This window comes from Vipera berus (genome assembly GCF_964194415.1).
Source record: "Vipera berus genome assembly, chromosome: 3".
NCBI classification, from domain to species: domain Eukaryota; kingdom Metazoa; phylum Chordata; class Lepidosauria; order Squamata; family Viperidae; genus Vipera; species Vipera berus.
In genome coordinates this window covers 116,155,634-116,299,812 of record NC_138204.1, presented here as the reverse complement: position 1 = coordinate 116,299,812, position 144,179 = coordinate 116,155,634, and the positions used below count along the sequence as shown (strand labels likewise).

Below are 144,179 nucleotides of genomic sequence, written 5' to 3'. Positions count from 1 at the left end.
TGGAAAACTCAACAGTGGCCACAGGATTGGAAAAGATCAGTTTACATTCCAATTCCAAAGAAAGGCAGTGCCAAAGAATGTTCAAACTATCGCACCATTGCACTCATTTCTCATGCTAGTAAAGTTATGCTTAAAATCCTACAAGCTAGACTCCAGCAGTATGTGGATTGAGAACTACCAGAAGTACAGGCAGGATTTCGAAGAGGCAGAGGAACTAGAGATCAAATTGCCAACATACGCTGGATCATGGAAAAAGCTAGAGAGTTCCAGAAAAACATCTACTTCTGCTTCATTGACTATGCTAAAGCCTTTGATTGTGTGGATCATAACAAACTGTGGCAAGTTCTTAAAGAGATGGGAGTACCAGAACATCTTATTTGTCTCTTGAGAAACCTATATGCGGGCCAAGAAGCAACAGTGAGACCTGGACACGGAACCACTGATTGGTTCAAAATTGGGAAAGGAGTCCGGCAAGGCTGTATACTGTCGCCTTGCCTATTTAACTTATATGCAGAGCACATCATGAGAAAGGCAGGGCTAGATGAATCAAAAGTTGGAATTAAGATTGCTGGAAGAAATATCAACAACCTAAGATATGCAGATGATACCACTCTAATGGCAGAAAGTGAAGAGGAACTGAAGAGTCTCTTGTTGCGAGTGAAGAAGGAGAGTGCAAAAGTTGGGTTGAAACTAAACATTAAGAAAACTAAGATCATGGCATCCAGCCCTCTTAATTCCTGGCAAATAGATGGGGAAGAAATGGAGGTAGTGACAGATTTTATTTTCCTGGGCTCCAAGATCACTGCAGATGGGGACTGTAGTCAAGAAATTAAAAGACGCTTGCTCCTAGGGAGGAAAGCCATGGCAAATCTAGACAGCACACTAAAAAGCAGAGACATCACCCTGTCAACAAAAGTGCGTATAGTCAAGGCTATGGTCTTCCCAGTTGCAATGTATGGCAGTGAAAGTTGGACCATAAGAAAGGCTGAGCGCCAAAGAATTGAGGCCTTTGAACTCTGGTGCTGGAGAAGACTCCTGCGAGTCCCTTGGACTGCAAGGCGATCAAACCGGTCAGTCCTAGAGGAGATCAACCCTGACTGCTCTTTAGAAGGCCAGATCCTGAAGCTAAAACTCTGGCCACCTAATGAGGAGGAAGGACTCACTGGAGAAGAGCCTAATGCTGGGAAAGATTGAGGGCAATAGAAGAAGGGGACGACAGAGAATGAGGTGGCTGGATGGAGTCACTGAAGCAGTAGGTGTGAGCTTAACTGGACTCCAGAAGATGGTAGAGGACAGGAAGGCCTGGAGGAACATTGTCCATAGGGTCGCGATGGGTCGGACACGACTTCGCAACTAACAACAACAACAAAGGTTACAAGTGCACTGAAAAAAAAGTGACTGATCCTTATGGTGCAATAATCTCCTGGTCCCATGACCAAAATTTGGGCAGGTGGCAAATGGCATTATTTATAATGGCGGCTGCTTCTTAGGGTCCTGTGATTGCCACTTGTGACCTTCCCCGCTGCTTCTGACAGGCAAAGTCAGTGGGGAAAACTGAATTCACTTGATGGCCATGTGATTCATTTAAAGACTCATGGCAAAAAAAATGTAAAATCGGATATGACTCACCTAACAACTACTTTGCTTAGCAATGGAAATTCTGGTCCCACTTGTGGTCGTAAGTTGAAGATTACCTGAACAGGAATATGGTATCTGTAAGTGGGTAAAGGAACTGAGATTGTACCATATATTGTTGATGAGAAATAATCTATAAAAAACAAAATACATGAAATCATTTTACATCACATTACAACAATGTGATGTAAAAACTGACCATATCAAAATGATGTACCTGAGTCCCCTTCACCCAATTTTGTAACTTTTCAGTCTAGTCAATCCATTTGACTAGAATTTGTATTTCTCCCACTCTCTTTTTCTGGCCATTTTTTTTCAATTTGTATAATACAGTTAGTCGATGGCAACTTTCTGGAGCTCTCCAGGGTAAAAAGAGCTTTCTAAATTCTCTATAGTCTTTTAATCTATACTGCTCAAAAAAATAAAGGGAACACAAGATAAGACACCCTACTATTAAATACAGTACATTGTGTTGTTTAAGTGTTCCCTTTATTTTTTTGAGCAGTATATATACCATTTTTATGCCCCTTGTCCCAAATTATTTGATGATGAATATTTCATATCTGTATGTTTGTTGAAAGCCCTTTCCAAATCTCTTTTTTAGTTTGCTTACTTAGTTATAATCCCCTACCTTAAGATCTTCCTTTTGCCCTTTAAAATTTCTCCATACAATCTTACTTACCCCACACTTTCTATTTATTATCTGGGTTTACCCATCAGGTACATTGGTGATAAAAGGTAAAGGTAAAGGTTCCCCCGCACATGCGTGCTAGTCGTTTCCAACTCTAGGGGCCGGTGCTCATCTCCGTTTCAAAGCCAAAGAGCCAGCACTTGTCCGAGGACGTCTCCGTGGTCATGTGGCCGGCATGACTAGACGCCAAAGGCGCACGGAACGCTGTTACCTTCCCACCGTAGTGTTCCCTATTTTTCTGCTTGCATTTTTACGTGCTTTCAAACTGCTAGGTTGGCAGAAGCTGGGACGAGTAACAGGCGCTCACTCTGCTACGCGGCACTCGGGATTCGACCCGCCAAACTGCCGACCCTCTGATCGACAAGCTCAGTGTCCTAACCCACTGAGCCACCATGTCCCATACATTGGTGATACTACAATCTTAAGTGTGATTGTATCCGCCCAAATGTCCAAAGTGGGTCACTCTAGCTATAAGATATCACCAACAGTTTACTTTTCTCTGTAAAACAGTCTCTATGATAGTCAATGTAGTACCAGTATTCTTTAGAGAGTCATATAAGAATTCTTTATCTGCCTCCATAGAAGGCACATGCCCTGTGTGGCAGACACTCTGAAAGGCAGTGACTGCCTCTCTAATTTCTCAAATAAAGATAGTATGTCTATCACTGAGAAGATGACTATTGGTTTATTTCTACAAAAAAATGTATCCTTGTAGATTTGTGAAGGTTTTGATGCTTTCTGCCCTCTTGAAATAGGAAATTCACAGCCTCATAACTCCCTACATGGCCAGGTGTGTAGTAAAAGCTATTTCATACTCCAAAAGATTGAAGAGGTTTAAGAAAATCAATACACATCCATTTAAAAAGATAATTGTATTGATAACGTAAATATACAGAGTTCAGAGGACATTTCTGTGTCACCAGAAGCAAGCCCTTCACTATCATCTTCAGAAGAAATGTTATAACACACCATGTTACAATATGTGCTCCTTTCTGGCTGATCTGAATCCCATGGATCAGAGCTATGGTATAGGACAGGGGTAGGCAACCTCGGCTCTTTTATGACTCGTGGACTTCAGCTCCCAGAATTCTGGGAGCTGAAGTCCACGAGTCATAAAAGACCCGAGGTTGCCTACCCCTGGTATAGGAGACAAAGCTTTACTCTGCCCATCAGGGCTTGATAAAATCGCATTAGACCTGTTTTTGAAAAAAAAAATGAAGAATTATATCCTGTTTAAAAAGAAATAAGAAAAGATAGGTAGAGGTTATTAAAGGTATATTCTGCATCCCAAAAATAATTATACTATAGGAGTTATTTTGACATTATTTAAAGCAACTAGATTAAGTAATCTTGGGACTTCTTTGCCTACAAAAATAAAATCCTGCTTTGATCAAGATGTCTCAAGCTACCTAATAACTTTTGAAGATGATTAGTAAGACTTCAGACAATCTTTTAACATCTATAGGCATTAATAAGGAAGATATCTAGTCAGCACAGCACGTGCCACCTTTTTTTTTTGCTTGAATAATTATGGTAATAAAAACGTCATGAAGAAGAATTGTCAGATTACCAAGTTAAAACATAGTCTAAAAACAAATTGATCATTTAGGTAATCAGATACCTCTTTCATATATTTTATGAAATTTTATAAGAAAATACAGAGAAGCTCTGGCATTTCACTATGTTATAAATACATTTATTTTCTTAAATTAATTTAATTTCTTCTGCCTGAATAGTTTAAAAAAAGTTTTCCAAACATGAAAGTTTCAGGAATGGCGAGGGTGGTTATAACATATTTAATTCTATCATTTTTAATTTCTTTTTTTTAGTAGAACTTTGAATAAATTTCTGGGTTAATTATGGCTCAGGGAATGCAGGACTACTGAATGAAAAAAACAAGGACAAAATGTTAGACTTGGAAGTCTTGTATGATCAACTACTAGACCATTATAATCTAGGGTTTGGTTATTTAGTAGATGATTCTTGTAGAATACTTGATTTTTTTTTAAAAAGGTACATAAAAACATCTTTACAGATCAATACCTGCATTAAGACATGATTGGGAACAAAAATAAAATTTAAAGGACATATTTAAATTCATACACAAATGCAAATTTTCACATAGATTTTAAAAATAAATAAATACAGGAAAAGGATGAGACACACATTGTGTCAGACACCCCTGAACTAGAAATATTTTTTCTATTTTGATTCAATGAAAATAGAGAAGAAAAGAATAATATTGTGTTCTAACTTTTTCTCTGTGTGTAATGTTCTACTTATATATAAAATATATAGAATAACAACCTGGTTAAGACAACCAAACTTCCTGTGCATGGGTGGACTGTTTCACCTTGTTAGATTGCTTTGTTATTTGGTTTGGCTATTTGGTTTAATTTACCATTTTTCTTTCTTTCTTTTTCTCAATAGAAGTTAACAGTTTTGAGAGAATTTACTGTAATTTTATTTACTATATTTTTTTTAGGAATCAGTGACAAACACTAATTGTGCCTTATCAGGACCATCCATTTGATAGCTGCAATATGTATTTATAAATTACTAAACCTTCCTTCAGATTTAGAATGCCTATAAATACTGGAGCTGCTGTTTATAGGCTGGCCACAAGATGGAGGCTTCTCCATTGAAATTAAAAGGGCTACTCCATCACATCTTTACCATTTCCTGAAGTAAAGCTGTAGGAAAAGACAGGAACATACAGTAACCACTGCTCCTCTCCCTTTCATGAGCAATGTATTCAGTTGAAATTTTACCATAATTTTCTCAAAGTTCATTCCGTCTCCTGGTCACCTTTCTGTAGCTTTACAGAAGAAATAATATGGCAGCTGCTCTTGGAAGTAGTACTGCCTGCTCCAAATTAATATGTAGCTTACACAGAATAGCAAGAATTGTGTTGCAAAGAGGGTGCAATGAAAAGAAACAAACAGTGTTTTACAGCAGAGGGTTAGCTAAAGCCCCAAATACCACTTAAACTTAGAGATGCCAATGCCATTCCTCCTTCCACGCCATTCTAAAAATGCAAACTTTTGCATCAGTGGAATGTGATGCCATCAATGAATTGTGGCCTAGGGGCACCACACACATGGTCCTCACTTAGTGATCACAATTCAGGCCAGCAACTCCATCACTGTAGTCACTAAGGCTTGAAATGAACTAAATGAACTTGAAAATGAATGAAGGCTTGGAACAAAAGTCAAAAAAGAAACAAAAAAAGCTTCTTTAAACATGTAAAAAAAAAACCAGAACAAAGTCAAGGAAATAGTTGGTCCATTAGCGGGAGAAAATAGCAAGAAGGTGACAAGCAACAGAGAGAAAGCAGAACTACTTTACTTGTTTTTTACATCCATCTTTACACAAAGGGAAAAAACAGCCCAACCTATCAAAAACAGTACATATAAAAAACAGATTAGAAACACAAGTTAAAATAGGGAAGAAAATTATAAATGAGCATTTGTTCACCCTAGAGTTCAAATCACCAGGACCAAATGGATTATACCCCAAAGTTCCGAAGGAACTGGCAGACGTGATCTCAGAACCACTGAACTATATCTTTCAAAGATCCTGGTGCATCGGGGAACTAGCAGAGGACTAGAAAATTGCTGATGTAGTTCCCATCATCAAAAAAGTAAAAAAATATATCCAGGAAACTACAGACCTTCCCTCAATACCTGGGAAGATTCTGTAAAAGATAATCAACCATTTAATCAGTGAACACCTAAAAGCAAACAAAGTCATAACCAAAAGCCAACATGGGTTTGTCAAAAACAGATCATGCCAGACAAATCTTATTGCATTCTTTGAACAGTGACAAAATTAGTGGACCAGAGGAATGCTGTGGATGTAATTTACTTGGACTTCAGTAAGGCATTTGATAAAGTAGAGCACAATCTACTTTACCTTTGTACCACCGTTGTACAGATAGGCGGGAGTGAGTCCCTCCTCTTGAGATGTGGCCCTCGGGCTCAGTTGGGCCTGTTGCTAACAGACCTGGTGCCCAGCTGTGTGGCAACGGCCCTGCCCAAGCTGCTCGACACCCTCTCAGGGTTGACAGTGGAGTTCCCCAGACTCATTGTTCTGGGTGACTTCAACCTGCCTTCTCTGGGAGTATCATCAGAGTTAGCTTGGGAGTTCATGGCCTCCATGACGGCCATGAACCTGACTCAAGTAATTCAGGGTCCGACTCACGGGGGGGTCACACTCTCGACCTGGTTTTCTTATCTAGACAATGGTTGGATGATCTGGGAGGGGGCTTACCAACTATTGTCCCCCTGTCATGGTCCGATCATTATCTCCTGCGGCTGGTCTTCCGCTATGTCACCCCCTGCCGCTGGGCTGCGGAACCGACCAGGTGGTTCCGCCCCAGGCGCCTAATGGACCCTGATCGGTTCCAGATGGCGCTTGGGTCTGTTCCTATCTCCCTCACTCACAGCTCGGCCGACACCTTAGTGGATGCCTGGGAAAGGGCTGCCACTGAGGCACTCGACCATGTTGTCCCCTTGTGAACCCTAACCCACGGGTCGGCAACCCGCGGCTCCGGAGCCGCATGCGGCTCTTTGAGCCGTCTCCTGCGGCTCCCAGCCGCCCGGTGCGCGCGCACCTCTTTGAACGGGCAGTGGTGCGCGCGCACCTCTCCAAATGGAGAGTGGCACCGCCCGTTTGGAGAGGTGTGCGTGCACCTCCCCGAATGGGCGGAGGTGCGCGCGCACCTCCCCAAACCTTTGGAGAGGTGCGCGCGTACCTCCCCGCGAACGGGCAGAGGTGCCGCTCTTTGAGGAAGCTGTCGCGGCCCGTCTCCGAAGCTGCCGCTTTCGGCAGCTTCGCAGATGGGCCGCTACAGCTTCCTCAAAGAGCAGCGCCCCTGCCCATTCGGAGAGGTGTGCGCGCACCTCTCCGAATGACCGGAGGTGCGCGCGCACCTCCCCAAACCTTTGGAGAGGTGCGCGCGTACCTCCGCGCGAACGGGCAGAGATGCCGCTCTTTGAGGAAGCTGTAGCGGCCCATCTCCGAAGCTGCCGCTTTCGGCAGCTTTGCAGACGGGCCGTGGCAGCTTCCTCAAAGAGCAGCGCCCCTGCCCATTCTGAGAGGTGCGCACGCACCTCTCCGAACGACCGGAGGTGCGCATGCACCTCCCCAAACCTTTGGAGAGGTGCGCGCGTACCTCCGCGCGAACGGGCAGGGGCGCTGCTCTTTGAGGAAGCTGTAGCGGCCCGTCTGCAAAGAAGCCTCCTCAAGAAGCCCACCCTGGACTCGGCAATTTTGAATAACTATCGTCCTGTCTCCAACCTTCGCTTTTTGGCGAAGGTTGTTGAGAGTGTGGTAGCACATCAGCTCCCTCTGTTCCTGGAGGAAACTGATTATCTCGACCCGTACCAATCGGGTTTCAGACCCAAGCATAGCACGGAGACGGCATTGGTCGCACTGGTGAATGATCTCTGGCGGGCTCAGGATGGGGTTGTTCCTCTGTCCTAGTCCTATTAGACCTCTCAGCGGCTTTTGATACCATCGACCATGGTATCCTACTGCGGCGTCTCAGGGGGCTGGGAGTGGGGGGCACTGTTTTACAGTGGTTCTCCTCCTACCTCCTGGGCCACTCGCAGTCGGTGTTGACGGGAGGACAGAGGTCCACCCCGAGATCTCTCATTTGTGGAGTCCCTCAGGGGTCAGTCCTCTCTCCCCTCCTGTTCAAAATCTACATGAAGCCGCTGGGTGAGCTCATTCGTAGTTTCGGGGTGGGGTATCACCAGTACACTGATGATACCCAACTTTTTCTTTCCACCCCGAATCAACGCAGTGATGCCCTCGCTGTGATGTCCCGTTGCCTGGAGGCGGTCCAGGTTTGGATGGGAGAAACAGACTTCATCTCAATCCTGACAAGACTGAGTGGCTGTTCATACCAGCATCTCGGGCTGACCAGCCTTCTCCATCAATAACAATAGGGGATGAGATATTACCCCCCATTAAAAGGGCTCGCAACTTGGGCGTCCTCCTGGATTCACGGCTCAGTTTTGAAGATCATATAGGAGCTGTGTCCAGGGGGGCTTTTGCCCAGATTCGCCTTGTGCGCCAGTTGCATCCCTATCTGGACTGAGATGCTCTACGTACAGTCACTCATGCGCTCGTGACCTCCCGGTTAGACTACCGCAATGCCCTCTACATGGGGCTGTCCTTGAGGACCACCCGAAGGCTTCAACTGGTGCAGAATTCAGCCGCACGAGTTTTGATGGGAGCTTCCCGATACTCCCGTGTAACACCTCTTCTCCGTGAGCTACATTGGCTTCCGGTTGCCCTCCGGGTGAGATTCAAGGTGCTGGTAATGACCTATAAAGCCCTAAATGGCTTGGGTCTGGACTATCCAAGGGAACACCTGCTGCCGGCATCATCTTCCCATCGTCCTGTGTGCCCCCACAGGGAGGGCCTTCTCAGGGTACCGCCGGTTAATGAATGCCGGCGGGTTATTCCCAGGGGAAGGGCGTTCTCTGTGGGTGCCCCTGCCCTATGGAACCAACTACCCACGGAACTTAGGACTGCCCCCGACCTTTGCTCATTTCGTCAGGACCTGAAAACTTGGCTCTTTGATCAGTTTGGTCCAGACTGTGGGGTTGTTAATTTAACTGGGTTTTAGATTTACTCTTGGGGCTTGAATTTAATTTAATTGTTTTAATTGTTTTTAATTTTTGTATTTCATGGTTTTAACTGCCCTGTAAACCGCCCTGAGTCCTACAGGAATAGGGCGGTATACAAATTCAATAAAATAAATAAATAAATAAATCTACTACTTGATAAGATAGAAAAATGTGGGTTAGACAGCATCCCCACCAGATGGATTCATAACTGGCTAACCAACCGCACTCAACATGTAGTCCTCAATAAAACTCTATCTACATGGAGGAAACTATGCAGAAGGGTACTCCAAGGCTCGATTTTAGGCCCAGTACTTTTTAACATCTTCATCAATTATTTGGATGAGGGGATAGATGGGTTACTCATCAAGTTTGCAGACAACACCAAGCTGGCAGGAATAGCCAACATTCCAGAAGATACAGAAGGATCTTGATAGACTTGAACTGTGCGCTATCTAACAAAATGAAATTCAGTGGTGAAAAAGTAAGATTCTACACTTAGGCAAGTAGTAACTGTGAAAGGGATCTCGGAGTCCTAGTGGACAATCACTTAAATATGAGCCAACAGTATGGTGCAGCTGCCAAAAAAGCCAACACACTTTTAGGCTGCATTAAGAGAGAGTCAAGAGAGAATCAAGATCATGTGAAGTATTAATACCACTTTAGAATGCCTTGGTAAGGCCACACCTGGAATACTGCATCCAGTTTTGGTCACCATGATGTAAAAAAGATGTTGAGACTCTGGAAAGAGTACAGAAAAGAGCAACAAAGATGATTAGGGGATTGGAGGCTAAAACATATAAAGAACGGTTGCTGGAATTGGATATTTCTACTTTAATGAAAAGAAGGACTAGGGGAGACATGATAGCAGTTTTCCAATATCTCAGGGGTTGCCACAAAGGCAGGACATGAAGCAATGGATGGAAACTAATCAAGGAGACAAGCAACCTAGAACTAAGGAGAAACTTCCTGACAGTTAGAACAATAAACCAGTGGGACAACGTGCCTCCAGGAGTTGTGAATGTTGCTCCAATACTGGACATTTTTAAGAAGAGATTGGACAATCATTTGTCTGAAATGGTATAGGTTTTCCTGCCTGAGCAGGGGGTTGGACTAGAAGACCTCCAAGGTCCCTTCCAACTCTGTTATTCTATTCTATTCTAAGTGGAAAAAATCACAAAGGGCTTAAGTTGTCATTTCCCATTAAGCGAGATATCAAGTGACCACTGCTTGTGATTTTTACCTCTGGATTCTCCATTAATGTTGTTTGTTGGAAAGAATGTTGAATGTGCTCTGCTCCTCTAACATGAACGGAACTTCTGTAAAATAGTGCCCCAAGGCCTTGTCTTTCTAGGCAATTGAGGATGCCATGATGAAAGCCATCAATAAATCTAGAAAAGCTACCAAGGCTGCATATCCCCCATTAAAAATTGCCCAAATGAGCTTCTATAAAACATTTGAAAGCCTGGTTAGAAAATCAGAGCTTGTTGTTGAAAAGGATTCAGCATTGCATTGCACTACTCTATATTACTACTATGAAGGGTATTGACTATACATTTTGGGTTTATTTTAACTTGGGACCAGTCTGGGAACAATTTCAATGACAAGCTGGATTGTTGCCTCATCTTAGCTGGTTCGGAAGGCAGACAGACTGACGAAGAACCAGTGACCTGAAAAAGCTAAGAGTGCTACAACTCACAGGCAGATGGAGAGACAATGCTCCATGTTGCGAGAGACAAAAGCCAGCTCAGATCTCCTTTCCTGTCCAGATCTCTGCCTTGGTTTTTGCTTCTTAATTTGGATGAGGGATTGTCATGACTTTTTGGCTGAAGTGACTAATTAGAGGAACTGCAGAATTGGGGAACATGTGCTTGGATTCCACATCTGCCCCATGGCAGCAAGGCTCAATACTGAAGTGTCATTCCTTTCCTTGCTCCTGCATACCACTTTAATCAGCTATGACACATAGACCAGCTGTTCACAATGGCAATCCTCCTCTGCTGTCCTTGAAACAGAGGAGAGACAGGGGCCATGCCAAAATATGGACATAAGATGTAATCATCTCTCAGCAAGGCCAAAACATTCAAGGGGTACGTACAGGAACATATTCTGTCAATGTACAGTAGTTCATACTTGGAATCCTAGCTACTGAAATGTAACATAAATACATAACTAAATTCAATCTTGGAACATGTACAAATATAAGTAAGCTCTACCTAGGGGGTAAAATTTGAATTTACTCATGAGGAAAGTATGTTTGGAATGCTATGTATACAAGTTTGTGAGGATATCCAGATGGACACACGTCATTCCTCAATAAAAAGCAAAATTAATATGTACCCATGTGGACTTTTTAAAATATTAATGTGCTCTTCTTATGAGAATAAGAAGTGAAACATTATTTGTTTGTTTGTTTGTTTGTTTGTTTCAGTTTCCCAAAATGACTCTAAGAATCTTACAATGGACGTGAATTAAAACTTTCCTAAAATCAGTACCATATTAAACCTATACAACCCTGTCTGTTGCTGTTTTCACCCACAATCTGTGCCACCCAGTGCCCTGTGAATGATAGTTGTAACCAGTTTCTGAAAGAATAAAAATCTGGGAACTGAGATGAGTTCTGAGGGCAACCTTCTTCCAAATATACTGAGAATGATGCCATTCTCCGGATCAACATCCTTCAGGATCCCTTGAAGAGTGTAGCCACTGACTGTTCTCTCCCAGCTAAATCAATGTAGGAGATCCTGATTCTACTTGGAAAAGATGCCTCCAGATGTAACAAGGGATGAAGCCAGAAAGAGCATTATAGGTAACAATCATCCCCTAGAATTAAACCCAGAAACCTGCCAGAAGCCAGTGCAGCAGTTGTAAAATCACTGTTATTCTGCTGAACCAGCTAGTGCCAATGGCAGTCCCCAGATAAGTAGCTGCATATTACAAACTAGAGAGTGGTTTTTGCTTTTGAGCTTTAATTCTGCTTTTGAGCTTGTAACTGAGGGGGAAGCCAAAAGAGTTGTGGCAGCAATGGATAAAGAGAGAGAAAAACCAGAGGTACCAGCAACATGAACAGCTGGACAAAATTCTTAACTCACTGGTTACAACAGTAATGGAAGATCTGAATCAATTACAGTGGCAAAAGTTGTATGTAAATAATGAAAGAATGAATTCAGCACCATCTTATTATAAGGGTTAAGGGTTTGGATTTTTGTTGAATTGTTTGTTTGTTTTTGTTAAATTACTTGGCTAGCTAGAAGCAGTATTATCTATCAAGCCTGTGCAAAATTATCTTGGGGAGAAAAACAGAACAAGCATAATAAAGTACGCAAGTAATATTAATCATTCTTATTCAATTACTAGACAAGTAACGTGTAAACAATAGAGAGCTGTACGATCTTAAAGATTTAGAGGTCTTAAAGATTTAGAAAGCCATGCCATCAATCTTTTGAACACTAAAATATTTGGTTCAGAGTGATTCAGCAGTTTAGAAAATAGCTCTTTTCTTCTGGATTGATTTATACATAACCAAGTTAATTCAGGAATGAATTGGAATCTCAGTTTGAAAATCTGGAGCTTTATGCTTCTTGTGGATTAGTATTGGAAATTATATAAATTTTGAGACTAATGTTTAATACAATAGCATATGTTGGTAGGAGTGATAGTGGTGGTTTTGGCAGAATTAAGCTTACAGGTTTGCTGGCTCATTTGAATTCAGACAAATAGGTACATTTTGGGATCTATTTAAACTACTGCTACTTTTATTTGATTGCAATTTATCTAAAAATAACAGTCTTTGTAAGAAACCTACTAATGATGAGGTTAACAGTGGTTTTTGGTTTGGAAAGGGAATAATACAGAATCCTGGAGAAGGGGAAAAATATACTTTTAAAGAAAAATACTAGTGAACACAGCCCAGGAAAGAAGGCAATAGTGTAATCAGGCAGCAACCTTGACCCCGTTTAAAATCCAAACTGGGAAATGCTGCTGCTAGCAGAAGCTATGAGCAGTTTTAAATATGAAATTATTGAGAATTCAAAACTAGTTACCTTTGCTGATGAATAGACTATTAAGGACATGAATAAAATTTGAAAAACAATGATTATTTTATTTATATTCTAATTTTTTTCAAATGGCTGAAGCTAATATATGTTGTACACCTTCCTCTTATTTTTTTTTCCATAGACACCCCATAGGATAGTCAGAGAAAAGAGAGAGAGAGAAAGAGAAAGAGAATGAGAGACAGAGAGAAAGGTCATAGATTCCATGGCTGATTGTGAACAACAACTTGTCCCTTAAAACTACCACACTATCCCCAAGACCAAAAAGGTTTCCAAATCCTCACCATCACCTTTGAAGGACAGCCATAAAAAAAGATGCTGACAGCCATCTGCAGCATCTGAGCAACATTTCTGCACTGTTGTTTTAGCACATGGCACAGACTATATTCTTGGAACTAGAGAATTTATAAATTTATAATTTATAAAGTATATTCAGGTCTTTAATTTTTAAAATATATAAAATAAAAATTTACAATTCTTTTAAATGTATAAAATATATTTAATTTATAAAATATATAATTTATAAAATATATTCAGGTTTCTGGCCATTAATAAAAAATATTCTTGATAAAATACAGAATGAAGAGGTGTATTAGTGCAGTTCTGAATTAGGCAACCATCCAGAGCAACTGAAGCTTGCTAGTTGTGGACGAAAGGGTGCAATAGAGAAAAATATATATGCTGAATAAGCTACCTTACAGTCCCAATTCAGCAAGTGCTATATCAGAGGATTTGGTTAAGGAAAAAGAACATTTCTTTTCTTGATTTATCTCGATGAGGAACAATTATTTAGATCAAGGAAAGAAAAAAGTATTCAAATTCTGAAAATAAAAATTATGTAGGTAGTGTAGAAGTGAAAGTTGGTTTGGTGTAGGGCCGTGGTGGTGAACCACTGGCACGCGTGCCACAGGTGGCACGCAGAGGCCTCTCTGTGGACATGCGCGCCGTCGCCCCAGTCCTAGGCCTTCAGCTGGGTTTTATAAAATCTTTTCGCTTTAGGCCTCTGCCGTCGTGTGCAAAAAAAAAAAAGGTTCAATCAATCAATCAATTTCAATTTCTCACGGGGAAAAAAAGATCTCACAAAGTTGGAATTGATTGATTGAACTTTTTAGTCCCATCCAGTCTGCCATTGCCACCGCAGCAATGCCCACCCAATCGGCCACGCCCACCTGGCACCCAACAATACAAAAGTGGGGTTTAGGTTGCAGTTTGGGCACTCAGTATCTAAAAGGTTCGCTATCACTGGTGTAGGGGTTAAGGCATCAGGTTAGAAACCAGGAGACTATGAGTTCTTTTTTTTTATTGAAAAGTTTTTCAATACATTTTATCTTTAACAATCCCTCCCCCCCACCCCCCACCCAACCCTTCCTAGCCCTCCCTAACCCTCCCCCCTCCCCTTCCCCCCTCCCCCCTCCCCAACTTCCCAGAGCTAAATACAAGGTATAAAAGTAAAATCAATCATAAACAACCATATGCTAACAACAATAAACCATTAAGTCTATCACACTCTAGCTCATATGAAATGACTACAAGCAATACTAATATAACCTAAAGAAAAGAAAATAGAAAAAACTTATTCAAATGCTAAATGAAACTTTTTAGTCCCATATTTGTTCTGGATATAATCAATCCACTTTTTCCACTCCATAATATAACGTTGTTGCGAATGATCTTTCAAATAAGCCGAAATCTTTGCCATTTCCGCCAGGTCAGAAACCTTTAGAGTCCATTCTTCTATAGTCGGAAGTTCCTCCTTCTTCCAATATTGACCTATTAAAAGTCTTGCTGCTGTAATTAAGTTCAACATCAACTTAGTGTCCACAACAGTAGTATCTGTAATTATGCCCAATAAGAACAATTGCGGACAAAACTTTATCCTTTGCTTAAATATCTTCTGCATGTTCCACCAGATTTTAATCCAAAAAGCCTTAACCTTTTTACAGGTCCACCATATGTGAAAATACGTTGCATCTTCGCCACCACATCTCCAACATTTAGGTTGATAATTCGGATACATACTTGCAAGCTTTTTAGGATCTAAATGCCACCTATAAAACATTTTATAAAAGTTCTCTCTTAAGTTTTGAGCTTGTGTAAATTTTACGTTCCTCACCCAAATCTTTTCCCAAGTGTCCATTGTGATAACTTCTTGAATATTCTGAGCCCACTTTATCATACAATCTTTAACAAGTTCTGTTTCTGAGTCAATTTCTAACAATGCAAGATATATCCGTTTGATATGTGCTGGACCCTGATTTCTAATTTGCTTTACCAAATTTTCATCAGTCATTGAAAAACCAATTTTCTGGTCTTCTTTCCACCTGGCCCGTAATTGACCATATTGAAACCAAGTTTGAACAATCTTCTCATCTCGTAAAAGATTATACGGCTTCAAACACCATACGTTCCTCTCCAAACTTAAGATCTCCTTGTATGTAGTCACATCATGTTTGAAGCCAACATTTATATTTTCTATTGCATGTTTCGGGATTGCCCACAACAGTATCTTGTAATCTAATTTATGTCTATACTTTTTCCAAACTCTCAGCAATGCCTGTCTTAAAATATGCACTTTAAACACATTATCTACCTTCTTATCATACAATAAATATGCATGCCAGCCAAATAACAAGTCATGGCCCTCAAGATTTAATAATCTCCCTTGTGTCAAATTAATCCAGTCACTTATCCCTGACAATGCAGCAGCTTCATAATATAATTTAAAGTTGGGCATTTTAAGACCACCTCTTTCACGCGTATCCTGCATAATCTTAAGTTTAACTCGTGGCCTTTTCCCTGCCCATACAAATTTATTGATACCCCGTTGCCATTCCTCCAAATTTGAATCTTTTTTAAGAATAGGTATCATTTGAAATAAAAATAAAAATTTAGGCAAGACATTCATTTTCACTGCTGCAATTCTTCCCAATAGAGACAATTGCAATTTTTCCCAACTCTCCAATTCTTTTTGAATTTTTCCCCATAGCTTTTCATAATTATTTTTATATAACTTTGCGTTTGAGGGTGACAAATACACCACCAAATATTTAACTCTTTTAACAATCTCAAATCCAGTTAACCCTTCTAAAAGGGCCTTTTGCGATGCTGTCATATTTTTGGCTAGTATTTTAGTTTTTTGTACATTAACCTTAAATCCAGAAACCTTCCCATATTGCATTATTATCTCCATCAGGTCCACAACAGAATTTTCTGGCTGGGTCACCGTAACAACCAGATCGTCTGCAAACGCCCTCAGTCTGTAATCCTGATCTCTAATTTTTTTCCGAATTCCATATTTTAATCAATAATATCTCCAATGTTAAAACAAATAATAAAGGTGATAACGGACACCCTTGTCTTGTGCCCTTTTCAATATTGCATACTGCAGTCAAACTATTATTTACTATTATTCGGGCAGTTTGTTTTTGATATAATGCCCTAATTGGTTGTAAAAATTTATCCCCAAAATTCATTTTATCTAAAACTTTCATCAAAAATTGCCAGTCCAATTGATCAAAAGCTTTTTCAGCATCTAAAAAGATCAACGCCGCAGGGATCTGGTTGTTCCTTTCCAAAAACTCCACCAAGTCAACTATATGCCTCACATTATTTTTCATTTGTCTACCACTAATAAACCCAGTTTGGTCCCCATGGATCATCTGTTGCAAAACCCTCATCAGTCTATTAGCTAAAACCTTAGCAAATATCTTGTAGTCCGTATTGAAAAGTGATATTGGTCTGTAATTTCTTACTTGAGTAGCATCCTGATCTTCCTTCGGAATCAGGGATATAAAAGCAGTTCTCCAAGATGGAGGCACCCCTCCTCCCCTTTGAATTGTCTGAAACAATTCCCTTAATGGCTTTATCACCTCCGATTGTAGATTTTTGTAATAGACCGCAGTCAGTCCGTCCGTGCCTGGCGCTTTATCCACCTTCAATTGCTTAATTGCTAAAAGAATTTCTTCTTCTGTTATCAATTGATTAATCTCTTCCTTTTGTTCTTGTGTAAGAACCGGGATGTTAACATTCTTCAAATATACATCAATATCTATTTCCTCAATCTTGTCTTTAGCATATAATTTGGAATAAAAGTCCACAAAGGCTTCCTTAATAAGATCCTGTTGATACACAACCTTACCTTTATGTTCTATTTTATCTATGTTAGAAGCCCTTTGCTTTTTCCTTAACCTGTAGGCCAACCATCTACCTGATTTATTGGCATTGCAAAAAGTGTTATGCCTAGCAAACCGTAGGTTAGTTGCCACCTGATCAGCCATCAACTTATCAAATTGTCCTCTTAACAAATTAATAACCTCTTTAATCTTCACATCCGATGGATTCAAAATTAGGGCCTTTTCTTTTTCCCTAATTTCATTCTCCAATTCTTTCCTCCTGACTTCCAAATTACGTCTGTATTTATTGTTCATATATATTAACACCCCTCTCATATAAGCTTTACTAGCGTCCCAAACCATGTCCATAGAAGTATCCTTGTTCATATTAATTTCAAAAAAGTCCTTCATCTGTTTTTTACATTCTTCCACATTACTCTGATTTCTAAACAAGTTTTCATTCAAGCGCCAAGAGCGCTTATCTCTATTATCCTTATTAATCTCTAACCAGACTGGACTATGGTCAGATATAGTTCTTGGACAAATCTTTATCTTCTTAATCCTAGGAAAAAAATCATTAGTCAGTAATATAAAATCAATTCTGGAAAAAGATTGGTGTCTATCAGAAAAAAAAGTATAATCCTTGTCATGTAGATGTGTTTCTCTCCAAATGTCTCGCAATTCCAAATCATCCTTCATTTCAAAAAAAGATTTAGGCAATCTAGCATGGCTCGGGGCATGTTTAAAAGAACCACACTTGTCCAATTGTACGTCCAAGACACCATTCCAATCTCCCATAAAAATAAAAGATTTATAATCCATCTGGGTAATCTTACTGTGTAGTGATCCATAAAAGTCAGCTTGTTGTTGATTAGGAGCATACAGTCCAACCAAAAGCGTTTTTTTGCCTTCTAACAGCAGATCTATCATAACGTATCTTCCTTGTTTATCTGCTTCTATTAGTTCCGCTGTCATGGTATTCTTAACATAAATGACCACTCCATTTTTCTTATTCATTGCAGAAGCAATAAATTGCGTACCCAACCTTGAGTTCAATAAGTATTTTTGGTCCATAACCCTAATATGTGTTTCCTGCAAGCAAATAACATCAGTCTTAAATTGTTTTAAATATTGAAAAACTTTCTTTCTCTTCTGTGGTGAGTTTAATAGTTTTTATAGTTTTATAGTTTTATTAAATTTTTATACCGCCCTTCTCCCGAAGGACTCAGGGCGGTTAGGAACTTAGTCGCCATGCTTGGCATCCCGAAGCTTCTGGAGCACGTCTGCCAGGACCCCTTTAACTTCCTTAGGCCGCGCCCCTCCCACAGCTTCGCTATAAGTACGCTTTGGAGGTTCCATAACTTTCTGCTGATCTTGCTCTTGCTCTTGTCTCACTCGTCTTAAAGCGGCACGCGTCATCCTCTGCTCTCTAGCAGCTGCCGATGAAACTGTAATTTGATCCCCTCCAGTACCATTCTCCTCTGTCTGTGTTCCTTCAGCATCTTGAGGCTTTCCCTCACCATTTCCCTTTACAGATTCCAAAAGTGGTAGAGGGGTTGCTTTTAAAACTTTACTGTAAAAATCACGTGCCTGCATCACTGTGACCAAACGATGTCTCTTGCCTTCATGCATCACCACCATGCCCACTGGAATCTCCCATCTAAATTTGATGTCACATTTCTTAAGTTCCTGTGCCAAAAAGGCAAAATCTTTCCTTCTCCTTAAAATTTTTGGAGGAATCTCTTTTAAAACCAAAACTTCTTGCTCAGCAACCACAAGCTTAGTATCATAAGCAACTTGGATAACTTCATCTCTAATTGCTCTCTTTGTAAAGTAAACCACCACATCTCTAGGTAACTTCCTCTGCCTTGCAATCCATGAGTTCACACAAAAGATTTTGTCTATACTTCCCTCAATTTCAGCTGCTGACTGACCCAGTACTGCTTCCAAAGCCTCAGAGACCAACTGCTTTAAATCTTCTTTAGGATTCTCTTTTAAGCCTCTGATTCTGATAGCAAACTCCATCTGATGGTACTGGACGAGGGTCAAGTCTCCATCCATTTTATCCATTGTATTTTCATTCTCTAATACTTTTGCTTCTAATATGGAATTCTTTTGACTAAGATCCTCCATTTTTTCATCCAAACATTGAACACATACGGCCACACCTTCAATTGCAGGCAAGATGTCTGCCCTCATTGCTCTAAACTTCTCTTCCATCTTCTCCTCCAGTTTCTCCTCCAGCTTTTCCATCTTTTCATCCATCATATCTGACATTAATTGTGAATGCTTTTCGAAGGCATCCTGTAAATCCTTAAGCGTCAATGCCGGAGCAGGTGCAGGAGGAAGCAAAGCTTGCAACGAGGTCTGTTGCACCGGGGAAGCCCCCGCACTCCGGAGAACTTTGGAAGTTTTAGTCGCCATCTTCCCCCACTTTCACTTACGCACTTTCACTTTTAAGAGCCATAAAGTCCATTGAACTAGAGAGTAAAAGTCCACTTCACCTTGACCTCCTGTACCGCTCTGCCTGCGTCTTCACACTCGAGAGTCTTTCCTTCTGGCAGGGGTGGTTGCTAACGCTTGGCTCTGCTCCAAAAAACACGGAGCAGAGGCGCTGCGCAGCCCGGAGCAAACCCAGGCTTCGGGGGGGCTCGATCCTTCAGCCGCCCAAACTTAAAGCTCAGGCGGCCCCGGAGAGCTCAACCCCTACCTGGGGCCTCACTCCCTCCTCTTCTCCCGGGGAGGGGGCTTCCGAATCACCAAAAACAGCTGATCGGCACTGTTTTCAGCAATTCAACAAAGCCGCGGAGCGGACAGCCCGGAGATGGCTGTCTTCAGCGTCGCGTCGCCACCGGAAGTCCGAGACTATGAGTTCTTATCCCACCTGAGGCACCAAACCAGCTGGGTGATCTTCAGCCAGTAACTTTCCCTCAGCCCTAGGAAGAAGACAAGGCCCATTTCTTAAATCTTGCCAAGCAAACTCCAGGGACTAATCCAGGCAATCACCAGGAATCAACTCTGACTCAAATGCACCAAAAAATTGAATTACATTTATTTTCATTCTGAGACCAATAAAATAGAAATGCAGAATATAAAATACAGAAACAACAACCGAAGAAACCTGGAGAGTGTATTGACCAATAAAGCTGTAGGCTTTCATTGTGTTCTACTTGTCATATATTGGAGCTAGCTGAAGAGAGGAAGAGAACTAAAAGTGAGTGTTAAGGATCTCCTGCTCTTCAGATCCTAAGCCAGAAAGTGCTTTCCAGTGGGCCTGAATGCAAAGCAGCACCTGTCAGCTCCACCCTGGAGAAGCAGTGTCTTTTCCAAGGTTTGCATGGTAGCCCTGCAATCTAAGGATCATAGTGTGCCTTAGCATGCCCAGACTGGTTCTGAAGGGCCTGGACACACCCAGTCAGAGCTCCTTGCCTCAAGGGCATATGTTTCCTGAGACCTACCATTTGACCCATGCAATAAGAAATGCCCACAAGTGAGCAACGCACTTCCATGCTCACTCAAAAGGGTGGGGTTTGTTTGTTTTTTGGTTTTGGGTTTTTTGTTGGGGGGGTGGCCTTGGGCCTGAAATACAGCCCAGCCCTACTGAGAATCATTTAGCACATTAAAAAAAAGACTGCTGCCTGCTAGGTAGACTTTTTAGTTTTGCTTTTTATGTTTTGGTTATTGTTAGGCATATGGTGTTAGCCTACAATGTTGGGTTGAAAATATATTAACCATGATGTTATGTCTTTAAGATGTTAATTGGCCAATGGGTGTGTAAGTGTTCTCATGGCCATAAGAGGGAGCTAGGAACGTAGCTTCTCTCTCTCTCTGAATTCACTGCTCTCTACTATTACTGTTTTTGCTCTGTTACTGTTATAAACCTGAACTGTGTATTGACCTCTGGACCGGTAAGAAGACTTTGTATTTTGGATTACTGCTTGGACTGTTACTATTGTGTATGACCTGGACTGTTTATTTTTGACTGTGTATTTTTGTTTTTACACCACCTTAAAGTAAACTACTTTTTGCTTTCACAACTCAGTGTACTCTTGTGGTTACTGTGTGACTCTTACTGCTCTCAGTACCCTTCCTTGTCTGTGCAACTCTTTGGTAGCACAAGGAGACCTCTGCACAACAAAATTCTTTAACGGTTATGAGAAAGTTAGAAGTCATATATTGCAATATGATTTTATTCCTGTGTGGTTAGTAGGTCATGCATACTTTTTTTTTGCTCAGGATGCCATTTGCAAGGTTGCCAATGCAAAAATATTTTTTGGAAGCAGAGCCAAATGTCAGGCATTGTACATGTGGGAATATGGAAGAAAGCTTCGACCTACTGACAGATTTTAATGTTGCTGTTATACCATTCCTCATGGACTAAACCAGGGGTGTCAAACTGCCGGCCTGCGGGCCGGAGCGTCACAGAGAAACCGTGCCCATCCCATTGCCGGCAATGGGAAAAAGTTCCGATACGTCGCGCGACATCACGTGACGTCACGAGTTTGACATGTCTGGACTAAACTGTTGAAATGAAAGTCTGTGGAGATTCTCAGTCACCCAGGTCATAATTGTCTTAAACGTGCTTTTCCAAAAGTCAGCTGGACTGTTTTTTCCTTGAGAAAGAAGACAAAAACATTTCGTTTCTCATCCAAGAAGCTTCATCAGTTCTGATCGTGGGGAGGTAGAAGGATAGGCTGTTTTTAGCTCTTTGCTGCGCTCAAAGTTGTGCATATACATTACTTTCATTATTTGCTAAGGGACTTTTAAAATATTGTTTTAAAACTAAATCCCTTTGATTGATCTTTTTTAGTTGGATAGATGTAGCAAACAGTATAGGCTACTATCGTTCCTACCTCTGTGCTTATAGATTGAAAATGGAAAGAATCAGAGGCTGCTTTGTCATGCTGTTGTTTGTAGTCAGTCTGTGTCATCTTCTTGTAGCAGTTAACTAGGTAGTCCACTGTTTCATCAGTTTCTTTTTTATATATAAATTGTATTAGTTTTTATAGGGTTAGGAATAAGATGGGGTTGGGGTTGGGGTTGGGATTTGGGTTAGGGTTAGGATTAGGGTTAGGGTTGGGGTTGGGGTTTTTCCAAATAACATTCTCAATATTTAGCAAACAGCATAATGTCTGGGTTCATGTGTTTAACAATAGTTAAATTATAATAATAGTTAATTATCATAAACAATATGTTAATTAATCGCTCAATAGTCTTCTTCTTGCTAATATATATTCAAAGTTACATATCACATTCCTTTCTCTCTAACTCATTTTTCTAGCCGTTGATAGAAATTATCCCATGTTCTAAAATACACTGAGTCTTCTTTCTCTTTTATCTTTAAAGTCAATCTATCAATTTCTGCACACTCTAAAATTTTCTTAATTAGTACTTCTTCAGCTGGTAAATTTTTATTTTTCCAATGTTGGGCAAATACAATTCTTGCTGCAGTTAGTACATATAGAATTAAATATATGCAATCTTTCTCATAATTTGCTCCTATTATTCCTAACAAAAATAATTCTGGCTTAAAGTCTATTTGTTTTTTAGTCATTTTCTCCAACCATAAATTTATTTTGATCCAAAATCTTTTTGCTTTAGGGCATGTCCACCAGATGTGATAATAAGTACCTGGTCTTTGTTTGCATTTCCAACAGTTGTTTGAAGTATTTTTAAACATTTTTGCTAATCTCACTGGTATCATATGCCATCTGAAGTTTAACAGAAATTTATAAAGTTTCTTAATCAACTTTTCATCTGTTTTTAACAGTATCTGATCAAATTCTGTCTGTTCTTTATAGAATCCCATTGTTTTAGCATCTTTTTCATATCTCGTTTGAATTTGCAGATATGGCTACCATGCTAGATCATTACCTTGTTCTTGTAAATCTTGTCTGTCTTTCAATTTTTCTTCATTGTCCAAAATATCTTTATAGGTCACAACTTTATCATAGTTAATTAAATTTGGGTAAGCAAAAGCTTCTATTGTTGAAAGCCATCCAGGTGTCTTAATATAAATTTTTTCTTTTATTTTTTCCCATTCTGAAAGAAGTGCACTTCTTATAAAATGGTTTCGAAAGTATCTACATATTTTATTCTTCCCATACCACAGAAAGGCATGCCAACCAATTTGTAGGTCATGCCCCTCTAGGTACAAGAGTCTTTTTTCTCTAAGTCTTTTTTCTCTATTCTTTAAGCCATGTTAAAATAGTTGCTTGGTAGTATAACATCCAGTCCGGCAGTCCAAATCCTCCACTTTCTTTCGCTTCTTGTAGCATTTTCAATCTAATTCTAGCTTTTTTTCCTTGGCTGATAAATTTCAATATTGTTGTATTCAGTTCATCAAAAAAGGCTTTTCCCAGTCTTACAGCAATCATTTGAAATAAAAAAGTATTTCTGGTAAGATACTCATTTTCACTGTTGCTATTCTCCCCAACATTGAAAGTTGGAAGTTTTTCCACTTTTCCAAATCCAATTTTATTTGTTTTAGCAGTCTTACATAGTTATCTTTTTTATTGTTACACATCTTGCTGTTAGATAAATTCCCACATATTTAACTTTTTTGACTATTTGAAGATTTATTTATTTTTGTTACTTGATTTTTTTTGTTTTTCTGTTAGGTTCTTTGTTAGCACTTTAGTCTTTTCTCTGTTTATTGTCAACCCTGCCACTTCTCCAAATTTTTCTATTTTCTCCATAAGTTTAGTGTTTGTTTCCAACGGATCTTCCAGTATGACAACCAAATCATCTGCAAATGCTTGTAGTTTATATTTTTCATCTTTCATCTCCAGTCCTTTAATTTCTATATCTTGTCTAATATTTCTAATCAGTACTTCCAGTGTTAGTATAAATAGTAATGGAGATAATGGGCATCCCTGTCTTATGCCTTTTTAATGTTAAAGTTTTCTGTAAAATCTCCATTTACAATTATTTTGGCTGTTTGTTTACAATAGATTGTTTTAATTACATTTATAAAGTTTTTTCCAAAGTCCATTTCTGTAAGTTGCTGGAACATGAATTGCCAATTTACATTGTTAAATGCTTTCTGTGCATCACAGAATATCTGTTTCCCTGAATGAATTTCATAGTACTCTAACACATCAAGAATCATTCTTAAATTATTTTTTATCTGTCTTTTAGGTAGAAAACCATTTTGGTCTGAATGTATAAATTCAATCAAAAATTTCTTTAGTCTTTCTGCTATTATTGAGGCGAAAATTTTATAGTCTATATTTAATAGTGATATTGGTCTATAGTTTTTTATTTGCGTTAAATCGGAGTCTTCTTTGGGTATTAAAGTGATGTTGGCTTCAGTCCATGTATTTGGTATTTTAGCCTCCAGAAGTATTTCATTACACAGTTCTTTAAAGATCGGACTTAATACATCTTGTAATGATTTATAAAACCCTGCAGGTAATCCATCTGGACCAGTCTTATCAATTTTTTTTGCCTTTTTATAACCTTTATAATCTCCATCATTGATATTTTTCCATTTAATATATTTTGAATATTCTCTGAAATTTTTGGTAAGCCTGCTTTTTTTAAATACTGTCGTATTTTTTCTTTTGGAATTTCCTCTGCCTTGTAAAGTATCTCATAATAATAATTATATCATTTTGAAACAGTAATTCACCTTTTGGATCTTGTAGGTTGTTCATCAATTTTTTCTCTTTTTCTTTTTTCAGTCTATATGCTAACCATCTCCCCGGCTTGTTGGCATTTTTAAAAAAGTTCTGTTTAGCCCTTTTAATTTGTTGAACCATTATTTCCATCTCGGTTAGATTTAATTTATGTTTTATTATCTCCATTTGTTTCTTAAGTATTTTCTTTTGTGGATCTATTTGTAATTCTGATTCTAACTTTCTGAATTCTTCCTTCAACTTTAACTGTTGTTGTTTCTTTTCTTTATTCTTTTTAGCAATATAAGTTATAGCCAACCCTCTGAAATATGCTTTAGCCGCATCCCACACATTTTGAAGCGATGTTTCTTTTTTCTTGTTTATTTTGAAGAAGAAATCCATTTCCTTTGTCGCTAGTTGTAGAAATTATTTTTCTTTCAATATAGATTTATTCAAGGACCATCTTAATTTTTTCTTAGTTCCTCTCCAAGTCATCTTTATTGGGTTATGATCTGCCCAAACATTAGTTTCTAACTCAATTTCTTGTATCATCATATTAAGTTCCAAAGATGTCCATATCATATCATATCAATTCTAGACCATGATTTATGTCTATTTGAGTAAAATGTATATTGTAATTTCTTTGGATATTTTTCTCTCCATATATCTTGGATACAAAGTTCTTCTGTCATTTTTAAAAACACTTTAGGTAATATATTTCCTCCTTTTCTCCCTTGTTTAGTGCTTTTATGGTCCAAAGTTCCATCTGATATTGCATTAAAGTCTCCCATTATATAGATATTTTGATAGTTCAATTCTAATATTTTTAATGTAATTTTTGGTAAAATTGTTCTTATTTATCATTTGGTGCATATACTGCTACCGTCAGTATCTGTTTTTGATCCATCATTATTTCAACCATTAATATTCTCCCCTCTTCATCCGCATAAATTTGTTTAGGGTTCATCATTTGTTTAATGTATAGAGCTATTCCTCTTTTCTTTTGAAGTGCTAAAGCAAAGTGAAGTTTACCAATTTTTGGTTGTTCTAACAACTTATAATGTTGTCTCTTAATATGTGTCTCTTGAAGACAAATTATATCCATTTTTCATTTTTGTAATCGTGTAAAGATTTTTCTCCTTTTTGAAGGAGAATTTAATCCATTTATATTCATTGACAAAATCCCACTCTCTTCCATCTCTTTCAATTATATCTAGGTCTTAATCTTCTAGTCAATCTTATCTGTCTCTGATCTCTTGGTCTTGCTCCTTCTTCTGTACATGTGTTTTTAATTTCTTCCTCCTCTCTTGGTTTGACTGCTCTTTCTACTGCCATTTCTTCCTGTTTCTTTGTTTCTCTCTTTGTACCGGATTCAGAGTCACCTCCTTCCGAAAAAGCTCTATGATTGTTGAAGAATTCCATTGCTTTAAGTGGCATATCCAAGCTATATCTTTTCGTATCCCAGTAGATTAAAATCCCTTCTGGAATCAGCCATCTGAAATTCATTCTTTTTTCAATTAATTTCCTAGTTAGAAACTGGTATTCTCTTCGGGATCCTCTTATTCTCCTAGGAATTTGTTTGAGGACTACAATTTCTTTTTCTTTGTATTTCTTACAAATCTCTTACTTTTCTCAGAATCTCATCTCTTGTAGATCTTTTGAGAAATCTAACATGTACTTCCCTGTGGACTTTATTTCTTCTAGCATAGTTTGAGTTGACTCAATAGATCTGGTCTAATTCTCCTTCCATTTGCTGTTTCCCAGTTCCTAATGCATTTGCTAATAATTCTGTTATCAAGTCTAGAAGATCCTCTTCCTTATCTTCCATTATATATTGAAATCTTAAAAAATATGAGGCTCTTTTCATCTCCATCCCAGCTATCAAATCTTCTAGTTCTTCATTTATTTGGATCAATTTCTGATTTTCATCTTTCAAAGCTTCTAGTTTCTGGTCAACCTCAGTTGATTTATCTTCTATTTTTTGGATTCTTTGTTGATTATCTGTGATCATCTTTTTAAAATTTTCAAATTGAGAGTCCATGTTGTTAGTTTTTTTTATTCATTTTATCAAAATCACTTTTCAACTCCTCATGGTTTCTCACTGTGACCGCCATGTGAGTAGCAATTGCCTCTTGAATTGCTTGTAGGGTCGCTTGGGTTTCCTTTTGGAAGGTATCAGTCTTTTCTTGTTGAAGCATTGTATCAATAAATCTCTGATAGACTGGACTTGCAGAAGCTGAAGAGGGAGCAGAAGATCCTGTTTTTCCAAATTTAGATAAGTTGGAGGTGCTCATCTTTATCTTTAAATCATACTTTGTAATCCACCAAGTAAATCAAAATGTATAATCCAATAGGCTCCTAACAAATAGGAGAGGTAAATAATAAAAATAGTAAATGATAAAAAAGAGCAAAAGGGAAAAAAGAAAAAAAGAAAGAAAAAAATATACCAAAATTTGTAATCCAAAGTATTCTGTTTGAAGGGATTTCTTATTATTCACTCTTCCAAAACAGCTTGTAAAAATTCCAGGTCAAGCTGTATTTGTAATCCAGGGAAGTCCAATGACTTCAAACATAGTTTTTATTTATAATTGTAATCCATCCTGTAGGACAGGGCAATCCAAAAAGAGTCTTTTCTTTTTCAGCCACAATCTTCAGGACTATAAATTCCAAGGACACCAAAATGTTTAAACTATAAGCTATGTCTGGGCATACAGCCAATTTTTAAGATTCCAATCAAAACAACTCAGTAAGATAAAGAAAAAAGAAAGGAAAAAAAATGTAGTTCTCAGTTTACCAGTAGGTGTTATTAGATGTCCGTTCCCACCATACTTTAAAAAAGTTTAAAAAGTTAAAACCCGATGGTTTCCAAACAAAGAATTTAAAAAAAAGATTTATAAATCCAAAAGTTTCCCCAATTTATCCTTCTTTTATACCTCAGTTATCTTCACAGTATTTTTATAAGTCAGTTTTAATTCCCCCAAAGCTTAAACTGCCGCTTATAGTTCAGGAGGGAGGGGTAAAGAAACCCCCCCCCCTGAGGTTTGGGAATTTCTTGCTTTGGAATGCTTTTTCCCAGAACCGGTATTTTCGCTTGTAGAGAGGTAAGGAAAGTGGTCTCACCCGGATCAGCTGTTTTGCTTTCTGCTTTTAGAATTTGTTGTCTCCGATGATAAGCTGCTTCTGGCAGACTGCATGGGTGTGGTCAGCCTTTCTTCCTGCTGGTCCCAAGGGGTCCTTTGAATCAAGCGAGCCAGCTACCGCTGGCGGGCGATCTGCAAAGTTTCACCCTTTGACTAGTCACCTCTACGGGGCAACTTTTGGTCCTATTGGACTCCCCAGTTGGTAGAAATTGGGCTTGGGGAAGGGAGCCTCATTCCCCAATGCCCATCTTGTAGCAATGTCACCAGAAACTTCCCCCTGTTTCATCAGTTTTTTGGCATTTGTTGTCTGATGTTCTTTTCTGAATTCTGATTTTGTATGCATTTGTTCTTAAGGCTTGGCCTTGTGCAGCCATAATTAGGCCTTCTGTCTCTTTCTTCACTTTTCCTGCTCTTAGCCATTATTTCTATTATCCCACCTTTTAAAATGTATATAACTCAAGGCACCAAATATATCTAATGCTCCTCCACCACAAGAACAACAGACCTATGAGGTGGGTTGGGCTGGGAGAAAGGGAATGACCTAATGTCACCGAGCCAGTTTTCATGCCTATAATAGAGCTAGAACTCAGTCTCCTGATTTCAAGGCCAGCACCTTCACCACTACATCAAACTGGCTCTTTCTCGCATTAGGGTCAAAGTTTATGTTGAAACATTATGCCCAATGTTTGCCCCTTGCTCCCTCTCTTGTTCCTCTTCTGTGGACATTTACAATGTCTTCCTATGATCCCTGAAGTATCTTAGCATTCGGAAGCAAGGTACAAGTAACAATGCTTACAATGTTTCTTGCCAACATTCAGGGGAATCAGAAACTATCTTTCTTTTTCAGGAGAATTTCCTGTTATCTTGACTCAATGTGGGAGCTGAGAAAACTGAGTAAGCAGTGGTGAAGAGGACCATCAACCAGCAAGGTGGTGATAACCTCACTATTATTTCTCAGGTGCTAAATCTGCCAAGGCAGCTGCCCTTCTACTGACCACACTCAGCTGCTTGGCAGCCCACAATACCTGTAATTGCAAGAGAAGCTCCAGCTTCATGTCTTCCTTCTCATTAGTTCCCTGCTATTCTGCCACATGGGTAGGGATGAAGAAGGGCATCTTGGGCCCCAGCCTGGCTCAGCCCAGTCCCATCCACACCAGCCCCTCATAACAAGAGGAATTGCATTGAAACAAGCCAAGGATCCTGCACTTAATGTGTAATATATATGTATACAAAACGTTAGCAGTAAGTTAAAACCGTTTATTCCAATCATTCCGTGAGGTAAACAAAACTGACAGGAGAACACGCGGGAACTTTGACAGCTGTCAAAGTTCCCCGCCAGGGCGCAGGCGCAGCCACTGACAGCTCGCGGCTGTCAAAACACCAAGCCGGCTCACCATGCGGGAAGAAAGAACTGTCAAGAGAAGATGGCGGTGATTGGCTCGGCTAGACGCGGCGCCAAAAGAAACGATCCTGATTGGATCTCACTAACAGCTGCCGGCTATAAAAGCCGGACAAGTTATTCTGTTTTTGCCTTGTTCTAAATAAAGTCTTAGTTCAGTAACCTGTCGTCCCGAGTGGTCCTTCGGCTACTTCACTGGCGACGAGGATGGGATCGCTCCTGAGCTGAAGTCACGGCCGAGGAAGAGAGTTCCCGGCCAGAGCTGTCACTGGAAGTTTTAACTTCCGAACGGAGCGAGACCAGGACCGGACGACATGGCCAACTTCGGGCGGGTGAGGGAATTCGATACCCGCCATCCGGAGAGATGGCAGTCACACCTGGGGCAAGTCGAGGGGTTCCTCCTCGTCAGCAAAATCACCGACGACAGAGCAAAGGCCGCCGCCCTCCTGTACATCAGCGGGCCCCCGGTATACGACGCTGCCGTTGGGCTGTTCAGCCCGGTACCCATCACAGAAGTCTCCTACGCGGACCTGGTCGACCAGCTCAACAAACATTATATGCCAGCCCGCTCGGACCTGTATTGGCGAGTACAGTTCGCCCAGAAGAAGCAGCGACCGGACGAGCCCGCAAACGACTTCATCACCGGGGTCAGGCATGCCTCTCGTAACTGCTGCTTCCCCGACTTGGAAGACCACATCAGGGACCAAGTGGTGATAGGCTTGAGGGACGAGCGTCTCCAGAAAAAACTGACGTCAAAACCAGACATGAGCCTAGCCGAACTGACCCGAGAGATAATGGCCTATGAATATAACCACAAGAAAAAAACGACCACCGCAACACCAGAAAGTCCAGCAACCGTATACCACGAGAACGCAACCCTCAGTGACAGCGACGAGTCCGTGGACTTCACAGACGGTGAGGCCCTTCAGCGCAGGATGGAGCGTCGACAACAGCGGAGAAGCGACACGTCAGATCGCCAAAGAACCAGAAACCCCCCGCCACCACGACATGAGCAACGGGCCACCTGTGCCAGCTGCGGGGGCAACCATGCCCGGGGAAGCTGCCAGTTCCGGAACGCAAAATGCCACAATTGCGGAAAAACCGGCCACATCAAACCAGTGTGCCGAAGCCGGCCCCGCGACAACGTGCATGATCTGGAGGCCAACCCCCCAGGTAGGCCAACCGCCCAGGCCAAAAAGGGAGGAGCGCCAGGGATCTTAGTGGAAACAATAGATAAGGTGCATAGCCTAAGTCCAAAAGTAAGGATCAGGGTAAAAATTCAGGGAGTCACCTGCCTCATGGAGGTGGACTCCGGGTCAGCAGTCTCCTTAATATCGTTCAAAACGTATCAGGAGATCTGCCAGCGAAGCAATAGGGAAATTCCCCTTAAAAAAAACCAGGTCCATCTAGCAGATTTCCAAAAAAACCCCATTCCTCTAGAAGGGAAGGCTAAGGTCGCTGTAGAATACAAAAAATTCAAGGGACCCCTGGAAGTCTTAGTGACTCCAGGGAACCGCACCAACCTAATTGGGCTGAACTGGTTCAGCCCTCTGGGCATCGCCATTACTGGGGTAAATACAGTACAAGCCTCTAGCCTCGAAGCCGTCTGCAACAAGTATGCAGACGTCTTTGATGGCACACTAGGAAAATACACTGGCCCTCCCATCTCCTTAAAATTAAATCCAACCATCCAGCCCATAAAGATAAGAGCTAGGAGGGTTCCATTTGCCCTCAAAGAAAAAATAGAGAACGAGCTAGAACGCCTCGTAGGACTAGGGGTGCTGGAACCTACTGAAGGGGGAAGCTGGGAGACCCCAATAGTCACCCCAGTTAAACCTAACGGGGAAATTAGATTATGTGCAGACTATAAAGCGACCCTTAACCTAGCCCTCAGCCCCCATGCTTACCCGGTGCCAGCAGTGAGGGACGTCCTCGCTTCCATCCGCTCCGGCGCCATTTTCGCAAAACTTGATCTGACACAGGCGTACTTGCAACTGCCTGTCACAAATGACACCGCGGAAGCTCAAACAATTGTCACCCACCGCGGTGCCTTTAAAGTGAAAAGACTCCAATTTGGCATATCGGCAGCCCCGGGTATCTTGCAAGGTATCATGGAGAAAACCTTAAAAGGGATACCCGGGGTCTGCCCCTATTTCGACGATGTTCTCATCGCCGGGGAAAACGAAGCAAACTTAGCTGACAGACTGTCAGCTGTGCTGAGCCGGCTCAGAGAAGCCGGTCTCAAACTAAAACGGGAAAAGTGCTCCATCGGAGTCACTTCCACAGAATTCCTAGGGTACAAAATAGACGCCCAAGGCATCCACCCCACCACAGAAAAACTAAAGGCTATTCAGACAGCTCCCAGTCCAAAGAATAAACAAGAGCTCCACGCCTTTTTGGGGTTATTAAACTTCTACCATGCTTTCCTTCCCCACAAAGCCACTATAGCAGAGCCTCTCCATAGGCTCCTAGACAAGGGAACTGCCTGGTCCTGGACCAAATCACATGAAAATAGCTTCCAGTCATTAAAAAATATCATCTGTAACAGTTCAACAGTCACCCTCTTTAGAGAAGACACACCGGTATGCATCGCTTGCGATGCATCTCCCTATGGAATTGGGGCAGTATTAAGTCATCTATACAAGGATGGCACCCAAAGACCCATAGCTTTTTATTCACGCACCCTGTCGAAAGCTGAAAGAAACTACGTGCAAATCGATAGAGAAGCACTAGCAATAGTCGCAGGGGTAAAAAAATTCCATGACTATCTCTATGGGAGACCCTTTACCATATTCACGGATCACAAACCCCTACTAGGAATATTCACTTGGGATAAAACAACCCCGCAGATTCTATCACCAAGAATACTGCGTTGGTCCACCTTCTTATCAGCATATTCATACAAATTAATACATAAACCAGGGAAGGAATTAGGACACGCAGACTGCCTCAGCAGGCTACCAATTCAAGGCAAGGACCCTGACCCAGCCCCGGCAGGGCTGATTCTGGCAATATCCCAACTTCCTGACTGCCCCCTCTCCGCTAAAATTATAGCTAAAAATTCAGCTAAGGACAAAATTGTTCTGAACCAGCCTGCTACCGGCCTTGCAATAAGGCAAACCCCTGTTCAAACAGTAGAGACTGGAGAGCGTCTAAGGCTGGAAAGCGTCTGCCAAGATTTATTACTCAAACAACAGAACAAGAAACAAAAACACTGGAACTTGAATCCTCAAAAGGAAGGGTTGCTTTCAGCAACCAGCCCTTCCCCAAACACTCCTTTTATTTAGAGATCAGGGCGTGGCCTCCCTGTGCCTCCTCCCGAGGAGTCCCACAGCCTTTCTCTGTTTGTTCCTGCTCGACTGCCTCCTGCGTCGGGCGTCCTTGAACAGGGCCAGCTGTGGGTCATCATCCTCCGCACTATCGGGCTCACGCAGCTGAGAAGAGGGCCCCGGCTGGGGGCTCTGCGAAGCCTCCAAACCATCATCAGCCGGTTCGTCTTCCACACACTCCTCCTCCCCCTCATCTGAGTCATCCGAGACATCTGAGCTGGCTGCCGGACCCACAGGCTGGCCCTGAGTCACAACAAAAATACTCAGCAGAATCCTCAGGTGGACAACCACAGGATGGCCAGCAAAAAATCCACACCCTCAATTCCAGCCATACTATAACAGGAAAAACGAAATGTCTTCACACCTGGGATGCCTTTTGTGGGGAAACAGGGTAGTAATACCTGACAAAAACATAGCACAAACATTAGACACCTTACACGAAGGGCATCCAGGCATAGTTAAAATGAAGGCTCTGGCCAGAAGTTATGTCTGGTGGCCTGGCATAGATAGAGAGATAGAAAAATATGTGGGAGGGTGCTACGCCTGTCAGTCAACACGAAGCGAGCCACCCCAAGCCCCAATTCATAAATGGGAAACTACAAAAAACCCATGGTCACGCATACATCTAGATTTTGCAGGACCAATCCAAGGGCAGAGTTTCCTAATAATAGTTGACAGCTATTCAAAATGGTTAGAAGAAATTCCCCTTAGAAAAACCACTTCAGGAGCCACCATACAAGCCCTTAGGAAAATATTCGCCACCCACGGCCTCCCAGACACCATGGTCTCAGACAACGGACCTCAATTCACCTCTCGTGAATTTCAGATGTTCGCTATGAAGAACTGTATTAGACTGGTCACGTCTGCACCGTTCCACCCATCGACGAACGGGATGGCTGAAATTATGGTGCGCTCGACTAAAGAAGCCTTTAAAAAGTTCGTAAAAGGGAACTGGCAGCGTCGACTCAGCCAGTTCCTAATGTCACAACATACAACTCCCTGCACGACATCCGGCAAGACACCAGCAGAGCTAAGATGGGGGAGGAGACTGATAACGCGGCTCGACAGACTACATCCCGACACTTACACCGCGGAGCCAGATCACCCCCCCACCTCGTACATTTAAACCTGGGCAAACGATCTGGGCACGATCATACACAGCAAAAAATAAATGGGTCCAGGGGACGGTGTTACAACAAACAGGACCCATTTCCTACCTAATACACACGCCTACTGAAGGCAATCTACGACAGCACATTGATCAGCTCAGGCCAAGACAACCACAACACCGCCCAGACCCTCACCCACAGGACCACCAAACCCACCCCCCGGAGACACTTTGCCGTTACCAAATCAAGAGGAGGAGGATCAAGAGAACTTGCCACTACCAGAGCCAGACATCGTACCACCCCCAAGGCGTTCAAACAGGAACAGAAGAGCCCCAACATATTTGAAAGACTACCAATGGGCCGGCTCCAACGACCAACAAGGGGGAGGAAACACTCCAGGGGAGGGGTAAGGGGTGTAATATATATGTATACAAAACGTTAGCAGTAAGTTAAAACCGTTTATTCCAATTATTCCGTGAGGTAAACAAAACTGACAGGAGAACACGCGGGAACTTTGACAGCTGTCAAAGTTCCCCGCCAGGGCGCAGGCGCAGCCACTGACAGCTCGCGGCTGTCAAAACACCAAGCCGGCTCACCATGCGGGAAGAAAGAACTGTCAAGAGAAGATGGCGGTGATTGGCTCGGCTAGACGCGGCGCCAAAAGAAACGATCCTGATTGGATCTCACTAACAGCTGCCGGCTATAAAAGCCGGACAAGTTATTCTGTTTTTGCCTTGTTCTAAATAAAGTCTTAGTTCAGTAACCTGTCGTCCCGAGTGGTCCTTCGGCTACTTCATAATGGGTATCTCTTCTGCATATATTGGAAGAGAAAGTTTGGAGTTCCTGTATAAACTCTGCTTGAGTTTAGACCCCTAGAGTACAATCCATGTGGTACTGCTGTCTGAACTGCTGATGATCCATTACAGGGTAGGACAGTGTTATGATGGTGATGATTAAATCTCCATGGTCTTGAGGACTTCTGGTTTTGCACCAAAGCACATGGCTGAGGGATTGCGAAGCTAGTTTTGCCCTGCCAGGGAACCCTAAATGGGTCTAAAGTCACCCCAGAGAGGCGATGAGGAAAGAGAGGTGCCCTGATGATTGCAGAATAACTGTGGTCATCCCACTCAATCTGGGGGAAACCCTTTAACCCAACCAGAGAAAGGCTGGCCACACCTTGGGTGACCAGCCCAAGCTACTTGCAGCTGAAGTCCAATGGCACCACGCAGAACAATGGGGAACAGCGTGCTTGAAACTGGGTGAGAAATTTGATCTTCTCTCTTCTATTTTGTATCTGATTTCCTGGAAAAGATTCCCCAGAAGCAAAAATCCTCCCAAAGTGAGAAGGGAGGGGACTACATCCCTACCCTCCCTTAGACAGAAGCAGCGAATTAAACTCTTATGGGGAACAAAAATATATTGAAATGAGGTTAAAAATACTACAGTCTGGATAAATCTGAAAACTAAGAAAACTGTTAAAATTCCATACCTGAAAAAGTATTGATGAAATTATAAAATAATAATAATAACAGCAGCAGCAGCAACTCTTTGCTTTAAAAGTTGGAAAATGAACAGCTACTGGAGGATTAGAGAAAACTATAGCTGCATTGACTCAGAATTTGGCAAGATGCCCCAAAATAGCAAAAAACAGCTGGGAACAAAGCATTAGGCTATCTACTACAGAGTGAAACTGTATATGGTTAGAAACTGCTAACCTTCTGGGATTATAATCTTCTGGGATTATACACATGGAGCTGCATTTTTAAGTTTAAAAACTGTTTGCAGAGAAAGAAAAATCTTGGCCTTTGGCTAATCTTCTAAAGGGGAAGTTACTGAAAGCGTTCAGGTGGTTAAAGACTTTGGACTGAAATCTTGGCTGGCTGATAATCATAAGACCCCTGAAAAGAAGAACTGTTACAAAATACTGTTTTCAGTGGTGCTTTGATGATTGGAAATGTATTAGATTACAAAAACCATATATAAAGATAAGAACTACATAAGATTTGGTTGTTTGGATTTTAAGACAGGCTGGTTTGATAAAGCTAATTAAAGAGACTATGGTACTGGTGAAAAACTACTTAGAGGAGGGAGACAAAATAAATGTTGTATATTTATCTAAAAGTGATAGAAAACCACACCTAACACATCCTCCTGAAGACCCCAGCTTGAAACATCAGAGAGCTGCAGGAACAATGACTCAAGACAAAGCAAATACATTCCAGGAGAAAATATATGCAATGCTGTGACAGATTCAAATGACAATTGTCCCAAATCATGATGAGATTAAAACATCTTTGATTACATAAATGAACATATCTTTAGCCTAAACTCACAATTAAACAACACTCAAAAAATGACGATAAAGAATGAACAAATAAATCAGACAACATTTTTGCAACTGCAGTTGAAAAAACAGAACCAAGAATCATTTTTAGATAGTTTGGTATTCTTTTTTAGAATTATGACTTCTTTAGCAGAAGCCACAACTTTTAAACATTTCAGAGGTTCATTGGTAGTGGTAGAATCATCTATTCAGGTTGAAGTATCATAAGCAGACCTATTTCTAATTGTTTCCAACTTAATAATAGATTGTTTTATTTCTGAGTTCAATTCCAATTTGTAAATAACCCAGTTCTACAAATCTGTTTGTCAACCGTCCCACTGGTTAGAATAGAATAGAGCTGGAAGGGACCTGGGAGGTCTTCTAGTCCAGCCCCCTGCTCAAGCAGAAGAACCTATACCATCTCAAACAAGTGACTGTCTAGTCTCTCCTTAAAAATTCCAGTGATGGTGCACCCATGATTTCTGGAGGCAAGCTATTCCACTGGTTAATTGTCCTCACTGTCAGGAAGTCTCTCCTTAATTCCAGGTTGCTTCTCTCTTTGATCAGTTTCTAACCATTGTTTCTCATCTTTTCCTCTGATGCTTTGATGAATAATGTGACCCCCTCTTCTTTGTGGCAGTTCCTCAAATACTGGAGTACTTCTATCATCCCCCCATTTCTTCTTATCTTTAGACTAGCCAAACCCAGGTCCCACAGCCGTTCTTCATATGTTTTATTCTCCAGGCCTTTGATCATCTTAGATGCTCTTTGTTGTGATTCAGGGTCAGCCTGTGGGTTCGGCAGTTGGGTCGGACAATTCAGAGGAGGAGGAGGGGGTGTTGGAGACCTTGCTGATGATGGCCTTGGGGCTCCACAGAGCCCTCAGCCAGGCCCCTCCCATCTGGTCACGACGCAGACCCAGCTGTGTGAGCCTGACAGTGTGGATGAAGATGACCCACAGCTGGCCCTGTTCAAGGATGCCCAACGCAGGAGGCAGTCAATCAGGAGTAAACAGAGGAAGGCAATGGGGCACCTCGGAAGGAGGCAGAGAGAACTGTTTAAAAGGGGAATGTGTGGGAGGGCTGGTTTGCTGAAGGCAACCGTTTGAATAGCTCCTGTTTCATGGTTCGTGTTTGCTCTCTTTGCTCTGTTTGCTCTGTTTTATGTTAATAAATTTGGCAGGCTTAGTTCCAGCCTCTTGCCGTTTTGTAAAAGGGGTTGTCCCTGCCTTTTCTGCAGGGCCGGTAGTAGGCTGGTACAGAACACTCTTCTCTGAATTTTTTTCCAAACTCTCAACATCGTTTTTGTGATATGGTGACCAAAATTATCTGCAGTATTCCAGGTGTGGTCTTACTAGGGTTTTATAAAGTGGTACTGATACTTCACATGATTTTTCCTGCCTAAATGTAAAACTTTGTTTTTATCCACATTGAAACTGGATGGGGCCCATTGTTCAAGTTTGTCAAGATTTTTCTGGATCCTGAGTTTGTCTTCTGGGGTTTTGGCTACTCTTGTCAGTTTGGTGTCATCTGCAAATTTGATGAGTTCCCCTTCAATTCCCTCATCTAAATCATTGATGAAGATATTGAAGAGTACTGGGCCTAAGACGAAACCTTGTGGTACCCCATTGCTTATTTCTCTCCATGTGGATGTGATGCCATTGAGGACTACGCATTGAGTACGGTTTGCCAGCCAGCTACAGATCCATCTGGTGGTGATGTTGTCTATTCCAGGGCATTTCAACTGGTGGTAGGTTTACCACCTGTGGTACATTAGCACATGGCAGGTGGTATGTGGCCCTGGCCAGCCAAGTGTAGTGGGGGAGGGAACGAGCCAGCACAGTGCAAGACTTACTGTGAGAAAGTCCTCTGGAGCTGCAGAGTGGCTGGTGCAAGGCAATGGCCCCAGGCAGTGCTTTTTTTGTAAAAGAAAAAGGTGCCGGAACTCACACACGTCATACAACTTGCCTTGCCTACCCTACAAGGTTCTATCCAAAAAAAGGTGCCGGAACTCCGTTCTGAGCGTTCTATGAGAAAAAAAAACCCTGGCCCCAGGCTCACTTCCGGCTCACCCGGATGAGAAAGGAGGAGTGGGGGGGCAGAGACAGGAGAGGCTATAAAAGGAGGCAGTTTGGGTGGGAGAGGGAGAGAGAAAAGGGAGGCAGCCTTGGGAGGAGGTAGAGTCAGCTCTAGCTGCACTGAAGGGAAAGAAGGAGAAAGAGGGTGGGGGGAGAGGAGAGGAGATCAAGGAGGCCGGCCGGCCATGAGTCGATCTACAACTTCTCTGGCAGCCACCTGTGCTAGCAGCAACAAACAGGCAAGAAATGAAGTGGGGGAAGGGTCGCCCTCCACGAGGAATGAAGAAAGGCAGTAATGAAGAAAGGCAGCATCGGCTGGAGGTGAGACATGGAGGCAGGGAGATGGAGAGTGGAAGGATTCTTATGTCCTTTTGTGACTTTGAAGTTCTGGGATTTGTGCAATGTGGGCTTTGTGTTCTTAAGGAGTGTTTGGCAATTTCTATTTGGCTGATGGCTGATGTCTCATGTTAGCTTCTATTGCTCTGCTATTGTTAGCTGTAGGGATTTTGAAGTATTTTTCTCCTGAATGGATTTTGCCTGTAGCATTCCTTTACTTATGAATGGAGCCATTTGGGGAGGCTGCCTTAGCCAGCAGCCACTACTTACTACATTTTTTTTCTTCCTTAAGTGGCTGCTGGCTCCTTAACTTTCCTTTCTAACCAGTAGCTAATTCTTAAAGGGGAATGCAACTTTTTAAGCTAGTACCCTCAGCAGCTTGCCTTTTCTGTCTCTGGAGGCTTTTCCTTGTTTGACGAATATATGGAAGAGGGAAAATATGGAGGGAGGGGTTCAAATTCTTCCTTCAGAAGGCATAGGGAATGAGAAAGAGGGAGGCAGGGAAGGAGGGAGGGAGGGAATTCCCACCTTAGCACTTGGCCACCAGCAGCCCTGCCATTGACTTTGCTTGTCAAAAGGTTGCAGAAGGGGATCACATGACCCTGGGACACTGTGACCATAATAAATATGAATCAGTTGCCAAGCATCCAAATATAAATCACATGACCTTGGGCTGCAATGGTTATAAGTGTGAAAAATGGTCATAAGTCATTTCAGTGCAATTGCAACTTTGAACAGGTTTTTTTTGTCATCAGGTTTTTGACACCTTGCTAGGTGGTACTTGAATATTGCCATATCCTAAAAGTGGTACAATCAGTGAAAAGGTTGAAAAGCCATGGTCTATTCCACCTTTTTCTAGCTTACCAAGGAGTAGGTTGTGATCTACTTTATCAAAGGCCTTACTGAAATCTAAGTATACTACGTCCACAGCATTTCACTGGTCTACTAGTTTAGTCACTTTATCGAAGAATGAAATAAGGTTGGTTTGGCATGATCTGTTTTTAACAAACCCATGCTGGCTACAAGTTATAAATTTGTTTGCTTCTAGTTGTTCACAGATCTGTTTTTTGATTATCTTTTCTAGGATCTTCCCAGGTATTGACGTTAAACTGATTGGTCTGTAGTTTCCTGGGTCCGTTTTTTTCCCTTTCTTGAAAATGGGGACCACTTCAGTCCTTTTCCAATCCTCAGGTACTTCCCCAGTGCTCCAGGATTTATGAAAGATGTGGTGGATTTATGAAAGATGTGGTTAGACAGCAATTATTTTCTTATCCAACCATTTTGTTAGTCTCTACCAGTTCAAAGCCTTCTTCTACACATCTAAACTTAGCATTTTTAAAAACATACATCAGTTTATTTTACTTTACAGTAAGTTCCCTGAAAGGATACACTTAAGATTTTGACTTTTTTTTAACCTTGACAATTCATCTTAGAATTCCAATTGGTATTTCATAGAAATAGAATTCCAATTGGTATTTCACCTCTCTGAATAGGTTGATGTTTTCTTGGCCATCACCTCAAGTTTTTTATGAATGACTAAGAACATGGCTATCCTGATGTAAAATTTTGGTTGTTGGCACTTCCTTCTGCCTGAATGTCTTCCTTTGAAGTTTTTTTCTTTCTTTTTTACATCTATAATTAGATAATGTAAACCAGTCCTAGGATGCCCATTAAGATCATGAATGAAGGAAATAATATGTTTTATTTACTTTAGAATGACATTTAGCCAGACAATTCCAGCTGGGTCAAGATTCAGGTCAAGAGAAACTGGGATCATTTATGTGGTTTAGAATTTTGGCCAAATCATACCCAGAACAGACATAAGGTTAGTAGGGTAAAGTTGCTATGCCTTGCTCCTCCCTTTCCTCCTGTTGCAAACAACCTGTGTGCCAGCGTGCATTTTCATACATCTTCTTCCCCTTTACCTCCCCTCAGCTATCACTGTAAGATGAAATCAAGGTCACCCATTACCCCAGCCCAGGCAATCTCAGATCTTCCTTTTCTACAGGGCTTCATTGTCTTTTTCCCATTTGAAGTAGCTCCTCAGTGATTGCACATTATGAGCTTATACTGTTATTTATTGTGAATGTTTTTAGATTTTAGATTTAGATTTTATTAGATTTATATACCGCCCTTTCCTGAAGGACTCAGGGCGGTTTACAGGGCATTTTAAAATCATAAAAATACAAACTTAAAAGACAAATAAAAGATTAAATTATCCCTGAAAATAAAACCCAGTTAAAATTCTCAGCCTGGGTCAGAGAGCTCAAAGAGCCAAGTCTTCAGGTCTCGGCGGAATGAACGTAGGTCAGGGGTAGTCCTGAGCTCCACGGGCAGCTGGTTCCAGAGGGCAGGCGAACCCACAGAAAAGGCCCTCCCCCTGGGTGTTATCCGCCAGCAATCTTTTACCGGCGGCACCCTGAGAAGACCCTCTCTCTGCGAGCGCACTGGACGAAGGGAGCTTGATGCTGGCAGCAGGTGTTCCCTCAAATATCCCGGACCCAAGCCATTTAGGGCTTTATAGGTCATTACCAGCACCTTGAATCTCACCCGGAGGGCAACCGGAAGCCAATGCAGCTCACGGAGTAGAGGTGTTACATGGGAGTATCAGGAAACCCCCATTTTAGCAGGAGCATATCACAGGTCCCAAGTACAGAGTTGCAAATGTTTCAGGTTTTTTTAAATTATGGCAAAATATGTGCTACTGCATATGTGTCAGGAACAAGGGTTTTTAAACCAGACATTTGTACAATAAAATCACAGCTGTGCAAGATTGTATGGGTGCAAAAGCAAAGCCTGCTCAACCAACCTTTTATTAATTGAGAAAAAATGTAATAATGCCAAGCGGCATTATTACAAAGTCAGCTTATTGCCCGCAACAATCTGGGTCCTCAATTTACCTACCTTGGAAGGATGGAAGGCTGAGTCAACCTTGAGCCTGGTGGGACTCGAACCTGCACTAATTGCAGGCAGCTGGTGTTACTTAAGGAGGCATTAGCCCACCGCTCCACCAAGGCTCTTTTCCCTACTCATGAACAATGGCAAAAAAAAATCACTTCAGAATCCTCCTGCTATTTCAATTTTTCTTTTAACATTTTAAACCAAGCACTGTGTACAGTTTGCCAGTTTTCAGGTGTTTTAATTTCTTTGTGTACTTTACCATGTATGGGTGTCAAATAAACAATTTATAAAGAAATACACATACTGCTATTCCCTCTCTGTATATCTCTGCGTTAGGGCAAATTAACATGAGAATTGCCTTCTTATTTATCATTTTCAGAGTGAAAAATGGATAGAAGAGCCAGTTTGGTGTAATGGTTAAAACACCAGGCTAAAAATTGGGAGACTCTCTTTTGGCCCAGAGCCAGCTGGGTGACCTTGGCCAATCGCGCTCTCTCTCAGTCCTAGAAGTAGGCGAGAGCAAAACACTTTCAACGTCTTGCCAAGAGAACTGCAGGAACTTGTCCAGGCAGTCATCAGGAGTTAAAAACTGACTTGGAGGCACACACACACACAAAAGTATAATAATTGATTGTCGAGGAAGCTACTTTATATGGACTACACAGAAGCTTAAGGTGCTCTTCTTGTCAGTAAATAAAATAAAAAATTCTAAAGACCCTTATCCTGTGTTTGAAATCAAGAGTACATTCCATATGTTTGAATTCCCCAGGCTATGTATCCCCCTCCTTTCCAGATTCTCGTTCTCCATCTCAATGTGTTTCTGAAACCATTTTTCGTCCAAAATTCTAAAGCACTTTTTCTCCCCATTTTCTGCTGGAGGCTGTTTTTTTGGCACAATAGGAACCAAACAGTTTGAGAGTCCTGTGAGAAAGCAACATTTCTGTTAAACTTAGTGGAAAGCCTCTCCATATCTCACCCCTCTCCAATTAATTGTATCTATGCAGCTCTCGCAATTAAAATTGCTCAGTCAAATATTAGTTGTCACATTGTGTTAAAGGCATCCTTAGCATATTCCCTTGGAAGTGCTGGACTGCCCGCCGTCCCATCATCTGCTCATGGGCCCCAAATATACCCAGCCAGAATGTCTCATTGGCAGGTTTTGTGAAACAGCAAGCTCTTCGTTATGTGTGAGAAGAGGACAAAACTTTTCTTGACAAGACAAAATATGGCAGCAAAATAAGAACTGGGAGTATAATGATTTCTAACAGAACCAAAGCTGCATTTACTACTAAACATAGATAATCCAATTCAGTCTTCCCCAACCAGGTGCCCTTTATATGGGTTGGCTGACACTTCCCATTATTCTTGGCACCTATGAATTAAAAAGCCAAACAAGTTTAAAAGGAAAAGTTGCAATTTCAATATCATAATCTACTTAATGTGCAAGGATAGGTTCTCTTGCGAAAACCCACGTATGCATCACATACAACTATAGTTTCTTTGCAGCAAGGAAAGGATGGCAGGTACTCAACTCATATCTGACTATTGACATAGGAGAGGAATTCATTCTTAGGCCATGCATAAATAAATAACATGTTACTTTATTTTCATGTTGCTTAATCACAAAATATTCCAAACATACTCTAATTAACGGTTAGGTGCTTGTCATATAGCTATATGTACAATCGCCCACCATTTTGATCTGTCTTTTGCAATAATTCACAGCTCTTCTGAGGGTATTCCAGTAACTTATTTACTTATTTTATTAGATTTATCCACTGCCTGACTCCCAGCAACTTCTTTACATCTTCTCCTACCAGTAGTATAATTATTTTATACTGTTATTTATGACATTATTAGCTACCCAGAGTCCCTTGATAGTGAGATGGGTAGCATATATATTATAACAGGGCTTTTTTTGTCATAGAACGCCCAGAACGGAATTCCGGCACCTTTTTTGGATGGAACCTTGGGGTTGTATGACATGTGTGAGTTCCAGCACCTTTTTCTTTTACAAAAAAAGCACTGATCATAAATCATAAATAAATAATACTTCCACTAATCTTGCCAAGCTTAATATATTTTTCAATACATGTTCCATTTATATCCCGCCCTTCTCCGAAGACTCAGGGCGGCTTACAAGCTTAGCAGTAGCCCTCATTCTATGCATATGCCTGCTTATTAGGGCTTTCACACACACACACCCAAGCGGAATTATTATTACAAAGTCAGCTTAATTGCCCCCAACAATCTGGGTCCTCATTTTACCTACCTCGGAAGGATGGAAGGCTGAGTCAACCTTGAGCCTGGTGGGATGTGAACCTGCACTAATTGCAGGCAGCTGGTGTTACTTAAGGAGGCATTAGCCCACTGCTCCACCAAGGCTGTTACAATGCCATCAGTCAATTTTTTGCTGCCAATAACTGAGGTGTTAGCTGGGGTGATATGGGTATATGTGGAATGATGAAAGCAGTGGCATATTTTCATCCCACAAGCTCTATTCCTTTGCATGGGTGTTGTGACATCAGACACTTGTATGAAAGGGTCGAAGCCTGTGCCATAACAGCATGATTCTGCTTCTGCAACTTTCACAAAAGTTTTTGATTCCAAGAATGCCTCCAACTGATTATGTATTGCAGATAGCTATATTGCTGAACTGCAAAGGAGAAATTGAACAGAACTTCCATGGATTCAGGGCCAGAAAGTATTAGATGAGGGGAGGGGGGAATCATGTATGACCCAAATATTTCTTGGTATAATAGAGGCACAAAGCTCCCATCCAGAGTCAGGTTTTCTCAGCCCACCCCTAAAAAGCAGAGGAGGCACATGCTTTGGTAACAACTATGGAATGTGGCAATCCCACTTCCAAACCAATGTTCTTTTCTCTTTTCAATCATCGGGAAGAATCAGCCAATAGTACCAGTCTTTAGGATGTGGACATGTAAAAACATATAGAATATGCTGTAAGAGGAGAAAAGACAATATTATACCTGAAACTACAGAACAGTCATGGCTTTCCTGTCCTGGGATCTCAGGGTATTCTCACGTGAAAGGAAATATATTAACAGAGCTTAAAAATGAATCCTCATGCTGGTATCCAATTTATCATGGCAGAACAAATGCCAGAACTAAGTACAGGTAGTACCAAGAAAGGAATCTCTACCATTCAAATACATTTCAGAGTTAAAAAAAAAGATAGAAAGATATCCTAGCACCTTATATATTTTAGAAAGTAAGTGCAGCTCCTATCTATTCTTCAGTAGACTTCTGTGAGAGATTTTAAGTTAAAAATGTAATATAAACATTTGCTAGATGGGGTTGGTAAATTCAGAAATGGGGATCTTTCCTCCTTCAATTCTAGATAGGAATGGAACTATTTTTACTTGTGATAAAGGAGAAAATATGCCATTTCCTTCCCATAGCTGCAGTCTTATATAGTGAAGTAGACTTTTTAAGCCACAAAAGCTGCTTGCTGTAGTTGTATACAATAAATCAATCTATTAGGTAAAGTTACCTCTATTTGGGGATTCCTGCGGGACTCTCTCACTATGCCTTCACTTCTAGCATTATATTTTCCTTTCAGAAGGTGCCCAGCTCTCTTTCCTTATGTGCTACAAAAATATGTGAGACATAATCAGCCTGAGCTGCCAGCAGGCAAGAGTCCATGACAAAGCCCTTGGACTATGCATGGTATTCCTCGTCCTGTGCCAAGGCACGGATTCACCTGTGTGGGTCTGACAGTGCTGAATTGTTCTGAGCGAGCACTGTGCAATCAAGTGGGGATAGTGGAGGCAATGGGGTCAGGCCAGCTGCCCAGAATGTCTTTCATCTCAGACTTATATTGGTGGTACATAAAGGGTGTAAGGAAGAGGCTGGTGGACAGGTGAAAGGCAAGCTTGTTCTGCTGTCTATCTACCATCTCTCTGAGGTCACCAGTTTCATTCAGGTAGCTCACTTCAAAGGCCTATGATGGAGCTTGTTTTTTTTTCAAGTTAGAGGATAAAAGCAAAGCTTTTGAAAAGCATTTTGCTGTGCAATAAAATCAAATATTTTTAAATGCTCCAGGGTGGGCTAGCCCACTTCAAGCAAAGGACCTTCATAATGATGGCCAAAAGGGACTCTGAGGCTAATTCATAAAGAACCCACATTTTATTTCTCCTACAGTATAAACTTAATTCAACAGGTATCAGTGGCAGGGGAAAAAATGGCATAAATAACTAAAATAAATATATAGCAGATTCAAGTTCATTGTGATTGCACCATAAAGTCTTCCAAAGTTAAGATACCAGATCTCCCTGTTTTCCCTTTTCCGTTACGTTTTCTCCTAGATAATGGGGGAAACCCATTGTTTGTGATTCCCAAGCTAAACCACTCTGCTACAGCTTGAAATCTTCTTTCCATTATTCTTCTTTCCTTCTTGAAAAGAATAAAAGCTGAGACACTCTCTTTTATTCTGAGCTGTTCTTGACCAGTTTTCTTCCAGAAAAAGAAATAACAACAGCACATTTCTTTAGATGTGGCGCAGATATTTTAAGAGTCTGCTGTTTTCCAACATAGGTGATATAATCTACTGGTTACACCAAGACCAGGAACACTGATTCAGTATTGTATTTTTATCTTGTGACCTGCACCAAGTGAGATTTTTTTTAAAAAAAAAATAATGTGTAGCATGTCTATTTCTCCTATTATTTATTGTTATATACAGGTTCTAAGTATGATTTGTGAAGAAGGTTGTAAGAAGAGCCATGCTTGTTAGAACCAAATGCTTGTTAGAAAAGCCAAAATAAGAAATGAGAGCATCACAACCCCCCCTCCTGCTTCCCCCCCCCCCCAGGATTTGTATTCAGAAAAATATTGCTTCTGATTGTAGGGAAGAATGTGTAGCAGTCATAACCAAATCACTGGCGTGTATTTATGCATCCCACTCTAAAAGGGAAAATAATATTGATTGGGCTGTGTAAAAGCACTTCCTGCGGTGGGGGACAGAATCCTGAGTAGTATTTACACACCCATTTCTGACATAAGCAAGCCTTTCATTAATCTATTTGAAATGCTGGTCTAAGCAGCATAATAGTACATCTGTCTCTCTGCCTGCCGATCATTCTTTTCCAGCAGGTGGAAGGGAAATTGCAGGGGGGGTGGAACCAGCCCAATGCACCTGGCTTCTTTGAGCAAAGTCAAGAATGTCCTACATTTTCAAATAGTAGCCTATGGTGATGAAAAAGAGATGTTGATTTGATTCTGATGGAAGTTTCCCCATCCCCCCTTGAAGACTTCTGTTTGACCAGCTACCTCCAAAGACACCTTTCCTCTAAAGGTTTCTATAGTCCAGATGTGTCTATGATATCTGGAAGAATAGTATGCTATTAAAAAACACACACACACATAACTTGATCTATAAAAGGTAAAGGTTCCCCCACACATGCGTGCTAGTCGTTTCCGACTCTAGGGGCTGGTGCTCATCTCCGTTTCAAAGCCGAAGAGCCAGCGCTTGTCCAAGGACATCTCCATGGTTATGACTAGATGCCAAAGGCGCACGGAACGCTGTTACCTTCCCACCGTAGTGGTCCCTATTTTTCTACTTGCATTTTTATGTGCTTTCGAACTGCTAGGTTGGCAGAAGCTGGGACGAGTAACAGGCGCTCACTCTGTTACACGGCACTTGGGATTCGACCTGCCAAACTGCCGACCTTCTGATCGACAAGCTCAGCGTCCTAACCCACTGAGCCACCGTGTCCCTTAACTTGATCTATATGAATCTCATTTAAAGGAAGCCTAGCTTGGACTATACATGTTTTTGAGACAAAAGCCTAAACAGCCAATCAAAATCTCCCTCTATGGAATTACTGGAGTCTTCTCCAAAGGGCTGCAACTCACGTTTAATGGTGTCTCAGCTTTGTACTTGCACTTTGGGCTGGCATTTTTCTGTTTTGTTGACCTCACTACAGGCAACTTTCCCGTAACAGGATAGTGCAGTCAAGGGGAATGGAGGGGAAAAGAGGGGTGTGGTTTTGTCATTGGCACATCTAAGTTCTGCTGAGAGAATGCTTTGACCAGTATTTCAGAAGAGAAAGATTTCTTGAAGAGAAGGATTAAAAACATATTTCACAACGTGTTCTAACATTTCAAATGCTCTTTGCAAGCTTTTTTCTTTAACATGTTTTTACTCCAGTTCAGTATAATTTTTCCTTAAAATGCTTTCTTAAAATAAACCCTTGCTTTTTTCATTTATTTTCGTTGTCAAATAACTTTAATAATAGTTATTATTATTCAATAATATTAGTTATTTAAGGAATGATATATTGTAATTACATTGGGCAGAGATACACTTGAAGATACTTTATAAAACTAAATACAATTACAAAAATAAAATGCCAGCAAATATTTTTTAAAAATATGAGTATTCTGATCTGTCTCTAATCTATATAAGTGGTATTCACATCATACAAGCACCTTAGTAATGTTCATTATTTATTTTCAATTGTCATTAATACCAACAGTTATAAAACTGTGTTCAAAACTGTTTCTGGATACAAGTAACAAGATTAACTGCAATAAATTCATAGACATCTGATCATATTTTTTATTTATCACAATTCTGTGGTCTTTATTGACTATTTGGATTATTTTTCTCTAAACATAAGGATACATTTATATATTACATTCATACCAGTGACCAGAAACTCACATTTTTAAAAAAATACAAACAATGGTGCCTGAGAACAATTTCTTTTCACTTTCTCAGCTCAGAGTTCCCACAACACCTTCACACCTCTGGATTGGGCAGTTGGGAGAGGTTTTGAACAATGAGGTTTAACCTAATGTTTCCACGTGGAAACTTTAGATCCTGTCTATTTTCTCTGCAGTCACTTTCTCTCAATAAAAGATCCTTTTGAAATGCTGTCTGCTTCAAGAGTTTCACTTTCTTGAGGGAATAGCTGAGACGAGACCTTACAGTAATTGTTTTTAAAAAATACTTTTTAACATGATGGTGTTATTTATATTGTGGAACGGTAAATGGCTGACAAGTATGTCTTAGAAGACAATGATTATTTTATAGTTTGAATTGCTGAAAATAAAAGTTGCATTTTTGCCATACATTTATATTCTTCATGATGCAAAAATAATTTTTGTCTAGAAAGTGAGTGGATCGGACTCATATTAATGCAAATTTGAAAATGGCCAAAGAAGTACTATTAAATAAGAAAACTTCACATCTGGGTACTGATGAGTACTAAATAAGTTTATGGTTAATACTGGAGGTATCAGATAGCTTCAATACATCTTTGTGATTCAAGTGGAGACAGACCAGACATTATGTGCAATTGTTTTGCAATCATTTGTGGAGTTCTGACAGAATTTTAATTTAGCCTTTGATCTACTAATGGATCATAATTACATTTCCAATAACAATTCAATGTCGGAAGTGGAATACTCACCATACAAAAATACAGGAATTTAATTTACTTGTGACTTAGAGACAAATTATATGAAGTTTGTCAACTGCATATGAAACATGTTCTTATTATTTTTTGATCCATAAGAAACTTAGTTAAGAAATGTTATATTAGTTCAGTAATAATTTCTGATAATGCTTCAGTAATATTGCGATTCTATTGGTTTTCAGTAAGAAATAATGTAAGGTGGCATTTTGCTAAAGGAACCTTAGTTTGTGGGGGAAAGGTTTTTTTTCAGGTTTGTAAATATGAACTTTGTCTCAAAATAACTTGAAATATTTTGACGCACCAGCAGCTCGAATGAGGAAGAGGAGGTGGTCGATGGTAGTGCGAAAAGAGGACCAGTGACATGGTTGGGGGAAGCGAAAAGGAGGCGATTGGTGGCAACACGAAACAGTGGACCAGTGAGGTGGCTGGGGCAGCACAGAGGTGGCGGGCGTCAGCAGTGGTGGAATGGGAGGCCTGCAGGCAGTGGAGAACCAGCAGCGGCAAACCAGGAAGCCTGCAGGTCTCACGGTAGCAACAGTGAACTGGAGGCCTGCAGGCAACGGCATTATTTTCTGTGGACCAGGAGGCCTGAAGATGGAGGCGAGGCAGTATACATACAATTCAGGGAGGTATGCTGCCCTATGGGTTAGGATGGTTTGATTTTTCTTGAGCTATTTGTCATTTTTCAGTTCTTGCTTTAATTTTTTTGTCAATCGGTTGTCTGGATTAGGGGACTTCATGTGTCATTGTTTCCCAGGGGTTATTTGAGAAATAACTTGAGTTGGTGGCATAATAGAATCTATGACTTGTTCATGTTGGCTTTTATACTGAGGCAGTCTAGAGAGGGCATCAGCTAAGAAATTCTTTCCACCCAGTATGTATTTTAGAGTGAAGTTAAAACTATTAAAATATTGCACTCAGCGTACTTGTTTGGGAGACAGTTTACAGGAAGCTTTCAGTGCCTCTAAGTTTTTGTGATCAGTCCATACTTCAAGAGGCACCTTGCACCCCTCTAGGAAATGATGCAAAGTCAATGAAGCCCATCTGATTTCAAAGGCTTCCTTCTCCCAAATGGCCCACTTCCGCTCAGTGTCAGTGAGTTTTTTCAAAGTGTAAGCGCAGAGTTGTAAATTCCCTTCATGGTTTTTTTGTAAAAGCACAGCCCCCACAGCCACATTGCTGGCATCAGCTTGAATAACAAATTGCTGCTCAGGATGCTCAGGATGAGGGTGTTTGAGAATTGATTCTGCAGCAAATGGTCTTTTTAAATTTTCAAAAGTGGCTTGGAACCCTAAAGACCAATGTAGGGGTGGACCTGGTTGTGGTTTACCCCCATCTTTGCCAGTTTTTAATAGTTCTGTAAGGGGCAAAGCAATCTCAGCAAATGAAGGGATAAATCAGTGGTAGAAATTAGCATATCCAAAAAAACTTTGGAGCTGTTTTCGAGTTTGTAGGTGCTGCCATTCAATCACCGCTTTTACTTTAGCTGGATCCATTTCAATGCCTTCGCTGGAGATTCTGTAGCCCAGATAATCTAAACATGCCTGATGGAACTCACACTTTGAGAGTTTGACGTAGAGTTTAGCATTCCGCAGGTTTTTTAGTACTTCTCGTACTAAAACTGTATGTTCTGCCATAGTCTCTGTATAGATTCATTTAATTGATTAATCATCAATATATACCAAAAACCCTTTATATAAATGATCATGCAGCATCTGGTTGATCAGCTGCATGAACACGGCAGGAGCTCCTTGTAATCCAAAAGGCATGACTTTGAACTGATAACTACCCAGCGGGCTATTGAAGGCAGTTTTCCATTCATCACCTTTTCTTATTCTCACATGATAATATGCCTCTTTTAGGTCCAATTTGGTAAAAATTGTTCTTTCGCCAGGTGGGCTAACTTGTCCTTCATTAAGGGGAGAGGGTACATATTCTCCATGCTGACAGCATTCAGACCTTTAAAATCAATGCAAAGTCTAAGCGATCCATCTTTTTTTTCTTTAAAAAGTACAGGGGCAGCCACTTTGGATTTTGCAGGTTCAATAAAACCCCTCGCCAAATTTTTATTCATGTATTCCCTCAATTCTTCCACTTCGAGGGGGGTCATGCATACATCTTCGGCCTTGGTAATTTAGCCCCTGGTAGAATCTCAATGGCATAGTCATTGTTTTTAGGGGGGGAATAGAATGTCACATTCTGCCTCGTTAAACACTTCAGCCAAGTCTCGGTATTTGCTGGGAATGAGAGGCACTCCTGGCAGGGGATTTGCCGCCACTTTTAGTGTCTCGGATGGCGGTTCTGCTATCCCACTGGTGTCATTAGAGGGGTTGGGGGTGATGACCCTATGCGTAACCTCAGGGTTTCCATACCCTTTTCCTACCATATTAGAGGTTTCCCCTTGTCCAACCAAGCTAATCCCAAAATCACTGCTTCAGTCATTTTTGGGGCTACCAGAAACAGGATAAACTCCCAATGTTCCCCCACTTCTAGTCACACTGGTTCCGTTAGGTGGGTGACCAAAGCTCCACCCATTAAGTATCCATCTGCCTGTTCAAAACTCATGGGGGAAGAAAGCTTTTTTGGTTTGATATCCAATTTGAGGATGGTAGGGAGACTGATCAGGCATCGTGAACACCCAGAGTCTATTAACACATGTAAGTCCATTCGGACGCCTGTCTTAGGGACTAAGCAGAGAGGGAAAAAGGTGGAACAAGCTGACTCACCTTCAGGTCGTTCTCTCCCTCATCACTGCTGTCATACAGAGTGGGTGAAATGGCAGTTTCAGTCGGGGCCTCGGCCTTCTCTCAAGTAGGGGAGGTGTGGCTTGCTCCTAGTTAATCCTGCTTGATTTTTCTCTGGTGGACTGCGAACTTCCTTTTTGTTTTTCTGGTGGGATCAAAACAATTTTTTGCTGAGCGAAAGGAACTGGACAAACAGCTGCTCAGTGGCCTGGTTGGCCACATCTAAAACACTTGACAGGAGGTCCAGATGATGCCTTTGGAACTCCAGTCATCCCAGTTGGTGGGGTTCGTCAGGGAAGTGGATGCCTCATCCAGGAGTCGGTGGCTTCTTGTCGTGGCTCAGTTTGATATCTAAATTCATGGCCAAGCGATACCACTCATGGAGTTGATCATGGATCCCCCTGTAGATGCATGCCTGGAATAGGTCTGGGTCCAGGCCGGACTTGAAGTGATGAATTAGCAATTCCTCAGGCCATTGCACAATTCTGCCAGCCACTCTCCAGAATTCACACACATATTCCTTTGCTGAGCAAACCCTCTGTTTCAATTTGTGAATGTACTTTTCAGCTTGCAGGGCTATGGAACCATCCTCGAACCTTCCCCTTAAGCCTTGGATGAACAGGTTATAATCCCATAGCTCAGGTGCTTGTTCATTGTACAAGCTGTTCAACCACTCTGCTGCCTCCTCCTCTAGGTTTGCCACTATCACATTGACCATAGGGGCAGGGACAGAATAGGCATTGGCATTCTTGTTCATGTGGGAGCGCACTTGATTCAAAAATAAAGTTAACTTCTCAGGGTCGCCATCAAATATGGGTTTGAAAGGAGGAGCTGCTATAGGTCACTGCCAATCTAAGAGAGCATGTAGCAACCAATACTGTTGCAATTGATCTCGTGGAAGTCCTGATGCTTGATCAGTGCTTGACAGGGGCCCTGGATTGGTGCGCCAGTGATGTTCATGGCTGAGTTGTCGGAGGTGTCGCTCGGGACTAATTCTGTAACAATGACGGTCTGGACTAGCATGGTGTTGATATTGATCTAGATTAGCCCAACATGGATATCTATCAGGGCTATCCGGGTATCGGCAGCAATCGGGGCTTGCTCTATGCTAATAACATTCAGGGCTGATTTAGCATGGGTACTGGTCAGGGCTCGCTTAGCGGCGGTACTGATCAGGGCTAACATACTGTTGCTGATGTTCAGGACTGGTATAGCATTGATGGCGATCAGGGCTGGTAGGCTGCCACCAATGGTCAGGGCTATTGCAGTGGTGATGGTGGTCTGGGCTTTGCCTCCACACTGGACTCGAAGTTAAAACTGGTGGCTATGGTTGGGGGGAGGAAGCCCGGGCCCAGCTCTGAGCCTGGGACTTTTCCTGGATTGGGGACAGTCTTGGGGGCATCTGTCATCCTGTTCACTGGAAAGTAACTGACAGGTAACCTACTCCTTTCCTCTCACCTCCAGTCCATCAAATTTCTCTCTTAACCACTCAAATAGCTCCAGATTGCAGTCAGATATTTCCACTCATCTGACTCATCCCAAGATGCTAGTTGCTTGGTGCCTCTTTGATCAGGAGAGTGCGATTTGTGAGAAACAGTTGGTGGGAATTTGGCTTCAGTGGCCTTTACTGAACTCTTTTTTGTATGGGCTGACTCTGAACGCCAAGTGTCTCCGATAGATAGGACTCCTTCCAACAGCAACAATGGCTCCAACTGGATCTCTTGTTCCTTTGGTCTGCCAGAACCACTGAAGTCACACTCTCTATCGGGGCAATGGCTGTAGCTTCGAGGCTAGTAACAGGCTCTTCCTTTCTCTCCATCATGGAATCTTCCCTGAGTCTTTGTCATCCTCCCAAGGCTTTGGCTAGGCAACCGGAGATCAGGACCCCGTGATATTAAAATACTTTTCAGTCTTGGGTTAATCTCATGGTTCCAATAGATGAGACCAATTAAAAGAACATTTTTATTTGGCTACAAAATAACGGCACATACAAAGGTGAATCCAAGACTAAATTCCCCTCCCCTTGGTTACAAAGTTGCAAGTTGCAATTCCCACCCCAACTTGCTTCATAAATCGCATTCACCAATTGTTAGAAAATGCAGGCACTCCTCCCAGCTCTCCAGCCCACCAAAATGTTATCAGCAATGACCTTGGTTCTCATACATTTGAATTGTTTTGACTAACTGAGAACTACACCCCCCCCTCCTTCTTCTAAACTAAATATGTGGCAACAGAGACAAAATGAAAATGGCTTCAGTTCAGTTTGTCACTGCATTGACAGCAGGATCATTGGTGATTTTCTTGCTTTTATGTCTTCAAATACTTTTCCCATGGGTATGATTAATTGGGCATTGTCATGAAAGATGATAAAATGCATTAGTTTGCTTAAAACCCCATCACTACAATTTTCAAATGTAATATACTCATTTTAAGATGTTTTTCATTCAGTGAGCCTGTCTCCATGCCTCATTATCCAAATTTTCTTGAACTAGCAGAAAAGTATATCACTTTATATCAGCCTCCATAGCCCCTATTCTGTTGGTGATTCCAGACGTGTAAGGAGTATTAAGCAAAGCCACTGATTAAATTCTTTGGCTTTTCTGCCTCCACCTTTCTGAACATTACCAGCCAATGGAAAATCATCTGTCAGTAATCATCCATACCACTCCAAACCAGGTTTGCTAAAGTGGGCAGCTCCTCAACTCAATAATCAGTTGTCCACCAGAGTTATTGCAAGTGTGATTTTAATGTGTGAGGGCTAAACTCATACTTGGTATAAGCGCACTTGTCAATTGTCGAACCTGATGAATAGCTGCTGAGTGAACCTCTTTAACAAGCCGCTTCTGCTTTATTAGACAGTCTCCATCACTTTGTGGATCAGTTGAAAGCCTGCTGGAGTGTGGATTAATTTGATTGTGGAGGTTGCACAGTAAATCAGGTGAGGTTCTCCCCCTTTACCAGGCAAAGTCCTTCTAGGTTATTGGAAGGAGAGCTAACCTCCTCCTTATTGTCTTGCTCCTCAACCACTGGTTAGCTGTTGAGTAGGCTGCAGAGAGCTACTACTAGAGCAGCAGCTGGCAGTTGTACCCCATTCCCTTTCCTTGGAAAAAGAAAGTATGGAAGCAGCAAGGGGACAAGGAAGTGGTTTGATTGGCTTTTACATGGTTAAACAATAGTTACGTATTATCAATTCCTTCAGTGTCACCGTTTCATTTGCATCCAGGTATGTGACTCCTTTTGTTTAAGGTAAATGGCATTTTCCCTGTAAGCAAGCGTGGTTTACAGAAGCGAGATAGCCTTGGTGGAGCAGTGGGCTAATGCCTCCTTAAGTAACACCAGCTGCCTGCAATTAGTGCAGGTTCGAGTCCCACCAGGCTCAAGGTTGACTCAGCCTTCCATCCTTCTGAGGTAGGTAAAATGAGGACCCAGATTGTTGGGGGCAATAAGCTGACTTTGTAATAATGCCGCTTGGGGGGGGGCGAAAGCCCTAATAAGCAGGCATATACATAGAATGAAGGCTATTGCTAAGCACATTGATTTGTGCTTTAAATTGTAAGCCGCCCTGAGTCTTCGGAGAAGGGTGGGATATAAATGGGATTTTTTTAAAAAAAAAATTAGGTTAGCCTGAGATCAATCCGATTTCTCTAAATATGCAAATAGTTTATTGCATAATGATGCATTATGAAGCAGTTTTTTGCTTCACAATCTTACAGTATGGCCTATCCATCCCATTACTAGATATCATAGTTTCTTTCAGCTATAGCTTTAATGATGTCTAAAGGAGCACTCCAAACAGCACTAAACAACTTTAGGGATACGTGCAGTGTGGATTAAAAGTGACTGAGTATCTTCATTGCTGGGATCTCTGGTCAATAATATTGTATCTTAATTAGATAAAGTTCACTCTCAGGCATACTTTTCAGCACTGATTGACAGCTTCTATGACTTTCCTGGGTTTAAACAATGGAAGCAGGAGGTCAAGCAGCATGTCATCAATGCACTGATGAAACTTTATTTCATCTCTATGAATGTTCTCTTAAAATATTAAAGAGCCTGGGAGACAAGATGGATCATTGAAGAGGCCCAATTCGTAAGCTTTTCTTTACTGCCGGCCACATGACCACAGAGACGTCCTCGGACAAGCGCTGGCTCTTCGGCTTTGAAACGGAGATGAGCACCGGCCCCTAGAGTTGGAAACGACTAGCACGCATGTGCGGGGGAACCTTTACCTTTACCTTTAAATAATGTTATAAATTTCTGAAATGCACCAATTCAGTTACATTGAATTGTTGAAAAACAATTATAATATAAAATCTTATGGTGCTACTGAATGGAAGGCTACTATTCAGAAATTAAGAAAGAAGACAACCTTGGTTAGAACATTTAACATTAATCTTTTGGTTCCTGTGCTACATTTCATGGTTCAAAAACTACACACATTTAGAAGAAATGAATAAATCTTTGTGCATGTTGTGTTCATCTTCTGCAGACAAAGGTCTCAGATCACTCAGAAAAAATATTTTAAATCAATTGGACACTGAAAGGATGGTAAGGTATGGAATATCATAGTAAGGAATCTCCTTAAAGACAAATTGATATGTACACTGTTAAGCCCTGTCCTTATAATGCTGCTTTTACTTACCTATTGCTTTGTTCTTGCCATCTTGGACTTTGCTTCCACTGACCTTTTCCCAAGAAACAGTATCCTTGTGAACATACAATGTTTCTTCTGTCCTTGGGGTGATATTATCAGGAGAAGCTTGTCCTAGGGTGCACAATTAGACAGCAGCTAAATTGGACTGGCTGATGCTGACAAGCTAAAACAGAACCCCAATCTTCATTCAAAAAACACACAAGGGTTTGTGGTGATATTTAAGAGTCAATATTGTAAATTGTTAGTATACTAGGTTACCATCTCTTCTAAAGACTGTGTTTAAGTTTATTTAGTGTGGTGACTGTGTGAGTGAGAACATGCTTAGGAATCCATGATGGGGGAAGGTGGCAAGTAACAAATTGAACAGTGACATTATCACACAAGAGGCAGGACACAAGTAATTTGTGTTAAGTTCATGACACTATTGTACCACACATGTTTTCTGCAGGAGGACAGCACACCCCCACCCCAGAGAAAGAAATATTTTGGGGGATATTAAAAAGCAGAATATTATATTTCCCCAAAGAAATAATGAAAAATCTTAGGCAGCGACAGCCCCAAATCTCCCTCCCCCAAGCAGAAACCAAACAGGCCAGCTTTTAAAAATGCAGATTTGATAATCCTATTCAGGAAGGTTGGAGCCAGGAAGCTAGAAGCTAATGAGATTAGAAAAACAAAGACCCCTAAAATCTACACACCCCACCCAAACTCTAAAGACATGACCTTTAGGACATAATAGGATTAACCCACCACCATCAAAATACCAAAAGGACATGCTCAAAAGCTCAGGTCAAAGTTCATGCTACAGAAACAGGAAGGACAACTCCAAACTCAAAAGCCCAAGAATGTATAAAAACCCACCACTCCCAGCAACATGGTCAGCTTTCCCAGTCACATTTTTGTCTGACTCTGTTCTTCAATAAACTACAACCTTCTTTCTAAAGCAGCCCTCATTTTGTTTGTTCCCAGCTTGGACTGGACCCTGATGAAGATTTTTTTTCAACATGTCGGTTTGATATCATAATGCCTATGAGACAAAAAGAGATGGTTATAGTATTGTTCAATTTTACCTGATAATGCAATTTCCTAATAGCCCAGAGCAAATCATATTCAAGTGCTATTATATAAAAATCATCTTCAGGCTTTCTTGATATGCAAAATTTGGGGTTGAAGGATGGAAAGGAGATGCTGGTGCCATTCCTCTGCTTCCTGTCCTGGACACATATTGCAGTTCCTGGATAAGGAAAACAGCAGCAGAAGGCTATTTGCTGACAAAATATAGGTAGGTGCAACAAATCAAAATAGCAAATTGTGTCCTAAATATTGATTGAACAAATTCCCACATTTGGAGGTAAGCAAAAAAAAGGTTTCAGACCACAGATGAAAGCTTTACCCATTTTTCTGTCATTCTTGCTGAGAATGACAAAAAGAACATACTTGTGGCTTAGACTGGCACATTCTTTTAACAATCATTTATGATTTCCATTAGATTTAAACACCTTACTGTAGGGCTGGATTTAGTAGCAAACCACATAGACTCAGGTGCTATATATACACCAACTATTGGGAAAAAATGTTAATTTTTTCTCCTAAAACTAGTGCCATTTAATTAACATAACAAATATTGTTTTAAAGACCATTTTAAATATTACTCACAAAAGTCTATAGCATTCAACAGCAAGAGTTATTTTAATCAGAGCCCATGAATACTTAATTATTATCTTAAATTGCAGACATCCTGCATAAAAATGGGTGGCATGGACTATAAATATGCTAAGAAATTTGAACAAGGGTGCCATTTGATGTGGGGCAGAGCTTCTGCCTTTTCATCTGCATAGAAATAAAGATTTGTTAGCTCTTTGTGAATCCTGCCCTGAGGTGAATGGGCTGTGTGAGAACTGATGCTCAAAAAGGAAAACCAAAAGAAACAGATGTGAAAACTGCAAGAGCAATTAATTAAATGACAGCTCCATCTCCTTTAATAGGCCTGTTTGCATTTAAAAGCATTCTGGAAAAAGTGATAATTACTTGATTGATGGTAATTTCTTTTCTAGTGGAAGGCTAGGTTATGGTGCTCTGAAGACTATTAGTTAAGAAAGTAATTGTCAGGCTGAACTATAAGAATCATTTATGAAACAGTATTTATTATTTAATTAAGTTTTTCAAAACTGCTCCCCAATCATTGAAAATAGCATCAATAAAATCAATACATAAACATCACACAAAATTGTCAAATAGCCAAGGGGAAAATACCACTTGAGTCAAAAAAAACCTTTGCTTTTAAAAGAGTATACAAGCTAGATGACTCTTTATCCAAGAATGATAAATTCTATTTCAGAAGAGATGTAAAGGAAGTGTACAAAAAACTAAGACAAGTACTCCTTGAATTATGACCATAATAGAGACTGCCCACTACTGCTGAAAGTCAAGATAAACTTTAAGTGAAATGCCTCAATGCATTCATTTAACAAATGTATGGGTCCTTAAGTGGAGCATGAGGTGACTCCTCCCACCCAGAGATACCCCATGCCCCACTACCCCAGTTGTGTCTACATTAGCTACTTTCCATCAATCCAACATAATATCTGATATAGAGATATTCTTATTTTTGTTAGTAATTCCATAATTTCATTATCAATTTATAAGACCAAGAACTACTATACTGCTATTTTCAGAAAGTCTCTATCTTCATTTTTTTTTGTGATCAATATGATGCCAAATACAAATCTATGAACAGATTGATTCCGTTCACATTATGATTCTATTGTGCATGATGAATTGTGCACAGATCACATTTGGCCCTCACCTTTTCTAGGAGGTGAGTGGGCGTGGGCAATATTTTCAGCCCTTCTGTAAATGGGAGGCTTTAAGAGGCATAATACATGGTGTAGGGTTTTTTTCCCATTCTGTTTTCCTGAGACATCAAGGACATGTCAAGCTTGAAAAAAACTTCATGCTGCTTTGTTGTTTTTTTTCTCCCTTGGTTTGCCTACAGAACCAGGGGGAGAATGAGGAAGAATGGAATGTGTATTGCAGCTGTGGAACTGCAAGGTTATCCATGAGTTTGTATTGGGAACTGAAGATTTTTTTCTCATAATAATTGTCTGGTGCTTAATTGGGTAATGTTACCTGCACTGTCAGGGGGAAAGGGAGTTTCTATAGCTTTAATATACTACTTTTGTGCCAATTTAGCCAGAGCTGACTTTCTATTCGTCAGTGCCAATATGGTGTGCTCAATAAAGTTTTGCATTAGAGATTGGAATGTCTTAGCTATGCTTACTTCATTGGGATCATCAGTCGAAACCTTGATAGGACCTCTATATGCCTCAGATAACTTTTAAACTCAGCTAAGTCCCAAAGCAGGGTTCTGTTCCAGTGTGATGAAATTTTGTTTTGGACTTTTGATTTTTTTATAGTCCTCAGATAGCATATCTAACCAGAAAAATATCCAGTTAGTCTGCAGATCCTCTTCAGAGTTGGTGTTGGAATGAGTTCATATGATTCCATTCCTGGGCTTCAAATTCTTAAGAGGCAACTTAAAATATATGGTTTAGCATGACTAAAAATTTAAAATATTTTTTTCCATATTATTTTTCTGTTTTGGTTTTATTCATATGATTTATTTATTTTTTATTATCATCCCAGAAGACAAATGAGTTAGGGAGTGGAGGACAGCATACAAGGATTTTAAAAAGACCATTAACTAGAACTCCTGGCACTCAAAGTCTTCAATGGACCTTAGGAAAGAAGAATGCTTCTTGCTATGTAATTATCTAATATAAATTCTTAGCAGTGTGAAAACAATCATATTGATATCCACCCAAATGGGATTGTTCCACTTTGCTATTGCTATTTTCTGGTTCATTCCATTCCATCTTTTGGTTAATTTCTCAATTAACATAATATCAATCAGTTAACTTTTTCCTTCCTATCAGAAGCATCTAAGCAGCATCTTTACCTGATCATCTGATCTCCTTACACAGCTTCTGGGAATAATGGAGTCTTTGTTTAATGTTATGGCTGACACAGAAAGGTCAGAGTGTCCTCTTCCACCCTTCCTCTTTTTATGTTTTTGGTGGGATGAAACAGAAGGCAGGGGCTATGTGTTGGTGGAGACTCAAAGTATCCTATATTTACATGTTGGCTATTCTGTAGAGAAAATAGTAACAAGGGAAGCACAGAAAACCTGAAAATACCCCAGAGACTCATTCTATTATGCATTTTGTTATTTTCAGATTTGTATGGAACATGCAGAAGATTCTAAGTTTGTCCGTGTGTGTGTAGGTTTCAGCTGGGGCTAACCAGAGTGAGATTAATTCACAACTGTTTTAATGTTAGAACCAATGGGATAATACCTGCTTCACTCTAATTCTAGGTCTCCCAGAGGTTCACCCTAATCTGTTTTGCTGAAAACATGGGTAGTCCTCAAAATATGACCGTAATCTCACCTAACACACACCCCATCCCAATGAATTGCTACACAATAGCTGAGTTGTTAAGCTGAGCCCAGTGTGCATAAGGGATGGGGGGGAGGCCTAGCACAGGCCCAGACCCACCTGCCCAGCCCTCCCAAGGCCTCCCCACCATCAGAGACACCCTGTGCTCTACTTCCCACCTTTGGGTCTCCCCAGGCCTTAAGCCTAATTCTCACCCCACCAGGCCAAACACTCTCCTCCTCACTTACCTTTTGAAGAGCTCCGAGGCCTTCCACAGCACCAGAATGGATTACTTTTTTATGCAGCTGCATGGCATGGTCATAGAAGCATCCATCATTTTGTACCTTCAAAATGATTGTTGTATTCGGTTCATCGCCACCAGCCTAATTAAGGCAGCAAAACAAGACCTAATTAAGGCAGCAAAACAAAGCAGTTTGTCTGGTGGCTGCCTTTTTGTCTCTTGGCAGGACAAAATGGTGGCTGCGTTTGGTTTGCTGGTGCATGGCCAAATTACTTTGTTATGCTGCTTTGTCAGCACTACGAAAGTTACTGCAGCATTCAGAAACTTTTGCAATGCTATGTGGACCCTGTTAAGGCAACAAAACAAAGCACTTTGGCAGCCATTTTGTCTTAGCCCACAAGCAGGTGGGATAAAATGATAGCCTCATTCGGGCAGGCCACATAAGGACATGTGGCCTGCCCTCCTTTCCCAACATGAGAACCAGAAAACTTCAAAAGGTAAGTACGTACAATGGATGATGAGTATGTGGGGAGCGGGCACAATCACTGCGATGTTCCAATGGAGTGGGATGGGGGAGGGGCAACACTGTAACATCACTGTGGTTGGTCATAAGGGCAAATGACATCAGGGACACTGCAGCCATCATAACTTTGAAATAGGTCATATGTAATTCTGGGGGAGTCTGTTGTAACTGTGAATGTTTGTTAAGTGACTAGTTGTATCTCAAGGACTAACTGTACACCATAATATGATATTCCCATGCCACAAAAAAAATGTGATGAATGCAGGAAGGAAAGAAGGCTGGATTCATTGATCATATTAATTCATTTTCAGGTAGTGAAAGTCATTATGTCAGGCCATCATTAAACTCCAATCTGCATCATGGGGGGGAAGAGGGGGGCAGAGCTGGCCTTGAAAAAGATTCTTGCCTATTGTTCACTTTGCCACACATAGTTTCTCCTCCTGAATGGCTGTGGAACAGTGTCTTGTTAATAATTATTGCTAGCTGCCATTTATGAAGGTAAAAAAGGTAAAGGTTCCCCCACACATGCGTGCTAGTCGTTTCCAACTCTAGGGGCCGGTGCTCATCTCCGTTTCAAAGCCGAAGAGCCAGCGCTTGCCCGAGGACGTCTCCGTGGTCATGTGGCCGGCATGACTAGACGCCAAAGGCACACGGAACGCTGTTACCTTCCCATCGTAGTGGTCCCTATTTTTCTACTTGCATTTTTACGTGCTTTCGAACTGCTAGGTTGGCAGAAGCTGGGACGAGTAACAGGCGCTCACTCTGTTATGTGGCACTTGGCACTTTTTCAATTGGCATGTCTATCATACCTAAAAGAAAAGCTTCAGGTTTCATTAATATTTGTATCTTAAATATTTTTTGCAGTGTTATTGTTATGTTTTTCCAATATGTTTTCATATATTTGCAAGACCACCACAAATGATAAATTAACCTGGATTTTGATTACATTTCCAGCACTTATTAGAAATCCCTTTATATATTTTTGCTAGTCTATCTGGTGCCAAGTACCATCATTTTATAAAAGTTTTCTTTCAAACTATAATTTAATGTAAATTTTATTTCATTCATCTATACATTCTACCATTTATCTAACACATCTTCTAGGTTCATCTTAAGTAACATTTTATATACTTTAGAAGTGGTCATCTCCAGAACATAAATTAACGTTCAATTCAGATTTAGTTCCTGTGAAAACAAAAATTTTAATCAAATTTAAATCTTTCAACATTTTTATAATAATTAAACCAATCACAAGCAAATCCTTCAGTTACTACTTCTCTCTTGTCTTTATCTTAAATCCCTCTTTTTCTAATATCAATACGTCTCAACATGTCATCCGCTTACATTCGGAAATCATCTCCATTTTATTATTCTATGAGGTGATAGCCAAAGTGGCACTTTTTCAGCTAATGTTCTTTTATACTTACACCATACACATGCAATCGATTGTCTAATAGCATGAATCTTAAAACCAGGGTTAACTGTTACATTGTCAAACTATAGATAGGCATGCCACCCAAATCTCAAATCAAAACCTTTGAAGTCTAACAGCCTTGAGTTTTTAAAAGTTATCTAATCTTTTAACCATACCAGATAACAAGCATCATAATATAATTTAAGATCTGACAAACTCAGACCTCTTCTATCTTTAGAATCTTGTAGCAGCTTATATTTAATTCTTGGTTTTTTATTTAGCCAAATAAATTTAGATATATCTTTCTGTCACTGTTTGAAAGTGGAATCTCTAATCTTATCAGTGTATGAAATAGAAATAACATTCTAGCATTCATTTTAATTACTAAAATTCTTCCAATTAATGACAAATCTAATTTTTGCCATCTATTTAAATCCAATTTTATCTCCTTCTACATTTTATCGTAATTATTTTTGTAAAGCTTAGAATTTTCCTCAGTGAGAGTCATCCCCAAGTACTGTACCTTTTTCAGAACTTTAAAACTAATTTTAAATTCCAATTTCTTCTGATCTTCCACCTTTATGTCCTTAGTCAGTATTGTCATTTTCTATTTATTTATTCTTAAATAATTTAATAAATTTCTCATTTCTCCAAACATTTTAATCTTCTTCATAACATGTAAAATGGCCTCTAGTGGGTCTTGCACAATCAATACTAAATCGTCGGCAAATGCACGTAATTTATAATGGTGCACTTTAATTTGTAGTCCTTTTGCTCTTTATCCTGTCTAATATCTCTATTAACAGTTCCAACACTAGAATAAATAATAAAGGGATAAAAGACACCCCTGTCTTGTTCCCTTCTGGATTTCACGTGATTTTGTTAAGTCTCCATTCACCATGATTCAAGCTTTCTGAAGTGTATAGATGGACTTCAGACCCTGTATAAAGCCCAAAATTCATCTTTTCCACTACTTTAAACATAAAGGCCCAGTTCAAGTTGTCAAAAGCTTTTTCTGCACCCAGAAAGCCTGTTTGTTGCTATGTTTTTGTAAATATTCAATTATATTGAAAATTACTCTTATGTTACAATATCTTTTAGTTGTCTTTTAGGTAAGAAACCAATACTGGTCTTCATGTATATAACCCTGTAAAACTTTTTTAAGTCTAAAGTTTAAAACTCTCTTTAGGTTTGATGCTTATTGAGGACAGATGGGAGATGGAGATGGGAGCCTCAGCTGGAATCCCTGGAACTTCCTCTTCATAACAGATGGATTGCAAGATTTTGACATGGAATGTCAATGGGGCAAATTCCTTTACAAAAGAGAAAAAAGCTATTTTGTCATGCCAATCTATTGTTTTGAAACTAACCCAACCCCTTTACCCATGAACCCTCACTCCCAGAACAAGTGCACTCTGGGAAGCCAGACTCCATTTCCTTTGTTAATTGTTATGTCCACCAGTAACTCAATATTGCTTATTTTGTGTTTGGATTTTTATTATATGTACTTCTGTTTTTTCCCAGTTTCACCCACCCTGTTCCTTTAATAAAGCATTCAGATCTGCGCACACAGTCTGTTTTATTGGAGGATAGGTGGGTTTAGCTGCATGTCAAGTTGCACACAGAGTAACGTGTAGTAAGGACAGAACATATTTTATTATTTGAAAAAAGTGAACCATGATATAATATGTTTGCAAGAAATTCATATTAAAGAGACCGATAAAAAGTATTTAACAAATAATATCTTAGGTCTGGAATTTATATCTGCCAACTCAAAAAAATTAATGGGGTAGCTTTGTATATAAAACCCCAACTACATCCACATTTATTGTTTGCTGACGATCAAAGCAGGTATGTATTTGTGCAAAATGAATTACAGGGAATAAAATCTATTGTGGGAGTATGCACCCGACATCAAGAAGAAGCCAAGATTTTTAAACATCTGTCTGAACACTTAATCTCCTATTCCTTTCAGTATTGGTGTGTGATTGGAGACTATAATGGGGTAGTAACACCACAACTGGACAGATCAGCTGATAAAAAAATTAAAGAAACACAAAGGAACTGCCCCAAACTTTTTGCTAGCTGACCAATATTTTAGGTTTGATTGATATTTGGATGTGTAAAAATGGACTAACAAAAGACTTTACCTTCTTTTCAGAGAGAACAAATCCTTTTCTAGAATTGATGCGCTTTGGATTACAAAAAATCTGCTTCACAAAGCAACTAAAGCTATTATACTTCCAAAAACTTTTTCTAACCATTTGTTGTTGTTGTTAGCTGCGAAGTCGTGTCCGACCCATCGCGACCCTATGGACAACATTCCTCCAGGCCTTCCTATCCTCTACCAATTTAACCATAATCCAGTGTTTTTACACCTTAAATTTGGTCCTCAGTCTTTTAAATGGAGATTAAATGAGTCTGTTTTGCAGAGATCACAGATTGTTAAGGAATTTAAACAGATACTTCAAGACAATTTTAATAATAATTTAGGTGAGGGAGCCAATTTGTAAACAATTTGGGATGCTTGTAAGGCTGTGATACGAGGACATTTTATACAATACAATACAGCAATTAAGAGGAAGATGGATGAAAAATCCAAAATGTGCTACAAGAAATTAAACTGAAGGAGAGGGAACTCCAGAATTCACCAGAAGATCCTAACATACTTAATCAATTAAAATTATTGCAACAACGAATTTCTTTGTTGACTGTTTCAGATATTGAAAAGAAACTTAAATATACAAAAGAACACTTTTTTGAATATGCAAATAAACCAGGGAAATGGTTGGCATACAAACTAAGAAAACAGACAGAAAAGAAGATGACCAAGCTTCAAGAAGGGAATAAGATTTATATGGATAACAAAAACATTCAAAGACTTTTTTGGAATTATTATACCAATGTATATAAAGAACTAGGAATCTCTTTAGATATTATGGAGTAGTATATAACAACTAAAAATCTTCCTGAACTATCAGAAAACTACAAGCAAATTTTGAATAGTCCAATGACAACTTCTGAAATAATAGAAACAGGCAAAGCTCCTACCAAGCAGATTCTATAAAATTTTCTAAGATCAAGTACTTCTTCCAATGAAGGACTTAATGTCTATTGGTTTTAAGTAGTCTCTGGATTCCTCAGTATTTAAGTTCTAGATTTTCAGAAATTTAGATTTTACAGTAAGTTTTATGAAATTGGCATGTAAGATGGATCAAATTAATTAATTAAAGAAAATCTTTCAACAATGTAAATGAAAACAAGGTAGAATGGGAGAGGGCTTTTACCATGTAAACCAGATGGATTACATCCCAGTTCTGAAGGAGCTGGTAGATGTGATCTTGGAAGCACTGAACCATAACTTTCAAAGATCATGGAGCACTGGGGAATTACGTACCAGAGGACTGGGGAAAAAGCTGACGTGGTTTCCATTTTCAAAAAAAGGGGAAAAATGGATCCAGGAAACTACAAACCAATCAGCTGGGAATCAATACCTGGGAAGACCCTGGAAAAGATAATCAAGCAACGGATCTGCGAACACCTAGAAGCAAGCAAAATTATAACCAGAAACCAACATAGAAACCAACCAACCAGAAACCAACCAAAAACAGACTTTGCCAAACAAATCTTATTTTATTCTTTGGCAAAGTGACTAAATTAGTGGACCAGAGAAATGCTGTGGACATAGTATACTTAGATTTCAGTAAAGTATTTGACAAAGTAGACCAGAACCTACTTCTTGGTAAATTAGAAAAATGTAGCATAGATAGCATCACCACCAGATAGATTTGTAACTGGCTGACCAATCACACTCAACATGTTGTCCTTCCCTCTACATGGAGGGAAGTAAACAGTGAGGTACAGCAAGGTTCTATCTTAGGTCCAATACTCTTCAACATCTTCATAAATGATTTAGATGAGGGCATAGAAGGGGAACTCATCAAATTTGCAGATGACACCAAAGTGGCAGGAATAACCAACATCCCAGAAGATAAGCTCAAAATGCAAAAGGATTTTGACAGACCTGTATACTGGGCGCTATCTAACAAAATGAAATTTAATGGTGAGAAAAGTAAGGTTTTACATTTAGGCAATAAAAATCAAATGCACAGGTATAGAATAGGTGGCACTTAGCTTAATAGCAGCAACTGTGAGAAGGATCTAGGAGTCCTAGTGGACAACCACTTAAATATGAGCCAGCACTGTGCTGCATCCACCAAGAAAGTCAATGCAATCCTACGTTGCATTAACAGAAGATAGAATCAAAATCACATGAAGTGCTAATACCACTCTATAATGCTTTGATAAGACCACACTTGGAATATTACAACCTGTTTTGATTGCCACCATGTAAAAAAGATGTTGAGAGTTTAGAAAAGAGTGCAGAGAAGAGCACTTGGGGTTGGAGGCTAAAACATATGAAGAATGGTTGAAGGAATTGGGTGTGTCTAGTCTAATGAAAAGAAGGACTGGGAGTGACATTATAGCAGTGTTCCAATATATATATAATGTTGGAAAATCATTAAAATTTGTAGTGGAACAAATTCCAAGCAGTTCATGAAAAGCACAAGGCAAGACTTTTTGTATGTTATTCCACACTGCCCATTTCGAATTGGACTAAATCTCGGACAGCACAAAGGACATGGCCATGTTCTCCCAACCATGCTTTAGAATAGAATAGAATAGAATAGAATAGAATAGAATAGAATAGAATAGAATAGAATAGAATAGAATAGAATAGAGTAGAGTAGAGTAGAGTAGAGTAGAGTAGAGTAGAGTAGAGTAGAGTAGAGTAGAGTAGAATAGAATAGAATAGAATAGAATAGAATAGAATAGAATAGAATAGAATAGAATAGAATAGAATAGAATAGAATAGAATAGAATAGAATAGAATAGAATAGAATAGAATCTGGATGGGACCTTAGAAGTCTTCTAGTCCAGCCCCTTACTCAAGCAGGAGAACCTATATCATCTCAGACAAGTGACTGTCTAGCCTCTTCTTAAAAATCTCCAGTGATGGAGCGCCCACGATTTCTGGGGTGCAAGTGCGCACACTTGGATCTAGACAAGAGAAGTTTGGATAATCAGGCTGCTCCCTCAAGGTAATGAGGTCCTAAATAAATGTCCCAAATACAAGCTCACTTGGATCTCTTGCCATTCTTTCTGTAAAAATGTTTAGATTGAAAGGGGGAAATGGTCACAAAAAAGGTGAGAAATCTAATTCTACCCCATCTGTTACCGGCATCCAAGCTAGTCAGTATGACAGTCATCCCTCAGTATCCCTCCCCTATATTGTAGCTCCACTTGTTATTTATCTGATTTATAAGACACTTCATTCCAGAGGATCTTGGCTTTTCATTAGAATAAAGTAATCTAGATAATTCATAGCTGGTGTTAAGATGTGAATGGGAGATTTCATGAACTTTGCTACTATTCCACATCTTTTAACTCTCACAATGGATCGATCATTTCACAGATTGACTTTTTGTAACATTTAATTTTGTCATCTGATTTCCATTAATGTGGCAGGTTCAACCAGTCGTCACATTCTATTACATTCAGTATTTAATTTTTAGCATGGCCCAAACCTACAATATTACAGCTGTTCAACATTTTTTCTTTACTTAGCGTATCAGTAAAGTTTATATAATTATTATTCAAAAAAAAGTAAACTGATTTCAAAATGTTTCAAGAAACTGTTATTACCAAAGAGTGCTCTACTTTTTGCAAGCAATTTCCCCCTCTCCACTCCACCCCAGTGACAAGTGTAATTCCAGTTATAATACAAAAGTGAGCAGGGCCAATTCATACAGGTTAGTGCAGATCCTTGGGTATGAAAAGAGATCCGTTCTTAATACTCAGCACATACATGTCAAAATGCCACCCTTCAGAGCAACCAGTAATTTATTCTTCCAACAAGGTCCATGAAGAGGATGATGCCTACCACTTGGGGTTGCTGGATGATAATGGCAAGTAGCAAAGGTCTCACCTGGAATAATACAGGCTTACAGAAACACTGCAGCATAACCCAAGGAAGGCAAAGAAAAGGCTAAGCCATCCCTTAATGAGCTGGTTTATTCCCTATTCTACATATGAAATCATAGGATTTCAACTTCAGCCACTTTGAAATCGTATGTTATGATTATAAAATAGAGTTGTACAAACATACTAATGCCCAAATGTTACATTTATTACATGAAAATCTATCACTCCAATTTGTGCACTGTGTTTACTCCAAAACAAATTTGAGTTTATGATGAATAGTTCCCCCAATCAAGAAAATATAAACATAGACAAAAATCTTTTGCAATACCCAACTTTTTTATTTTTCAGCTAAGGATTTTAACATTTGTTGATATCAATTCTGGAGATTTCCCCACTTCAATAACTGTGTGCACATTTATGTATATCTGTATACATTTGCCAGAAACTATTCTCCAAAAATGGGCATGACAAAAAGATGCATTGATAATATTTAGTATAGAGGTAAGATGAGCCAATTGTACAATGAATTATTCCAACATCTGTTATACAAATCACACAGAGAAGCATTTCCCTCCCTAGAATGTATAGAGGAAAAAGAAAGAGCAGATACCCAGGGAAGGGATGGTAAGAAGTAAGAAAGAAAAATTGGTGATGAGGTAAGAAATAAAGAAAACTGAGTAAGATAGGAAAGAAAGAGAGAAGGAATTTCTGTTTAGATGTCCAGAAAAAAGTTCTCCCAAGGAGCCATCTGCACCTCTGCCTATTTATTTGTTTTCAAACAATGTTGCCTGTATATTCCTCTGCCACAACCCTCCCACTCCTACACAATTCACTGATAATTGGGGAGGAGTATCATTTGCCTATTGATATACTTGAATGTCTCCAGCGTTGTCATTTTCACAGAGTTTGGAAAATTGTATTTATTTATTTATTTATTTATTTATTTATTTATTTATTTATTTATTTATTTATTTATTTATTATTGTTTAGATTTATATACCACCCTTTCCCGAAGGACTCAGGGTGGTTTACAGGATATTTAAAAGAAAATCAATACAAAAGTTAAAACAATTAAAAAAGATTAAATGAAACCCTGAGAGAAAATAAAAACCCCAGTTAAAATTAAAAAATTAAAAATTCTCAGCCTGGGCCAGAGAGCTCGAAGAGCCAGGTCTTCAGGTCCCGGCAGAATGAACGGAGATCGGGGGCAGTCCTAAGCTCCGTGGGCAGCTGGTTCCAAAGGGCAGGCACGCCCACTGAGAAGGCCCTACCCCTGGGTGTTACCCGCCGGCAATCTTTAACCGCTGGCACCCTGAGAAGACCCTCCCTGTGGGAGCGCACTGGACGAAGGGAGCTTGATGCTGGCAGCAGGTGTTCCCTCAGATATCCCGGACCCTTGCCATTTAGGGCTTTATAGGTCATCACCAGGACCCTGAATCTCACCCAAAGGGCAACTGGAAGCCAATGCAGCTCGCGGAGTAGAGGTGTTACATGGGAGTATCGGGAGACCCCCATCACAACTCGCGCGGCCACATTCTGCACCAGCTGAAGCCTCCGGGTGGTCCTCAAGGGCAGCCCCATGTAGAGAGTGTTGCAGTAGTCTAAACGGGAGGTCACGAGCGCATGATAATTACTATCCGGCCCAAACTGTTAATGCTAATGCCCTTGCTGATAAACCAGTAATCTGTACATAACACAAAGAAGGGCATAATAGTATGAAAGGTCTTCAAGAAATGATAATTTTGTTAAGTTTTTAGACACATTGGGGTAGTAAAGAAAGTATTGATGAATAAAGTTCCAGAGGGGTAGCAGAACCTGAAATCTCCTTGGATCCTTGCCTCTCCAGCCTTTTTGTAATAACTATGGTGGCAAGTCAGAGATAGTAGCCACATAGTTGCATAAGGAGAGTATGTTTTGACCATTCCGGTGAAATAAATATTACCTTTCTCAATTACAGTGACACACTCCATTATTCTGAAGTCAAAAGAATTAGTTTTGTGGTCTATGGAGTTCAGCTGGATTCTGAACTCTGCAAGACGACTTGGGCTTGCATATACATTTTGTCAGTCCTCAGTTTGTAATGGTCTTTGTCGAATTCACGTTCCTTTCTCTTTATTAGATAATTACCAGTAGCAATGGAAGACAGTGGTTTGAAATCAGGTGTAGCCCTTTATCAATGATAATAGTAAAAATCTTAAGTTACCCATGAAACTTAAATCCCCACAATATGAATATTCTGGAGTCTGAAAATTTTCCACTGCTTTGAAAATTGCACTGATTTAAACAGAGGACAATTCCTATACTGCTGGTTTACTGTACATTCTGCCTCACTTTCATGTAGTGCTTCCTCACAGAAAGGAAGTCAAATCCCATTGTAGAAAACGGCAATGCTCTTTTTGATTTTAATGAAGTTCCATTTTATGCATAAGTATTTATGATTACCCTGATATTTCCGTTTAAAAATAAATTTTAAGAAATTGAAAGTATCAAATTGTCTCCAGATGAGACTGACAGGCTCTCAGCTTGCTCAATCTTCACAAAAATCCATTTTCCCATTCCGTAAATTAACCGCACTGAGAAATTCCTTAAATATGATTCACACAGAAAATAAAGTTATTTTTGTTGTACAGTACAATTCTATTGTTAAGAATAAACTCAATGCAATATTAGGCAAGGCTGTGTCTTAAATATATAAGCACACATAATTTACCCCCAAATTTATGTATTAAAAACTTAGTCACAGATATTTTTTCTTCATGGTAACTGTTTCACATATTAAAGTTCAAAAGCTTCAAACTTTTGTTTGGAGTAGCAACATAAAATTATACATCAGTGGAAAGATAATTTAATCAAGAATGTAATGCAATAACTTTTACGAAGAATTTGCTATTAGAATAGCAGTTATAAAGAAGAAAAGTGAAATACGTAGAAAAAATGAGATATACAAAAATTATCACCATAGAAAAAATGAGATAAACAAAAATTATCACCATGTCAGTTAATACTTAGTTGGGTAACCTTTAGCATGAATCACGACCTTACAACATCTTCCCATGGAGTGAACCAAGTCCTTTAATTCTGCAGCTGTTATAATGTGAAACCAAGATTCAATGATTGCTTCTATTAACTGGGTTTTATTGCTGGGTCGCTTCTGACTAACAAGTTTCTTTAGTTGGCTCCATAGATTTTCAATTGGGTTAAGGTCTGGGTTATTCCCAGGCCATTCCAGCAGTGGAATATGATTATCTTGAAACCACTTTTTGCACACAGCAACATGACATGGAGCTGAATCCTGTTGAAATGTAAATGCTTCATTGTCTTGGAAAAGATCATGTGCACAAGGCTTCAGTTTGGGCTCAAGTATTTCATTAAAGTATTTTTGGCCATTTATATTTCCATTAATCACACAAATTCTGCCCATACCTTTTGATGTCATACAACCCCAGATCATAACACTGACTGGGTGTTTCACAGTACATGTAATGCAATCAGGATGCAAATCTTGTCCGATTCTTCTCCTTACATATTTATGCCATCACTACCAAACAGGGAGATCTTGGTCTCATCACTCCAAATAACACTGTCCCATTGTTCCTCTGTCCAGGTAACATGGGTTTTAGCCCAGTTTAGTCTTTTTAACCTTTGTTTGAGAGATAAAAGTGGCTTTTTTCATGCAATTCTCGATTTTAGGCCAAATTCCTGCAGTCTGCGCCGAACAGTCCTTGCACTCAACTTCACATTGCATTGTGCAATTTCATCTTGTATACACCCAGATGATTTTATTCTGTCACATAGGCACAGTCTCTTAATTCTTCTATCATCACTTGCTGTTGTGCACCTTTTCCTGCCTTTACCAGTATGGTTTTGAGGCGACTGAGTCTCCTTATATCTCTTCAAAAACTTAGAAATGCCACCTTTGATTAAGTTTCCACCCATTTTTCTTCTAATTTCTTTATAACTGTAGCCTTGTTCACTTAATAATACTATTTTACATTACTTTCTGGGTGACCAGTCAACTCTTTGCACCATTACTTTAATTTTATTATGTTTTACAAGCTCACTAAATGAAAGAACACAAAAACCCCAACCAACTTCATAGTGATCACATAACACAGACAAATGTCCTCCTCTCAGCTTCAATACATGACATCAATAACTAAATCCTACTGTGATCTGATTGGCTCATTTCCAAAACAAGATGACACCTGATTGGCTCTCTAAACACTCATGCTCATTGGCTACAGTCAGATGAAGGAAAGCTACCTGATATCAACCTAAGCAAGTTGTGCTTCCTTTTTCTGGTTATTTGGCTATAACATTTCATAGAATACAGATAATTGAACAAACTTTGTTGCATTACAATCTTGATTAAAATATCTTTCCATTGATACATAATTTTATGGTACTTCTCCAAACAAAAGTGGTGTTAGTAGCCATCAAACCTAAAATGTACACTTTTTCCAAAAGGTTTCCACAGTTTTGGTCACTACTGTTCATTGTTTTTCTTTTCCTTTGGCTTCAACAGTTATCATAAACCACGATACCAAAAAGTATTGTAAAATGATGAGTATGGAAAAGTACATGCATTTGGGGAAGAATTTTTTTACTTCATCAAAATTGGCAATTTCAATTCAAACATTAAAAATAGGGAAATATCTTGCAGATACAGTCCCAACCGAAAATGTTTTTTTTTTTAAATTCGCATTAGACACATCTTAACATCTAAAGAAAATATTATTTTGTTTTCTTTCATGCTGTGCTTTCTTCTACAAATTGACTTGCAAAGGGAAAACAATTCAGAAACTACTCTTTCAAATATTCCCGTTTTCCCCGAACTTTCCAAATGAGAAATGAATTTTAGAAAAGTCAAATATGTGAAATATTCATGTGATTTTTGTATGCTGTGCCCTCCTGATGAAAAAAGTAGACCTCTTCCCATTTTTAACTCCATATGACTTCTGCACTCTGAATCCAGCACTCTGTTTATTCATGACCTCAAATTCCTCAAGATGTAAAGTAGGAGCTATGCATTGAGTACAAGTTGTCAATGGGGTTGCCCACTCTTGACTGTAAGGGCCCAGGTTCTGTAGTTTCTAAGAAGCAGTTGCTCTGGTTGCCGAAGGAGGTATCATCACTATCCATCTCACAGAAAATGGGCTCAGAGCCTTCATAATAAGACCAAAAAAAATGGTTAGTTGTAGTATCATCCTTCAAAAGAGACAAGTCATATTTGGAGCCACAAAAGTTACTCAAATGCAACTCTACTCTCATACGATTTCCATATATTTAAACAGTAGATAGAAAAGTCGTCAACCATTCTGAATATCATGGCTGCTAGATGTGAACTGCAAAATTCCAGCTGATCACTAAATGCTGGCAAAAACATATTTAAAACCCTGGTTTGCTGCTGATATATCTAGTGACCATCTGGAGTTTTGTAGTCTAGATCTGCTGGGGCTATAAGATATTAGATACTAGATAAGATAAGAAACAAGAACTGGCCTAGATACATACTATAGGTTGGAAAAGTCTAATGATCAAATTTCTAGAAAATTGATAAAATGAACTCATACATATGAAAACCAGTTTGGTGTAGTGGCTAAGGTCTAGAAACCAAGATGTGTTGCTCAAATTTATTACTATTATCTCACTTTAAGGCAACATACTAACATTTATATTTTGAAAGATACAGTATAAACCAGGCATGTCCAACCTGTGGCCCAAGGGCTGTATGAGGATATGGACAGCTAGTAATAAAGGTAAAGGTTCCCCCGCACATGCGTGCTAGTCGTTTCCGACTCTAGGGGCCAGTGCTCATCTCCGTTTCAAAGCTGAAGAGCCAGCGCTTGTCCAAGGACGTCTCCGTGGTCATGTGGCCGGCATGACTAGACGGCAAAGGCGCACGGAACGCTGTTACCTTCCCACCGTAGTGGTCCCTATTTTTCTACTTCCATTTTTACGTGCTTTCAAACTGCTAGGTTGGCAGAAGCTGGGACGAGTAACAGGCGCTCACTCTGTTACGCGGCACTCAGGATTCGACCCGCCAAACTGGTGACCTTCTGATCGACAGGCTCAGCGTCCTAACCCACTGAGCCACCGCGTCCCTCAGCTAGTAATGCATCCCCAGAAAATCATAAAAAATATTTAAAAATAACTTTGGTGATCCTATACTCGAGTCTAAGGAAGAGCTAGAATCAGAAGGACATGTTTACATATTTACAACTCAAAGAAAGATTTAAACTAGACAAAAAGCTATGGGTTTGGTTCTATTAAAAATTAATGGGAAACCCTGTTGTGTGGTAGTGATAAACATATTATTGCTAGGGTCTACAAAACATTATTGAATTTGAATTTGGAAAGTGAACACATAAAGCATTGTATGACTCAATGGGCAAGGAACTTTGGACATAATGTAATGCTTGAACAATGGAAGAATAGGTGAACGAAAGGTTTAAAATTTACATTAAATTACAATTTAAAAGAACATTTTTATAAGATGATGTATTGTTGGTATTTAACACCAGATAAGCTATCAAGAATGTATAAAGGTATTTCAAATGAATGTTGGAAATGCAAATATAAAGAATGGACTTTTTATATCATTTATGCTGGATATGTGATAAAGCAAATAAATATTGGATATTCTCAAAGTGAATATAAAGATAAAACCAGAAACTTTTCTCTTCGATTTCATGAAAATATTGGAAAATATTTTTGGAACTTTGATGTTATATATGTTGACAGCAGCAAGATTACTTTATGCACAAAAATGGAAGGATGCTTCAATCCCCACAATGGATGGATGGTTACAAAAGTTAATGGAGTTAGCAGAGATGGCTAAATTGACTGCTTTGATAAAAGAAAAAGACAAGTACTTTTATTTCTACTTGGAAACCGTTTCTGGACTTTGTGCTTGTTACAGAAATGGCTAGTTTATACTATTATGCAAAAATAAAAAGTTGAGGTTCGATGCTATTTCTTATTCTACTGCACAAAAGGGAGTTGGAAATCAATGCCTTTTCTTTCTTTTCTCTTCTTCTCTACACATTTCTCTTCCCCTTTTCCTCCTCTACTTTCCATATTATATGCTTTTGCATTTTTTTTTCAGTCCTTACCATAAGGGTGCATGTGGTCCCCTGGCATCTGTGGGGGAGTAAGTCCTTGCTGGAAGGAGTCTGAGTTATAGACACTATGATCAATAACCAACATTTGTTGTGAGGCTGGCTGCAATGTGGTGTATGAATTCATGATTCCTTCAAAATTAGTGCTGTTGCCATTGCTTGTCTGAGCTGGAAGACAAGGAAGAATGAAAAATTTTAAATTTTTATCTCACCTTTAATTTTGATCAACATGAGGTGGTGTACATCTCTAATATTACCATTTCCTGTATTCTACACAACAACAATACTATGAGGTAAGCTGACCTGAGAGAGAATGACTGACTGAAAGTCATCCAGCCAGCTTTCATACCAAAGAGAATACTAAAACTCGCATCTTGGTTTCTAACCCAGCACCTTAGCCAAACTGGTTTCATAGTTATGAGTTCATTTTATCAATTTTCTAGAAATTTGATCGTTAGACTGTTCCAACTTGTAGCATGTATCTAGGTCAGTTCTGTTATCTTATCTATAGCCCCAACAGATCTGGACTGTTGGCCATTAAATATCTGCAACATAATAGAGTTTTAAATATGTTTTTTCTACCATTTAGTGATCAGCTGGAATTTTGCAGTTCACATCTGGCCATAATATTCAGAAATGGATGACAATTATTCTGCCTTCCACATGTTGAAGATTAGGGTAGCCATATTTCCTAATTCTATCATAATATGTGACTTCTTAGGTATATTATCACAGAAGTTAAAAACTGAGGTGAAGGGCATGAATTGTTATGATCCTCAGATAATCTAACAACCTCTGCAATTTGAGAAGTAAGTTTTTATAAGCATAACAATGACAAAAATGGTCCCCAAGAATTGAATCTTGGCTGAATAACAATCAAGTAAATAGCAAAATAGTGGAAGAGGAACAGAATGAGTATTGTGGTTTATATCATCTTTCTATGGCTTTCAACAAAGGGGGGGAAATCCTGCTACCTACCTCCTGTCATCTTCTGATGCATAATATTGTTTGTGTGTATTTTCAAAACAGTGTTGGCTCCTGGCAACTGCCTGGACAAGTTCCTGCAGTTCTTTTGACAAGGTCTGATTCAATAAAGAAGCAGTAAAACCTGCTGGGTGGTCATTTGAATATGGCTTCCAAAGGTCCCATCTCTACAACCAGATTCTTGTAAATCCATGTCCCTCTACAACAGACCTAGGCATTGTACAGCACATGAGCCACATCCAGCCCTTTGGCTGTCCTGTCCAGGCTACAGCAGCAGTGAAACATTGGCAGGAGACAGGTCAGCATCAGTGGGGGTGGGGGAGGAGTGGCCCCAGTGGGGGCCAGGTATAGCAGTGGTGGCCCTCCATAACAGTCCTAACTTCTCATGTGACCTTTTGGTAAAATTAATTTCCCACCCCGACTTTATAAAGTACTGAATCTTCCCTTCTCCCTAAGTACTATCTTCCTCTCATCAGCCCCTGTCCTCCATCAGGATCCACATTGGAAATCTGGGAATTTCCATAAAATTTTAAAATAATCTTTACTGAATTCATGAAACTTTAAATCCTAATCTATCATTGTGGGGAAAAATAGGAGGAGGGATTACCATAAGTACTGCCTTGAGCTCCTGACAAAACATATATCTACAAGTATAGCTATATACTATAGGCCAATCACTCAAGAGAACATAGATAAACTCTTTGCTAAGAAATACCAAAGGACTGGAAAAGAACTGATGTGGTACCAATCTACAAAAAGAAGAAAAAATGGATCTGGAAAATTATAAGATAATCAGTGTGACATCAATAACTGAGAAAATCCTGGGGAAAACTATCAAAAGCAAACAAGGTGATTATGAAAAGCCAGCATGGGTTTGTTGCCTTTTTTGATTAAGGTAACTAAATTAGTGGATCAGCAAAATGTTGTGGACATAGTATACCTGGACTTCAGCAAGGCATTTGACAAAGTAGACCACAACCTACTTCTTGGTAAGATACAACAATGTGGGATAGACAATACAACCACCAGAAGGATTCACAATTGGCTGATCAACTACACTCAGTGGGTAGTCCTCAATAGAACTACATTTACATGGAGGGTGTGCTGGACCAGTATTACAGCTAGTTTAGGAATTAAGAACTGTGTTAGAGTATTTAGCATTTTCAGGGTTAATGCTATGTATCCTTAAGAGAACTGTATGTAAGAACATTTAGCATTCAAAGGGTTAAACGCCGTTTCCTTAAGAGATGGCTTTTGAGAAATGTAGTCTGGTTGTTAGTTAGGCCTATATCTTATCTAGTCAGTGGGAGGAGCTTCAGTTTATTGCAGGACATCCTGGCTATGTGCCAGGTTGTAAAAGCCTTTGTTTTAATCAACCATCGTGCACGCTTTGAATAGCATCCATAACAATGCTCAGCAATGCTTAGCTGAGATGGAGGAAACCACTCCTTTTTTACACTACGAGAATGAACAAATATGAACATTAATATGTTTCCATGACTGGATGTCTTTACTGCAAAATGTAAGTCTTTGCTTAAAGTTCCTGGACCATAAATATTTGTCTTACAATTGTTTTCATTGAGTTAAACTGTCTGGAATCTGGAACTACAAAGCATTTTAGTTCTGGGAGCCAGAACAGAGGGAAGCATGCAATAGGGTACCTCAAGGTTCAGTTTTAGGTCCAGTACACTTCAACATCTTCATAAATGATTTAGATGAGGGGATAGAAGGGGAACTTATCAAATTTACATATGACACCAAGCTAACACTTTGGAAGATAGGCTCAAGAACCAGAAGGACCCTGACAGACTTGAACACTGGGCCCTAAGTAACAAGATGCAGCTCAATGGTGGGAAAAGTAAGGTCCTCCATTGAGGCAGGAAAAACCAAATGCATGGATACAGACTCAGTGGTACCTGGCTCAACAGTAGTAAATGTGAAAGAGATAGCCAATACTCCAGAAGATAGGCTTAAAATACAGGAGGATCTGGACAGACTCGAACACTGGGCGCTATCTAACAAAATGAAATTCAATGGTGAAAAAAGTAAGGTTCTACATTTAGGCAGGAAAAATCAAATGCACAGGTATAGTATAGGTGGTACCTTGCTCAATAGTAGTAACTGTGAGAGGAATCTCAGAGTCCTAGTAGACAATCACTTCAATATGAGCCAGCAGTGTGCTGCAGCTGCCAAAAAAGCCAACACAGTGCTAGGCTGCATTAACAGGGGGATAGAATCAAGATCAAGTGAGGTACTAATACCACTTTACAATGCTTTGGTAAGGCCACACCTGGAATACTGCATCCAGTTTTGGTCACCACGATGTAAAAAAGATGTTGAGACTCTAGAAAGGGTACAGAGAAGAGCAACAAAGATGATTGGGGGACTGGAGGCTAAAACATATAGGGAACAGTTGCTGGAATTGGGTATGTGTAGTTTAACGAAGAGAAGGGTGAGGGGTGACATGGTAGCAGTGTTCCAATATCTCAGGGGCTGCCACAAAGAAGAGGGAGTCAAGCTATTCTCTAAAGCACCTGAAAGCAGGACAAGAAGCAATGGATGGAAACTAGTCAAGGAGAGAAGCAACCTAGAACAAAGGAGAAACTTCCTGACAGTTAGAACAATTAACCAGTGGAACAACCTGCATCCAGAAGTGGTGAATGCTCCAACACTGAAAGTTTTTAAAAAGAGACTGGACAGCCATTTGCTTGAAATGGTATAGGGTTTCCTGCCTGAGCAGGGCGTTGGACTAGATGACCTCCAAGGTCCCTTCCAACTTATTATTATTATTATTATTATTATTATTATTATTATTATTATTATTATTATTATTATTATTATTTCTAAGTGTCCTACTGAATCACCACTTAAGTATGAGCCAGTAATGTGCTGCACCTGCCAAACAAGTCAATGCAATCCTAGGCTGCCATCAACTTAACTGTGATTTCTGTATTCTACATACTCCTCTATGACCAAATAAAGACTTGATGACAACAAGAAGTGATAGTACTGCTTTACACTACACTGTTGAGACAACACTTGGAACATTTCATCCAGTTCTGGTCACCACGATCCAAAAAAGATGTTGAGATCCTGGAAATGTGCAGAGAAGAGCAACAACAGTGACAAAGGGTCTGAAGGCTAAATCATATGACAAATGGTTGAGGGAGCTGGGTATGTCTAGTCTATCGAAGAGATAAGTAGGGGATAAGTGTACTTGAGGGGCTGTCACAAAGAAGAGGGGATTGACATATTTCTCTAAGGCACCAGAGGGCAGAACAAGAAGTAATGGGTAAAAGCTTGATAAAGAGAAATCCAACCTAGAAGTAAGGAGACGTTGTCTGACAGGTTTCAAAAATAGACTGGAAAAACATTTGACTGGGATGGTATAAGGCTCCTGCCTTGAGAAGGGGTTGGCTAGAAGGCCTCCACTCTCCCTTCCAGCACTATGCTTCTATGAATGATAAAACACTCATTATGACTTACAACTGGTCCTCATGCTTACTATCATCACAGCATCCCCACAGCATCAAAATTTGGGCACTTGGCATTCGGCATGCATTTATAACAACTGCAGTATCCCAGGGTCATATCATCACCATCTGTGACCTTCCCATCTGGCTTATGAAAAGCAAAGTCAATGGAGGAAGCCAGATTTGCTTAACGACTATGTGACTTGCTTAACAAACATAGCAAAAAAGGTCATAAAATCGGCCATTGTTCACTTAACACCTATTTTCCTTAACAACAAAAATTCTGGTCCCAATTGTGATTGTAAGTCGAATACATGAATAAATATTTTGTCAAGCAAGGAGAGCAAATTGTGAATGTATCTGTGTGCATATGAAAGGGAAAACAAGAGTATGGAGGTAAATGCTTAAAGAGTGTGTATATTTCTAGGCATGTATTTTCAGGTTTACATATCCACAACAGCGAATCTTCTCCCTTCAGGCTAGAGCTGTCCTACCTGGTTTTTTGTGGCTCCAGTACAGCTGCCTGGCTTTGGCTGAAATAGGTTAATCAAGCACTGTAATATATACAAAACCTGAATTTGTAAGAAGAAACAGTTGGAATATATTCTCTTTTCTTGATTAATAACCACTGTACTTTCACTGTAAAGAATTTACATCTTACTTTCAGAATGGCAGCAGGTGGTGCATTTTCAAGAGAGAGAGTTTCCATGTCAAAAGAAAATTAGAGACCAAATCTTACCTGCAGTGAATCTTTGTGTGTTTTGCTGATCTTGCTGTTGCTGTTGTTGTCGCCTTGCTAATTTCTTCATCTGTGAGTAAAGTAGGAAGAAAATTCAGAACAACATAATAACTCTCCTTGGTTATCCTGAATAGTAAAATAACCTCAGAGAAAATTGATGGATGAGTAAACAACTTAAATGATTCCTGCTGATGCCACTATGGTACTCTGATATCCTTCATCTGTTGAATTCTGTGAAGGATATACTGGGAGAAGCTCACAAGCTTCCTACACTTATAAAATGATGAGAAATTCCTGCTTCGTGTTTATTCAATCACCTTTACCTTTCTACATAGAGATAGCCCTCACTTATTGACCACTTGTTCAGCAACTATTCAAAGTTATGACAGCACTGAACGAAGGGTACTTACAAGAAGTTCTCTAAGTTCCAACTGCTGCAGTGCCCCACAATCATGTGACCATAATTTGGATTCGTGACCTTCTATGCCAGTTTCCCATAAGCAAAGTCAACTGGGAGGCCAGCAGGGAAAATCACAAATTGCTCTGTATGTCCTACCTCCTACCTTCCAGTGCACCACATCACACATTCTTTCTCTGGGCTTCCCTGCACTCACATATATCAACCTGCAACAATCCCCCTCCCTCAACTCGCATGGGGCCCCTGCCGGGCTTTCCAGGGCTCCCCCCATCCACCCCTGTGCTCCTTAGTTGGAATCCTGGGACTTCCAACTTATGGTTACAATGGCAACTGAGGCTACCTGAATTGACCTTTCTAAGTGATTACAGTCACAGGACACCATGATTTATGGCTACATCCCAATTGTCGCTGTAATTTGAGTACTACCTGTATTCATAGCTCTGCTCTTGCCTACAGCTGCTGTTCATTTTTTGTACTCATCCAGCTCCCCTCTCTTTATATTAATATAGTACAAAAGAAATAATTTCAGTCTGGCTGAATAAACTCTTATGTAGCTTTGTCAAAAAAGCTAATGAGAATATAAATTTCCCATGACACCCCCTTCTATGTATGCTACTATCTTAGATAATTTCCCGTACTAAAGAATACATGAGACAAACATTTACACACCCAGTTTATTTTCTGTAGAAATATCAGTCTTATAAATTTTCAAAGGTTAATTGAAAAATCCCACTGAAAGTTTTTAACTTTTTATATACCAGGTTCATAAGCTACTTTTATGTACAAATGCACTGTTTTCAAGTTCTTAGCTGGAGCCTGCTCTGTGTTATACATTACCCTCCCCTTCAAATCTCTTAAAAAGAGTGCCAGTCTGGTCTAATGGTGAAGGCGCCAGGTCAGAAACTGGAAGACCGTCACTTCTTGTCCTGTTTTAGCCATGGAAACCAGCTGGTGACTTTGGCCCAGCCACTTTCTCTAAGCCCAACTCACCTCACAAGGTGATGTTGTGGAGAAAATAGGAGGAAGTAGGAGTATTAGGTATGTTCACTGCCTTGAATTATTTACAAAAATAATAAAGGCAGGATTGTAATAATATAAAAAAAATATTTTTCATTCATCAAAATGTCCTAGCTCCTGCCCTACTTCTTTTTAAACTCTAGAGGTTTCATGGCTATGGACACATCTGGGATATAAACCATTTTCATATAAATTGCTAAAGAAATTTTGACAAGGGGAATGGTGAAAAGATTTACTTCCTCCTTGTGTAAAGTTGAAGATGCCTTTTTCATAAAATCCTTCTGAAAAAAAATCCTATTTCTTAGTTGCAATTTCCATATGTTGTATGTTGTTTGATTACTTTTGCCACCAAAAATTGGAAATCTAGCAGGGGGGAATTTCCTCAAATAGGAAACACTACTCTGGCACAAAACAAACTAACCAAGAACTTATTAATATGAAAACTTTAAACCTATTGACATAAAATTAGAAAAAAAACTGTATGTCATCAAATTCTTCCAAGAAATAAATATTTCCTTGGGTAGGGAAAGCATTGCAAAAGTTGCACTGACTAGAAAGGTTTTATTTAAAAACAATCTTTAAAATTATAGCACCATATATTCTCTTTTTAGCAGTATTTACTACTACTCTTTTTAGAGCTGGAAAAACATTTCATTAAAATTTGACAAAAAGATAGTTGTATGAAATGAGCTTACATAAAGGCGTTAGTAACTTTATGCCATTGTTTTGAGAATGTTGGAAATTAATGTTTTTTCCTGTGCATGTTAGATATTCTGCATGTTAGGGTAACTGAATTGTCAGTCTGTGCAATATATACTGGAACTCTAGTCCATTAACTCCTATTTCTGGCATTACTGGGGAAAGGGTATACACGACTGATGTAGATAGGCACTCCTCTCCTAGCAAATATCATATTTAATTATTAATGTAATTATTACCTTAGCTCTTTGATTCTGGAACCAGACCTGTACAACTCGAACACTAAGACCTGTCTCAGCTGCTAATGTTTCTCTTACCTTCAGGAAATGCAGAACATGTAAATTATATTCAGTATCACACAGACAAATGATCAGCAAAATGTAAAATCTTTACGGAACATTTTCAGCTTTCAACATGTCCCAGTATTTCCAAATTTCCAAATATATTGCAAGGTCTCTCAAAATATGAATGGCAAGAATGTTTTATAAACCTGTGCGCACTTTAAGTTTAAAAAATAAATTTAAAAGCTCCATAATGCCTTAACTTTTCTTTCTAGATGAGGTGTCTGATCTCAGCAGTTCTGTTTAATTGGTAACCCATTACTACAGATCTCTAGCTATCTAGGTGATTTTTAGGGGTTCTGAAAAATATATATTACTGCCGCAAAGTAACTGCTATCTATAGTCTAGAAAAACATAACCTATGACCGATGGATCCCATTCTGATTAGTGGATCAGCATTTGCCTTAAACAAAATCATTTTCCCTGATTTTTTTTTCTAGAGAGGGATGGGAGAATGGGGTTGAATCTTACTGTTTGGCATGAGAGTACTTGGATTTTTTTATATATAAAAAAATCTGTTTTTGAAGTTTTCAATGGTTCTTAGGCCTTATTTGTTCTGGAATTGGATTTTCTTCAAGTCAACATCGAAAGTTTTGGAACAGACGAAGTGAGTGAGTCGATAGCCTTCTGATGGTGAAGAGACTGGCCCTTGAACTGGTATTTTGGATGTGCTCAGCATGTTCCCATCAAGGAACATGAGGCCCAGCTCATTCTGGTGCTTCAAACTTACTCAAAATCCTGCTACAGCTGACTAGGATGAGTCATGCTGGAAGGGAAGCTGGTGCCTGGAACAGGTGGGTAAGCAGAAACTCTTTATGATGTTGTGGTGAAGAGACAGGGTGGTGGGTTCTGAAGTGGTTGGGGATAAAATGTCGGACTTGTCTAAACACTGCAGCTACCTGACCATTAAACACACACCTAATGGTTTCTGCCCACAGATTCCACTCCGGATAACATTTTCCATTTGACTGCTCGCAGAGCATTCCTGCTGGACTGCTCATGTGATTCATGACTCAAAGATTTAAGATCTTTGACTAGTTTGGCATTGCAGACTAGAATATATGATTTAGTATTATTCCAGCAAGTAATACTGATGGAATTAGGGGCTAGAAAAGATGTTGAAGATTTGTAGGATAATAATAATAAGAATGTATGGGCATCTTTTCTAAGAATCTGACTTTCCTGTGCCTGCTGAATGCAGAAGCAGTGTGGCAGCCTAATGTGAGTGATGGTGGAATCGACTGTGAGTTGTTGAGGGTGTTTCAGTTGCATGATTCCCAGAAATTGGAGGAGAAAGGATGGGAGCGAATAGGGCAGGCAGTTCCATCTGAGTGGTGATCAGCAGAGAGAGAGATGAGAGGGAGCTGGGAGTAGACTATACACGAGGAAGACAGAGTCAATATTTAATATTGATTTCACCTTCCAGTTCCCAAAAGTGCTTTTTCAAAAAGACAACTGGACTGATTTTTTCCTTGAGGAGGAAGAGGAAGAAGATGCTTCGCTCTTCTTCTTCAAAGCTTTATCAGTTATGATGGTAGGTCAGAGATGGAAGAAAAGGTTCTGACAGGATGGTGCAGGGGAGATGTAAGGATTGTATTTCTTTGCAGTCATCTGGTTGTTAGCACTCTCTCTGAGAGCCATTGAGGCCATTTGAGGGTTTATCTGTGCCCTCAGGATCACCTGAATCAGAGTGATTTGATGAAGGCGCAGTTAGAAACGTCTGCTACAAGACAGCACACTAGGCAACTGAACTAACCTCAGCCCAGATCGCATGTGTGCCATATTGGACCTCTGCCTGACTACTACCTTTTTTAAATACAATGAAGGTTTCTACAGACAAAAATACAGCTGTGTCATGCGTTCACCTGTGCTTCCCATTGTGGCCAATCTCTACATGGAAAAGATACAAACCAAAGTCCTAAAATCCTTCACAGGATTTCCACTCACTCACTGGTATAGGTATATGGATGATATTTGGGTCAAGATTAAACACAGGAAGTGGAAGCCTTCACTAAAAACATATCAACTCTGGACAAATATATTACGTTCACATGGGAAAATGTTAAAGAAAACAGTCTGGCTTTCCTGGACTGTGCAGTGCACATTAAAGAAGACAGAAGCCTTAACTTTGAAATTTACAGAAAACCCACACAGAGATCAGTATTTACATTTTGATTCTCACCACCCACAGTAGCACAAAATGGGACTGATCAGAACCCTACACCACCAGGCTGAAGCTTACTCACCAGTAAAGGGGGAAAAGAAAAAGAACTGAAACACATCAAGGAATCCCTCAGTTATCCTCAGTTATATGTGGTTATCCTAAATGGGCCTTCATCAAATCTTTATAAAAAAAGGGGGCCAGCAGGAGCTCCTCCATTACAGACAAAGAAGAGAACAACAAATGAAGCAACATTGTCATTCCACACATTGTAGGAATATCTGAAAAGCTTAGGAGGATTTTCAACCAACACAAACATAACTGTACACTTTAAACCCAAGAACACATGAACACATGTCTACCCCAAGGATAAAACATCCAGACACAAACTGAGTAATGTGATATATGCAGGTACAACACAATGAGACATGTGCAGATCTGTTCATTGTTAAAACAAAACAAGTGCATGGCACAACATAGGACATCAAACCCATCGAGACAAGATTAAATGGTCCATCTGCATTTGAAAGACAAAGGTCACTCTTTTGAAGATAGCAAAGTCCACATTTTGGATAGAGAAGACCATTGCTTTGAAAGAGGGGTAAAAAGAGTTCATCTATATTAAAATTGAACAGCCCTCTCTCAAAAGAGGGATAGGGATACGACACCACTTATTTCTAGGCTACAACGAAGTCCTTTCAGCAGTTCAAAAAAGATTCCACAATCATTTGCCCTCTGATTCAGGTGACTCTGACAGCACAGACAGATAAACCCTCAAGTGGCCTCAACGGCTCTCAGAGAGAGTGCTAATGACCAGATGACTGCAAAGAAATACAATCCTTCCATCCCCCACCACCATCTAGTCAGAACCTATCCTTCCATCTCCCTACCATTATAACTGATGAAGATTCTTGGATGAGAAGTGAAGTATCTTCTTCTTCCCCCTCAAGGAAAAAAAAAGAGTCCAGTTGCCTTTCTGAAAAACCACCTTTGAGACAGCTATGATTTGGATGACTGAGAATCTCCATAGACATTTTCTCCCAGTTCCTAGTATCATCCTGTTGCCAGGTCATTAGATCCACAGTGGTCCTGGTCTGATGCTGTTAAATTCCAGGTTGTTGTTTAATAAGTCTCCTCTCATCCACTACTGTACAATGGATAAGGCAATTTACTGCCATACATGACTGAGATCTGAGTGGCTTGTATTGGTGTGATTAGAGGAGGTGTCCCCTCCCTGAGATTTGCCCATTGAATTTAGGCTTTAGCAAGCTACAAATCAAGAGTGGGTAAGGTGGCAGCTGCTTGTGGCTTTCAGAAGCTCTGTACTATAGATAACCAGATGGGACATTCTAGTTCAGGGGTAGGCAACCTCGGTTCTTTTATGACTCATGGACTTCAACTCCCAGAATTCCTGAGTCAGCTGACTCAGGAATTCTGGAAGTTGAAGTCCATGAGTCATAAAAGAGCCGAGGTTGCCTACCCGTTCTAGTTGAAGATGGACTCTAGGGGCAGATGGGTTTGCTGCTACTGAACTGGTCTCTCTGCTTGCACAGCAATTTTCCTGCCTAAGTCACATGACTGTTGCTGAATTGGCAGTGGAGTCTCAAAGACTGATGTTTTTGGAAACTACACCCTCATGTAGTGTAGAGTCTGTAGTGATTCATTCATTAGCTTGACCCAAATTATTCAGAACTCAGTGAACACAAATGGTCATATGCTTGATCTGGGTTGTTGTTGAGTTTTTTTTTGTCTCAGGATAATTGCAATATGTTGGTAAAGGTCAATTGTTATGGTCAGGTTGCTCTCCAATTGCTTTTCAGCTTATGGACAGCCACTCCTTCAGCAGGGAAAGTGAAGCTATTTGATTGGTCTGCTCTAGACCAATGGATTGGATAGCTTTCAGAAGGAGTTTGGAGGTTCCCTTCTGAATCTGGTGAGCAGCATTGATGTATGATAAGGACCTTGGACTTCATTGCTCCTGCACAGCTCTTTACCTTACTGAGGAGCTTTGAGAGGTGAAATGACAGAAGAGAGACCTAGTGCACTGTTGGAGGAAGATGAATTAATCTCAGTTAGGAAGTCATATTAAAAATTACATCATGGCAGTAATAGTGGCAAATCCTTTTCCACTCAGATCATGTCTACAGAGGGCAGCTATTTACTATATTCTAGGCATTTGCTCATAAAGTTGTTCAGACTCTGACTGAGATGGCTCACACTCTGACTCTTAAATGATTAAGACCCAGTCTTGTTTGCTTTACCTTGAAAATATGACTCCTGGCTGAAGGATCCAACCTCCCTTACACTACTTGGAAGACCCTGAATAGGTTGAGCCTTGGGGTGCCTATCTGCTGAAGTGGAGGCTCTTAGCAGATAACATGTTGTGTGTACGTGGAGAGATGCAGAGCCCGGCCCATCTGCTGGTATGTTGGCTACTGCCAGAAACACGTACCAATAGTGACTTATTTTTGGTCAGTGACAAAGCCAAGAAGGTGGCTTCATTCTGGCAATTTAAAGTTTGATCTAGACACAGAAGAAGAGACTCCTGAGGAGGTAGAGAGATTATTTGAGACTGCCAATAAGGCAATTTACTAGATCCATGCCCCTCCTGCTTAGTTAAGGTCTCCCAAGAGGTGATTTATGGTTGGATCCATCATTCTTGAGAGACAAGTGGTTTAATCTCCTTGAAGACAGTGGTGCATCCCCTTCTCAAGAAGCCATCATTACATCTATTTTAATCCAGTCTCCAATCTTTCTAGGTAATGTTGAGGACAAAGCAGATAGAGTTCCAGATGATTGTTAAAGAATTAGTTATTCTATTTATCTAAATAGAAAATCTAAACCAATTTCAGTTGGGTTTCAGATTAGTATGGAAGAGCACTTACTGCATTTTAATGGGTTTTTATAGAGATAGGACAGAAGCAGTGTATTAGATTTAATTGCATGTTGCCCAGAGTCTGTGCTGAATGGGGTGACCCTTATAAATTAAATTAGAAATAATAAAGAAATATTGTCTTTGGACCACAATATGTTATGGAAACATGAATCTCTGTAAATATCTTGGCATACAAAGACCTTAGTTACTAAAAACTGCCAACCATAGTTGTTCCTACATATAGGATTCCAATCTAATTATTAAAATGTACCTTCCTACATGGCTTAGAAGATACTTCAAATGATGCTTTAAATGCTCGGCGTTGCTGTGTGGTTAGGATTGTCCGGGGCCGCTTGGACCGTTTATGATCCCTGATCTCCTCAGATACTTTCCCAGTCTCTTCCATTTTGCAGAAACTTGCTTCATCATCACTTTTACCTTATAATATGAAAACATCCCATTGCAGTAAAATTCACAAATTGTTATAATTAAAATATTTAGCTTGAAAATGTTGCACAAAACCTTTAATAAATGAACACAGATGTAATTTGGGAAGCTCCTTTCAATAAAGTGTTGTGCAGTACTTATGTGTACATGTTGGCATGCACCTGCCTCACAGGACTGCTGTTGTGAGAAAAACAGGAGGAGGTAAGAGTATTAGGTATGTTTACTGTCTTATAAATCACTTTGTATTATGACTGAAAGGGACGCGGTGGCTCAGTGGGTTAGGACGCTGAGCTTGTCGATCAGAAGGTCGGCAGTTTGGCGGGTCAAATCCCGAGTGCCGCGTAGCAGAGTGAGCGCCTGTTACTTGTCCCAGCTTCTGCCAACCTAGCAGTTCAAAAGCACATAAAAATGCAAGTAGAAAAATAGGGACCACTGCGGTGGGAAGGTAACAGCGTTCCGTGCGCCTTTGGCATCTAGTCATGACAGCCACATGACCACGGAGACGTCCTCGGACAAGCGCTGGCTCTTCGGCTTTGAAACGGAGATGAGCACCGGCCCCTAGAGTCGGAAACGACTAGCACGCATGTGCGGGGGAACCTTTACCTTTACCTTATTATGACTGATGTCTAAATTCAGAGAATGTAGTTTTAAACAAACACATGACACATTTTAATTCCAACTTGCAATCTAAATTGGATACCTTGCAGTGTACCATGTTAATGCCACTTTATGTCTATGTAGACAAAGTCTGCACAGAATCAAAAATACCATTGTAAATATGACAGAACATACGAAATATTGGCATAATATTGTTCTAATTTAAAAAATAGCTTTTTCCTGAATTAAAAGAAGCTTCTCAGATATTTTTGCATGTCTGTTTGTTATTTACCAGAATGTGTTTTCAGACATTCAATTTATTTTGAATGAGGCAACTGAAGTAAAAGGAATTAGGGGTTTTTCTCTTCCAATTCTTGATCTTGAAGAATTACATGGCAGCCCTGCCAAGAATAGCTGGATATATTGCATTTGGTAAATGAAGGTAAATGAGAATGTAAAAGTAGGTTGCATGTTATGTTAAACACACAGGGTGCAGTGGCTCTTCTAATCTAAATTTAGAAATGTATAAGCATGTGGAAACTTAAAAAAAAGGATTTGCACTTAACTCCCTTTTAAAAACCCCAGTGCAAGGCAGGGAGAATTTTTTGAAGCAAGTGGCTGTAGGTAGGAAGTTCATCCCGACCTATTTGCATACAGTTATCTCATTTAGGGTCATTTAGTTTTTAAAACTCTTGCAACTATTTGCAGTTTTGTAAATGTGTTTTGAGGGCTTATCCTGGATGTGTAGCTGTTTTATTACAATTACAATTGGTACCAGATTTTAAAGTAGAACAAATAGGCACTTATCCTCAGTATTCTAAAAAAAATGGGACTTTATTCCTGCCCTATTTCCTTTGTCCAAACTTGTTACCCCACAGCTGTGTTGATTTGGAATTCCACCATTCCCAACAAGCCTGGGGGATTGTTGAGAGCCGGAAAATAGAAGATTGAGGAAGACCTACTCAGAGAATTAGAGTGATAAAATATTTCCCTCCTCTAACTGCATTTGAAGCATGAAACATAGAAAGCTTTAAAATGACTGTGGAAAAATAGTGCAGAGAAGGCTAAGGGAATCCTGTCCAAAGAAAGACAAGTAGCTTCAGCACCCCCGAACACCAGCTCATCAAATCCCCCCCAAATAATGGAAAGTTGATTCTACTTTAACATGGCAATGCTTTTAATTAACTCTGTCTTTCAAGCCCTCCACGGACAGGGTAGGAATTAATTAATCTTTAAAACTCCTCCTTATGTCACATGGGAAAGGACGACAGGCAGGGTATATTGTCTGCACTGACCTCTGGGCAACCTCAAGACACAACAGGAGAAAGCAATGAAATACTGGATTCATGAAAAAGATGGGGAAAAAATCTTTAGTTTGAGGGAATTAAGGGAAGGAGAGATGTTAGTACCTTTTTAATTGGAAAGAAGGCATTTTTTTTCAGAGACCTCTGTTTACTTAGGCTTGGCCACTGGGGGTCAGAGAAGAGAATCATTGAACGAGGGGCTTTACAGATTATGGACAACATATGGCTTCCAGTATTTTGTGCTTTATCTTCATTTTCTCACAAAGATGGTCCTGAGTTTTCATGCTGCTATTTGATCCCCTGGATTTCTAAATGGGATTGTAAAGAAAGATGCTGACCAAGCAGGAATTTGCTGTCATATCTATAGCCTGGTGAAGCTGACTAAACGTCCTGGAGAAGGTCTGTTCTTGCTTGCAGACATGTGCATTCCTACTTCGTTTTGAGTTGCAGACTACTTCTACTGCTAAGCTAAATGTGCTTGCAACAGAGTGGGCGACAAATGAGGACAAACCTTGGAGATGCTTGGCCTCACACAGGAATCTGGAAAACTCCAAGAGGCTTTCCATTTAGAACCTTAGTTCTTTAGGATTTGTGAAATTATATGCAAACAATTCCAAAATCAAGTGGGGTATTTTTAAGTAAAGAATACCAAATTGGCAATGATGACATGCATTGGAACAGAAGATATTGTACAAATTCAAACCAAAATTCTATCCAGTGGATTGATCTTCCACAGTGATAAGGGAATTCCTAGTGAACCTGGGAACGATAGAGATCAATGGTTGTTTATATTATAGTAACAATATTATTTCTGAACACAAGCACAAAGATGAGAGACCCCCTTATCAATTATTGTCAAAACTTTTTTTTTATTTGGATTGATACTTGATGCCAAAGTAGCATAATCAAATCTGGAAAGATTTTGTATAAAATGGCAAAGTAATGGATAAGACAGTGATTTCATTAAGAAAATCCTTTACCTAATATAAACAGGAATATTAATGCTGGCCCTAAAGACCAACACAGTGGTAAGATGTTAGAGTGAACAAGTAGGATGCAATGGCATTCTCCTATTCAGTGATGTCAAGAGATGGCTTGGTACCATTGTATACAAGCTTTTAAAGTAATTTTTGCAAACTAGGCTACTAGCAAGTGAAAGAGCCTCAGCTGGCACTAGGAAAAAGTCATTGTATTTTTTCATTGAATATTTATTATTTTTAATCTATCCTATTACTTTATTTTGAAAGCCAGAAAACTACATTTTTTCCAGAAGATGGCAGCATTTTGCTGATTTTGTTTTTACGTGGGACTATTATTTTCAAAAATGTATTCCTGTTAAAACTGGCATTTCCAAAGTAAGCAATACAACACAACTCATCTAAAAACAGGAATCCATAGTTATTCTTTTGTTAAAATGATTCCAGCTTTGCTGAAAAGTTTCTGTTGATTACAAGACCCAGTTTTAACCTCTTAAGCTCCTGAACCAGAGTCAGAATTCTAACATAGGGGCGAGGTAGGAGACTCAAAAGCATCACAAGCAGTAATAGGAGATGCAGATGATGGGCCTGGCCACCCTCTGGCATCAGGTCCAATAGTTAATAACACCTGAACAGGAAAGCAACTCTAAATCAGATTCTTCTTTCATGGGATTGAAATACTTCACACAAAGATCTCAAGCATTTCCAAAGTTACTTGCAAATCTGTCAATATGGAATTAACAGCGAGGTAATGGGGTGATACTTCTATACTCAGAAGTCTTTTCCTTCCTTCCTTCTTTGCTCCATAGAAAAGAATGAGTTAGCAAGTGGAAAAAGGGCACAATGATTCAGATAAGTACTCATCAGCAAAGTACCAGATTAGTCCAAGAATCTAAAGAACAATTTGTACAGTAAGACTGAACTTCCTTTTCCCTTTGGCTCAGTGTTTTTTGCTCTTGAGGTTTGTGTGTATATATATAAGATTTATTTTTATTTTTATTTTTTTTATTTTAATTCCATTTATATCCCGCCCTTCTCCGAAGACTCAGGGCGGCTTACAAGCTTAGCAGTAGCCTTCATTCTATGTATATGCCTGCTTATTAGGGCTTTCACACACACCCCAAGCGGCATTATTACAAAGTCAGCTTAATTGCCCCCAACAATCTGGGTCCTCATTTTACCTACCTCGGAAGGATGGAAGGCTGAGTCAACCTTGAGCCTGGTGGGATGCGAACCTGCACTAATTGCAGGCAGCTGGTGTTACTTAAGGAGGCATTAGCCCACTGCTCCACCAAGGCTCTTGTCCTAGAGACAAGCAAAGTTATAATCAGAAGCCAACACGAGTTTGTCAAAAACAGACCATGCCAAACAAATCATTACATTTTTTTGACAAAGTGACTAAATTAGTGAACCAGAGAAATGCTGTGGATTTCATTAAGTCATTTGGTAAAATAGACTTATAACCTACTACTTGGTAAGATAGAAAGTGTGGGTTCGACAGCATCACCCCCAGATGGATTCATAACTGGCTGAGCAACCGCACTCAACCTGTAGTCCTCAATGGAACTGCATCTACATGTAAGGACGTATGCAGTGGAGTACCTCAAGGTTCTGTCTTAGGACCAGCAGTAAAGGAAAATATTTTGGCATACTTATCATCCTGACCTTTTTGGACTATAAACACCTACTAAGCTTGGACTTTTAATCTTAAGAGCTAGTGGGAAAGAAAGAAAAAATTGACCTTTGATTATGTCTGGCTGGGAGAGACTTTTGAGCTGTTTTCAGGGAGGTTGAATGCTTTGAACATTGTGGATTATAACCTTGCCTGGCTGACAATTTTTGGATGCCTGAGACAAAGGATCACTATAAAATATTGCTTTTGGGACTAGACCTGTATTCTGGAATCTATTAGATTATAAAGGCTACATATAAAGACCAGAAAGCTAGAAGAAACTTTGTTTTACTCTTACTGAGACTTGTGATATTAGAGGATCTCCAGGAATGATGCCTCAAGAAAAAACAAACACCTTTCAGAAGGAAATATACTCTACGCTACAACTAACACACCAAGCAATTGTTGCATACAAAGAGAACATAAAAAGAAACCATAATGAGACTAAAAATAATTTAGATAATATAAATGAGCAAATCTCCAAATTAAATCTACTACTAGAAAATTCCCAGACAACAACTACAAAGTATGAACAAATAAACCAGAGATCGGAAGATGAAGCAGAGGAAATGGACCTAGAGACAGAAGAGATGAAAGAAGGGAAATATAAACAAGCACAATCAAATAAAATACTGCAAGACTAATGCAAAAGACCCTTTACCCTTTAAGTCTGCAAGATGCACCTGATGACAAGGAAGAAGATTTTGGGGAATGGAACAGGGGAAATGTTACAATTTGGGAGACAAAGGATGAGGGTAGAATTTGAGGGAGAAGGAAGGTGGGAGTTGCTTAAGGAACATAAATGGGTGGAATTCCCCCCCCCCAAAATACCCTACCTAAATTGTCTTCCTCATGCCAAGCAACTTTCATAAAAATAGAAAGAAAATTCCTGGGCGATTTAATTGCCTTGGCTTGGAAAGCTACTTGGCAAAGAAAGTAAGCGAGAATTAGATTTAAAAAAATAGAAGATCTGACCTATTAGAGGGGGCATCATATGTTTAAATACATGTTTGAATATGATTAAAAGAATGGATGACCCTTAGATATAATTAGACTTTTATAATTAAATATATGATTTAGAATTAAGATAGCATTTTTTTCTTCTTTTGATATGGGAAATATTAAAATAAAAGGATTAGTATGAATAAATTTTTTAGCTATATAAATGTAATTAATATTGAAAAAATCATAACTGACAAAGATACTTTAAATATTGATAGGAAATTAAACTTTAACAAGAGCATGAAAAACAGGATAATGATTTATGAATTGATATTATTGTTTTTGTTGTTGTTGTTAGTTGCGAAGTCGTGTCCGACCCATCACGATCCCATGGACAATGTTCTTCCAGGCCTTCCTGTCCTCTACCATCTTCTGGAGTCCATTTAAGCTCATGCCTACTGCTTCAGTGACTCCATCCAGCCACCTCATTCTCTGTCGTCCCCTTCTTCTCTTGCCCTCTATCTTTCCCAGTATTAGGCTCTTCTCCAGTGAGCCCTTCCTTCTCATTAGGTGGCCAAAGTATTTGAGTTTCAACTTCAGGATCTGAAGAGCTTCTAAAGAGCAGTCAGGGTTGATCTCCTCTAGGACTGACCGGTTTGATCGCCTTGCAGTCCAAGGGACTCACAGGAGTCTTCTCCAGCACCATAGTTCAAAGGCCTCAATTCTTTGGTGCTCAGCCTTTCTTATGGTCCAACTTTCACAGCCATGATATGATTGTTGTCATCATCATATTTTACTAATATTATACAGATATTATTTGTATAATATTAGTAAAATATGATGATGTTTATATATAACTTTGTATACACCAATAGTACCAAGAATTGTAATTGTGTAATAAGGGGAAAATGGAAAAATATGGGGAAGAAAGGAGGATCAGGGAAAAAATACTGGATTGTGCAGTACTGAATAGATTTATATTGAATAAATTAATGTTAAATATGTGAACCCAGACAACATGTTGTTTATTAAGCTCTAAAGTTTGTAATTCTTAAAAACTAATAAAACTTTTAAAAAAGAAAAGAAAAGAAGTACTAGGGGTGGAATGACAGCAGTCATCCAATATCTAAGGGTCTTCCACAAAAAAGAGGGGGGTCAACCTTTTCTCCAAAGCACCTGAAGGCAGGACAAGGAGCAAAGGATGGGAATTAATCATCATATAAGGAGAAATTTTCTGACAGTGAGAACAATCAGTCAGTGGAATGGTTTGCCTTCAGACCTTGTCAGTGCTCCATCATTGGAGATTTTTAAGAAGAGACTGGACAGCCATTTGTCTGAAATGTTATAGGGTCTCCTGCTTGAGAAGGGGGTAGAACTAGAAGACTCTAAGGTCCCTTCCAACTCTCTTATTATTTCTTTTTCACAAGTTCAAACCAGCTTGTGATGACTTCCATTCATCTTATCCAAAATTGGGTGACTGGCCCAAAATTACATTGTGAGCTTTCACATTGGAGCATAAAAGTGATCCTAATCTCCAAAATCATTGTCCAACTTTGTAACTGCTATACCAACTGGCCATGTAAACTTGATGCTTACATATTTTGCTCATTACAAAAACTGAAGATGATCTTGAGAGGTGGTAAGGAACAAAAAAGCAATCAAAAAGGTTATTTCAGCTATCTGGTAACTTCTTTCCCTCTAGAAATGTGACCTCAAGGAACTGAAGTCTTGCTTATAAGATCAGAGCTAAGAGCAAAAAATCTGACAAACTGTACACAAGTAGTATATGCTGGCAATTAACAGAAAGGAAAAAAGGGGGCGAGAATGTTATTTGCTTTATTACCAGCCACATCTGGATCCATTGTAGAATGTTTGGAATTATTGATGGATTAAGCAGATAAAGAATTAATCATACTTTAATTTTAATCACACCTTAGGCATGAACACCAGTTGGATGACTTTGAGCCAATCCCTCTCTCTCAGCCCAACCTACTTTACAGGGTTGCAGTGGGGAAAGTAGGAGGATGAAGGAGTATTAGGTATGTTTGCTGCCTTGAGTTATTTTTATAAAAATAAGGTGGGATAAAATAAATAAATTTTATTCCTTGGGTTTATTACTTTTAAGTATTAATGCCTTTCCTCGAACTATTGAAATAATATGAACATCTTAATAAAGCATACTTTTATACTGTGGTGAGTTCTTTAACCTCAGGGACAGCTATTTCTGGAAAATATTAAAACCTTATAAATATCATGATACTAACAAGAAATGTTGCTGCCTCATCAATGGCTTCCAGCAAAATAAATGGTTCTGCCTTACCAGAATCCGATGGGGCTGGGCTTCCAATGCTGAGCCTTTCACGTTCCTTCTCATAGTCATTCCTGCACAGCAGTTGGCTATCCTTAAGGACAAATTCATCTCCCTTCTGAAGCTGTTTCTCACAGACACAACAGCAGAAGCAGCCTACATGGTACACACTTTTCTGAGCTCGCATAACAAACTCACTGGGTGTAATTGCTTCCAAACAGTTGTTGCACTTCACTGCAAAAATCCTGTCACATAAAAAGTCAAAAGCAGATAGGTCAGAATTGTGCCTAGATTATGTTGATCACTTAGGCAATCCGTTGGGAGCCTGGTCTTGATGGCTTCTACCGCAATTGTAGTATACTTTACAGTGGTAAGCCCTCCTTGCATTGGCAATGAAATACAGTACAGGAAGTGTTTGCATTTCCATTTCGTTGTTCGTGAAATTGTTGGCATTCCTAATATATACACGCTCTGGTAACATCTTTTTTTCTTCCATACCCTTCTGAATCATGACATTGCCTACATCTCATCCGCAACCCATTCCTGGGACAGCCTATAGTTCTCCTTTGCAGTATTAGTCACTTTTTTCCTTTTAAGTAGCTACAAGCCATGGCAATTCTGATGTTCATCACCAACTTTTGATTAGCGCCAAATACTTAAGGGGTTAGGATCCTCAGAGCTCCTATTGGCCACCCTAGGCTGGGGTGGGCATCCTCCTCTCTATCAGTCCCCAAGGACTATTTTTCCCAGAGGCCTTTTGCTTTGATCAATGGGAAGAGTGTGGGTCTTTCAATGGGAAAGGCCAATTTGAAAGAACCAAGCCAATCTCTGGCACAAGTATTTCACACAATTATCAGCTGATGAACCCATGAAGGATACCTGTACCAAAGCAGAGCAAACTTTTACAGTTATCTGTATACTTACTAGTTTAGCCATCTGACAAAATTTACCTCTTCCTCCAGCCTTGTATTAAAGGGAGTGGTTGCTGGATGTTTGTCACACCTACAAAACTATTTTGGTCACAGCCATCTTTCTTCATTTTTCAGCTTGCCACAACTTTGGGGGGGAGGGAAAATGCATTCTTCTGTCCCAGACAAACAATAACTTTCTTATGGGAACCAAGGTCAAATTGCTCAAGTGTTTGGCGGGCTAGAATTACCGTTAGAGAGCCCGCCAAAGCTGTTAATTGGAGGATGTGATTTATTACATATTTAGTGGGTGGGTAGTTTAACTTTTACTTTGTAACCTTTTTTGCGGGGGGGGGGGCTTCCAGACTTGGTTTCACCTTTGTTTGTGCTGATATTAAGTAACCATTAAAATTGTTCTTTGAGGAAAGCAAATGCCTCAGAGTTCTCATTTTCTTTTGGCCTCATCTATCGGAACCATGACAATGTTTTCCTACCAGCTGGTGAGAGGGGAGGGGAAACAATCCACCAAAACAAATTTTAGACAACCTTAGTAAATACATTTCCATGACATCTTTATTGTTGGGTGAAGGGTATCAAAAACCTCAACTGTTTTATGATTTTAAAACAATATTAGCATTCACCACATGCTTGCACATAAAGGTGGAGGGGAGCGAATATTCTTACACCTCCCAAACTGATTTTAAAAGTTTGATCAATACATTAGTAATAATTATAATGCACCAAAAAGATGGCACATAATTTTGATTATTTTATTCTTTCATTTCTATTGTTTATTGTTATAAAAACTGGTTTCTGAGAAATGGACCTTAAATGGCTATTATAGAATAAAAACAGAAATGAAAAGACAGCAGCCTCACGGCAGTGAACTAAGCTGCATCCCAAAGACAGCCAAGCAGAAAGAAAAGAAAAATCTTGCAGTTCTAGCCATGGATAATCAGAGGAGGGCAGGTAAAATCCAGCAACAGATACTACAATGAGCCGCTTTATAACAAGAGTTATTAGAAAGATCTTGTTCTACAGATGGATGGCAGATTCCTCTGCTGACGTTTTGGATCACCATTTAATTCTGACAACTGTGTGGTTTTTGTAAAATGAGCTAACTTCACACTGGATATTGTGCTATGCCAGGTATTTGACTCCTATTCTGCCTGGAAGATGCCGAACACAAACCCTACCATATGGCAAAGCTAATTGCAAACACTTGCTGTTGTTTCCAAGTGCCCTATTTTTCAAAATGAGCTGGAGGAGCTGGTGGTTGTCATCTCAGAACCACTGTACCATATCTTTCAAAAATCCTGGAGCACTGGGGAACTACCTGAGGATTGGAAAAGAGCTGAAGTGGTTCCCATCTTCAAAAAGGGGGGGGGAACAGACTCAGGGAACTACAGACCAATCAGCCTAACCTGGGAAGATACTAGAAAAGATCATCAAAACACAGATCTGCAAACATCTAGAATCAAGCAAAGTTATAACTAGAAGCAGCACGGCTTTGTTAAAAACAGATCATGCCAAACCAATCTTATTTCATTCTTTGATCAGGTGACTAAATTGGTGGACCAGCAGAATGCTGTGGCTGTGGTATACTTGGACTTCAGCAAGGCATTCGACAAAGTAGACCACAACCTACTTCTTGGAAAGCTTTTTAAAAAGTGGGATTGATAGCATTACCATCAGATAGATTTTTAATTGGCTGACAAACCGCATTCAAAGAGTAGTCCTTAATGGTACTACATCTATATGGAGGGAAGTAAGCAGTGGGGAACCATACGGTTCTGTCCTAGGCCCAGTACTCTTCAACATCTTCATAAATGACTTAAGATGAGGGAATAGAAGGGGAACTTATCACATTTGCAGATGACACTAAACATATGAAGAACGGTTACAAGAACTGGGCATGTCTAGTCTAGTGAAGAGAAGGACCAGGGGAGACATGACAGCAGTATTCCAATATTTGAGGGGCTATCGTAGAGAGCAAGGGGTCAACCTATTTTCCAAAACACCTGAAGGTAAGACAAGGAATAACAGATGGAAACTGATCAAGGAGAGATTCAACCTGGAAATAAGGAGAAATTTCCTGACAGTGAGAACAATCAACCAATGCAACAGCTTGCCTTCAGATGTTGTTGGTGCTTCATCACTGGAGGCTTTCAAGAAGAGACTGGGCTGCCACCTGTCAGAAATGGTGTAGGGACTCCTGCTTGGGCAGGGAGTTGGACTAGATGACCTACAAGGTCCCTTCCAACTCTGTTCTTTATTCCATTTATTCTATTCTAAAACAAAACTCTGTGGAGATCCAGCAAGAAAAACAGTGAAACCCACAACACAACATGCATGCTTTTTTCATGTATTCACTTGTACTCCAGAGAGTTCATCCATATGGATGAATTCTTGTCCACACTGATTTCAGAATTAAATGAAAAGACGACAAGAAAGACAGCAAGAATATTTGATCAAATAGAAATAACTGGCTATGACCAAATCTAACGGTGCTCTTGATCAGCTCAGGGAGTAACATTTGATCAGGTTTATGGAGAGTTAATTTGATTTTTTAAAGGCCTTTGTATTGAGCATTAATTTTGAATTGCCTATATACTGTAGCATGATTATCATGTCAACAACATTTTGGCAATAATCCTCTCTAGTACAAGGCAGCAATGCTATAATAAATATGAGTGTAGGAAACTAAAAAAAAACTGCTCCCACCAACTCCATGAACCATGACTCTAGCTCTCACAAGGACATGTAGTGTTTTTTGTATCCAAATGGGGAAGAAAAGAGAAGAAATGGTTTTTTGCAAAACAACTGCTGTTTTTTCCAGGCCAAAAGCAGGCAGTCTCTATCTTGTGGACTCAATGCACCTTACAACATTTTCAGCAATATCCACAGGGCCCACAGTTTAAGTATAAAAAGCTAAGGAAAATAAAGAAGACTAAAAATAGCATGTTTTTATTAAATGTCTGTGGAAATTCTCAATCATCCAAATTATGGTTTTCCCAAAGGTGCTTTTTTAAAAGGTGGACATAACTGAAGAAGCTTCTTGGATGAGGAGCAAAACATCTTCAGGGAATTCAAAGATTTTCCTTGAAGATGTTTTGCTCCTCATCCAAGAAGCTTCTTCAATTATGTCTACCACTGAAGACATAAGAAGCTATGCTTTTATTACTTTGACTCTCTTATACATGTATACAGTATGTATGTATTAACATGTGTATATATATGATGTGTAGTTCTGATATCTCGTTTCATGCTCATAAAATAATTCACACAGCTAGAGATTGCTGGCTAAACATGCTGTTTTATATGCTTGCATTACCTGAGTTTTAAGCAAGGCACATTCTTTATCAAACCAAGGTTCAGATCTCCCAACTGGTAGTTGTGAGGATGGAGGAGCTGTAGGTTGGATGTAATTTTGAGTGCCATTAATAAGATGGCTTTTGACTACATTCCCTGAGAAAATCTTTGGAAGAAACTAGCTAACTCTTTGATCGATCATCAGCTGCTTAAATTGATTACGCAGTCACACTGCAATACCACTACACAGGTTAAAGTACTAATTTTGGTGATCTAATGGAGCTTATCCTCATTCATGAAGGGGTTAAGCAAGGATATACCGATAATCCTCATGACATAATAGATCACTTGAGGAACAGAGTTACAACAGACAAAATTACATATGACCCTGTTTCAAGATTATGATGGCTACAGCACACCTGCAGTCATTCGCCCTTATGATTGACCACAAGGACAATGCAGCATCTCTCGCCTGTCTTTCCCCATCTCACCACACCATGATCCAACACCCTTGTGTCTGCTCCCCACCTGCCCATCACACTAAAATTTTGAAGTTCTTGGGCCTTGGGTCGCACAGAGGCAACTCAAATATGGCTGCCATTTTGTCCTGCATGCTTGTGGGCTGGGACAGAATAGCGGCTGAGACAAACTACATTGTTTTGCTGCCTCAACAAGATCTGCACAGCTCTGCAAAAGCTTCTGCAGTACTGTGCAGACTTTGTTAAAGTAGCAAAACAAAGCAGTTTGCCCCCAGGCTGCTGGCAGTGACCCAAAAATGACTGCCATTTTGTGGGGAGGACAAAATGACAACTGATTCCAAAATTGCACCACGCAGCCATGCAAAAAAAGCAATCCATTCCATCTCTCTGGAAGGCCTTGGAGCTCTTCAAAAGGTAAGTGAGGAGGAGAATGTTTGGCCTGTGGGGTGAGAATTAGGCCTAAAGTCTGGGGGGGGGGAACACAAGGAATGGGAAGTGGAGCATTGGCCATCTCTGAGGGTGGTAGAGGCCTCCAAGGGCCTCCCCCATCCCTGAGGCACCCCATGCTCCACTTAATGACTTGGGTGTAGATTTAATGATTCATTGGGGAGAGCAGGGATGGGGGAATTATTCAGTGAGGTACCTCACCTAATGACCATCACAACATGTAATCATAATAGACTCCATTACAGTTAAATTTCAAGGGCTACCTGTATATTAGCCCACCCCCATTATTCAACATTTACATTAACAATATTGTTTTAGGTTTTGCCAATTCCGTCCTCCGTCCTCCATCCTTCTCCCATCGTCCAGTTCCAATTCTTCTGTATGCAGATGATGCAGCTATTCTTTTGGTTTCAGAAATATCACAAGAATGAAAAATTGAAACTACAATATAAACAAACAAATGAGCTATGTAGCCAAACTAGAAAGAGTTCTCCAAAGGATAAACTTTTAAGATCTCAAAAATAATAATAGTTTTTAATTCCATAGTGCAATTTCTTATAGAGTCTTATTTGTTTTATTATTTATACATCCTTTCTAGCCTTTCTAAAAGGGTGGAATAACTCTGTCCAGCCACCTTGGAAAGGGTGTCACTGAGGAAGTCATCAGAAGGACTCTGGAAAGCCAGCATCCATATACAGAGAAGAAAAGGGCAAGGCTACTCTTTCAGCATTGTTTAAAATTATAGCAGCTTAGCCTTTAGAAGACCCCACTTCTTGTTCCAGAAATAAGAACATAGTAGCTGCCATTATCACCATGAATTGTTTATTATTTTCGTTGTAGTCTGTATTTCAGAATTCAGAAAACATCCAGGAAAGGGGATGACAGGAACATTCTATCCCTGGAGGTGAGATCAGCTCTCACCCTCTTGATCTTCCAAAAGGGTTTCAAGATCTGGCTCTGCCAACTGGCCTGGGGCCCTGTGGGAGTGTGCCATTTTGGAGGTGCCTATTGAACTAGGAAAACCATTGTATTCTAGTTTAAAACTTACCTAATTTTTGTTCATTTTAATAATGTTTTGTTTTTTGTTTGCATTTTATCATATTGTACAAGTCATCCAGAATTGTGTAACAGTGAGATGGGTGGCATGTAAATTTAATAAATAAGTAAAACAAAGTATCAGAAGACCAGTGACAGGTCATCAGAATAAAATGGGTCTGCTATAGTCTAAACACAGCCTTGGACATGATTTGAGAAGACTCCACATGTTTTTATACATATATTTTCTTTAAAACTAAGGAAAGATTCTTAGGCTCTGGAAAAGGGCAGCTGAAGGACACAAGACTGCAGATTTCCCTCTCCACCCTTGAGATAAAGGAAATTCATGATCACTGGAGAATTCTATGCTCATCATCACTTCAATTTTGGTGGAAGTGGATAGGAATATACCGAGAAAAGAAGTGAAAGACTTTACACTCCTGGAACCACATCGTCTCAATTCAACCCTCTCCCGCAAAGGAGAAATCTCCAGCCTGGAACTAGTAGATATACTTTATTTCTTTTGAAAAATTTAAAAGAGGTCGTAGGAGGGGCGAAAGGAGCTGCATTCCAAACATCACATACATTTTTTTCCATCTTCTTCCTCCACATGTTTACTCAGTTACAGCCTCTTCACATACCATACATTGAAGCAGAAATTCAGTTTGCCATTATTGATTACCTGCAAGAGGCAATAGTATATCAAATAATAGAATGGACTGCAACAGAAGAGTACAATGTCACATTTTTAATTCATCCTTTTATTAAAATATTTGCTTTCTATTTATAAGGAGGAAATTGTTGTTTTTGCTTAACAAAACAGCATTAAAATGAGATGTCCTACAAGCAGGCTGGCATGATTCAGTCCACTTCATCTCCCCCCTTCCTCCTGCAGATATACTTTAGTGTTGTATCGATCTATAGGCATGGAAGTTCTTTATTTTTAATTATTGTGGTTTATTACCATTGACAGAACTGACCTCCTCCATGAATTTATCTAACTCTTTTTGAAAATCATCTTGAGGCAATAAATTCCATGCAATGATTGATCACACAACAAACATTTTCTTTCATTCATGCATAATTGAAATTCTATCATGATAAAATGAGGAAGTATTCGATATACCTTTTCTACATCATGTATTATGTTAAATTCTGAATCTTATTCTTCCTTATAAATACAGGGCCCAATGAGAAATGATATTAATATTGTGCAGCTGAACAATTTTGGATAGTTTCAACTGGGCTAAAAGCATTTCCATTGAATTAGAAACTTATTCAATCCCTTCCCACTACATGCAATACTTAAGAGTGAAATGCATCTTTTCATCCTCCATTAGTTTTGGAAAAGAAAATGGATCTACAGTGGTACCTCGGTACTCATTGTTAATTAGTTCTGGGAGGCACAATGAGTATCAAAAAATGATGAGTACTAAACAAATGTTTCCCCTACCTAAGTAATAATGTAGTGAGTCACAAGACAGCCAACACCGACAAGTTCTAGCTTATGCACTGAGTACCAAACAAACGATGAGTACCGAGACAAAATGTGTTAAGTACCAGAATCAATGAGTTTCAAAGCACTTGAGTACCAAGGTACCACTGTAGAAGAGGAACACACTAGAATTCAGTTTCTAGTCTCTGACTCTTCAGATATTTTAAGAAAATACAGTGGCCACTGGAATGGAGGCACAGGATCACATTCTATATTTGTCCTAACAAACATTCACTAGGACTGTATAGTCCCTATGATTAAATTAACTTTACTTATGTAAGCTTGGTCCAAAAATTCAAAAACTCAAAATAAGTTCCTTGAAAATTCCTGATATACAGTTTGTTTATATAATTATATCAATAGGTTCAGAGAAGGTACACAGTATTTTTTAAAAATTCAAATTAAAGTGTCAAGCTCGAAGCGTCAGCATAAGGTTGCCATCATTATTGCTTCTCAGCTTGCTAATGCACTAGGGGGAAGGAGAGGGAGGAATGGAATGCAAGCTCCAGATAACAAGAAGTCAGCCCATATGAACCAAGGACGTTTCAGCAGGTGTTTGCAAACCCACAAAGACACTTTCTCATAAGAATAATTTGGGACTCTATTGGGTCATGTGACCTGCACTAATAGGGGGAAGGAGAATTCTATATTTTAACTATAGTGGTTTGCGCAGGAATTAACCAGAGCTGGGTTTGCTTCATTTGTGCCAAAATGATGTACTCAACAAAGTTTTGCATTAAGAGATCAGATCATCTCGATGGTGCTTGCTTGGTTGGGTTTGTTAGTCAGGACCTTGACATAAAGTTCATAGTCTACTTACCACAAAGGGGCAGTAGAAGTAAGAGAGAGAAGCATTTATTCTGTGTGGCCTTTCTTGCATATGACTTGCCTGCTCTTTGTCTAAGGGACTGCCAATCTGAGGTCACTTCCTTTTGCATTTCTTCCTAGGCATGCATGTGTTCTTGGATGCTATCTATAAAGTCCTTCCTGTAAATAAATCTTCCTATCATAACTGTAAAACTTGCTTCACATAGGCAGGGGGTTAGACTAGATGGCCTCCAAGGTCCCTTCCAACTTTGTTGTTGTTATCATCATCATCATCATCATCATCATCATCAGGTCAGGGTCCTACTCTACGGAATGCTTTTTTGCACACCCACGATGCTTCAACTTCCAATGGTAACTGCCACCAGCAGTTGTTCATCACTTATAGTGCAAACATACAGTATGAGGACACTGTTTTTCTTAAAATAGTCCTAATCTCAGGATGGACCAAGAAGCTGTACAATTTCTGGTGAGGTTTAGTCATTTGTATAGTTTTTTTTTTCTAAAATAGAAAGAGCCCTTTTAAGCAATTCCTATCAGGTCCCAGCAGATGGCGTTTATTTACTTCAATTAATTCTTCAATAGAAAATTCTGAGTTTTACCATAAAAAGTTGTGTCTTTTAAATCTTTATGGTTTTTTTTCTATAAATAAAATATCTCCATTGTCAACCATCATTTGAACAGGGAACTTGTTTTTGATGTTGTGGGCAAAGTCCTTTTCTCTGCCTCTCATCACAGCCCCCACCTACCATCCCTACGCAGTGGTAGACAAGTGTTCATTTTACTGCTTGGCAACCGGGTTGGGGTTAAGCCTGCTAAACTATGAGTGATTTTTTTTGGCTGGAGTACTGGAGGGTCTGCAGCCCTACCGAGAGAGAAAAATTAAACACCCCATGCCATGGCTCCAGAAAGGGGAAGAATTAGGTTTCATACTGAGCAGGCTGGACCATGGCATTCTTTAGCTAATGCTTAACAAACCCCTTGACAAAAGAAACCAACTTAGCTGCATGTTTGTGAAATGTATTCACAGCAGAATTAGGTTTGTCAGAGAATGCTGTGATTCCCTACTGTAGGTGAGGAATCCATGCTCACTTCCATCAACTGAACACTTTATAAGTTTTAACTACCCGGACAATCAAATGCCTCTTGTTATGTATCTAGTGTATCATGATCGTGAAATTATATCTGATGCGCCAATAATACTAAATCCACACTTCTGATTTGAAATAAGATGTACAGAGAAATGCAAGAAAGCAACTGACACTAGGACAAATTATGGGGACATGCTATAATAGAGAAAATCCTGTACAAACCACAGTAAAGTTATATCCTCGAGGTTTAAAAATTGCGGGGCAGGAGAGATAAAGAGTGAGAGAGAAAGAGGGGTGGCACATCCTCATTGTAGTTAAGGACAAACAGTAAATTTTAAGAGAGGTGATGGTGCAATGATAAAGCTATATTGTCTGTGGTAGAGGGGGGAATGTCAGTTTTTCATTAACATAAATGGTTAAGAATATAGCGATGTTTTTCAAAGCAATGCAAAAGTAAAAATCCCACCAGGATGGTAATAGGAACAAAAGATAAAAGACTCTACACAAACTTCACTTTCATTTAAAATTATTTACTATTATTTTTCTCAAAGTTTTAGCAGCAGTCCAAATGCTAAATGTATTAGAATCTTCTCTTCGTGAATTTGAAATTAAAGCACCATACTTGTCCCATTCATTTCAACGAAAACTCCTGAAAGTGTATTTTTAAACTCCATCTTCCCATCAGGGCCTTCTTAAATGGATCCTCTTCCAAGAAAAGGAAGAAGACCAGAAACTTTCACATGGCACCAATAGGCCAGAATCAAGGAAACAGGCCTTAGAATCAACATCACAGCAAAACCAGCTTAACTTTGCACAGTTTTTAATTTCAGTATAGAAACAAGTACAGGCAGTCCTCAACTTACAAGAGTTCAAAGTTACAATGGCACTGGAAAAGTGACTTGTGACCATTTTTCACACTCAGGGCTTTTTTTGTCATAGAACGCTCAGAACGGAGTTCCGGCACCTTTTTTTGGATGGAACCTTGTAGGGTATGCAAGGCAGGTTGTATGACATGTGTGAGTTCCGGCACCTTTTTCTTTTACAAAAAAAGCACTGTTCACACTTATGACTATTGCAACTTCCCAGTGGTCACGTGATCAAAATTCAGACTCTTGGCAACTGGCTCATATTTATGATGGTTGCAATGTCTCAGGGCAATGTCATCATCTTTCGCAACCTTATGATAAGCAACGTCAGTGGGAAAGCCAGATTCATGTAACAACTGTTTTAGTAACTTAACAACTGCAGTGATTCGTTTAACAAATGTGGCAAGATAGATCGTAAAATGGGGCAAAACTGACTTAACTAATGTCTCACTCGCCACAGAAATTTTGAGCTCAATTGTGGTCATAAGTCGAGGACTATCTGCAGTGGTGGGATTCAAATATGTGAACAACCGGTTCTCTGTGTGGATGCTGCTTCCAGAAGTCCATTCTGGGCCTGGGCAACAAAAAATTAACTACCGGTTCTGCCAAAGTGGTGTGAACTGGCTGAATCCCACCACTGAGTATCTGTATCCCCAAGCATCAATAACAATGCATTAAAAACCAAGAGGAAAGAGGCATCTGAGGAGCAATATTCTTATTATCGGATGTAGGCTTTTGTTCCCATGTTAATTAATCAGACAATCAACACGGATGCATACCAATGCCAGTTCCTCTTGTTTGGAGGCTGGAGACTTTTAGCATCAGCCTTCAGCCTGAGAGCATATATACTAAGAGCAAAAAAAGTACTAGAATAGTTCTACACAGGAGTTAGCAGAGCCAGTGCTCTAAGGCTTGCTTCTTTACCTGGAAATCCCAGCTTTTGCCTGGATCTGAATCTGGATCTTGATTGCCAAGACAGAATTTTATATGCTTTGAGTATGGGGCTGCTGTGAGTATATCTTTTTCTAGCAACAGTACCATGAATGTTTCTAGTAATATTTACTTTGGACAATTTGACAACTGGAGGCAGGGAGAGAGAGAGAGGAGAAAAAGTGGCACACTAAAGCCTCTGACTGAAGCCATGATCTGGCTTTAAATTTTAAACTCAGTTATCCCCTAACACTGCTTTCCAAAAGCAGGAGGCAAAATTACAACTTAATTTTACAGAAGAAAACTCCCAATAAAACAAAGCTAAAGCAAGTATCGCCAGTCAGGTTTAATATCAGAAAATAGAGGTACGATAGTAAATATCATAACCAGTAACATCTAACCAAAATTCAGCATAACATAAATAAATAAACTTTACCTGAGTGGTGAGGGGGTGGATTAATGTAAAACAAGACAAACTATTCATTTATCATAAATAAGTCCTCATTTTAAAATACCAAGTTTTTAAATGCTTTTCTCTATAAGTTTTGCTTATTGTTACATTTATGACAAAAGAGAACTTAGCAAACAAGTTCTCATTTAAGAGTATGGAAGATGTTTTATTGACAATCTGGATGGGCAATACCCAAGAATTATGCATAGATATAAAATAGATGCCATAAGACTTATTGCTTTTTTGCTGCAACATACCCAATTAATAAAAGGGACGCGGTGGCTCAGTGGGTTAGGACGCTGAGCTTGTCGATCAGAAGGTCGCCAGTTTGGCGGGTTGAATCCCGAGTGCCATGTAGCAGAGTGAGCGCCTGTTACTCGTCCCAGCTTCTGCCAACCTAGCAGTTCGAAAGCACGTAAAAATGCAAGTAGAAAAATAGGGAACACTACAATGGGAAGGTAACAGCGTTCCGTGCACCTTTGGTGTCTAGTCATGCCGGCCACATGACCACGGAGACGTCCTCGGACAAGCGCTGGCTCTTCGGCTTTGAAATGGAGATGAGCACCGGCCCCTAGAGTCGGAAACGACTAGCACGCATGTGCGGGGAAACCTTTACCTTTACCCAATTAATACTGCTATTTATGTGGATGGATGGATAGCAATATTAATCTTGCAGCACAACAATGAGTCTAAGAAGCCTAAACATGAGTTTTCCTAAAACACAGGTACATATTCAACTCAATTCAGTTTTTCATGGCTCCAGGAATCATGAATTCATTGTTTTTCACAATCAGCCAGGGTTAAATCCAGGATAGCACCTTCCCTCCAGTTCCTTCTTTCATTTACTAAAATATAAAATGATCATTAACAGCATTTTTAAAATGTTGGTTGGTTTATGTTTTACCAGAAATAGACGTGTAGTAGATGCGGAACAGTTGATATCCCTCATTTTTTGATTTACATCTGTAAAAGTGTAGTCATCTATTTCTAGAAAGCCTCTTTCTCTTTCTAGGGAACACATACTTTCAAATTATTATAGTTTAATCATAAATTTTATTTTACGAATGTCACTCATGCTCATCAAATATGCTTATCAACCCCTATTAAGTTTTCAACTTTGTTCTGTTTGCTTTCTGTAATCTCAATATTTGTTCAAAGAGCACTGCATCTTCCCAATTTCTTTGTTTTTACTTATACATTCTATTTCTGTTGCTGCTCATTTTCTTGTCTCTAGTATTTGGCTCAGTACTCAGTTGGGATTTTGTAATTCCCACCCTGATATAGGCATTACTGTTTAGTACAAAGGATAGTTCTTTAGGGATGGCATTTAGTATCTAATCGGAAAAAAATCTAAATCTGATTTGCAAACCAGCTGTTTACACTATTCGATAGACCCAGAGTGGCTGGAAAAAGCTGGATTGTCAAAGGGAATTATCTAATTTTTCATCTTTTCATTTATCAACTCATCCCCTTGTGGCAGGTGGGAAATTATTTTTGTTGATCCTTCAGCTTTTTAAAAGTATGTATAACTGAGACGTGCAATCCATTGGTTTTCAGAAATTATAGAATGAAAAACAGCTGTTGTGGTATCAGTTAAGCCAGATGAAAATCTTCTGAACTCCAACTGGAGTTCAGAGATTCGAGATCTAAGTCTCAAAAGCATTTTTTGCTTCTTTACAGCCATGTGTTCTGTACATGTATACAAAACACAGCTCAGCAGAAGAGCACTCATCAGTGAAATATGCTGCAGAATGAATTGATATGTCCTGCCCAAAATAAATGGGCTGCAAATCTATGAATACTGTCTTACCAAAAGCAAAGACCAAGTGAATGTAATTACAAATAAGCATGCTTATGTAGTTCTTGGTGAAAAAATATTATTTTCATACAGGCAGCAATTTCTTTACAATACTTCAGAGTTTTCTTTGTATAAACCTTCACTCAGAGAAAACAATATAACAAACACAATTGTATGATACTTATAAATGTGTTCTGTTTGAACAATGTTGTTAAAGAGCCTAGCACTTTATATTGTATAGAACATACAAGTAACAAGAAAGCAGAATGATGTGAATGAGAATTTTATAACTTTCTATATTTTCAACAGATATCAATAGACCATTTGGCTTTCTATTAGGGATAAGATAGGACATTCACAGCATTTTTGAATAAAGTTCACAACAGGCCTTCATATGGAAAGTTGGAGATTACATATCCAATAAGTAGAAAAGGGTCAGAGAAAAAAGTGGATGGAGGCTGGAAGAAAACTAAATTTGATTTAATGTAGGATAATTTGCATGTAATTGCAAAGTGTTTTGGGGTGGGTTATACGTGCATTAGAGTAGATCTTCTTTTGCTGCAAAAAATAAGAGAAGATGAGAAGTCCTGTGTCCAAGGATTGTTAAAATCAACCAACTTAGAACAGCTACCTTTGGGGGAAAAAATTAAGCTATAAAATAAACTATTTTTTTTCAAGAACCTACATATAAGGCAGGTAGCTGTCAGATAAAAAATGGCAAAAAGTCTGCCAGGCGAGATTATTATACAGATCCTAGGAAGTGGCATTTCTCCCAAAATGTTTATCTGGGAAGGCTATGGTCATATGTTTTCTTTCTTTTTTTGCTGCAGAAATCACAACCTAAAACCTTGAATATTGCTCACAGCCTTTGTTTTCAAGGCTTGAAAAGTACGAGGCATCATTTTCTACACCTGTTATATCTAACTGGATAACAGAAATGATGTGGATGTTATGAATCTTTTGTTTCAGAAGAGAACCAAGTTACTTGCAACGTAACTGAATTTTTTTCAAGATTTTTTTCACATATGAAATGTTTCTAAATAGCCTAAGGACCTTTACAAGACAGCAGGATGGGCAGCAAATTATATGCATTTAGCTCTACCTTTCTTTATCGTAATTGTGGCTTAGAGCCATAAACGTTGGCTCCATCTATAACGACCCCCTTGGATGTCCTTCAGCAATCCTCTCCTTTCCCCCGCCCCCATCCCTACTATATAACTTCTGCTGAAGAGAACTTACAGAAGAGGAAAAGGCCCTAGGGCAGTGGTGACGAACCTATGGCACTCAGAGCCCTCTCTGTGGGCACATGCACCATCACCCCAGCACAGAGTTCCCCAGAGTTCGTTACTAGAAAGCCAGAGGGATATGGGGCCGTGCTGCTCCCCTCCCCCTCTCCACGCACGGCTGAGGATATTTCTCACATCACCCGCCCCTCTGTCCAGCAGCCCAATCTCCCTCCCATCTGGGGTAAGACGGGCGGCTCACATATGACATGAGGTTGCGGTGCGGACAGCAGCCTGTTGAGTCTATGGTGAAGGTGATTCCCGTGGAGGGGTTGGAGAGAAGCTAGGTCAGAGGGGAGCATAGCTCACAGCATGGCATAGCTGGAGGGGAATAGAACTGGAGGAGAGCAGAGTGCTCGGGCCACAGTGCGGGCTTTGCGGCGCCAGCCCTGCACGTGCCACTGGCCCTGCTTTGTTGCCCGCTGGAGGCTTATCTATAAGAACATCACACAAAACTAATTTTTATATGATCTTAAAAGGTAAACCACAGAATTGCTTCTCCAATCCTACTGCAGAATTTCACATAGCTGTGAGTGTTCAGGAAATACAGCATGATGCAGCCATCCAACTAGGATACTACTGGCTTAATAAAAAAATGCAATCTTGCACAGTATTACTATTATTGACAGTATTTATATTTCACTTTTCTAACTGCTCCCTATCCCTAAGGGGCTCACAATGTAAAAAGAAGCAAAAGGACACTAGCAGTTAGCCACCAGAAAAGACACTGCTGGGGTGTGGAGGACCAGTTACTCTCCCCCTGCTCAATAAAAGAGGAAGACCACTTACCAGCATGTAATTAACCTGTGGAGCTCCTTGCCACAGGAGGTAGTGAAGGCATCTAACCTAGCTACCTTTAAGAGGGGACTGGACAAATTTCTGGAAGAAACATCCATCACAGGTTACTAGCCCTGATGGGCATGTGCTACCTACTTATTATAGATATGGGCCACTGTGAGATACAGGAGCTGGACTAGATGGGCCATTGGCCTGATCCAGTGGGCTCTTCTTATGTTCTTATGTTCCAGCCACTCATACAGCCAGCCTGCCAGCTCTCTACACTGTACAGCACAGGCTGAGGGAAGCAGCCCAGGAAGTGACATCAGTGAGGAAGAAGCTGGTGCTCACATACCTGGAAATAAGCAGGAATGAGAGCCTAGCAGGTATTGGGTGCTTCATTTTTTTAAAAAAAAATTGTGTTTTTGTAGACTCCAAGTCTTGAACACCCAAAAATGAGTACAGCAAAAACAGATAGTGGAAGATCATTCCAAGAGACCTGGACAGTCATTTGGAGTGACTGAATGCAATGGGAAAGCATTATGTATTCTGTGTAATGAAAGTGTTGTGTGTCGCACATCAGGTGTCAGACAGCACTTTGACACCAACCACAAAAATGTTGCCAAACTTGGTGAAACTGAAAGAAGAGTGTTTCCTGAAGGGAAATTGAGGAAATATCATTCCCAGTATCTTAGTTTTTGCAACTATCTTTCTAGAACAATCATCTGACAGCTGACAACTTTCAAATGGCACTGTGCATAGCAAAACATGGTAAGTCCCTCTCTGATGGGGATATTATCAAAATGGACATGTTGTTTGGGAGTAATTCCCTTTTTCATGATTTCCCAAACAAGGAAATCAACGCATCTCTGAGATGCCACTTAGCAGAAATACTGTTAAAGATCGAGTCCAGCATATGGCAAGTGATGTTAGTCAGCAGCTCACCACTGACTTATAAAAGGCAGCCTGTTATTCCATGTGTTTGGATGAAAGCACAGATATAAATAATCGTGCAAGGCTAGCAGTAATTTTGTGTTATGCTGTTGGTGACATCATGATAGAAGAGCTGGTGAAACTTATGTCTCTGTCTGAAAGAACACAAGGGATAGATATCTACAAAGATGTGATGGAGGCTTTTTTGTCACAAAACATAAGACCAGAAAAAGCGGTTTCAATTACTAGTAAAGGGGCACCTTTTATGGTTGGGGCAACATCTGGTTTCATACAGTTCTTTGTTAAAGAAACAAAACATCAAGTCATTCAGTTCCATTGTATTATACATCAAGAAGCTCTTTGTGCCAGGGAAAGCAGCAAAAAATTTGACGATGTCCTAAAGATGTCACAAAAATGGTGAATTACATCATGGCTCATGCTCTGAATTTTCGACAGTTTCAAGCACTTCTTGAAGAGGTTCAGGCACAGTATAATTGTTTACTTATGTACAATAATGTCTGGTGGCTGAGCAGAGGACGAGTCCTGGAGAGATTTGTAGCCTGCTTGGATGAAATTAGGATGTTTATGAATGAAAAAGGGCAGGAATATCCACAGCTCACCAATATGGCCTGGCTTACCAACCTCATGTTTTTTTACAGATTTTACACTATACTTCAATGTACTGAACAAACAACAAAGTGTAGGGAAAACAGCAGAAAGGATGTTTTGTGATATCAAAACATTTAAGAGAAAACTGCAGGTTTTTGAAAGAGACATTGAAAGTGGGCAGCTGAAATATTTTCCAAATCTAAAAATGCATTTAGAAAATTCTACAACATTTGTAGACAATCCTACAAGCCATCAGGAAATCTACAAGGAATTTTCTAGCAATGTAGCAGCTGCAAAGGTGAATTTTAGTAACAGATTTTAACAGTTCCATAAGATGGATACAACCCTGTGTTTTCTTACTTCTCCAGATAAAGCCAAATTTGAAGAACTTGATCTTTCCTGCTTACACTGGTTAGATTTAGGAAATCTGGAAATGGAGCTATTGGAATTTCAAGAAAGCTCTATCTAAAAAAATAAATTCTATATCCTGCGTGAATCACTTGAGAAGATAGAAGGGATGACAAAGGACAGCACAGTTAGTTCTGAAAATGAAATCCTTAAAGTGTGGAATTCTCTGCCAAATAATTTTAAGTCAACGAAAGCACTTGGGATTGCTTTCCTTACTTTGTTTGGACCTGAGTGCTGCATGTGGTGCTCTCAAACTTACAAAGTATGAGCCAAGGGTTAGACAAATTATCAGCATGCATACAATAGCAAAAATCACATTAATTGTCCAAATGCATGCCAAATGCAAACTTTTACATTTCAATAAAAAGTTGTTTGTTTCACTGAAAGCTCTGTTATTGTGTTTTTCTTTTAAGACAAAAGAAGTTAATGTATGAGTTGCTTTTTCTAAACTAAAACCTCAGTATTCAGGTTAAATTGCTGTGTTGGCACTTCGCGATAAATAAGTGGGTTTTGGGTTGCAGTTTGGGCACTCAGTCTCTAAAAGGTTTGCCATCACTGCCCTAGGGCACCCATTTCATTCTTTAGGCCTACTCCCAAAATCTCCTCAAAATGAAAATGTAACCCTTGGAATCTATATTCCATATTTTTGACTACTAGATAACAACCTCCTCTGCTCCAAAAGGATTGTCCAGAATCCTTGGATTTTATTTCCCCTCATACCTGCATCCTACATTTGAGAGGGGGCATTTTTCTGTATCCTAGCTAGGGTGGGAGGACAAAGGGAAAGGGGCTCCTACCTGAACCTCTTTCCTTGGGAAACCAGACTAACAGCCACTCTGGAGGTCTTTTACCAATTTGTTCAGACTAGTTAAGATTATTTATTTGATATAAAATGTTATCTGCTGTTCCTCTTTGTGTTCACTAAATAATCTAATTATGTAAGTTCTGTGTCTTGTTTTTATTTTGTTTTAAAAATATTTTATACTGGTTCAAATGTTTTCCATTCTGAATATGTGTGTATGCACTATGAAGACAAGATACAAACATTTATATGAATAAACCAAACAAATACAGGTAGAGGTGAGAGAGAGAAAACAAGAGGCAGCCTATAGGTAGTTTAGAACAATGTACAGTACAGATAATGTCAGCATGTTCAATAATGTACAGATAATGTGTGGGCACATTGTCTATTATCAGTTCTGTTTTATAGCAATTGAACGATACAGCATCACAACTTCCATCCTGATTTTGGAGGCTGGCACCAATGTTTTAGGGAGAAAAGATTATTTCTACAACTTCTTCATTTCACTACTTATGCTTTTTAAATATTTGCACCAAAAAGAACAGGTTTGTTTACTTTCATGTAGATGTGTGACTTTAATTCCACACTAACAATGAAGTTGTTCAGGCAATCTCAGAAGGTCGCAACAAACACACTAGATTTTTAATACATTACAATTATTAATTGATATGGTACTTGCACGTAACCTGCATCTGATAACCAACCTATCTTCCTCCCTTCTCCTCACAATTTAAATCCTGTATCAATCAAGTCACACTATAAATCCAATGAATGCTTATGGCTTTTAATATTGTTGGAAAGCATGCTGCCAATTTCCTTCTGATTTTGTCTTCCACAGTATCTATTGTAATGGACTTCTTTCACTTCTGCTTCTGTTAATGTTGCCTTTCCCTCAACTGCACTTAACAAGCAAATATTGATCATAACAACTACTTTCTATTATGTCTGAATAGCAAGGTGATCTTTAAGGAAGGCATGGAAAACTAGTTTCATAAATACTGCCACAGTTAAACTAGCCTTATAAGCACACTTAGTGCCATCAAACATCATTCAGTTCAAGTAAAGAATGGAAAAGATATCCTTGGAAGTTGCTTAGCAACCACTTTCTGGATAACACCAAAGCTGTTAGAAGCTTATCTTATGGTATTTTGACAAAGGCGCATACCTGTTGTCATCTAAGACCAGGAAATGTTATGCTGGAGAGACCTCTTTATTACAATGTTTAGAAGATTCATCTAGACTGTAGATGACAACCTATTTATTTTCCAAACAGGTTCCGAAATACAGGAAAGTAAGAAATCTACTACTTCATAATTGGTCAAGGGTCTATTATTAAGTTAATGTTCTTTAACAAAATAAGTGATTAACATCTTCACAAAACCTAACAGATAAAAAATATTTCACAGTTGCACACCACATCTGAATTTCTCTGTATTTTTTAATAACTTGGAATTGGTTTCCTTCCTCCCACCACAGAATAAAGGTACGGTCATTATTGATATAAGTGGTTGGACTTAGTATCTATTAGTATCCTATTTAAATATTATACGATTTTTTTCTCATTGGAGAAAGCATTAAATGGAAATATAAAAAACTTTGTGTTTATGAGTTGTGGAAGTATAGTTTTAAAAGCTTTCTATTAAAATATAAATTTTGTGACAATTGACAAGCATAAAAAATTAGTTGGCAACTCTTCTATTTCACAAACTTTTAAAATAGTCATTACTTTAGTAATGGAATACTATAACTAAAACACCAACAGAAAAGCATACAATATAATTATACAAAGAAAAAGAAAGAAAGAAAGAAAGAAAGAAAGAAAGAAAGAAAGAAAGAAAGAAAGAAAGAAAGAAAGGAAGGAAGGAAGGAAGGAAGGAAGGAAGGAAGGAAGGAAGGAAGGAAGGAAGGAAGGAAGGAAGGAAGGAAGGAAGGAAGGAAGGATGAATCAGGGAAATAATTTATGTAATATCAGTGCAGAATTAAGTCAAATCTTAAGATTATCATTAAGTGTACCCCATAAGGAAATGTGGCTTCACTTTTTTATCTTTGAAACATAAAGACTTTTAAAAGGTAGATAATGGATTCATATTCTCAATCTATTCTATACTACTGTATCAGGATGCTAAGTTTTTTTTTCATTTAAGTCACATGGTCCTCTTATGTAAAGCCAAAGCTACTCATAAAATGACTTGGACTGAGATCTAAATTCATCTCTACATTCAAACATGAAATTCACTGGAGGGTTTAGGTTAATCAGCATAATCATCATCAGTTTACTATGGGTATTTAAGCATAACAAATCATAACAGAGTACGTGGTACCCTTTTTTCTGGGAGAGTAATAGGCAAGACAAAATGTAAATCTCATACTTATAAATTGTCAAACCAGCTATTCATTTATTGATTTATTAATATAATTTTTACACAACTCCAATCTCACAATTCTGATCTGTGTATCAAAGTCCAGATAGAATTATGAAATTGTGTAAATTACATTATCTGATAAATCCAATTGAATAGATGAGAATACCAAGAGCCTTCTCAATGAAGCTCAAATATATTTACAGCTCAGTTTGTAAAACTGTTTACACAGAAGTAAATTTAGCTGAAATTCTGTGGTCGTGTATTTCAAGTACAATTAAACCAAGAAAAACAGAATAGTGGATTTGTTCTGGATAAAACAACATAATTATTTAAAAAATATTATTTGAAAATTGCTTGGATGGTGGAGTCTGTACAAAATCGATCTGACAATTGCTTCAAAATGCTGGGCAAACAAGTTGACAAAGGAGAAAATACACAGTTATGGAGAAAGTCTGCAGTGAAAACTTAATTTATGTTTGGTACAAAATGCTGGAATAAAAGATATTGTGATTATGAAAGATAGAAATGAAGACTGGAAAGATGGTGAACTTAGTTTATAAGTCCAGACCATTTTTAAAAAAACCAGGCAGATATACTTTTTTAATATAGTAATATAATATAGTGTTAGTAATATTACACTTAAAACATGGGATAATGATCCAAATACAGCTACATCTGAAACTTGATCTATTAACAAACCTGCACTTTCTTTGGGAAATTACAATAAAACACAGGATTAATTTAAAGCTGCTGAAAATATAACTTGGTAACAGAATATATATCCTTTGCATTTATACAGTAGTTTTACTTTCAAATCCATTCAGAGTCCCCTGTTACGGATCTGTTAAACAAAAACTGCAAGAGTAATTTCATCTCAGCATTTAAACTGAAACGCTACTCCACCTTCTTAAAAAATATGCTGTTAGAAGCATAAAATATGATGTTGGAAGTTCGTCTACTGAGAGCAATGTGGCAACACTTTTGTAATTGCATATTGTGACTGTCACAGCGTCATTTAAAAGAAGCAAGGAATCGTAAGAATACACTGCTAAATATGTATAAGTTGTGTCAAAATTCACAGCACAGTTCAAAGTTGTATTTAAAGGCTTTAATAAAATTAAGTAATTAAATTAGTTTCCAGAAATAGAGGACATAAAAAGCAGCATTCTAAACTGGGTAAGGAAACCTTATTGAACTTGAGGACCCCAATCTCTCTGTCCTACACACACACACACACACACACACACACACCTTGGATACAAACTGACATTCAGACAAACTGTCTTCTTGTAAAATTAAGTCTTGACTCAGTCCAGTATTTAACTTTCATCTGTAACTTTATTAGGCACAGGTATTATATAAAACTATTGAGCAGTGTGGTGGTCTAGTAGTGAAGACCCTTCCAATTCTGTTATTCTGCCTGCCACTCAGAAAGTTGAGAGTTCAATCCTAGGTAGTGGCAGATGTTTCTCTCGTGGGGTGTAAAGAAAAAAAAAATCTGCAAATTCCACATGGTGTCAGGAAGGACATCTGGCCAGTAAGTGCTGAGCTCCATCCAGTCACACTACCCCAAATTAAGGGATTACAAGGTCATAAAAAGGGAATTTATTATATAAAAAATTAAATTATTCTCCTGGATATCCTATATATAGGGCTATCAAGCTACAGGCAAGAGGAGGACATCTTCTTTTTATCTTTATGTCCTCCATCTGGCAGGTCTAATCTTAAAATCAAATAGTGAGCGTCCAGCTTTCTGAGTATCTAACAAGCTCTCTCTTTCTAAGATGCTTTTCTCCGTGGTCCAGCACATCCTAATATGTGCTAACTACAAGTTAACAAGTTCATTCTATGACCTTAATTACTCGATTAGTAACCTCTGCCCCTAGTGCTGCTGCCTGAAATGAATAAGACCTTAAATCAGTTATATGTTGAAAGAGTTTCCTTCTTAAGTGTCTCTAGCCCATTCCTGAAATTGAAAAGCCAGTCTTTCAGATGCTGGAAAAAGTACTTTTATACTGCATATTTAGATCTAAAGCACTTTTTTTTGGTTGCAGTTTTTCACAGCCAAGAAAGTTAAGCAGTTGGTGCTTCATCTCCCCGCCCCCCCCCCCCCCACTGCTGCCAATTTGTCCTCCTTTCCAATTGCCTGCATCCTCCGTGGTCTGTTCAGATATCTCAGTATATTTTCTTGGAACAGAATCTTACGTGTGGATATCAGTTCTAAGTATTTAATAAAATATTTTTCACCAGAGACAAATGGCCCCTGGAAACCCATGTCATTCTCAAGTATTTATTGGATCACTCTTATTCTGAAAGCACAGGTAATCCTCAACTTAAGACCAAAATTGAGCCCAAAATTTCTGCTGCTAAGCGAGACTGTTGTTAAGGGAGTTTTGTCCCATTTTATGACCTTTCTTGTCACAGTTGTTAAGTGAATCATCGCAGTTAAGTTAGTAACTTGTTAAGTGAATCTTGCTTCCCCATTGACCTTGCTTGTCACAAGTTCACAAAGGTGATCACATGACTCTGGGACATGCCAACCGTCGTAAACATGAGTCAGTTGCCAAGCGTCTGAATTTTGATCACATGATCATGGGAATGCTGCAACAATCATAAGTGTAAAAATGGTCATACATCACTTTTTTATTGCCATTGTAACTATGAACAGTCACTAAATGTATGGTTGTAAATTGAGGACTACCTGTATAGTAATAGCTATGTTTTACTAGATATTTCCATCTTCTAATTTCCTTTTTCTAATAATGTCTGCCACATCACATTTTAATTGTATTTAATGTAAGATAGTCTGCCCAGTGCCAGCTCTAGACATTTTGGTGCCTTAGGTAAGGTCATATTTTGGCACTCCCTATGGGTTAGGACGCTGAGCCTGTCGATCAGAAGGTCGCCAGTTTGGCGGGTCAAATCCCGAGTGCCACGTAACAGAGTGAGCACCTGTTACTCGTCCCAGCTTCTGCCAACCTAGCAGTTCGAAAGCACGTAAAAATGCAAGTAGAAAAATAGGGACCACTACGGTGGGAAGGTAACAGCGTTCTGTGCGCCTTTGGCGTCTAGTCATGCCGGCCACATGACCACAGAGACATCCTCGGACAAGCGCTGGCTCTTCAGCTTTGAAACGGAGATGAGTATCGGCCCCTAGTTGGAAACGACTAGCACACATGTGCGGGGGAACCTTTACCTTTACGGTTTACTCTACGTATTTACTATGAATTACAATCATTTTAATTACATCAGGACCCACTGTTACAATATGGCAACAATTCTGCAAAATTATATTTACTTGTCAAATGGGTGCACTGACACACAAAATATGTCATTATCGCTTTTCCAGGTGTAACTTTGATAAGCTGACAGAGTCATATAACTCACCCACTCTGTGCCTTTCTACCAGATCTTCCTTTTGCTTTGGTAACATCATCAGCTTCCTGATGTCCATAGCGGTAGGTTAGTGTGCTGTTCACTAGCACTTGAATGACTTTGTGGACTAGTGTTTTCAAAATATGTAAATATTCTAAAGCAATAAGGATTATATTTTGTATATTTTGTATATTGTTGAAATCTTTTCCATTTTGAAGTCTCCTAAAATTTGACACCCTACGCGACTGCTTAGCTTGGCTAGGTCTAAAGTCAGCCCTGGCTGTGCCTAATCTAAATATATTTATTTATTTATTAATTCGGTTTATATACCGCCCTACTCCCAAAGGACTCAGGGCGGTTTACAAGGCAAAATTTAAAAACAATACAATATAAAATTAAAATAAAATTAAATGGGGGATAGGTAAGAGCATTCAGACAGTAACAGGGCTGAGGTAACAGCCCTCTGACCAAGCAAGAGAAAAGACAGCAGCAAATTATCAGAATTACTATGCAAGCCCATACCCACACATATCTGTGGAAATAGCCTAGTGTAGCCTAGTGGTGTATCAAAGTAGTAATAAATGCTAGAGGATCCCTCAGCCTGGCTGCAGACTGTTCGCTAACAAATGACAAGTTGCAAATAGATAAAAATGGTTCTTTCCAGGCACATAGCATCTCAAGTTCTAAAAATATTAGACAGACAGAATTCAGTCCTAAAATAAGAAGAGGCTCCAATTTAAGCTGCTGATGTTCATACGTGTCTGAGACTGGCTTACAACATTATCATAAACAATTTATAACACAGAATATTAACAGCAGGAGTTTTTCTGACTTAAAAACCAAATTGGAGGGGGACATATTTGCAGAGAAACCTGAAAATATTTTTTTAATTAAATTCACTTAAGTTCTATAAAATAACCCCACGTAATGACAGTTATTACAGTGTAGCAAGCAGTGGTAGTGGATTCACTCTGATGAAATAAAAACTGCCATCTGTCACAATAGAATAGAATAGAATAGAATAGAATAGAATAGAATAGAATAGAATAGAATAGAATAGAATAGAATAGAATAGAATAGAATAGAATAGAATAGAATAGAATAGAATAGAATAGAATAGAATAGAATAGAATAGAATTGGAAGGGACCTTGGAGGTCTTCTAGTCCAACCCCCTGCTTAGGCAGGAAACCATATACCATTTCAGACAAATGGTTGTCCAATGATTCCTCTCCTGTCCTTTTCTACATCCAAAGGTGGAATGGGAAAGAATACTACTTTGCAAGATTAGAAAAAAAAAATAGACTAAGCCCAGAAAAAGCATGAGCCACTGCTGCTGCTTCAAACATTCCACTCAGAAGAAGGTAGAATCTCCAGAGTCTTTGCTCTGCTGTTTAAAAGTAATTGTAAGTATTATCTATTAGAATCTAATCATTTGAAGTATAAGAGCTTCTAAAGGATTGTGGCGTGCTGCAGTGGCATGTTGAAAGGTTCTCAGAAAGGATTTGTACCCAGAAGGTTTATTGCAAACTATTATCTAATCCATTTCCATACGCCACATTACTTAAGGATTTCCAGGGAGCACCTCTGACTGAAATGGCTTCTGGTAAATTTGTGGAGAAAGGGCTATTGCACCCTCTAGTTCAGGGTCAAACAATACATTAACAGCAGTTAAGCACTTCTCTATAGGTTTACTTATTCCCAAACAAACTATTTTATTTATTGATGTGTATTATATTCAGGAACCAATTAATAGCTGCCACAAAGGCAAATTTGTTTTTCAAAAGATCAGCAAAGGCAAAAAGAGTTTGGGAAGTTTTCTTCTAAAAACTGGAATTATTCAGAGACCAATTTCCACTCTCACTATGCTCAATTCAGTAGTGGGATTCAGCCGGTTCACACCAGTTCAGTAGAACCGGCAGCTAATTTTTTGTTGAGTTCGGCAAACTGGACAGTGCCCCTGAAGCCCTAGCCCTTTTTTGCAAGGCCCCAAACAGCCCACCAGAAGTGTGTGGACACTGCTTCCGGAAGTCCTTTTTGAGCCTTGAAGGCCCAGGGCCAGAACGGACTTCTGGAAGCAGTGTCCACGCAGAGAACCGGTTGTTCACATATTTGAATCCCAACAATGGCTCAATTGGATTTACTCCCAGTAAGTTTACATCTAAATTTATAAATGTTTTGAAATTTGAGTCAATTATAGTACTTTTTTATTGCTCTTCCAAATCATTGTAGCCCTTTGACATAATGTGGGGTAATTCAATGTCATAGATTAAAAACTCTATAGATGTAATTTCACCAGTCTTTCTAGTGTGCTACTGGAGAATCTTAAGAACCTTCTGATACAGCATCCTTGAAATAAGCACCAATAAATAACATTAAGCACACACAGAACAGATCAACAAGTAAGAGCCAATAGTCATATTAACTACATGATTCTATTTTATAAGAAAATAATGCTGGTCACAATTGCAAATAGCTTTTCAAATGCTGAATGTGGCTTTGATTCAAAGTTTATCACCAATGTATCTTTGCCTCACACATTAGGGCAAGGCCCAAATCTAGAAGTATCGACAGACAATCACAGATCGAGCATACATTGATCATATATCATGTGTAAAATAAAGATTTTAATGCTCCCGGGGGAAATCTTGCCTCTACACGAGATGGGAAGCACACAAATCTAATAAATAAATAAATAAAAATTTAAAAACCATAGGTTTCCCCCCGCCCCAGGTATGCAATATAGAATAAAATGTGATGATTTAGCAAATTTTCAGCCACTTAATGGCCTCATTCCCCAATGCCTATTTCTCATCATCATTCATATTACTGTTGCCCTCTATGTTAAAAAAAGATTGGGAACAGCCAGCCTTGCTAATAAAATGCCTGAATATTTTGGTATAATTAGCCTTGGTATTTTCAATCTGGAAATGCCTCCATTCTCAGATGGTAGTAAGCATGTTAAGAGTAACCTCTGCAGAGGACCTCAGAGCTTTTTTCTTTTAAGTGACTCCTCCTCCTCCTCCTCCTCCTCCTCCTCCTCCTCCTCCTCCTCCTCCTCCTCCTCCTCTTCTTCTTCTTCTTCTTCTTCTTCTTCTTCTTCTTCTTCTTCTTCTTCTTCTTCTTCTTCTTCTTCTTCTTCTTCTTCCCCTTCCCCTTCCCCTTCCCCTTCCCCCTCTTCTTCCTCATCCTCTTCCACATTGTCAGAGGAGCGAGCTATTCTTTATGTATGATTCACACAGAAATTCTTGTGCAGGAATCCAGGCAAATAAAGTAGCGGTGGCTTGCCCAAAATTTCACCTACTTTCATTTCATGGAATGATATATACTAATCCAGGGGCAAGCAACCTTGGCTCTTTTATGACTCGTGCACTTCAATTCCCAGAATTCCTGAGCCATTCTGAGAGTTGAAGTCCACAAGTCATAAAAGAGCCAAGGTTGCCTACCCATGTACTAAGCCATATTTCTCCTTTTACAGAGGCAGCCAAATTCTTTCCATTTCCTGTTTTACCTTTGCAACAAGTAATGATAATAGTGTTAACAGAAATCTATCCAGGTTTGAGCTAATAGCCTAAAGCTGTGCATTCACAATCAACTATTATTACTACTACTATTATTCCTTCTTTTTCTACATTTGTGTTGTATATGAGAAAGAATGTGATAATTTTAAAAAGTTGCAGTTCAAAAATTTTACCAGGGCATTTGAAGGTTTATCATTTCATGTTTTCTTAATAGGGTTTCCTATCTGAGGAAAGAGTTGGGCTAGACCTCCAAGACCCCTTCCAATTCTGTTATTCAGTTATTTTTTTTGTACCTAGCATGGGATGTTACAAGAGCAACTATGACTTGGTTGGATGCCTGTTCCACCTCATCAGTTTGCCAGTTATCTCTATGTCAGATAAGTAAAGCTATTGACTTATGACAGATCCAGTTTGGTTATGCAACGTTTATTCAAGTGTTAAAGAAAAAAAATATATGCAACTGCCTAGCACTCCTGAATTCAACGCATAGACCATAAAACATAAGAAATTTAGGACTATCATATCTGGGCTTCAAAAATCTAAAAGATTCTTTGTTGCCATTTAGTAGCTGGCCAGTGTTTTGCATCACAGAACCAGCCGTAAAAAGATAAGTTCAAGCAAAACAAAAAACAAAACAAAGCATTTGAGAATAGACCGTGAATTTCATCATTTTCCAACTCAGTCTGCCTTTTAATACGTGTTTGGTTCAATAAACCATGGTTAAAATACTGGTTTAATGTTATGAAACTGTTGTAATCCATATTCATATAAAACAGTGTTAAACAGGAAAGGTTAAGCAAACTCTTTATACCTCTAACGGACAGTCTGGTCAACATCCAGCAATTCTTTCACCAATGCAAAGTGCAGCTTTTTCGAAACTGCAACAGTGGAAAAAGGTTTCCTATCAATTCATCAGCTGCAACTGACTTATTTTTTGAAGTACACATTAAATAAAAAATAAAAATGAAAGTGGCCATATTGGCCATCAGATACATTTTGTTATCTATGTAACAGTAATACATTTAATAAGCCCACTAAAAGTTCATAAAATTGCTTTCAAATGCTCGAATATTCTTCATCAGACTTATGAAGAAAAGCGGGTGGATGCGGTAAGGACTGGTGATTTTGAAGCATTTGATCACAAACTAGAATTAGGAAGCAAAGAAAGATTTGTAATCAGGACAGATTCAATGTTGATGTACAAAAAGAAACCAGACAGATAGAATTTGCATGATTTTTGCTAAGAAAATTACTCATAATCATATTCCATTTTTAATAATACTTATATTCACTCCATTTTTTATTATACAAATCTTAAACCACATGGAAAGGCACTTATTATGATTCCTTAGATCAGATTAGTTATCTCCCCTTAGAATGAAAAGAGAATGCTTCTGATTATGAAGTCACCATCTCACATATCCTTCCTGATTAAGTCAATTGACTGAGGTCTGTCCAGACACATCTATGACTCTTATTTAAAAAAAACTTGGGGATCTATTTTTTTCTGGGAGGAGAAATGAGACCACCTTGTAAGGAGGCTCTAATGACACTCCAACTTCCCTTTATTACAGGAACCAACTGAGCACGTGGTGGCCAAGCAACTGCAGACATTATGGGTGAAATATTATTCTCCTTTTCAGTTTGCTTTCCAGCCACGTTATAGGCCTAAGAAGGAAAGTTTGGTAAGTATTCCATTAAAAGGACATGGACAGCTGGCCAAGAGTGCCTGGTCAAGTACTCTGATAGGGTTTATTCTTTCAGCAGGAAGGATGCTGATGATGTTTTCTTGACCCATCCTGGGAATTGGCATGTGCTAGATTACAATCTTTAATGTTATTCTAAGCATTGCTTAGTAATGAAGCTTCTAGATCAAGTATCTTTATTTAACTTAATTATAGGCATGTCTCAGTCAATTAAACTGATGAAATTCAATTTTCTTTCTCATTTTTAAGCCCGTCGGAGAAGCTATCTCAAAGCAGAATACGAAAGCTCTCAACAAATCCTGGAGGCTACACATGTTGAGGAGGTATCCTAATAGTGCAGGGGGTCATATTAAGCCTGATGTCACTGGAGTGATAGTAATCTTCCCAGTTACTTTAGTTCAGATTCTAGGGGTGTTCCTAGATTCTCTCCTCTCTACCAATTGGAAGAGTTAACAAACTCAGAAACATTTTATTCATTGAACTTGTTGACTGCTACATCCATCACTTCTCAAAGAGAGAGACAGAGACAGAGAAAGAAAAAAGTATTCCCTTAGCCGATCCATTGTTCAAGAATCCCTAACACTGACTATAGGAAACTGTAATTACAGAACAGTTTTTCCCCCAAATCCTTTCCCAACTATCAAGTTTAAATGCTATTGAAACTAATATTGGTATAAAATTTGCTGTTCCCATTGCTACAGTTTCTGGGTCTACTTATACTGCATCTGTCCCAAGTCAATGCCAAATACTGGTATCTAATTGTGACTGTCTCACAATTATTTTTTTATTTTTTATTTTTAATTCCATTTATATCCCGCCCTTCTCCGAAGACTCAGGGTGGCTTACAACACTACTCAGGCCAACACTACTCTGACTTGACTGGACATTCTGTCATCAAAACAAACAAAACACAGCAGAGCTACTCCTAGTAAATTGGGGTAAGTGTATAATATTTACTACTGATGCACTGCTGTCATGTATCCATAATGCTTGATATAAATTAATTTCATATTTCTGCTAAGTCCATGAGGCAGGTTAATTATTTTATCCTCATATCAAGAAATTAAAGCTGGGAGAATAAAATAAAACCCTGTTGGTGTGAATTCATACCAAGGTACAAAGTAAGGATTTATTTTGCTTTTATAACATAACACTTGCTCATTGAGCAACTCTGCATGCATCCATGCTGCAGTATCCAAGGGAAGAATTCTACAAGGAAGGGGAGACATTTGCTGCTCTTTCTTCTTCCTATCCCCATGCTTATGGTTTTGGAACTGAAGAAGGGAAAAATGGTGTGTGTGTGTGTGTGTGTGTGTGTGTGTGTTAATCTCTACATTTATATTTTCCAAAAAGAAAGCCTTACAATAATTGTGTTATTTTCAGCTGCTTTGGGAATGGCTCTAGATACTGACTTTGCATCGGCTAAGATCCTCTGATATGAGGAATTCTTGGTGCTCTCTGAGCTTGGCTGTTTTCTTGTAGATGCACTTGCACTTCAGTGATGATGTTACCTATTTTGGGTAATGAAACCTCTGCAAGAAAACAACCAAAACCAGAGAGCACCAAGCACCTTTCATTTCAATCCTGAGCTACAAATATTTTTTCTCTACCAGTACCCTCTCATATGTTTGGAGTCTTCCACCCTCTGTTTCTATCTAAAAGCATGAACCGCTATAGATCTGGTAGAAAGGCCAGCCACTTACTCTCTAGTCTTTAACTATCTGCCCTTGATATTATCACAAGTCACTTTTTTCAGTGGTTTTGTAACTTTGGTCACTAAATAAGTAACTTTGGTCACTGTTGTAAGTTGAGGGCTACTTGTAGACTGGCCCCTTGGAAGCTCTGCAGATAAGGAGAGGACAGGAAATCACCCACCTGTGCTCTGGATGGCAGTTTCCCATGTCCTGTGGTTTGGGCAATAGGAAACAGTGGGATGTATCATCTTGCCCACAACTACGATAGACTTTTAAAGGACATTAATGCAAACCTCACTTTCTAATCTCTTCTGGAAATTGCTCATTGATTACTTCTAAGCTATTAGAAATCTTAGAATGAAAATTTAGGAAACATTGGGTGAGTCTTCCTTTAATCCTGAACGATAGAAAAAAATAATTATAAGCTTATATAAGCTTAATAATTTAAAAAATCTGAAATAAACAGCAAAAAGCTAAATAAGATTTTTGATCGCAAGAAAGTTGTAAATGAACTAAGGGTCATGATAAAATTGGAATACTGAAATCTTTACAATAAGATTTTGGAATTAATTATAAGCAGCTCCTCCTGGGAAATAGATCCTGTTTTGGTTTTTAGAAGACCTAACATGGACACTTTCATGATTACAATAGGTGGACACGAGAGGGAACTAAAGATTTTAGAGGAATGATATTCAGGCAAAATGCATGGCAATAAAAATAGGAGATTTCTGAAGAATGGAATCAGAAAATAGTAGTCAAAATATCAACCTTGTCAGTAATGATGTCTGCTTCTATGGATTATGTTCGAAATAAGCTAAGAACAAATCTTAGCTGACAAGATAGAGATGGCATTGAAAGTGGATTTAAACTAACTGGACAAGGAGATCATTGAGAAAAGGTCTATTGGTTAAGGCACCAAGCTAGAAACCAGGAGATCACGAGTTCAAATCCTGACTTAGCCATGAAAGCCTGCTGGGTGATTTTGGGCCAGTCATTCTCTCTCAGCCCAATTCACCTCAAAGGATTGTTGTTGTGAGGAAAACAGTAGGAGGAAGGATTATTGGGGGTGTTCACTTAAGTTATTTGTAAAAATAACAAAGCCGGATAAAAATAAATAAATAAATGTATTTAAAATGTACTGGGTCTACAAAAGGAACTGGCTCAGATATTAAAATTTAAAAAGGAAATACAAATGACAAACCAATAGATAATGTTTTTCCTACTAGAGTTACTGTTAAGTATTTGAACAACTCTGCCCTTGAGTTTATATTGGATTTTACTATTATAAATATATAATTTATGCATTTTATTATATAGAGAGAGAGAGAAAAGAGAGAGAATGAACACATTTCTATTCTAACCAGGGTAGAATACCAACTTGCAGAGAAAAAAAGTGTTAAAATTTATACTAGTATCTAGTATTCTGACATTAAGACTCATTATATGGTTTTGTCTGATTATACAAAACTCACACCAATTTTGTCCTTCCCATATATATTTCACCTTAAATATCACATTATCAAATGTATGCATCTGCTATATCAAATTTGAAGAAAATGCAGAAATCCCTGAGTAACAATTAAGATTGTCTGTTAAAGATCCATTCAAATGACTGAACTTTCTTTGCACTTTTAATCCTCTCTACATTTCCTAGCACCTGTTCAAGATCTCTATGCAATCTGGCACTGCAAATGAGCTTAGGTCAAAAGGTACAAATCAAGTAATAGGGTAAGTTTTCATCAATATCATGTGGTGAAAAAATATGATAGTTTGCCAGTTACACAGAACTCCTTAGCAAAACAAAGAGCCTAAATCTTTTGCTATAAAAGGTTATTTTAAAATGCAAACATATTCAAATAATCAGTAATTTTATAACAACTAGTTCAATAAATATACAGCCCCTTTCATATTTATGGAAGCATGTAGGTTTATAAAACTATATCAAATTCATATAAAAACAAATTATTATAACAGAATATTAACAGAAACCAAATAGCCTGAAATTGTAGCTGGGTTACAAAACATTAGGATGACCAGAAGAGGGCAGCAAAGATTAGGGGGTTTTTCCATATCACTTTCCTGCCTTCTAGTGATAGTTTGATTGCTTGCAGCCCTACCTTTTTTTCTTTCCATACATATTTCATCTTACTAAAAATTGCACTCTAGCAACTAGTTTTCCTCAGATTTCTCATCTGAACAAGAGCAGGTCAGAGTTAATAACAGATGGAATTATATTCATTGCCCATCCTCTATCCACGTTTAAGCCTTCATGATAAAGAGGGATAAGACCACCTCCCTAGGAGGAGTCAGATTTGCAAGGATCACCCATTTTGATTACCTTGAAAGGAATATACCCAAATCAATGGAAGAAAATTGCTAATAAACTAAGGGTTAGCTATTTACATCTGGTATTATATATAGTAAATCTTTCAAACCCAGTGAAGACTATGTATAATAGTAGGCTACTAGGTTCCACATGTCTTGCCAGGAGGCTTCCCGCAAGGCATCTGGTGTTCACCATCAGAACAGAATGCTGGACTAATTAGACTTCTGGCCCAAAACAGCTGGGCTTTTCAAATTATATTAAGTAGTAACGCACAACTGGCAACACACAGGTAGCGTATATCACTGCGGTGCACATTATGTGCCAGAATTATAATACCCTCTGTGCAGGTTCCCACACCATGGGGGGGGAATCTTGACTGTAAAAATGGTTACTAGCAAGGTGAAACAGATGAACCCACTCAGTTCAGAGCGAAGAGGTTGAAGGAGAGCCATAGATAAGGAAAGCTGCCTCACCCTTATGGGTTTCTTTCTAGCAATGGGCTGCCTATTCTAGGAACTAGGTTACTGAATTAGATGGACCTCTGAAGCTGAAGTTTCAGGCTGAGGGAAACAGTTTTAGTGAGTTCTTTTGTTCAGGAAGTTTTACAAAGAGGGGGGGGGGGTAGAAATTAAGGGCTGCCTCTTTAGCTCCCTTCTCATTTGCATTTTTGTCTACATCTAAAGAGCTGCTTCAAAAAGTTTGATTTCACGTATCCGAACTGTTTTTATAAAGAAATCGGAAACTAGGGAGAATACTCAGTGAAAGCAAATTTTCTATGCATACATGCGACCAACTGTGTGCCATATAGATCAAAGCTTTCTATATGAATTGGTTACCCCCTTCTATTTCAGGGACAAGGCCTTCCCCCCCCTTAGAGATCAAGTTAGTTTGATCTAGAGTCTGAGAAAAGATATTATTCGTGGCTGGAGGAGTAACACGGTTAAAGCTCAGTCTTCTGAAAACCCTGCTGTCAGCCAGCCCAGCTATTGTAAGAAAGTTAGCACTCCAACAAGTGGAAGTTGCATCGATGGAAGGGGACCTGAGGGGTTGTCTGGAGATTTTCTAGGGCAGGGGTAGGCAACCTCGGCTCTTTTATGACTCATGGACTTCAACTCCCAGAATTCCTGAGTCAGCAGGAATTCTGGGAGTTGAAGTCCATGAGTCATAAAAGAGCCGAGGTTGCCTACCCCTGTTCTAGGGAATTTCACTGCAGTGTCCAGATTAAACCCTTAACTGTGGTCTCAAAGAGGAAGGGATGTTGGGTTTTTTGAACGGGAGGATCGCTTCAGGCTGCAATAGGGACAAACTCTTCTTCTTCTTCTTCACGTATTCGGTGTCACCTCACCTTCACAGGCCTCGCTCCTAACTAGGGGGACCCTGTCTTAGGAGTGGCGGATCGGGCCTATCGAAAGTCTGGTCTCCCTACACAGGAGGAAGCTCCCAGGTACGCTTCGCTCGATCTTCCGGGGCTCTAGTCTCCCCCGGGGAGAAGCTCCTTCCTGGGCTTCAGAAGAGAGGGAAAGCCCCGCGGCCTCTGGGCTCCTCCCGAGCCCCCGCCAAGACGGCGGACTTACTTCTCGTAGTCCAGGCGGCAGTAAAGCTTCTGCTCCCGGTAGAAGCAGCTGCTCTCCAGCGGTTCTCGGCAGGAAGCGCAGCGCACGCACCGCTCGTGCCACAGGCGGCCGTTCAGGCGAAGCAAGAACCGCTCCGAGATGACGCTTCGGCAGCCTTCGCACACCGAGCGCGGCGGCTCGGCGGCTCTCCCTGCAACGACCCAGAAGGACGATGAGCCTCGCGGCAGCAGCCGCCGCCGTCCCCGCCTCGCCCCGCCGCTCCAAGATTGGAAATGGCCCGTTAGCCCTTTTGACGAGTTTCTGGGGCATTATATTGCCCTGCACGTCCCCCGATTCGTTTTAAACGTTTTGGGTTCTCTTGAAGGATGGACTACTGGAGCCGGGGGGGGGGGGATACCCAGCGCGGATGTCCTATTTTTTTTTAATCCTATTTATATCCCGCCCTTCTCCGAAGACTCAGGGCGGCTTACAATTTAAAGCACAAATCAATGTGCTTAGCAATAGCCTTCATTATATGTATATGCCTGCTTATTAGGGCTTTCGCGCGCGCCCCCCCAAGCGGCATTATTACAAAGTCAGCTTATTGCCCCCAACAATCTGGGTCCTCATTTTACCTACCTCGGAAGGATGGAAGGCTGAGTCAACCTTGAGCCTGGTGGGATGCGAACCTGCACTAATTGCAGGCAGCTGGTGTTACTTCAGGAGGCATTAGCCCACTCCTCCACCAAGGCAAGGCTCTGTTGCCAATCGTTTGGCCAGCCTGGCTTTCCCTCCCTTCCAGGTTTTCGAAACCAACACCAGCCTCCGAAATAAAGCAAACCAGTCCTACGCTTGCAGCTGCGACAGGCCCGCCTTAGGCCTGTTTTCCCTACCAGGCCGTTTCCCCCCCCCCCAACATTACTGGCGGGAGGAAAGGGATTGTGGGTCCCCTCCTCTCAAGGGATTTGGAACCCGATGGCCTCCTTCTCTGATAATGCCTCAAACTCAGGAGGGTTTCGGCAATTCCTCCCTTTTAGATTAAGGTCGCTTTGGTAAAGCTTTGCACAGGTGGCGGCATTCATTGCCATCACAACCCAGGGACACCCTTTCCAGGCCTTTCGGCCACAGGAATGACTTCTTGTAAGTGGCTGCTTTTCAGCTGCGGGACGAAGTGCACCCTATCCTCCGCCCTGACGGCTTGACCTGGAGGACCAAACCCGGAGAAGCCACGAGGCCACTGCCAGGTCGAGTGCCGCAGCAGAGTGGCCTTTAAGCAATACCTCCCACCCCCCCACCGCCGCAGGGATCTCGTGCTCGTGCCTGCTCCGGCGGAAGCCTGAATGGGTTCCGTATCTGCCGTAGGAAATGCCACTGAACGTCTTGCCCCAAAGGCAACTTGCAAAGGTTCCCGCTGCTGGCGCTTGAAATCAGCGGCAGCTTCACTTTTTTTTTTTTTTAAATCCCATTTATATCCCGCCCTTCTCCGAAGACTCAGGGCGGCTTACAATCTAAGCACAAATCAATGTGCTTAGCAATAGCCTTGAATTCAGCCAGCTGCCAGCCCAGGTTCTTTAACTGCACGGAAATCCTAGCACCTCACTGGGTAGATCTAAAACTGATGCTGGGCCGCCTGTCTCCTTTTCCTGCCTCCAGTTAGCCGGATCGCCTTTCCTGGGGCGGGGCGGAGTTAAAGAGAGGCTCTGGCGCTTGAAGACCGAAGGCAGGACTCGGCCAGGGCCGGGGTTGGTAGCCATTTGAAGCACAAACGGAAGAACGAATGGTTTTCTCTTTCTCTCTCTCTTCGTCTGAAAATTATCTTTGTGACCATTGTGAAATAATTATTCGAAATAAGTTATACCCTGCTTTTCTACTCAAAGACTCAAAAATGTCGGAACTGTTGAAAACCGACTGCTTTCAAACGAACCATTAGAAGCGTTTTCCTCTCTGAACTATCTTTTTTTCCCCCTTTATTTTGGAGTGGAGAATAAAATAAAAAATTAAGCAGTAAAAAAGGAGGAATTAAAAAGAAAACTGGACCCGTTCTAATGCAATTTGTTGTTATCCGCTAAAAACTTGTTAGAGAGGCGCACTATCGTTGCCCGCTTTTTGTCTTATTGTGCCTTGTAAAATCGCCTTCCTTATAAGGCACGAATCCTCTGTGCACCTTCGGAAGAGTCTTCCAAAGCGCATCCACAGGGAAACGACGACACCGAGGCTCTGGACCATCCTTTTCAAGCCTGCCTCCTAAACCTGCTCTGAAACCAATCTGGAGAAAGGGGGCCTTACTTTTATTAGCTACAATAATTATGATTAGTATCTGTCAAATCCTACCCCTTTTATGCTTAATTTAATTGCTGAGATTTGATTTCAGCTATTATAACTGTCTTTCATACATCCTGCGTTAGTTTAATCGTTAATTAACGATTTTAATTAGAACGATCTGGTACATGTAGGTACATGCACGCACACGCACACATTAAGTATCTGCTAATTATTATATTGTATTTTCTTATCTGTCTGTTGGGATGAACAAATGCTGTTCAATCATACGAAGTCTGACTTCAGTGTCAGGTAAATCTTGAACTTTTGTTTTAAAACTGCTAGGGAGCAGCTGTCCGCCTCTTTCACACGCGCACGAGAGAGAGAGACCCAATTTCTCTTTCTCTCCTTTCCTCCTCCCGCCTCCTTTGTTTTCCTGGGGATGCTTTCTGAGGCAAAAATGGGTAATATAATCCTGTCCCACGATCGCATCTAACTCTCGGCTTTTTCGCCTGCGTCTTTCCTCCTTCTTCTGGGGGCTTCTTCGTTGAGGGGGGCAACTGCCCTCTGACTCTACAAAGGAGAAGGGGGACCCCTCAACCGTCGGGGCCGGTCAGGCTCAGAGACTCATCCCAAAGCTGGCCGAGGTCCGACCCTACTACTTACCCAGCAGCGGGGCAGAGAAGGAGGGCTGCGGGGGCGGGGGCTCCAGGGCGTCCTGCAGAGTTTCCTCCATTTTCAGGCCGCCCAGCCCGGTCAGAGAGAGGGCGAAGAAAAGCGCTCCGATTCCGCTTGCGGAGAGAAGAGAAGAGAAGAGAAGAGAAGAGAAGAGAAGAGAAGAGAAGAGAAGAGAAGAGAAGAGAAGAGAAGAGAAGAGAAGAGAAGAGAAGAGAAGAGAAGAGAAGAGAAGAGAAGAGAAGAGAAGAGAAGAGAAGAGAAGAGAGAAGAGGTCGGTAAGGCAAGGAATCCCCTAAGCGCTTTCCCCCTCAAACCTCCGCACCAGCAGCACAGCGGACCCTACTCCAGGCTCTTCTTGCCTCCCGCGGGCATCCGAGCTGGAGCCTCTGGCGCTTACCTGCCAGCCGGAGTGGTCCCACCGCGTAGAATCCAAAACCACCGCGGTGCTGATCGGCGGTGCAGAAGGGACTCAGCATCGCGCCGTGCGCCGGGAGGGGCGGAGAGCCCAAGCCCACCGCGGTTCTGGCCGAAGGCGGCTAGAGCCCCATCCTTGCGCCTGCCTAGCGCCGGACCAGGCACAGGCGGCTCTGGCCGTCTCTGCTGTGCTTCCTGCCCTCTGGGCGGGTCCCTCTGTCGAAGGACAGCGGGTGCTTTCCCCGCGGACGAGCGAGTGGCATCTCAGCCCCAGCTCCTGCCTTGGACCGCTCAGGTAACGCCGGAGAAAGGCCGGAGACAGCGGGGGCTTTTCCGCGGCGCCGAGGAAACGGGGTCAGATGTCAGGGCGGGAAGGGGTGGTCCTTGGCCCGCAAACTCGGTAAACGGGAGGAGCAGCGCCACTCCCGGCCGAGGGGAGGGAGGGAGGGAGGTGGGGGTCGTCCCCCGGCCTCATCTTCCCACCTTACACAGAATGGGGGCCGAAAGCGACCGCGATGACGTGGCTCCGCTGGACCTACCCGCTCTCAGGATTCAATTTTATTTATTTATTTTATTTTAATCCCATTTATATCCCGCCCTTCTCCGAAGACTCAGGGCGGCTTACAAGCTTAGCAGTAGCCTTCATTCTATGTATATGCCTGCTTATTAGGGCTTTCACACACACCCCAAGCGGCATTATTACAAAGTCAGCTTAATTGCCCCCAGCAATCTGGGTCCTCATTTTACCTACCTCGGAAGGATGGAAGGCTGAGTCAACCTTGAGCCTGGTGGGATGCGAACCTGCACTAATCTACTTTTCCAGTAGTTGGGTCAAGGTTTTTCTTCCACCGCCTCTTGCATCAGTCCCCGCTACCTGCTGCTTCGGGTCAGCCGGCTAGCCAGGCCTGGGGCAGGTTGGGAGCCATTCGCAGCAAGCATCTCAAAAACGCGCGTTTCTTTCTGCTCGGTTCGCCTTCGGGCAAACTCCTCCTCTGCCGGCGGGTTTTCCGAAAGAAATCTAGACTCGGGCAGAGGTTTTCCACCCGCCGCCTTCTTTAACCTGAAATTGACTCGACCCCGGACGATTTCATGCGCGGGCGTGTGTGTGTGTGTGGTTGGTTATACGATGGTTTTAAAAAATGTCATTCAATAAAGAAGGTTCCAGCGAGCCACATTGGTCTCTGGCTCCCATCTCGGAAGCCACACGCCCGGCCCACTGCGCTGCGCGGAATAACTTCAGAAAAGTTCGCCCCGGCCCGCTCGCCTCCCTCAAAACGGCAGGCACGATTGTTATCTTAGCCGCGATTGAACAGCCAAACTTCCAAGGATCAAACCTAGATGCCTTTTCCTAAGTTACCTAGGGAAATGGTTGTCGAAGCGGACTCCTGGAACAACGGCTAGCCCCACAGTACCGCCCGTTTGACTCCGTCTTCGCCTTGCAGTTTAGTTTGCAAGGCAAGCCTAGTCTGACCTCTTTTGGTGCCGCCGGGATTTCTTCAGGGGCCGACCTACCAGCGGGATTAAGCCATTCCGCCCTATTGTTCCCCTTTTCCTCGCTAGCCCGATCCAGCTTTGCCTGGAGCTGCGGCGGCCCTGTATCCAGGCGCTCCAGCTAGCCTTTCTAGCTAGCCGAGTTGGTCGTGGGCCGTAGCGGCCCGCCAACTCGGAATTGGGCTGCGAAGTTCTTAGCTGGCTGGGCGTTCCTGTTGGAAAACTCAGGACGGAAAGTTTCGGGACACTGAAATCATCCCGCCCGCTGTCCCAAATATCACCTGGGCGCTCCGCGGCTTCAGATGCAAGGCGGGACGAGCAGGTGCGCTTTGTCTCCGGCATCATCTGCTCTGATTAGTTTGGAAAAGAAGTTTGAAGTTGAAGACAGTTGACTGTCTGCGACTCCGGGGAGTGCTCTCTCTCTCTCTCTCTCTCTCTCTCTCTCTCTCTCTCTCTCTCTCTCTCTCTCTCTCTCTCTCTCTCTCTCTCTCTCTCTCTCTCTCTCTCTCTCTCTCTCTCCCTCTCCCTCTCCCTCTCCCTCTCCCTCTCCCTCTCCCTCTCCCTCCCCCTCCCCCTCCCCCTCTCCCTCTCCCCCTCCCCCTCCCCCTCCCCCTCTCCCTCTCCCTCTCCCCCTCCCCCTCTCCCTCTCCCTCTCCCTCTCCCTCTCCCTCCCTCTCCCTCCCCCTCTCCCTCTCCCCCTCTCCCTCTCCCTCTCCCTCTCTCTCTCTCCCTCTCCCTCTCCCTCTCCCTCTCCCTCTCCCTCTCCCTCTCCCTCTCCCTCTCCCTCCCTCCCTCCCTCCCTCCCTCCCTCCCTCCCTCTCTCTCTCTCTCTCTCTCTCTCTCTCTCCCACACACACACACACAAACACCCAGCTCCAATTTTGCTCGGCATTTCGAGATCCCTTGCTGGTTGCGCCAGAAGCGCAACCAGCATCAAACGTAAAAAGAATCTCCCTTCGCTCCAGTTCCCTTGGGCGGGAGGGCAGTGGGACAGGTTCACTCTCCAAGCCTGGCATGGAAGACTGTGCAGACGTGACCCCCAAGTGTCCGGAGGGGCTGCTTCTTCACAGGAATGATTTGACAGGAAGAAATGGGAGACCTCTGTGCCATTGGAAAAGCTTTCCCAGGCCTGGCCTGACCAGATGGGTCTGGTTTGAATCATCTGGAGAGCACTCTCTGGAAATCTCCTTTGGTGTGACTAGCAGATCTCCTTTGGTGAGGTTTACTACCACCCAGCTGTTTTTGCAATTCTAGAGACTCTCACCAACTTTCCTGGCTGCTCACTGCCTGTTTTACTAAATGGTGAGGGCCTTTTCCACTTCCAAGTGGTTTTGGTGGAAGAGGCTTCAATATCACCCAGTACAAGTAAAGAAAACCACTGGCTTCTGAAAGATCTAAGTTTTTGTGTTCAAAATGCTCTTGATATTAAACACAAAAAATATCAATAAATACAGTCACTGGTTTTATGTTCCAGGATGTCATGCACCCTTTCAGCCTTTTCTAATCAGGTCTTCTGCAGATGTCTGGAAGCTCCCAGAAACCCACCCAATATTATAAAATAGGATTCAAGGAACTCTTGCTATAAACCATTGGAGAGGACTTGGCTGGGGGAAAAACATATTCTCGTTATATTCATAGAATAGTAATGAGGGGAAAAACAGAAGAGAAAGTTGAACTTCACTGTACTTTCAGCAAATGGTAAGGAAATTAAGAGAACAAAATGAATCTGATTAACAGAAAAGATTTACTGGAATCCAAAACTTCTCTGATGTTCTGTGCAATGGAGTTTAGAAGTTAAACTTGAAAGTTAAGTCACTGTGAGCAATGCTTTTGGTTCCACTGAACCTTTTGCTGACTTATGTCCAATAAATGTTTGGATCAAGAACTGAAAAAAAATTATTTTTTAAGGTCAAAAGAGGCATTAGAACACTGTATGTTAAACAGCATATTACAGATAGTCTTTGTTTAGCTACCACAATTGAGACTCGCAACTTGTTTAAGTAAAATGTTCACTATGTAAAACATCACAATTTTACAATCATACTTCAACTTTCCTTTGCTTTACAGATCTGCAAAAATGTGAGGACTGCTCATAAAGTTACTTTTTTTGTCATCAGTATAAATATGAATGAAATACAATGTTTCTTCCCCAGCCAGGTCTCCTCTAACTGTTTGTGGCAAGAGCTTTCCAAATCCCACTTAATAATATTGAGCACAGCTGGGGGTCAAAGGGTGTCCTGGATGATACCTGGGATGATAGAACTTGAATGCATCCCACTTTCTTCCTCTTCTTGTATATACACAACTGCTTCAGTTACCTGTGAAAAAACCCCATTAAACTAAGTAGGTTTTACTATATCTGCTGGGTTATGCACTGAGAGTATGTTTTGCCTTTGATGAACCTAAATAATATGAGAAATTGCATCTCTAGTATATTTGCTCCCTCCATGGGAGGGAGCAATAACAAGAAAATAACAATAACAAGAAAATGTAATTTCATTATTGCTAGGTTCACACAACACAATAGACTAGATAGAAATGAACTGGGCTGTTTGAATGATGATGTCCTCTAGGGACACGATAAACCCATTTGTTTTGGGTTAATGTTATATATTATGAGTTTATTGACCTGGATGTATTATAGGAATTAGTATGTTACATGAATCCAGCCCTGGTAATCTTTACCTCTCGTACATATCTTTAGTCCCTGATGGCAGTGGCAGAGTTGGCCCATTGTATTTGAACTGGATTTTCTGCAGCTATCAATCCTGCACTTTTCCAAGTATGGCTATTCATTTGTCTGTTTAAGTCTAGAATGGGCAACCTGCAGCTCCTGGACCATAGGCATCTTCCTGAAGCCCTTTTCTGCAGCCTTCAGCATCTTCTCTGAATGTCAGCACATTTTTGGTTGGAAACTCATGAAAAGCCCTAAAATTGGCATATTATACTTTTCAGCTGGAGCCCCCCCTCCCCCCACGCAAATTCCCCTCAAACTGCAGCCACTGTCAGATATACTATTATCTCCTACAACTCTGCCAGTTCTGGTGTTTAATGCCATCTTTGCCATTCAGGGCTTTGGTTGATTGACTGACTGACTGACTGACTGACTGATCTGTTTATCAAATCCTTGACTTCCAAGGATTCTGGACAATCAACAACTCCCAACAAACAAAGCAAGAAAATTACAATAAAACCAGTTAAAGTGGAATGGCAAGAATGGCAGACCAGATGGAAACAAAGCAAGGGGCCTCACTCCCCATTCACAAAGGCCTGGGTAAAAAGCCAGATTTTCACGACCCTTCTAAGCAACAGCAGAATGGACAGAATCTCACTTGAGAGGGCAGCGCTGCTACAGAGAAGGCACAATTTATCCTTATGGATGACATTTTTAATTGAAAGAACCCAGAGCATGCTAATGGTAATGGTATGTGGGAATTATTTTGGGAAATGCAAGGAAGAGATGCAGACTAGACAATGGTCAGATAAGAGGCAGCTCAGCCCAGAGAAGGAATGACATTGCAACTAGGTGCTTTCAAAACAAGTCCAGCTAACAGCTGGCTGGAGTATGTATGGCAAGGTGGCTGGCTGCATCGTAGTGCTCCTGCTCCACTGTGCAGGTCCACCAGCATTGGTAAGCCTCAGTTTCTTTCTGCTTTGCCTATCCCTTTTCTGATCCCAGGGACTAGTTAATCAGCAGGATCAGTGTTTTCAGAAGGAAAATAGCAGGCTTTTATTTAAAAAAGCCCTTATCAAGATTAGAGAAGTGACAGGCAAAAGTGTTTGGGGCTAACTAATAGTGGGGAGGTCTCACTCATTTTGAAGACTACTAGTTTTTTCCCCACAATACACTAACCCACATTCAAAAGGAGCTAAATAACAGTTGACTGCTGCTGGTGGTGGTGTGTATGTGTGTGGGGGGGAACTGTATGTTGTGACATGGAAGATATCCTCTTATGCCATGGTGCAGAATTCACCATCTTTCCCAGTGCCAGTTAGCGGTTAGACGGACCAACCTCTCTTCAGAAATCAGGTATCCAAATTAGGTGGAGACTTGGTAGATTCTGGCTGATTGGAAAGAGTCACATTTTCCCATGGTACAGGACAAAATGGCTTAGAAGACAATGCTCCAATAGGAGCTAGAGTGATCCTACCAACCAACAACGACCTATCAGCTTATCAACACAAACATATGGAGAGTGAAATATTGTATCAGATTGTATCCATGTGAAACCGCCACAGCTTGTTACCTGCTTAAGGCAGAAAATATGACATTAACATAACATCGGCTAAGAATGAACTTCAAGCTGCCTCTGGTAAAGACTGGGACATGAAATAAAAAAGAGGTCACTAGAACATATTTCTTGAATGGTTAGGTGAAAGGGTAACAAGGGGAAAAATGAACAACTCAGCACAGCCAGCAAGTCACCTCTGCCAACTCACTGTCACCAAGTTGTAGCAGAACAAATCAACACAGCCAATTCACCACAGCGGCAACTTACCATGAGCAGCCAGATAGAGAGTCAGGCAGGTGTGTGAGTGAGCAAGTAGGCAGAGTGAAGAGTGGTGGCAGCAGTCAGGGGCTTCCCATTTTCACATACACACTGTCGCTATGCTGAACTCCAGCCCATTTTCGAACACCCCATTGCTATCGAAAGGGCCACAAGTTGGTGGCTGAGCAAAGAGGGTGTCGGGGAGGTAGTGAAGGCTGGGCACATTTTATTTTCAACACCCCTCACCACCACCGCCACTGTAGGACATTGGGCAGTGGTAGTGATGTTTGGGACATTCGGCAGTGTCATCGGTGGGCAGGGAAGGGGTGGGCAGGTACTGGGAAGCTGGGCACATCCCATTTTCACACACCACACTGTTGACGCAGAGACCTGCAGGTGCTCTGGGACCTCAGTGCAGTGGCAACAACAGTGATGAGGATATGGAAATGGGATGCACCCGGACTCCACTGTCTCCTCACCACTCACCCTGCCCACTGCCACCACTGCCGAATGGCCCAAACACTGCTGCCACCACCAAACAGCCTGAGGGTCAGTGTAGGTCAGTGGTGATGACAATGGTGGTGGAAGGTATGAAAATGGGAAGCTCCCAGCAGCTGCTGCTGCTGCTCTGCAATCTACCCACCTGGCTCGTTCATTTGCACCCGCTCACTCATCTAGGTTTCCCTCCAGCTGCCCATGGCAAGTTATCTCTGGGATGAATTGGCCATGTTGAGTTGTCCTGCAACAACTTGAAGGCGGTGAGTTGGCAGAGGTGACTTGGTAGTGGTGAGCTGGTCATACTGAGCTGGATGTGTCGAGCTGGCTGCCCTAAGTTATCCTAGACCCAACAAGGGGAATGTGATGAGAACTAATTGGAAACTTAGATGTGGAAATGGACAATCTGATTGGACAAATGGCCATATTAAGATGAATCACCAAACTGTAAGATTCCTTGACACAGACCTCTATGGAAGAGTCTACCTCTTAACTTGTGGCATTGAGGAAAATTCTACGAAGTTCAAGTTGTAAGAGATGATATACACATGGGCCAATAGCCTTGAATTAGATGCAAAGAGGGAAAAAACACCTGAGTCCTAGAAAGGGATTTCTGATTTGATGCAAATCTCAATAATAAATGGTTCAAAACTTCAGAAATGACTGAACTGGCAAATGCTGAAACCAAAAGCAATTCATATCCTGTGCTTTGATCCAAAGTTAAAGACCTTATTGATCTTATGGAGAAGATTTGCATCAAATAAGAAATCTCTCTCACACATAGTGAGAGAGAATGAAGACTCAATCATCCATGCAAAAGGTGTCTAAAAGTTGAATCATGGCAACTGGACCAAACTTGTTAATCTGAGATGTTTCACTGCTCATCCCAGCAACTTCATTAGTCAGAGCAAAATTAGTTTTCAGGAGAAACTCCTGAAGTTGGTACAAAAATAGTTGACACATTCCAACAACTCTCTGACTCTCTGCCTAACTAATTTGGATGAGCAATGAAACATTTCAGATTAATAAAGTTTGGTCCAGTTGCCATGATTCAACATTCAGATGCAGTATATGTGTGTGTATGTTTATAAAATGTCATATAAAAAGTGAGGCACATTCTTCAACAAATTGAAAAATTCTGTAAGATACTTGATATGTACACCAATTTCTTCTGAGATTATTCCATTCATATTACATATTTTGTTTATGTATCATACAATACTTCTTAACTGTGGCTATTATATTATCTATAAAACAATTTTCTGGAATTTTCATTACATAGTTTGCTATTTTTCATTGCGGTTGTTGAATAGTATAGTAGTATATGTTTTATATATATTGCAAATATTACTCTCCTATTTATGTAAATTTAATATAATTGTTATTTCTCCCCACTTCTATAATGGAGCAGAAGCGATTATCAGAGTACCATTAACAAAATGTTTTGAATTTTTAGAACTCTTCCAAATAGAAAGCATTCTATTCCTAAACATTTCCCAGAGAGCTTAATGAGTGTAGCCCAGTCCATTATAGAAGTAAAGAGAAATAATAATTGTATTAAATATAGAAACCAATTTGAATAGTACACAAAATATTGCATTCATTTTTTATATTCCAGTGACTATATAATATAGTAAAGTCTGCATTCCACAGGTCTTCCATTGGGTTTAGAAGAGATCTGTTGTTACCAACTTTAGTTCGTTAGAATCAGGCTTGTTGGTGTGTGTTGTAGTTGGTGTGTTAATGAATCAGAAATACTATTGCATATCTGCCTGTTAAAATTATGCAGAGTATGCAGATAGTTGTTGCTTAATAACTGGTCACTTAGTGACCATTCAGAATTACAACAAATTTCCCAAAGGCTTCTTATGACTCATTTCTGGAGCTCTGATGGCTGCACTTATCCCCACAGTCACATGAATGTGCATTTTATTTCCTGGCAACTGGCTCACCTTTTCAGCAGGTTGCAGCATTCCTCAGTCACACGGCCATGGTTAATGACATTTTTTGCTTGTTTTTAGCAATTTCTGGCAAAAAAACATCCATAGGAATACACTGATATGTTTAGCAACTGTTGTGTTCATTTAATAACCATTATGAGAAATGTCATAAAATCAAGTCTGGTCACATGGGTGCTTCAACATATAACCACCATGACTTGCAGTGGAAATTCTAGGCTCCATTATTGAGACATATTGACACATAATTAGTCAAGGACTACCCATATGCTCATTTTTTAAAGGTAGGACCAATTAATTTTTTAAGAAAGTTTCAGAACCCAGCTTCAGATATACTGATAATTCCACCATGACTTCTCCACTTCCTGGTTTGAAGTTTATATGATTAGGAATAGAAAGAGAAGAAGAAAAATATTCTTTCTTATAGTAAATGCTCATAATTACCTTTTAAAAATTATTTTAGCCAAAGTCATTCAAAGTGAAGTATTCTTTTGGATCACTTTCCTAGTTGTTTGGGGAATTACACTT

The 144,179-nt window shown here is 40.1% G+C and overlaps 1 protein-coding gene across 1 annotated transcript; it reads right to left on the bottom strand.

Moving 5' to 3' along the window:
- Positions 1–73,810: 73,810 nt before the first annotated feature.
- Positions 73,811–136,156, bottom strand: LMX1A (LIM homeobox transcription factor 1 alpha; the record flags this gene model as incomplete). The annotated part of the gene is made up of 9 exons (XM_081325538.1): positions 73,811–73,971; positions 75,922–76,095; positions 81,124–81,193; positions 83,497–83,574; positions 88,906–89,072; positions 96,894–97,126; positions 131,888–132,077; positions 134,792–134,916; positions 136,092–136,156. The coding sequence occupies 9 exons, from the start codon at positions 136,154–136,156 to the stop codon at positions 73,811–73,813; spliced, it is 1,263 nt and encodes a 420-aa protein (XP_081181664.1).
- Between the last annotated feature and the right edge of the window lie 8,023 nt (positions 136,157–144,179).